The sequence below is a fragment of the Pempheris klunzingeri genome, chromosome 11 (genome assembly GCF_042242105.1).
Source record: "Pempheris klunzingeri isolate RE-2024b chromosome 11, fPemKlu1.hap1, whole genome shotgun sequence".
Lineage (NCBI taxonomy): Eukaryota > Metazoa > Chordata > Actinopteri > Acropomatiformes > Pempheridae > Pempheris > Pempheris klunzingeri.
In genome coordinates this window covers 15,998,039-16,142,217 of record NC_092022.1, presented here as the reverse complement: position 1 = coordinate 16,142,217, position 144,179 = coordinate 15,998,039, and the positions used below count along the sequence as shown (strand labels likewise).

At 41.2% G+C, this 144,179-nt stretch overlaps 2 protein-coding genes across 7 annotated transcripts; one reads left to right on the top strand and one right to left on the bottom strand.

The window, feature by feature from the left end:
* Nucleotides 1–40,174: 40,174 nt before the first annotated feature.
* On the top strand, nucleotides 40,175–45,958 carry LOC139210384 (rhodopsin). 2 transcript variants are annotated; one of them, XM_070840425.1, is made up of 2 exons: nucleotides 40,175–41,221; nucleotides 45,932–45,958. In XM_070840425.1, exons 1-2 carry the CDS (start codon nucleotides 40,175–40,177, stop codon nucleotides 45,956–45,958), a joined length of 1,074 nt encoding a protein of 357 aa, XP_070696526.1. The 2 variants fall into 2 exon arrangements, with proteins under 2 accessions (XP_070696526.1, XP_070696525.1); XM_070840424.1 differs by lacking the exon at nucleotides 45,932–45,958 and having other exon boundaries at nucleotides 40,175–41,236.
* Nucleotides 45,017–133,169, bottom strand: LOC139210382 (membrane-associated guanylate kinase, WW and PDZ domain-containing protein 1-like). 5 transcript variants are annotated; one of them, XM_070840418.1, is made up of 24 exons: nucleotides 132,527–133,169; nucleotides 101,107–101,223; nucleotides 78,871–78,990; nucleotides 77,246–77,434; nucleotides 75,814–76,036; nucleotides 75,454–75,501; nucleotides 75,103–75,185; nucleotides 74,513–74,551; nucleotides 72,231–72,288; nucleotides 71,402–71,514; nucleotides 70,018–70,140; nucleotides 69,245–69,430; nucleotides 67,773–68,384; nucleotides 61,030–61,064; nucleotides 58,165–58,420; nucleotides 55,392–55,483; nucleotides 54,300–54,495; nucleotides 53,810–54,112; nucleotides 50,757–50,960; nucleotides 49,653–49,740; nucleotides 49,477–49,531; nucleotides 48,776–48,919; nucleotides 48,478–48,616; nucleotides 45,017–46,886 (listed from the first exon to the last, which is right to left on the bottom strand). In XM_070840418.1, exons 1-24 carry the CDS (start codon nucleotides 132,822–132,824, stop codon nucleotides 45,778–45,780), a joined length of 4,830 nt encoding a protein of 1,609 aa, XP_070696519.1. In that variant the 5' UTR covers nucleotides 132,825–133,169; the 3' UTR covers nucleotides 45,017–45,777. The 5 variants fall into 5 exon arrangements, with proteins under 5 accessions (XP_070696519.1, XP_070696520.1, XP_070696521.1 ...); XM_070840419.1 differs by having other exon boundaries at nucleotides 74,513–74,548; XM_070840420.1 differs by lacking the exon at nucleotides 75,454–75,501.
* Nucleotides 133,170–144,179: the final 11,010 nt, after the last annotated feature.

The window sequence follows — 144,179 nt, the reverse complement described above, 5'->3', positions numbered from 1 at the left end:
ACTGGAAACCTGGAATATCCGAGAGGCTGAGAGGAAAATTATATCCGACAGCTATCTGTAAGAGCATGATTACATATAGACCAGTGGACACCACCATTATCTCTGATAGAGGCTTTTTTTTTTTTACTGGCCTCTGACCTCTGCCACACTGCAGTGAGCTATTGCAGAAAAGTACACTGGAGTTCACAAACACAAACACCAGCTTGTCTGTGATGGCGAAAGAAGAATGCAGCTGAGCGTAATAGATGGCCATGACAATGCAACAAGTGCAAAGAAAGGCCAATTTTGGTCCGTGTACAGAGGTGATCAGTTACCATTAGCCTAAAAGCCATTCAGCTAACAGCTCAAAGCTGTAGCCTTTATCACAAAACATAATTAACTAATGAGAAAAACCTGGTGGCCATTAGCAGCCAGTCTGTGCAGCTGAAGGGCAACAGCAAGATGTCGCACCTAAATGGGTTACAGCACAGCACCAGGGACAACGCCTGTGAGTGTGAGTGTGTGTGTGTGTGTGTGTGTGTGTGTGGGTGTGTGAGCGGTGAGCTGATCCACGGTGGGATAAGAGGAGCAATTATGATACCCACTCATTTTGTGATAAGAGCTGCTTCCAAGCTGGAAAGAGAAATAAATATATTAAGTAGCTTAATAGAGGGTAGACACTGGAATAAGATTTGGTAAAAGAAAAGACAGAGCGCGAGATGGAGCGACATAAAAAAGGATAAAAGGATAACAATGGAGGTGAGTAGACAAGGGGTCCAAGGGGAGAAGTCTCTGTTCCTGACTGAACTACAAATGGAGAGCAATCAGCCTTGAAGTTGTCAGTTTCAAATTTAAGCACAGCATCAAAGTTGTCAGTTTGTCTGGGACAAAAGACAGCACGAGGCCTAGCAGTGTTTATACTAGCACTATTTTTGATGTATTATGAATGTCACTCTATAACCAGAGATTGAGATATCTGACATTGTAGGGGTGGATTAATTAAAAAAGGAGGGATCAAACATATACTTCAATAATAAGTGTGAATTTAACACTTAAGGCTCAACAGTTTCTCATCAGGAAGCACTGATGTAGATGTCATAGGATTGGTTAAATGGTTCAACAAAGTCCCTTAGTAGTTAAAGACACAATAGCCTAAATAAGACAACCAATGAATTCATATGTGAAGGTGTAATATAGTATCCCGAGCACATTGAGATTCATTAGCCCCTAATTGGTTTTTAACAATGAAGCTCTTGTCGAAAGGCAATGAATCTAGTTTAACATCTGTTCGGCGAAATCACAAGACTGCACACAAAATGGAAAGCTCCGTATATATATATGTATATATTAACAAGTGCTGTTAAATCACACCTGTTTACAGTGTAAGAGGTACTTAGCTTCTCCAAAGCCATTATTGGATGATTTAGGGCCTGCCTGTGCGACGCTCTGCGCAGGCCAAGCATGACACTGCGAGCCCAGGAGAAAGGGGGGAATGTCCCCGCTGTTGGAAGAATCATTAGCTGAAACCTCAAATTCAATTACCTCCTTGGTACTGGATCTCCCCTGATGGTCCTTTGGAAGACTTTGCGGCTAAAATAACTCCCGAAACTCCGCCCCCTTTTGTGAACTCACATGAGAGGGCAGGCATCAGGAGCCGCCATCAGCTAAACAATGCAATCAGAAATACTCAGGGAAACGTTTAGGGAGCTACGGGGGAGCGGTGAAAGTAATCAAATACAAATCAACCCCAAAATGAGGGGGTGCCACAGGACTGAGCGACCACTCAGCGGGATAGGAAGTAGGTAAGAACGTGCTAGTTTGGTGCAATGGTCTCCATTTCGAATCAAACCCATCTTTAGGTGAGGAGGAAATACCCAGATCCTTTACTTGAGTAAAAATAACAACACAACAGTTTAAAAATACCCCATTACAGTCCTGCATTCAGAACCCAATTTAAGTAGAAATACAGAAGTATTGTGAGCAAAATGTATTTAAAATTTGAAAACTAAAAGTATTACAATACGGGCCCCTTTGACTGGCTACCTGACATTATCAGGCTGGTAATACTGATGCAACCGTGTGTAAGCAGCATTTTACTGTTGTAGCTGGTTGAGGTGCAGCTGGTCTTAACCACTTTATATATAGTCATGGTCCAGTGGTCCACAACAGGGAGCTGGACCCCCCAATGGATCAGAAAACAAATCTGAGCGGTCATGAGAATGTGAATGGTATGAAAGGTGAAAGGAGGAAGAGAAATCCAGAGAAATTTGTATTCATCGTCTTTAATTTTTGCTATTTCGTGAAATACTGGATAATTTGACCTCTTTGGGCTGTGGACAGTTATTAAAGTGAAACCTTATTAGAAGTTATGAGGGGACGTGGTCTCTTTGGTGGAGGTTCTGACTACTCAGACATCTGAAACATGACAATTTTATTGTAAGGGATTGGGAATGACTGATTTAATTAAGAATTTAAGGATGTAATGTATTTTATAATCCTAGCATATATTTTTGATGTAAAAACCCGAAAAGTAGCTCATAACTACAGCTGTAAGATAAATATAGTGGAGTAAAAAGTGCAATATTTCAGTCTGAAATGCAGTCGAGTGGAAGTGGAAAGTAGCCAGAAATTTAGGTAATTAAGTAAGTTTGAAGTACTTAACAACCGGTGCCTGGGTAAATGTTCTTAATTACTTTCCACTTCTGGACATCACCTGTATGTGCCCGGCTTCCTCAAATCCACTAACCTTCTCGTGTACGGAAGGTAAAAAAAAGTGCAAGTAAGTGCATGTGTGTATTACAGAGAGAAAAAGAAAGAGAGAGAAGGAGAGGCATAAAACGAGTGTGTAGGCTGTGAGCACCTTTCTGTACTCTTGGCTTCCAGGAAGGCCTGAGGGAACGGCTGAGCCCTGCAGTAGGAGCGCTGTTGCTGCGGCATGGGCTGAGACAAGTGGATTAACAGTGATCTTATTCTGTTTGATGAGGGGGTTGATGAGAGGCAGGTGGTGCAGTAATGGAGAGGATCTGTTGGTTAGAAGTATCTGAGTGTGTGTGTGTCTGTGTGTGTGTGGTTTTCACAAAGGAGGTGTAATAGTTAACAGCTTTGCCTGCGTCACATTCTCATCTCGTCAAAGCCGTTTAGAGTGACGCAGAGCTCATTAGACGAAACCAAAGATTTTGGTCTGTGAAGTAATTTGGCTGCAGCCTCATGGGAATGGAAGATTTCACGGCTCACGCAGGAATTGTTGACTTTTTCTACATCATCTCTGGGGCATAGTGATAATTTTACACTTACATGCGTAACATAAATTGCCTCGTAAGAAAATTTTAAATTAAAATCAACTTAGATTAGGAATAGCAGTGCCTCTAACTCTCTCAATAGAAGGGAATGATCATTTTTGGGGAGAATTGCACTCATTTTTAGCAACACTCTACAGGACTGATATTGTTAGCCTGTCAGTCGCTCGACTCCTTTGGTCCAGGCTGAAAGATATCATATCTACTGGATGGATGGCCATGACATTTTCTATAGAAATTCACGGTTCAAAAAGGTTTTTTCCCCCCCCACAGCACCACTGTGAGGCTGACAGTTCTGAGTGGAATGCCTCACATAATCCACTGCTGTACTTTTGTTAATCTATAGTGCTAATTTGCAAATGTTAGCATAAACTAAACTGATATGGTGAACATTGAAAAAACGTATACCTGCTCAGCACGCTGGCATCGTCATTATGAGATTATTAGCATGCTGACATTAGCATTTAGCTAAAGACACTGTTGTGTCTGAGTTCAGTGTCACAGAGCTGCTCTTTGTCTTATTTTTCAAATAAAGTGAAACAAACTATAAGATGCCCCGTTGGAATCGGCATTCAGTGACATTGCTGTTATTTCATTACAGCAATAATGTCAGCATTAAACAGCTATCGGAAACTGGCCATAATCAAAAGTCAGGTACAAGATCCCTGCTTTCTCGTGTTATGGAGCCATTTTGATGAAATAAGATGGAATAGCAATAAGAAAAATATAGCTTGCATTGTTTTCATGCACCCTAAACGGTATTAGAGCTGAAGCGGTCTGCAGATGAAGTCAAAAGACTGATTTGAGGAGACAGATGGAACTGTGGAAAAGATGAACTGGAGATTTGAAAAAGAATAAGGTTTATTTTATAATGCAAGTCAAAGCAATATAGCCTGCTGTGAAATCATGAACCTTTATTTCTGTAATGTTACTTTTTTTTGCCTTTATATGACAGTTGAAATTGAAGAGTGACTGGAAATAGGGAGGTGACACACATAGCAGAGGCCCTGCTGGATTTGAATCCAGGCCGTCAGGGTGATATGGGGTTCTTTCCAGCTGTTTATTTATACATCCTTCTCCTTTCATTTCTCTGTGACCTGAAAATCGATTGAGGTCATCGAGGCCATCTTTAAAAATGTTCTAATTTGGTAAAATATCTTTTGGATTGAACATAGAGCCATGACCCTACCAGAAGAGCGTTGAGTGAGAAGTATTGGGCATCCCATGCATTTTAGATTTTACTTTATCTTATTTTTTGAATAAAAGAAGGTGGTCCAGATTGACGAGAATTTTTTTTATAGACCCTTTAAGTGTGTGTTTGATATTTTTCCAATTTTATGCAGTTCAAAATGGCTTTAGACCAAAAATAAGAGGATATGCAGAGGACTTCTATCTCAGAAAAAATGAATCATGTCGCCAATAAGGTGACAAAGGCAGTAACATCCTTATTCATTTTGGTCAGCTGTAATGTGGGGGAGGAAACCCCAAATAATGCAATGCTTTAGTCCAATGAATCTTATGAAAGGGTTTATGTTAAATGAGGTGATGCCAAGAGCAAATAGAGGAGGTGTGTACCCCTTTTGAGTGCCCCGTCCTACAGTTCATCAGATGTTTATTTAACGTTGTTTAATGATGTGTAAAGTAGGAAGTGGAGTTAAGAAAAGTGTCAAACTGTTTCTCTATGCTGTGGATGAAACCCTGGATCTATAAAAACCTGAAAAAAAATTATATCTGGGGACCAAGTTTGATGGATATTTGCTAAAGCGAAATAAATGTATTGTTAATATAAAGCTCTCTAAACTTTTTAATAGCAAGACGAGACTATTTTGAGACAAAAAAATATTTGTTGACCTTTTTATTGCCTTCCAGGGCCTTCCAGGTACTTGAGAAAACAATCTTTGAAAAATAATTAAATATTTAATGCTTTTTATGACTTTTCTAGACCTTCAGATAACCTGTTAAAAGGTACATAATATTTCTATAATGGTCATGTTCCTTAAAGGTGTGCTTAAGGAATATGTGATCCAAGTTAGAAATCCTCATCCTTGTGTAATGTCAGTCAAAAGACAACAGCTGACCAATGAGAAAGAAATGGCCACCGCAGTTGATCTGATTGGAAAGTTAAAGAATGATGAAGCCAAACGAAGATGATGATTTAACATGTGCTTGGAATATATTTATAGATTCAGTAATGTATTTTAAGACCATTATTTACACAGTCCCTATAGCAGCAGTGTGTTGTAGATACATGGAACTATTGGGTGCTATGTTATATTCACATCTATAAAAAGAAATCTGAATCTAAAAGAAATAAAAGATCCGACAAAATAATGCAGAAGATGCTCTTACAAGCACCTTTACTATATACAGACAGAGATGTGATCTGGCTGTGAAGCTTGTCTTAAAATAACGTCACTTAAAAATGGCGCTTTGTGGAAGGATGTCGTATTTGGCAGGCGCTGTACCTTGTTGTGCTAGTTCCTTCATCCTTTCTTATCATCTCTATTATCTAGATAAAGATAAAGGATTATAAAGATAGGGGATTAGAAAGTTAAGGGATTAGAAAGCAGCGAGAAAAGTGAAAAAACCCATGGTATAGAACTCAAGTTAGTATCAGAAAAACACTTATTTTGTACATTACGCTCAGTACGCAACATCAACTTGTAAATATCAATGTAGGATTGAGGTATTCAGATCAAATTTTTCCTTCCTTATATAGTTGTTTGTTTTCATGTTTGCATGCATACATTTCATTGTCTTTTCTGAGGGTATATATTTTTGTGTGGGAATGTGAAAGCCCAGTAATGATGCCATTAGTATGAGGATCGAGCGGGTATTAAACCTCAGGGCAAAAGCAGCGCCACAGATGATTCCCCTAGAGTTAACTCTCCTTGCATCCATCAGTCAGTGAGGCCAAACTAGCACCACAATCAACCAGCAGCAGCAGCAGCAGCAGCAGCAGCAGCAGCAGCAGCAGCAGCAGCAGCATTTACATTATGCTGTCACTCTCCCCTGGCAATAATCCATAGACCTGCACTGTGCTAGCAGCCTCTGTTTGTCTCTCTCTGCCTCTCTGAACTCCTCCCTGAGTCTAACTCTTAATTTAAGGGAAACACTCTTTCTCTGACTAAGCATATACTGCATATTGTTCTCTTACTGATCCCTATCGTAAGTCAGTCAGCACTTTCTAGGATACACAGAGATTGGGCGGAAACTGCTGAGACGCAGAGTGCCATGGCGCTGAAGAAATGCACTGTGGTGAATTGAGTTTAAACCCAGAGCTTCATGAATCTCTCTGCCTCCGTAGCCGCCTCTTCTGTTCTTTGTGTTCACCCCCTTTCTTCTACAAAAGTGTGTGGGGGCCATTTTGAACTGGAGGCCTCACAGCTGTCAAAGGGACTGGCCAATGGGAGAGCAGAGGAGCAGATGGCAGGAAGAATGTGTCCAGATGGGAATTTTTGGCCAGGACAGCAAGGTTAGCACAGAGACACCGAGGAGTGCCGAGGAATCTTTGAAGAACCGAAGTGAGTCAGAACATTGGTGTTGAAGAGTCCTGAATAACGTCGCAGACAGGACCACGACACGACTTTGGGAACAATTACGGAAGTTTGCTATGATGGAGTCACAGTGGTCTCAGCACTGTAATAAGCTTTAATGAGCAAGTTAATGATTGGTTTATTCTAACCAATTAACGGGCTTTAACATGGCCCTTGGGAGAGCATTAGTCATCAGACAGCAGCCAGCCGCAGGGAATCATCCTGGATCCACTTCGGGAGGAGCTTGATTGTGGTAACAACCAGTTGGAGGCTAAATATTCACTTTTCACTCCACATGGAAATCAAATCAAGCCGTCCGCGCCTTAAACATGAAACAGGACATGATTCACCAGATTTCCACTCAGTGTATTTTGAACAGAGAGTGTTTCTTTCAGCCTGTGGGCAGCAAAAACAAGGTGAAGTTTCACTTGTTTATAGCTGAGATTACCAAAGAGATAATCTGCATTACTTCTTTGTGGCTACATTTGTGAGCTATCTCTAAATGCCTGATCAGTAGCCAGTCCTTCAGCAGAGAAGTTCAGTTAAAAGACAGGGCCAGCTTATTGGAAAAATCAATCTTGGTGGCTGCTGAGTGTAGTAAGTAGTAAAGTTAATAAAGGAAAAAACACTCAATAATCATCAGTCTGCTCACCAAAGATCTCCCCACTTGAGCAGCGAGTTCCACTGCAAATATTTTCAAATGATTTTAATGAGCACAGCCAAGTCTGGATCTGTTGCTGCCTCACATTGAATCAGCAAAATCTGAAACGTCTATGTGAGGTAGTTGTTCTTTCAGTTAGCACGTTGTCAGTTTTGGACAAATAGGTGTGCATGTTTTTTAGGTGTAGATATCTAAGTCAAAGCCTTTACTGAGAGGGATTCAGGCCACAGGTTTTATTGAATAAGTTATAACAGATGTTGAACAGTCCCTTTTAATCATGCTTTTTAAAAGGTAAGGCTGGCAATATTCTGCCTTTTTTGTTACTGTCAAAGAATCCTATTAAAAGACCAGAGTGTGTTACTCTGTCTCTTTGTCTACTTTTTCGACTCCCCTACCCTTTATGTGTCACTCAGCTCCAAAACCATTGACTCCTGCTGAAAAAAATGAAAATAGATCACCAATATATACTTATACTCATTTAAAAAAAAACAGGCTACACAATTGTCTGAACAGCTGGCCTCTGCGGTGTTTAGCAACACTGTATAGTGATGAAATATGAGTAAATAGCATATTAGTTGGGGAGTATTTTCAGCAGCAGATTTGGTGCTCTAGTGAGTATTTAGATCAGCAGGATATTGTATGTGGGAGTGACTCAAAAGAAACTACACTGTCCATGTTGATGATAATGCAGGAACACGTTACCCAGTGCAACAACACTCAACAGGTTGTACACGTTAGAAGAATCAAGTCATTGTCGGTTTTGGTCTCTTCATTGGATTTGCTGAGAGTCAGACCGTTTACAGCAACAACACACAACAGTTTTTATTATCTATTTTAGGAGGAGCACAAGTTTTGGCCAAGGATCCTGTTGTTTGCTGGAGATTTATTTATATAGTAGTTTTAAGCTTGGTACTTTTACTTTTATTATCCACGATTGTGCCTCTTTATTAGTAAATCAGGTTGATTCTAGTCAACAGTGTGATTTTGCAGGATCACTGCTGCTGTTTTGCCCTCTTACATTAGATCTTTCTCAGGAAGTTTTATTTTGCCAGTTGTGATTCACAAACGTTCTTTACTGCTTCTCTCCACTGTAAGTTGTAGCATTAGTTAGTTTATAGGGCCGTGTCGCATCCTCTGAATACAAACGTCCATTTTTATCCTGTAGCTCTGGGAACAGTATGTGAAGTAAAATAAAGAAAAGACAGAAAAGCTTAACAACCTGATAACTGAGTTATTTCTTACAGTGACATTACTTCCTGTATTAAGTCTGAGAGCGACAGCAGGTTTTAATTGTGTCTTTTCAGTTTTAATACTGGGGCTACCTTTTTTGTATGTATTTGGATTGTACCTCTTATTATGCTTCATCTGCGGTGTAACAGAACAAGCGAGCACCAGCTGGACACTTAATTCTGCAAATAAAACCAGATTCCAGATGAGTCTTATTTGGTTGTTGTTAATATCAGAATCAGAATTACTTTAATAATCCCCAGGGGGAAATTGCTTTTTGTTACACACAGCTCCAAAAGAATAAGAATAAGAGTAAGAATACACTTCTTATATTAATAAGAATTATTATATTGTATTAATATTAATTATTATTCTATTCTATTATATTAATATGAAACACATACTATAATAATTCTTTCTCAGAGCGAGGCCAGAGTAAGATGGTTTCTCACCTTTGTCTTATATCCATGATGACCAACACTCTCCTCCAAAAGTATTGGAACAGTGAGGCCAATTCCTTTATTTTTGCTGTAGACTGAAAACATTTGGGTTTGACATCAAAAGATGAATAGGAGACAAGAGATCAACATTTCAACTTTTATTTCCAGGTATTTACATCTGGATCTGATACACAACTTAGAAGATAACATTATTTGTAACGGAACACCAAATTTTTAGGCGAGCAAAAGTATTGGAACAGATAGACTTAAAATTGATTAATGAAAAATGTCTCTGTAGACTTCTGAGTTCATTTTGCTGCTGCCATCATGTGTTACATCATCAATGAAGATGAATGAGCCCATCCCAGAAGAAGCCATGCAAGCCCAAGCCATGACATTACCTCCACTGTGTTTCACAGATGAGCTTGTATGTTTGGGATCATGAGCAGATCCTCTCTTTCTCCAAACTTTAGCCTTTCCATCACTTTGGTAAAGTTTCATCTTTGTCTCATCAGTCCATAAAACTTTGTCCCAGAATTTTTAGGCTTGTCTCTGGACTTTTTGGCAAATTCCAGCCTGGCCTTCCTATTCTTCTTGCTAATGACTGGTTTGCATCTTCTGGTGTGGCCTCTGTACTTTTGTTCATGAAGTCTTCTGCGAACAGTAGACTGTGACACCTTCTCTCCTGCTCTCTGGAGGTTGATGCTGATGTCAACAGTTGTTTTAGGGTCTTTCTTTACAGCTCTCACAATGTTTCTGTCATCAACTGCTGCTGTTTTCCTTGGTCTACCCGTTCGACGTCTGTTACTTAGTACACCAGTGGTTTCTTTCTTCTTCAGGACATTCCAAATGGTTGTACTGGCTATGGTCAATGTTTGTGCAATGACTCTGATTGATTTTCCATCTTCTCTCAGCTTCACAATTGCTTGTTTTTCACCCATGGACAGCTCTCTGGTTTTCTTGTTGGTTACGCCTCTAACTATAAATGCAGTCTGCACAGGCAAAACCCAAATCTGAAACTGAACGTAGACATTCAGCACTATTTATTGTTTGAATAATCAATGTAACAGGACACACCAGGGCAACAAAACACACCTGTCAGTCACATGTTCCAATACTTTTGCTCACATGAAAAATGGGTGGGTTCAAACAAAAGGTGCTAACTTCTAAGTTGTGTATCAGATCCAGATGTAAATACCTGGAAATAAAAGCTGAAATGTTGATCTCTTGTCTCATATTCATCTTTTGATGTCAAACCCAAATGTTTTCAGTCTACAGCAAAAATAAAGTTAAACTGACCTCACTGTTCCAATACTTTTGGAGGGGAGTGTATAACTATAATACAAATAATATCCTGTGATGTTCTAAATTCTCAAAGTGAAAGTTTTAGACTTTAGTTTCAGTAAGTTCTGAAGAGGACTGACATGTGCACAGATTTCATATAGTACATACACTACGTTACTGATTTCTCTATACAGATGCATGCGTTTACTTGTTGATACACTTATTTGTAAAGGTGTGACAATGAATGTCTTAAAAAAGGGAAGGGGGCCCACTGAGGCAGCGCTCAGTATGTGCGGGGCCCAGACTTTTGTGCTCCACCACTGTCCCTTCTAAAGTACATTCAGTGAATTTGTCAACAAAAAAATGTCTGTCTATGTTGTAGGGAATCTTTGAAGTGTCTGTCTCTGTGTGTTGGCCCTGTGGTTGGCTGGCAACCAGTCCAGGCTGTACCCTGCCTCTCGGCCAAAGTCAGCTGAGACTGGCTTCAGCTCCCCCGAGACCCTGACGGATAAGCGGAATAGATAATGGCTGGATGGATGGATGGATGGATGGCATGTTTGAAGTGTCCTATTAGTGTAGCCTAGCATTAAGTTGGTCAACCTCTCCAGGGCACACCTGGTTTGAGTGGTCATTCATTCCATCTTAACTATATCTGTTTAATATCTGATTTGAACTCTGCATTTGATATTTGAAAAAAAAATCTCTTTTTACAGTAAATTTTATTTACATTCTCATTAGCTTTCATGGCAAGAATCAGTATTTTTGCTGAGCTCTACATAAATGTGCTTACAAAACTTTTAGTCCACATTTTTCTTTTCAACATTTTTAATTATTTGTCAATAAATATATTGATAATTTTGAAGTTGAATCCAAGTACCTGATTCCTATTTTACAAACTTACCTTTGTGCTATAGTTATGGGTCTGTTGAATCATCAAGTGAGGCTGCAGTCACACTTTCATCATCAAAGAGTCATCTGTGAACTCTTCCTCACATGAAAACAGGTATATACACACAAATGTCAAAGTGGCCTAAAGGTGTCCCACCCGAGGCGTCCAGCGTCACAGTGGTACAGTACCTGGGGCAGTGTCCATAAGAAATGTCAGGGTTGAGCCACCCAGGTCTCAGCAAATGGCATCATACTGTATGTCCCACCATCCAAATCTACAGCCCTTATATGTATCAGGGAAAAGCTGCTTCTGTGCTATCACCCAGGTTGCGTTTTTCTCTTAGATGACAGTGTGTGCTCTTTGTTCTGGCTGTGTCTTGTGACGGGTCTGCAGTGTTCTGTGTGAGTCTCGGGCTGCGTCACCACTGACTGTAATGGCTGAACACTGCAGGGTGGAAAAACCCCTGCAGTCTGCAAACATTTATATCTTTTTGTTCTCAAAAGCAAAAAATAACTCAAATCTTTGAGATATTTTCAATAAATATGATGAGATCAAATAGTCTTGAAAGAGTTATTAAAATTAGACTCACTACACACTGTCCCTCGCTCCTGTTTTAACGACAGTAAATAGTCAAATAACATTAACTACAAAAAACTTTTTGCAGCAGCTAATTTCAGAGATAGTGCGCCGTAGAAACACTGCGACTCTGATCAATAATGTGTTTGTACAACAAACACAAAAACAGTGAAAGCTAGATTTTCAGGGAGCACAACAACTTAAACGGAGCGGCTCTTCGCCATTACCTCCTCAGTGAATACAAATTCCCATTTTAATTTAATCAGGCACAGCAGGACAAGCTCATGGGGTCCTGCTTGGAATTGACTGCAGTACAACACAGGTTTCATTTCCTGTTCAGAAGCCTTTCTGACAGGCAGTGTTTTAAGCTACTGTACAAACTATCACCATGGCAACCAGAGATATCCTAAAAATGCAACAAAATGGATAAAACCAGAAGAAACACAAAAACAAAACAGCCACTTCTGAAACATTCATCTGTAATTACGGAGGCAAATCTTTTATCTGACGCTCACTATATTCTGAGTGGGAGGTCGACTGTAACAAATGGTTAAGAAGGGGGTGATTTATCCAAGTATTTTCTTTTCAGCTCCATCTATTAATTTCAATCCTGTACACCATCACTTACTTTTTGCTTCATCGACCTTATGTAAGAGAAAGGTCACAGCATATCTATTATTAAATGGCTCGGTCATGGTATATTACATTATTAATCACCCCAGTGTAGTCTCTAAACACACACAGTGTGACTCCGACCTGGGTATCATATATGTTTCAGCAAAAATAGTCCTGCAATCTCTCAGGAGTCTCTCAATCTCAGGCCAGCACTTAATTAGTCGACCAGTCAAGAGACAGACATTTACGTCAGAAACATAAATAACGTGTGCACAAATTTAGCAAAGTAGGAAAAGAAAAAGTCCCCCAGCACCAATTTGTCAGCGGGTAATGTAGAGGTTCTCCGTGCTTGTAGCATTGTTAGAAGAGAAACTGAACATGAATGGCAATGAAACTCTAAACACCGAACAGATCCTTTGAGGGAACTCAACAAACAGCCTTTGTGTGGTTGATATGATTGTATAACATCTGACTGAGCCACCTGAACTGTCAGCATATCGGGGCCACAAAAGCAGCACAGAAGCAGAAATGTACTGTGAAAGCACCGCATGGGGCAGAGCAGTAAGAGCTCTGAGACACCCGCCCACCCTTCCTGAATCAGCCGTTTCTGTGGCGACCAGAGCGGAGGGAGGTGGAGGGAGGTGCTCGGTGAAAGTGAAGAGACAAACATTTGCAATCCAGTGGGAGAAACATGGATGGATGGATGGATTGAGGGATGTATGGATATATTGAGGGATGGGTGATAAAGGGATGTGGCAGGGTCAGTGGGGAGCTTGGGCTGATTCCTCAACATCACAGTCAGTGACAGATTGACAGTCGGAGGCAAACAACACCAGCATCCACAGTAAAAGAGAGACAAACACTGAGGGGATTTTTCACTCTCAATGGCAACCCCGATCACGGTCATGGCTCAGGGGTTTAAAACATCCAGACACTGACAATGTCTCTCTGTGAAATCTCATTCAGCCATATGGTCCTATTCAAAGCCTCGTATTTCTCTGTCCTCTCCTTACGCAAATCATACAGGCTTGAAGGAAGTCATGGCAGATTAAGTCTTACTTTATAGGCAAACTTCAAAAGAACTGAAGTTGATTCAACAAGTTGTGCACTGGAGGAAATAATTCTGGACCCACCTGCTGATTCCCTGTGGTAAACACTCATGAGCTGCCATTACAACCAAATTAGATTGCAGGGTACAACAGTATAAGCGACAAGTGTTACATACTAACATGGCTGAATTCTGACATGTCTGTTCTTCAATGATAGATTACATGCAGCTTTGTATCACAATGAAAATAATGAAGTTTTGAGTTCAACTGCAGCAAAGCGATTAGTGAAAAAAAATCCAATTACTTGTGGTGAATTAAAACGATGACATCACTAGCCATGCTGACAAAACATATATTTTTTTCGTATAATATTACAGAAAGAGGAACTACGCATAATTTTGCTTGTTCGACGGATCAATGACTTGATGTCAGCTCTATCTTTGAAATCATGGCAGTGTGCTGAAAACCTTTCAACGCATTAGACTTTGAACTGAGAATATATCTGATAATCTTATATTACGATGATCACATCCTGTCAGTGCCATGACAACTAAGGATGGATGCAGTAGTTCTCCTGCGCAGTTGAGACAAAAGGCTCACACTGAGCTCAAGAGGAACTGTAAATCTGAAATGTAAACACCTGCAGATTTTCCTAGCAGTTGTCGATAAATTACGCACAGTACCAACCAAAATGTGTGCACAATCTGCATTCCATCAAACGCTGTAGCACAGCATCTGAGATGTGCCGCTGTCTTCATCGAGTTTTTTCTGTTTCTAAACAAGACTGAGATAACAGAGCTGAAACGGTTCCCACTCCACCCACTTTCTCGTTCACTGACACATGGATTTACACATGGGGAAACAGGGATGAAATCAGATGGATTCACTCCTATCAGAGACAACGCTTTCCCCAAGTCCCAGTGGTCTTTTTCACTTGTCAGTCAAGAGGTAAACAAGCCTTCACACTAACACACACGAAAACATACATGTAAAAAAAACACCCCCGTCTGTCTCATCCACATGCACACACAACTAATGGTGGCTACACCTCATTTATAAGGAGCACTTTAGGCAAATAATGTCAAATCAATACATTCATCTTGTAAATACTAGAAAATCATTCTAATGACAAATGCAAAATGCACACTCACGTTCAAAATCCCAATAATGATCATATCAAAGTGGCAAGTCAATAATGAGAGTAGATCAACATGAGGCTGTTGAGACTCACCTGTTTGTGTGGCTGTTGTCAGAGTCCTGGTGTGCGAGGCAGCTCAGACAGCGGCAGAGGTGCACAGGGACTGGACTGAGTCACTCACATTGGACACATACCAGAGGACTGACTGGCTCTGCTCTGCACTGCACGGCTCACAGCGCTCTCCTCTTCCCTCCGAGTGGCAGAGACAAACACCAGCTCTGCCTCTGCTGCCTCTCTCTCTCCCTCTCTCTTTCACACGTACTGTAGCAGCAACAGAGGGAAGTCTGGGGGCTGCAGACACTGTGATCAGTGCAAGTCTCTCTCTCTCTCTCTCTCTCTCTCCCTCTCTCTCTCTCTCTCTCGACTCCGTGTCTCTCCGTGTCTCTCCTCAAGTCTGGCTACAGGCAACCATGGCTGGGGAGATGAACAGAGAAACAGTGAAGAAGTGTATATGGATTAAGTTGACTCCCTTAGCAAGTATTTATGTTGTGTGTTTGTGTGTGACAAAACAGCATGCTCTGACAACTACAGTGCACACATGCATAGAAGCTGTGGGAGAAGGCTTTACTCCCGCCTCCTGCTCCCCCTTTTCACCACCACCTACCCACCCACCCATCCATCCACCCACCCTCCTCTTGCCAGCCCCACACCAGCCTGTTGAAATGAGTCATCAGCTATCAGCCAATAGTACGGCGGCACACAGCCTCCGATTAGAATACCAGGAGTATTTATGCGCGGCTGTTTTGAGGAGACGGGAATGAAATGGGGAATTGTCTAGGAGGACTTGACATACTTCGCTCTGGGAGGGAAGATCAGGAAGAGGATTTATATACTAGAAATAAACGTCACAGCAAACATTTGGTCCCTAAGTGCATCGTTTACTGTTTCATATGATGTATAGCAAGAGAGTATTGAAAATACAAGGTTATAAATCTACAGTGTTCATCACTGCATCACTTGTGACTCACTGTGCCACATGTGCTCACAATAAAAGCCTGACCACACTAGCTTTCCTGGGGAAAATAAAGGTAAATTGCTAAAATAGAGCACATAGAGGCACTGCTGTACTACTGTGTCTGATGATCTGGTAATCTGTGGAGCATAGTGCCTGCCATGATAAGTGCGCTTCCGTGTAGTACAGTGGGAGGACTTATTTGGGATTATTTTGCTCCAGAAGCTAAATTCCTGTTCATTTTCTGTTATTGAGAATGTTTGGTGACTCGCAGCAGCAGCAGGGCTTGTAAGGACACATTAGTACAAACGATGAGCAACTGTGCTGGAAAGGAACAAAAAAGGTTCACCAGTGAAAAATAAAAGGGATAAGAAGAAGGGATAAAGAAAAAAAAACACACATACATCTCAAGGACCATAGTGGTCAGAGACAAAACTTCAAACTTAAGACTTTCGCCGCACCAGTTGTTTGGACTGTTTATGAGTAAATGACAATCGCTCTTTATTGCACGTGTGAAATATGACAATTTTCTACCGGGAGCAACGGCAGAAGTAACATGACACAGTTCCCTTTCCATTTCTTAACAACGTTTACTCTCGACCTAACCTTAGGAGGTCCCCTGTAGGGTGTCTGACCTCTAGCAGTGCTATGGGGAAGTTTTTTTTATGATTCCACATTATTCCGCTGATTGACATGTGGCTGAAATGAACCAAGAAATTCAGCAATGCACCAACAAAGGCAGAGAAGAAGAAGAAGACTGTTAGCAAGTACGCACAAATGTAAAGAACGCAGGTCTCAAAATGTTGTTTGTTTACAATAAATCCCCTCAGTGCACATTTAACCGAGCAGTTTTTCTTTTAAATGTGACAACAAAGGTTTCCCCAAACCTTAACAAAGTAGTTGTTTTGTTGTCCTTGTCTCTCTCTCTCTCTCTCCTGCTGTGTTTCTTTTCTCCTATCTGTTTAAATGGTGTGCTTGAGCCTTGCCTCTTGTGTGCTTGTGTTGTCTGTCCTCTTTCCACATCTTCAAGGTGGAGAGGAGGTTATGTGGTTCAGATCCTTTCTGTTCAGTTGCATCTGGAAGTTGCTTGATGTCCTGCCAGATTTATATTCTTCATTTACTGTATTGGATCTATCTAGAATTTTGTCATCCTTACTGCAACTTTAAATTGGTCTATTCTGTACACACAACATCTATTATATGTCTCCCAATTTAACTTAAATGGATAGTCTGTATTGTTATACGATGTAGAGATTGTTAAGCCCCTTGAGGTAAATTTGTGAATTGTGATGTTGTGAGAAATATTACTTAAATTTTAACCAAAGAATTTTTGGAACCCAGACAACGATCTTTCACTTTCCTAACCAAGTGTTTTTTGTGTTTAACCCTGACCAAACGCCACACTTGAGAACTCGAGCCCTCCAAACAGTAGTCCACAAACCAATGGGTGACGTCACTGTGACTACGTCCACTTCTTATATAAAGTCTATATACGATTAAACATCACTATGCAAAGAAGAAAACATGTGTGTCTTCTTCTGCTATGTATTCTTTGTGCACTGCTCATATCAATCTCTCCATTTTATCCAGCTCCAGTCCTCCACTAGTGGTGAATTACATTATTGTGGAATAAATACACGAAAATAATGGATTAAGAAGGCTTTTCTCCTAATGAAACTAACACCAGCAATTGCCTGACCGTTGACAATTTGGTCAGACAAGATCATACTGATCAACCAACCAATTGACCCCAAAACTGTTTGTTTTCCCCCTCGGCTGACCAGACCGGATTTATTCTAAGTATCTATTTAAACTAACAAGAAATACTGTAAGCCATTATAAACTTAAAAAATATTGATGGATGTTTAATTTGGAATCTTCAAACACTGATATTAATTTTGATCGACATTCCAGTTAATGAATAGATTAATTATTTTCAAGGGTTACTCTGGAGATCAATTGTGAACAGTACTTCAGACGAGGGCTGAGAGGCTGCAAAATTATTTAATTTGGTACCAGTCTATGAGAAAATCAAATAAGATTTGGGACATCTCTGAAGTGTGGGGCGCATAATGTAATAAAAATAACTCCATGTCACCAAAAATTGCTTTAACGACTGTGGACCCAAAACTGTGGTGGTCCATTGCCAGGGTGACACATCCAAATGAATTTCTGTCATCTTACCTCTAGTCCTGCAGGAGAAATGATCTGAGCCAAAGGGTGTGAAGGTGAGGAAATAGAGACAAGGTAAAAGGACAGTGAGGTAGGAGATCAATAGCTGATTGTCTGAGAGCAGAGCGGCAGAAAAAGGAGAAACATGTGAGGAGAAGAAATGAGGCCTATTCCATATGAGTCAAAGGGTTGCTGCAGTGTAGCTGTTGAGTTGCAAACTTCTGTTGCAGGCTGAAAATAGACTTTGCCATCAGAATATCCTGATGATTATAGGGCTCAGCCGCTCCCATTCCTAACATGCTATTTTTTCCTCCACAAATTTCCATTATCTCCACAAAAATTACCGGGATGGAGGGCAAAATTAATTCATTTTGGTATAGCTATTCAGAATGACTGAAAACACTAAAGAAAGGGGAAGAATGTGTAGGTAAGAGTGTAGTGGAGAAGGATCTCTTTGGTGGAACTGCGAGCAACTCACATCTGAAATATGCCGAGGAGCACAAACTAAGCTGAAGAGGTGATTCTAATGTAAAATCTTAATCTGCACCGTAACTATAGGGACAACGCAGCTGTCAAATAAACGAAGCGGAGTAGCAGAAGTACAATCTTGGGATGAAACCAAACCCATGAAACTTAAGGAGTGTTTCAAACAAACATTAGTGAAAATGTGTCACAGCTGTTTCTCTCCAGTGCAGACATATATCGGAGGTGCGCATGGACTTGAAAAGGCTGTGGAGAAAACCGCTTTGCTTCATGGTCAGACATAAAGCACTCTTCCTTTCATGGTACTGGACCTTACAAAAGCAGCTGTATCCAACTGAGAGTGATAGATGGCATGACAACCACCTAAGACTGTGTTTGACATTTACATCGGAGGCTTGAAAATATCAACTGGGATGTGAAGACATTACTCATTCCCAGTGGACTGCCTAATATTAATGGTGTAATGTTTCTGAGGTCTTTGACATATAACTGAGCGACTTTCGGTAAATACAAGTGTTAGGGAGACGTCGTACTAGATATTTCTGAATTTCATTAGTGAGCAGAAAAAAAAACATGCAAGAAGGGAGCTACTTTTCTTTCCTTTTTCAACAGGTCACATCGCCATTAAAGTAGGCAGCCATTGCCTTTTTTCTATTAACACCATTATTCACAATCAGGTACTCATTAGTAGCCATTGTGCATCTACAATAGCACAATCATATCACTTGGCTCGCTCCACATTACTGTGGCCTAAGCTGGATCAGTTGTATCTTTAAATACCTTTTGAGTAAAGACGTGTAGAGCCATAACTGAGCGTCAAAATGGACGCAAAGGTGACAGCATGGCAGGAGAAAAAAGAAACAATAAAAAGGTAAAGAGACAAGAGATTATTGTGACCAGTGTCTGTTCGTCAAGGTGCTCACACCCCATTTGGGACTTCTCTCCCTCTCAGTCTGTCTCTGTCATGTTTTCACCCACAGCACACTTCCTCGGCTCCCATGAGGACCTCCACATCTGATACCAGCATACTGATGTTAAATGCTCTGAGCAAGGGGGATCTCCGTCCTGCCATACTCCATTTCAGTTACAGAGGAATGTCTTTGCTCTGGGGGACTGTGAATAAGACACATGGGGTTTTTATCTCCTCCATCACTGTGCAGTGTCAGGGGATGACAAAGCCATTACGCTCCAACCCTACAGGCGTTCCGTTTAAGGTGTCGCTGTATGTGTGTGGGGGTCTATAGGTGTTCAGTTAGTCTGTGGTTGCAGACATGTGTGTTTTATATATATGTACTGTATTCAGTTTAGTTTGTGGTATCTGCAGGTATGATTCAGTGAGAAAATTATTTACACTTTAATGGACTACTGACCCATTGTGCTGGGCGAGCAGTGTTACTGAGGAGGTAAGGTTGATGGAGAAGGGAGATAATGAGGATGACAGTAATGTGTTGCATCCATTAGAGTCTGTGTCATCCTGCTTGAACTCTGATTTGATCGCACAAGCAGTCCTACTGCCCGATAAGCAAGACGCTCATCCCTCACTGTCACTGCGACGAGGAGGCCTGACACCCAGAATCTCTCCAAAACAGGCCTGGTCTCAACAAGCAGTGACTAAATTCACACAAAATACAAAGATTTACTGGCAATCTCTTTTACTCACTGTATTCACTCTGTCTGCCTGAACTTCAGACCAATCAGGACTTAGTTTACTGACTTGCTCATCACTAAAGTTGGAAATGTATTAATACGTTACTTGCCCACGACAAAATCTGTTGTGCCGTAACTTATGGCCTGACTTGGTGAGTTGATGCTAAAACAGATTCATTTGGCCAATCACAGATATTTCTGTATTTGTACACGTTGGCAGACGTGATATAAAAAAGTAACTGTTTGCAAACACGTTCAGCGTATCAATTCTACAAAAGGACAATGTGTACGCTTTGTGTTCACAACTTGTTGCACTGCCCCCAAGTGGCCAAAAAATCAGTTAATGCAGGTTTAAATAAACAAACATTTGAGAAATTTGTAGTTACATTGTTAAAGTAACGTGCTGCAACTATGATCACAACAACATCTGGTTCTCCGAGCTGGGCTGTGAAGTGATTTTGGTGTAGAAGCCACTCGGGTTTCTGCTAATTCAGTGTTCATCATGTAACGCACACAAGGCCGAAAAGCATTTTCCCCAAACACAATCATTGGAAAAGGAGTCGCTGTGAACCATGAGTACCTTCTAGTGCACACCCTCTACAGCGGTGTGAGGACGCCCTCAGAAGCTGTTCCGGCATATGTGCTCAATAAACAATGTTCCTAAGAACGCTGTACCCAGCTTTCTCAACCAGTAAACAAATAGAAAGACCAGAGTGGCAGCCTATTGTAGCCGTTACACTCACGTTTGGGTCCTCACAGACCAAAAATAGAATAAAAAAAAAAAACTTTCTGTGATCTGCAACTACTCATCTGAGACCAGATACAATTCACACATGTTCAAAGGGTGAAGGAACTGCCGTCCCCTTCCCAGAAAATTCAGAAAACACAACATACACAAAGACAAGCATGAAAAATACTTATTTCCTGCAGGTGAAAACACATTTTGCTGTTGTGTTCAGCTTTTTATAGATGACCCTCTCCATCTAAACAGAACACCACCTTTTCCAGGTAGCGCTATTTTGTGCAACCAAAGTGTGAATATTTACAAGCTGTACCAGGAATTTGATGGAGTGATCATGTCCCAGTGTCCCTTTTCCAATTACCAAGCCCGCTTTTAGCTGACAAAGGTCTGTGTTTTTTGTTTTGTTTTTTCCTCAGGAAATATCAACCTCTTCACTGAAATCTAATAAAGCTACAGCAAACTGTTTTATAACATTTTATACTATTTGAGACCCAGACGAAGAAGATCATTTTTCCAGTCTATTAAATATTCTTTTAACTGAACGCATTTATTAGATGAGGAACGTGCCAATGCATGGAATATGATGCAATTAATGGAAGCTACATGTAATTACACCAGTACAGCAGAGATTTGACTATTCACTAAATTTTGCAAAGTGTCTTTCTACTGTAAGCTGGTATTAAGGTTTAAAGACTTAAGATAAGCATTATTCAAATTATGTCTCTGTGCCTTTCATATTCAAGCCAATAGTATATGCAGCAGAAAATGCAATGATTTGCACATTGTTTGGTGTTCACTTTGACACGTTTGAGGATCTTGTCTGAATAAAGGCACCTAAAGGGTTAACACTAGGCCATAACTACTCATGCTTAAGACCACTAAGAGCTTTCAGGAGATGAGGCATTGATTCCCTGGTGGCTCAATGCACATCAGCACAGCCACAATACAGGAGGAGGAGAGTCACGCAGCAAAGATAATCCACTTTCATGGGCCAGAAAAAGCATCTGGATCACAACACACAATTCAAAAAGAAGATTCATGTAGAATTAGACGGCTGTTTGTGCTAAAAACTGTGCATTAACAAGTAAAAACTTATGCTAACAAGCATATGGACAAAAAAAAGCAGTCTTAAAATGTGACTTCTCCTAGCTGTATGAACATCAGTCTGCCCCAGTTCAACGTCTCCCAGCCACTTTCAATAGATCCACATCCATCTCCTGAACATATTCCCCAGTACATCTTTTGGTTTTAAAGTCCCTGACTGATAAACACCCTGTCCCAGAGGGACTCCGTGTTATAAAGTTGTAGAGGAGAAAATGTCAACCAGCAGACATTCTTCTATGTTATCATTCTTTATCACAACTCCCTGGGTACTAAGCTGTCAGTTTTTTCCCCTCCAAAAACAAGACTCGACTGGAGGACAGTCACAACACAGACACAAGCGTGCACCTCCACATATAAATGCACTCAAAATGCAGTTCCACAGCAGGATGAAATACAATTGTGCAGTAGAACACATACAAGACACTGAACATGCATTTACTCTGTGCTGTGATGTGTTTATCATTCCCAGCTTGAAGAGGTTTTTTTGGGGTTGTTTTTTTCTGAGACTTTGGCTTTGTTACTGAAGCAAGAAAGAAATCTTTATGTGGAGATCTCTCATTCAACGGAGATGAAATTAAAATGAATAGCAGAAGAATGATAGACAAGGTCTCTGGCTGCTTCTCTTTCAGAAGCCATCCTGGTTTCATCCCGTGCTGCTTTCCATCTGTCGCATTTCAAAAGATTCATTTTAACTGCAGCTATTTGATCTTTTAACCTCCACTGAAATTACACAGAAACAAATGTTAAGAACGAATTGAATGTGCATCCATCCTGTTCTAAAATTCTTTGAAACAGAAACCAACTATTATTTCACGCCTGATAATTTTTTGCAACCATTTAAGATATGGTCTGTGTACATTAAGTCCCTTTGCATTTAGCACCAAGGCATTACAGCAACAGCGTGGAGCCCAGAGGAAGAACCGTCTGGATCTGCCACATCCACTTTGGGCAGAAGTAATTAGATAAGACACTTAATGACAACACGCTGAATAGATGAGATGGGAACCACATGGGCACTGTGTGCAGCCTGCCCTCTAATCCCACGTATCTGTTACCACTTTCGCAAGATGCTGCCATCACAAGAGACACATGAGGGGCTGTTCAATGTTTGTCGGCCTTGGTCTCTCATCACTGGCCACAAGTGCAGGAGTAGATCTAATAAAAACAAAAGCTACAAAGCCTCAACTTTAATCTACAAAAGCACAAATTAGCCCAACAAACTACAAAACCGCACTAACTACTAACTATAAACCTCTAAGAGATACTGAATAAATCCTCTGTAAAAGAGAAAGTCACATCTGGGGATCAGGTTGCTTGTTTTATCATATGACCAATTGCCTGTTCAGTGAGGGCAGTAAATCACCTCTAATTGGATCTCATATGGGGCATGTGTTTAGAGACTGAAACTCCAACCCCTCCAAATCCCTCCTGTGGCATGATATTGAATAAGAAAAGAGAAGAAGAAGCATCTATACATTGGAGTGCTCTGTGAATGATATGGCCATCATACAATAGAAGAATGTTCAGTAAATCAGATTTCAGCTGTTAAATATGATATTAATTAAGTTTGCTGAATTTATTAAACCCAAGAAAACCCATTTGGAGGTTTTCTAAGCTGTACTGCATGAAAGGTTGCGGCACATAAAGGTATAGAGATAATGATTTCTATATGAGGAGTTATGAAACTGTCACCATTTGCATTTCTATTTCTGTCCGCTCTCAGGCGTGCCTCCATGACTCTTATGGATTAACAGCGTCAGTGGGATGTTATCTCATCACGCAGGAGGGCAGGTCACCCTAACATTGTTAGATGCAGGGTGGAAGGGTCATATTATACTGTCAAATGGGGAAAAGCTCAGTTCCATTCTCTGTCGAACAGGCCGTCTTGATTATATCCCTATCTGAATTTGATTAGTATTTCCTTTTTTTTTAGGAGTGACAGAGAATTGTAATCTCTACAGGCAGGATAACCACATCCTCTCACAGCAGAATATCCAATGAAAGGTGAGGGCACTCAGTTTTCCTTTGGGCCAAGCTCCAGTAATGAGTGCGTGATTATCAAAATAGCAAATATTAGTTTGATCGCAAAACAAACCACTTGCACACTCTAGTTTCTCTGAAGCGTTCAAAGACAAAAAAACACAGTATGAACCGGGAAGGAGGTAAAAGTTAAGGAAAGATCATGGAGGCCATCCACATTAGATGCAAGAGCCTTGAACAGAGAGAGGGGCTTAACTGATGAGGGCAGCGAGATGCGGTTCAAACCCTCATAAATTGATTTTTAAAGTACTGTTTCCAAGATCAGCAATAAACTTTGAAATAAAAGAGTCATTATTGAGCAGGCGCATTAGTGGTCAGTGCAGAAACGCACACACACACACACACACACACACACACACACACACACACAGACAAAAAAATGAATAAAAGTAAACATGTCTTTACTATGTGGTGGTTAAGATTGAAGATAGGGACCACAGCAGGTTGCACCGCCCGGCGGGGACAGTGGGTGACTCAAATCACACGCTTCCACAACGGAACCACGCCAGGTGCGTGTCGGTAAAACTATCAATCAAAGACAGAGTAATACGGAGCACGAAGTTTCCAGACATTAGAAACCGGATTCTTTGGAGTTTAGTTGCACTTACCGAGGTAAGAGACGAAGAAGAAGAAGAAGGAGAAGAAGAAGAAGAAGAACAAGCAGCAGAAGAAGTAGAAGAAGAAGAAGAAGCGGTAAGTTTACCATTAACTTAATCTAACTTTGTTGGGAGCATCCGCTGCAATAAGTGCTTAAACAGCACATTATCAAGTTTATCAATTTAAATATTACTAATATCACTAAAGGCCACCTGAGGTTTCAAGTGTAAAAGCTGTCTTGCTGTCTTGTCTGCTGTGATGTTGATGCTCTGTCTGTCTTACTGCTGAGAATTTGTTGTGTTAAAGCAGGTGGCCTATATGTGTGGTATACTTCTAGTGTAAGTTTTTGTTGGTCACAACTTGTTTGATGGCATTGTGTTGTATTGTGCTGTATGAGGCTGTTTCTACCAGGACATTTGTTATAATATGGAAGCTAGGATGATATGGCAATATATGCTGATTAAAGAATTTACCATAGAATTTATACCTAACTATATCTCTCTTTAATAACTCTGCTTTGTGGCCAAAGTTGCAAATCAATAATGAGGGCTGATCTATGGCAGTATTGAATTTTATTGGAGTGTGGCATTAATAGGATGAATTACATTGACCTTTTAAGATATTTAATTAGCTGGACGAGCCAAAAACATACCTTTCTGTCTGGTTACTTCCGTCCATTATACCGTCTCCTTTAATATGAATTTAAATATGCCACAATAGAGGACTTGATCTAAAGCTCCCAACACTTACTGGACACATGAATAGTAAAGGAACTACCAGGCTCCACATTTGGATCCAGTCATGTTATCTGCACACAGGCCCAGTGTGTCATTGTTCTTCCACTGAAGTAAATCATTGTATTTTAGTTAGCATTGCAGTTAGCTCAAAGCTAAACACTTGTTGTTAAGGTACAGTAAATTATGTTGCAACAAGATCTACACATTTGCTGTGAGCAGCTATGGATCATCCATCCATCCATTGTATATACTGCTTCTCCTTAAGGGCTGGAGCCAATCTCAGCTGACATTGGGCAACTAACCACCCCAACACCGTGCTAGCTACGGATCAACAAAAGTGATTTCTGCTTAGGCTGAAACTCTCTCTCTCATGTATATCAGCACCTCTTAGCATCACTTTAAATGACTGAAAAACAAATTTGAATGTAGCCGAGTAAATGTTATGCTAGTTGACATCAAAGGACTGTACTACCATTGACACCCAGGCGGCTGCTGCCACAGGGAACGGCTTAAGTAGAGATAAACCATTTCAGATACATTTCTAAAACCTGCTTACTCCAGAGACCTCCCCACCGGTACAGTTAAAAACCAATAAATAAATTGGCACAGGAGAATTTGTCATTTGAGATTTCATTACTTGAACAGTTGCCTCTGTTGCTGTTAAAGAGGTTTGCATTCGTGTAAAAGGAGACACTGAAGCTTGCTTTGAAGATGAACTAGCAGCCATTTGTCCTCCTTTATTGAAATATACACACAGTCAAATCAACTGTATTAGATGGATGTGATAGGCAGTAGGTTAATTTGTATGAAAAAAATAGATGAAGGAACACAGGGTTTGCCGTGCTGCGTTTTATTCATCTGATGTCTCATGATTTATCACAGCGCATTTGCTGTGTTCCTCTGCCAAACACTTTTCAGCCACATGATCTGGTCGAAATCAGTTGCTGTTTTTTCATATTCGGTGGAGGAAAACAAACAGTAAGGCTTTTACTCATTGAACATGGGCACATAAACCGGCCATTGGTTGTTTCAGGCCTGTTGAAATCCAGGATAAGGCCAGGGCAAGGCACAAGCCAAGGCTGTGTTACTAGCAAGAGCTCATATGGTGGGTGTCTGGAATATTAAACTGGGCAGACTGGTGCTCAGTAAGACCCTGAGCTTTGCAGACAAGAGCACATTGTTTGGCCGTGATCTGTAAGACACTGTCATTTTAGCAGACAGTGAGGAGCTCTGTCTTCCGGATGAGCACAGAGCTTTGGGGTAGTGTTGTGCCAGCAGCCTCCTAGACGAGCGTCAAACAGATCTGAAAATAAAGAGACGAAACTGTGCAGCAACAGATTCACAAGAACTGAGAGCAAGGGCGAAGGACGGCAGTACCTAACCACTCTTAATTACGCAACTGAATACTGGATGATCATGTTGAGCATTTGGGTTATTCAATTCTATTTCAAGCCTTACAGGGATTACTGATGGGTCTATCATATTTTTGGCAACGTCATTTAAAGAGGAATTATCTATTATGGGCTGTGTCATTAAGTAAGCAAGTAGGATGTAGCACAATTGTGTGTGTTTATATGCGAGTTAGTGAGAGAGAGTGCATCTGTACAGTGCACCACTTTATGTGCTGCGTCTAAAATAACAGCCTTAAACCTTTTAACGGTGGCTGTACGTGAATCATGGCGAACATCACAGGACGCTGTGCAGCTTTCATTTATGACCAGGGACTCTTTCATTTCACACACATGCACACAAAGAAACAGACAGACGCACAAAAACAATAAATATTCATCTGATCCGGCTTTGATCAGCCACAACACATAAACACATTAGCCAGTCTGTAAGGCGCATTTGCCTTTCGAAGGCAGGCAGAGAGAAGTTAAAAATGAAAACTACATCCATCTTTGTTAGAAATAATAAGCAAGGCAGAGACGGTGATTCAAGGGCATGTACGTCTGTGCATCTGTGTGCACAGCTATTCTCTGTCATTGTCTGGTGAAAACGGTTGGAAATGTTAATCTGTCTTGTGGCTAATGCAGGATTAACACCTTCTCTTCTGCACATAGATTTTTTGTCTAAACAACATCGTTATACTGTTATGTACTCAACTAAACTGAGCATTGTTTCTATTCTGTTCTAATTTTATTCTGTCATAATGTTTGATTTTTACATTTGGCCGTGCCTGCTGTCAACATGCAGTGTGAATTAATAATTCAGAAACACTTGCGTCAAAGGAGACTGGACCATTTATTGCTACAAATAGCCTTATGTTTGTATGTGATGGAAAAAAGGATGCTCCTCTCAGCATTCATGCTGCAGAAAATGCAGAGGGTAACAAAACAGAACTCAGCAGACACGTATTACTGAGATATGGCATATACATAATGCACAAGGCAAGAAATGCCAGTGAATGTATGATTAATAAGAAAGAAAAACATGGGGCAGGAGGTTGGGGAGGAGGAGGTGTAACCAGCAGCAGCTGTGCGTAGCAGGTAGAAACAAACTGCAACCAGACACAGCAGCAGTGATGACCAGCAGAGAGGGAGGGTGTGAGCCTGCCAGGTGGTAAAGACCACTGAAATGACTTGACTGTAGCAGGACTGTATCGAACAATGATTGATTAATCTGTCAAGCACTTGCTTGGTCTATTAAATATGGACTTAGGAGTGTCTAAGTTTAATGGGTGCCGTATGCTGTACAGATTGTAAAACACTTTGGGGATCATTTGTGATTTTGGGCTGTCTATATATGAAATTGATTGTAATAAAATTTCATAAAATAATGAAAAACATCCATCACAGTTTTTAGTGCCATCTTCAAATTGCTTATTAAGTCCAACCAACAATAACAATATTATAAAACACACACACACACACACCAATTTCTTACATTTGAGAATCTGTAATGTTTTTGACAATTTTTAGGGCCCATCCAAAACTATATTCTTGAAGTCAATACCAGTATTGATATTTGATGGTATATTAAGCCCAGCCCACCCACATTTATTTTACTGCTTAATAATTAATGTTTTAATCAGTGTCAAAATGGATGAGTTTTCTGTCATCAGATGTCTTGCTTGAAGGTGACCTTCTTGATGGTGCTCATGCCTTTAGACGTGGCCCGCAGTATGGCTCAGGCGGCGACCGTACTGACGAATAACTTTGGTCGTCCGCTCTCAACAAGCGGCACCATCAGGTCACGGTTTTGTTCAATACTTAAGTTTATGGCCAAAGAGTAAGTGAATTGATGGAAAAGATGATGACGAAGGACTTGTTGTGTTTGGTGCAAAAGCACCTAATTGGCAATATTATGGATTTAAGGGGAGGATCTAAAGATCTAATGTAAAAGATCAAAGTAAGTGCTATACAGGTAGTGAGCATCATTGAGGAATATCTTTTCTTTTAAAGTGTCTGGTGTAAACAGCAGTCCTGGTCTTGTCAAGAGATCCCCACTGTAGACTCGTAGATTAGGTCCCCTATGTAATTCAGTAAGCAGACCTGAGGCACTCTGGTCCTGCTGCTTCTGCAAGGAAGTCTGTCTAACTAGCAGACTTCAGTCAACTCTCAGGCTGCTGAGGCTCCTCAAATGTAGCTGTCGGAGCTTCTAGCCTGGAGAGAGATGTTGGAGTGTTTCATAACAGTGAGTTAGCAAAATCCTCTTGAGGCAGAAAGGGGGTTTGATGAATTCTAGGGTTACCTCTGGTATTTAGAGTATAGTATAACATTTTTAATTTTCACTCATACCTATAGGAAAATACTTCTTAAAACATTTTATTCTTAAGTAAGGTGCATGTAATGACATGGCTCCACAAGAGGAGTCAAATCGGGTTGCCAAGCAGATGGGGTGTAAAGCTTTCCTAGACTTCCCAGTCACACCCCTCAAGAGCCCAATCCATCATCTGCTGATCTGTCTCTGAGTCTGCACTAGTCCCACCCTCACATTAAGGAAATTAAAGCCCTAATTGGAAATTGTGTTAATTCTCTGACATGTTTGAAACTCTATCTCCCCTTCACTTACTCTAAACTGGCGACACACTTGACAAATTTGGGGCGGCAGCTCTACTGATGCATATCCTGGTTAAATGATTTCATCTTCGCCCACTTTCCACGATTCATGGCACATTATGAGCCCCGGTGATTAATGCCTACAAAACGTACAAGCATGCTGGTTCACCAAAACTAATCTGTGGTGGAAAATTGGAATGAGTAGTGGTGAGTTACTCTAACAGTCATGGATGAATAAGAATTTTGTTTTGAACTAAAGATAATTTTGTGGATGACAAATGGCATAATGGGTTTCACAAACACATTGGCTATAATTAATATTAATGCATCCAAACAGATGAGCAGAGGCCAACTTCAAACAATCCTTGTGCTTAAATGTTATTCATGCCCCTCATTTGACAAAGCCCACATTTGCTTTGACCTGTGATGTCTAGAAATGAAACACAATACCACGCCATTATGCTTTGAGCGGTGTCATCTCTTGTCGTGGGGTTAGGTGCACTTTTGTCCTACCAGGATGGCACCTAATAGCTACAATACAGCTGATAAGTAATAACTGCAGTAAGTTTGTCTGTATGGTAATGCATCTGAATAAGAGGTTTTTCTAGTTGACTAGTAGGTGTTAGTTTAAGCCATTGGTCTACTAGTCGCTGTACGTTAATCATAGATTGTAACTATTTAAATAGATATTTTTGGGTGTCATCATAAAGTAGTTCCACACGGCTGAGAAAGAGCGTACCATTTTTAACACTGTGCTTGAGCACTGCACTCAGCCCACCAAATGAGCTGCCTGTTCATGACATGGACAAAAGTAATAATGATTCTGAGCAAGGAAACTGCCAGAACATTATTTTGTTGACTTATTTCAACACAGAATAACATGGCTTTACCGTCTCAGAAGTTTCCACACTTTGAGTTTCCTGCCCGACATGACTGACTTCGTGTTGCCACTTCTTGGGTCTGTCCTTTCAAATTAAAAGCCTGCTACCTGTGACCTTTTAACACACAGTCCAGCCGCATAGTTTGTGCAGCTCCCCAATGCAAACAGATTGCTTTTTTTTTCACTGTGACCAACCGATCAATGAAAACGTAGCGATTGTCCGTTGTCTTCACTCCGACCCTGTCCAAACAGCATGTCAGGAAGAAACATAATGCATGCAAAGGAGGAGTTGGATAATAACACGTCCAACTGTTTTAGTGCATCTTGCATTTGGAAGCAGTGAGATAACAGGGTGATGGCAGTGGTACATACATCTGTTGTAATATTACATTCTAATTATAGTAAAAAGATGGTGCTTTTGGTTTGGAAGATGCTTGGGTAAAGAGCAGTACTGCTGTCAGGATTGGGATTATTGTATCAGCCTTGAATGTTACTTTGAGAAGCAATATGTTTTTATGTACACAGGTGAACTTACAAACTAAGGTTCCTGCCATTCTGGATGTGTGTTATGCAGTGTTTTTATCATGCAGGGCACAAAAGAGGAGAATTTTATATTTTTACCAAGGTTGCCTGAGGCAGCTGTGGCTCATGAGGTAGAGCAGGTCGGCCATATCAAAGTGCCCTTGGGCAAGATACTGAACCCCAAACAGCTCCCAAAGGCTGTGCCTTCGATGTGTGAGTGTGTATATGTGTGTGAATGATAAGCTCCTCGTGATGAGCAGGTTGGCACCTTACATGGTGGCCCCCTCCATCAGTATGGTATGTGTGTGTGAATGCTGAATGTAGTGTTAAAGCACACCGAGTGGCTGCCAGACTAGAAAAACACCAAACAAGTACAGTCCATTTAACATTTCCCCTGTGAGCTGCACCAATATATCGACTGATATTGGCGTATTGCAGATGTATTGATGTGCGTATGAGGGCTGAACAATATGGGAAAATAGTCTAATAGTGATTTTTTTTAGCCCAATATTGCAATTGTAATTCAGTATATGTGGGTTTTTTTCACGTTCCTTATCTTCTGTATTATCCACTATATGCAGCAATAAATCTAATAAATTTACATATTAGAAAATAAATATGCGTCTAGTCTCCACATCAGAGCTCAGTAACATTATTGTAACAGCTTACATAAACTAAAGCGCATATCGACTATGGCTCCAACTTACAACTCTACAAATATTTAGATCATTCAAAGTCTCATAAATGTGCTGTTTGCAAACGTGGATTGTTTGTCATAGTATATTTCGATCTGAACTCTGCTGTTGTCTGTGTTATTTCATGGTGCATTTTGGATCTTGTTCATAGGGAGTTATACTTGCTAACATTTCAGTCGGTGATCTCTACTGGGTGCTCGTAGTTTGGATTTTAGCCACGTATCATCATCATATTCGGCCTTATAATGCATTTTAAATGCTCAAAAACGGATTTGTAGTGTTGCTTTGTGTTGTAGCTGCAGTAGAAAGGCACATTCTGCATTCTGATCGAGCATCTCTTTGTCTGAACCCAAAATATGTCCAGACAAAGCAACAAAGCGTCCATTTCCCTTTGATACTAAAGTCTCCGATGAGTTTGGTTGCGTTCAGCAGAATTGGCTGTGCCAAATTTTTGGATTTGGATTTTCATACGTGGTTGTCAGGCTTGGCTTAGGTTTGGGGGGGTTTGGCCTTGGGATGATTTGGGCTGACAGTCATCTGCAATTAGTACCTTTAGACCGGTTTTAGCCCAACTTGGCTGATTTTGGCACATTGCTCATAACTGGTCTGGCATGAGAGCGACAATCAGGAATACTGGATTTCTACCTTGCGAGGTGCCATGCCCTACTTTACAACCCCAAAATCAGTGTGGCTGTTTAGCATATGAATGATGAGATATGATAAAAGGAGTTTAGAGAGGGCTGATAAATATGTGTGGCTTTAAAGCGGTTGTTGTGTGATCGTGTGCAGATGAGAGCGTGGGAGGTGTTGTGTGTGTGTGTGTGTGTGTGTGTGTGTGTGTGTGTGTGTGTGTGTGTGTGTGTGTGTGTGTGTGTGTGTGTGTGTGTGTGTGTGTGTGTGTGTGTGTGTGTGTGTGTGTGTGTGTGTGTGTGTGTGTGTGTGTGTGTGTGTGTGTGTGTGTGTGTGTGTGTGTGTGTAGTTTAACCACCAGCATCTGGGGCTTTTTCCTCTGAACCCTAGAACATCAAGCCAGGAGTAGTAAGAGCACAGGTCAGCTTGGCAGTTTAGCCCCACATTTACCGTGTGTGTGTGTCAAAGTGAGGACATCGCTCTCCATACACTCCACAGGATTTCTGCACATACACCGTGGATTCATCACCTTAGCAACCAGTCGATTGAAAGATGATGAATCACGCCAAAGACTGCTAATTTCTTTGCAGTTGTCAAACATGAACAATAAGCGGTAAGATGGAGTCATAGAAACGTCACCAGAGACTGTGTGTGTGTGTGTGTTTGTGCGTGAACTTGAAAGACGACCATAAAGAGACAGAAAGGAAGAGAAGCTAAATCAGGGCTAACTGGAGGATGGTGATAGAAAGAAGGCAGAGAGACTTGCTGCTTGCTTTTTATACTTCTGACTGACCTTAAGAAAACGCTGCAAGCTCCTCATCAGTTTGCTGAAGAGGCTTTTTTAAAATTCAGATCACAATAAAAGGAGGGTATTTTTAAAAGAAATGCGAGGTAGTTATGTACTTGTTCTCTTTTTGAAGAGGTAACCAAACCAGTCTGTCAAACACTCCGACAGTGGATGGTGCTGATGGAGTATGATTTGATTTCCTGCAGGTGTCCACTGAATGAAGCTACAACAACACCTCTGACCTCATCTTCTCTGCACTCTAAGGTGGCTGAATGGGCCCGGATGTTAGTTCCGACAAATAGACCTCTCAGATCCTCCCCTCTTACCGTAGACTGCTGTCTGACATGCATTACTGCCCGCTGAGACAGCCGACACATTCTCCTCCACACAGCAGCAGCAGTGATGGTCATGAAATCAGCTGCGATGCACCAGGATAGTGGAGAGGCACTGCTGTCACAAACAATGTGAATATGTGCTGAAATAAGGCAGCTTAAATACAAATGCTGGCCTGAAATGGTGCTACTAATTCTGCAACAAGATGCAAATATTGCTTCAGTCGTTTCAATAGTAATGCAGATTATGAGTGATTTCATGTCAAGCAGTGCACTGAAGGTTAACAGCTCCCACTGCTGGTAAACATCCTAAAAGCATGTGCAGCACCAGAGATTTTCAGTCAGCTTTCAGCCACAGTAGCCACACACACTTTTTTGTCCTGTGTCTTATGTCGTAGTTGAACAATAGTAGGGTGCTTTGGACTGTTATTTGGACAAAAAAAGGAAGTTGAGGCCATCGCCTTTGGCTTTGGGAAATTGCGATGGACTTTCTATTTGATAGAAAATCATTAATTCTTTAATTTAAAATATAAACAGATTAGGGTTTGTTTTGACTACTTTGTTTTATTATTGATGAAATTTCCAATTATGTCTTGATTAAGTGATTTATCATTTTGTCTATAAAATGTCAGAAAATTGTCAAAAACGCCCATAATTTCTCACAGTTCCAATCTGATGTCTTCAATTGTCTTGTTTTGTCCAACCAATAGTTCCAGCTTCCTACCAGATGTAAGAAATAATTTGATTGTCAATAATTTTCTTCCGACCCACTAACCTATTACTCATCTAAGTGTTGCAGCTCTCCAACAGATTAATCAATTATGAAAGTAATCTTTAGTTGCAGTCCTGAACCGAAAAGCATCCAAAATAATTTTGAGCGCTGTGTGTGACAGTTCGGACAGTGAAAACTCCAAAATTCATTTTGACATCCTCGACACAAGCTGAGGTTATTTTTGCTCTTACAGGCCTGATGATTTATAACCCTCCGTGTGAAATGTATGTGGGAGCTGGTGGTGTGGAATGTGCCATGTCCTGGTCGCAGTGTTCCCTCCTCTCTACCGGTCACTCAGCAAGAGAGTTTCTGTGGGCGAGTGAGAGAGCATCACACTCTGCCCACGCATTTGTCCTCTAAAAACCACAGTCATCCTCATATGCAAAAAAAAAAAAAAAAGTCAGGGAGTGAAGCTGTGGCTGTTTGAACGCAGTCAAAGTTTTTTTTGTAAAATATGTGTAATACAACAGGTTGCTATTGAGTGAGAGTCATTACAGTCTAAATGTAGCTAGGATTGACAGCCACAGAACTGATGATGGAAACACTTCACTGCTCACAATTATGAGTTTTAGGAATTTTGACACCCAAATCTTAGAAACTACGGGAAACATTGACAAAAGGGAAAATATAACAGAAATGTGAAGTTTATTAACAAAACAATAAGTAGTATTTTGCTATATAAAATCTTATATCAGGACTATTTTCATGGTGTTGATTTTTATTTCGAACGGTGCTTCTTCCACACTGTGTCTACTTTACACATTAGCACACCTCCAGGCACTAACAGCACAACTCCTGTGCTTATGTGTGTTTCTCTTCGGAGAGGCAGTCATGTACTATTCATGAGAATAAGGCAGAATCCTGATGTATTATTCATTTGTTGTCTGAGACATCTATAAACTCAAGGTGGATACTTTTTGGACACTACAGTACTGTCCATTTTCAGTTTCGCATCTTAGGAGGGGAGGTCAGTGGAAATCAACTATTTGTTTATTCACAATTTTACCACCCAACAGTGGACTCAGACAAACCTTCTGTGTGACAAACATTTTCATGTTCCGCAGAAAAATCCCATCGGGCTCCTGCTTAATGTAGGAAAGACTTAGACAAAATATGATGAACTACTGTGAAGATAGAAAGTTTACAGTTTAGATTGATCTCAACTTAAGTAAAAGTGTGGAAGTATTGCAGTAAATGTAGTTGAAATATTAACAGTAAAATTACTCATTCTGCAGAAAAATAGCCCCTGTGAGACTCATATATTGACTTGTTTTAATTCCTTTAAGTATTGTTGGATAGTTTAGTCAAATTGTTTCCATCTTAGGGGCTGGGCTCCTCCAGAAGGTCACAAAATAAATCTATGATGAACTTCACAGGTGTACAAAGAAAGAAAAAACTGTTTACCGCACACATTTATATTTGTTTTTCAGACTTTTTTTCCTGATCTGTTGGTTTTTTTTGGGCCTTAAACTTTTCCCCCAGAATTGTGGAGTCGAAGTAAGTAAAAGCATCAAGTAGCAGAAAATGGAAATACTCAAGTACAAGTACCTTAAAGATTGGACTGAAGGCACAGTGATTGTGTCTCAATGCAATATCAGATTTCTTGTGGCATTGTATTATACTGCACTTACTCTGGCTTCCTGAGGAGGGCAGCAAAACATCTACAGATCTGCCGTCACAGAGTAGAGAGACTTATCAGCTCAGCAACAGGTCTGACCTTATCTCCTCCAGGATCTGTAAATCCTTTTACATCATGTGGATGAGTAACTGGTGTAAAGATTGCAGCTCTCAAGCCTCTCTACTCTCTACTGGCTCTTCTCTGTCTTGTCTTTAACTTTTTTGTAGATTGTTGGCTTCAGTTTAATCTAACTAGTAGTACTTTATCATAACACTTGCAAAGTCAGTGCACAGTTTAATTTATTTATACACTACCAGACTATGGTAGTAAATAAATACAAGAAAAATAAGCAAACAAAAACATAATGTCAAGAATAACTCTCAGTTTGTCATGACAAACTTTCATATGGGCCAATGCTAACTTGTGCTAGCCTTGTTTAAGACTGTTTGAAACTTTTAGATATGATTTTTTTCTCAATCAATGGTTTAGTCTTTGAAACATTAAAATCTAGTGGAAAAACATGAATCACTACATCCCAAAGCCTGTAGTGGCATCTTACTTGTTTCGTCCAAACTCAAAAGATAGATCCTCATGATTGTGAAACTGAAACAGGCAAACGATTATCATTTGTGCTAGAAAAATACTGAAATTATTAATTGCTCAGCAAAGTTGTGATTCACTGTCTTTCAATTGATCACTTGTCTAATCGTTGCAGCTCCAAGACTTAAGACTTAGGACTTGAGTCACTAGTTTACTAGTCACTCAATAGTTTCCATGGTGTACTTTTGTCAAAATGGAGGATTATGCGTATGGGGCTTGCAAACTAAAATACTGCGAACATGAAGAATGAATAAGGTTGAATATATTGTAAGTCATTCCAGAAAGCCGAGAGTCTCTGTAGTGAGAATACCAGTCATTCACTGAAGGCACTTATGTGTGAGTGTAAAAACTTACAGTTGCTATTATGAAAACCTTGATTACAAATTTCTCTTTCACAGTAGCAGAAACATGTGTGCGATATTGATGCCTGTTATTTAATTAACTGGCTCATATGCTTGGTCTTGCGTTTACGTAAATTGGTTGTAATATTGGTCACATGGTCAGTGTCGTTTACTCTCCACCAGAGAGCACAGTTTACTCAGAAAGCAAAAATTCCCTTTAGTTTCCTTAAACATGGTAACAGGAGGCTTTCTGGGGCCAGATGTGTAAAACTCACACAGATTCACAACTAAAAAATGTATGTACTTCATCGTGGTGATATCTAATCATCACTAGCTCCGTTTACATGGAGCTTAACTTTATTCTGATTATAATTGTTTAAAAGCTCAAACAGAATAAAATTACTCTATATAAATGCCTAAACAGACCCAGATGAATCGGTTTTTCAGTTTCAGAGGAGAAGCATTTTCAAAAACCGATCAAAAGAAAAACTTTGTGCTGAACGATTAAAGCTGATTACTTTCTGGATGTATTCTCTCTGCGGACACCCTTTGTATATTTCTCCACTTCCAAATAATGGCAGCTTCCAAGCTGAACTTGATCTTTGTGGAGAGATTGTTTTAGATACTAACTGTATAAAGAGGCAAAGTGCCTCCACTTTTAGATATTGATCAAAAAAATCATTTGTCTCACTGTTTACTGCTGTAGTTGTTGATTACCATCTACCATACTTATTTCTGAAATAATGGCCTATGTTGGTTCACTTAAAGGGGATGAACTTCAGCTCTCTATTGCCTATGCGGAAGGAAAATAAAAACCTATTCAAAAATAGTATAGACTGATGCACTGAACATATTAAATTCCTACATTTTGGTGTAATTGGGCAAAAAAATCCATAATAACTTTTCAGCATGTTGTAATTCAAGTGTTCTGAGAGAAATCTGCACTTCTTACTGGCTGTTGCACAAACGCAGATGTGCATACACATGCCTTCAAATGCCGGTGAAAGCCTGTGGTGAAAACACGAGTCGATGTCTGCAAAGTGCTTCTGCGATGGAGAGGGGGATGAACCTGCTTACTTAATTTTCTTGTAGTATCTAAATGTGTTGCAGTGGTTCGTTAGTTGTGTCATGGATGTAATGTTATTAAAAGACTTATGATAGATGTATACATTTATGCTGTGTATGTAGATTTACCATAAAAGCTGCAGATGAATGGCTATTTTGAATGTTGCTAATACTTTAGCCTCGAATCAAAGTATATCATCTCAAAGCCCTTTACAGGAAAATAATCATCAGGTTAATCAATAATGTAAAGAATCCTATAGCCATATGTATTTATTTAGCGGACTGAGAGCAATTCTGAAAGCAAAGGGCTAAAGAGAAAGCTAACAGCTGGGCCTCAGTCCCTGATTGTGGATGATTTTGCTACTAAGGTGTAAAAGGCATGAGCATGAAGAATACTAAAATGTATTGCTTTCCCAGTCTGAGATATTATAGAAAGAATCCCACATATTCCATTTTGAAACTTCTGTCTGTTGCAGCATGTGTGTTTCTAGTGAAAAAATGAAAAATACCAGAGTGGCCATGAATTTCCACGTGTTTGACATGGAGTGGAACCAGATCACTGCTGCAGTTGTGCAGAAACGTCATTCAATGCTGTCAATATAATAGCGCATCTCTGGATGATGGCACTTTTATTAAAATGTTTTCAGTTGCTCAGAAAAATGTATGTGATGTCAGTGGCTCACTCCTTATGAGGCTTTGTTTCAAATCCAGTTGAAATCTCTAAATCTAGTTGTCTCTTAGACCACTTGAATTACAATATGCTGATAGATTTTTGTTTTTGCCCAAAGACACCAAAACTAAATTGCCTACTGCTTTGTTCATTCAGATGGAATGAACTTTGGATGATCTCACATGCTCCCTGACCATTGGTTGATTGCTTTCTCTACTGCACTTTGCATTTCTTTTTTGGGGCTACCTACAACTTATTGCACTCACCAGATCTCTGCTATATTGTTGTCCAATGCATGTCCAGATCACCCTGTATTAAAAAGGCAACAGAGCGTTTAAGCATATTTGTTAATTAACAGTTACTGATGAACTACTGGCACCATGATGGGTTCTCAAAGAAGCCCAGTTGCTTATATACAAATGCTGTATCTAATTCATGTTTTGTCAAAGGCCATACAGTTTCATCATTCTCATGTGCCTCCCATTTCTAAACAAAATTACTGATACAACAAAAAGAAGAGGAAAGAAAAATAAGGTATCACATTTGACAACAGCAACATCCTACTGAGAGAGAATGACCCTCTGCGACATTAAATCCATTACAGGCCTGTGAGAGTAACACATCCATAAGCTCCAAATCTCTTTAATACGACACCCATTAGGAAAGTGCTGAGCTCTTTACCAACAGCTAAGACGGGCCACTACTCAGCAACACCACTGCCTCTGCTCTACATTTAATATAGTACAGAAAATCAACCATTGTATAATTGGCTACAATGATTTTCATTCATAACAGCCTCTGATGAAATGAGAGTAGAACTGCAATAACAATTTAGGGATTAGTTGATTGACAGAAAATTAATCGACAGCGATTGTGATAATCGATTTGTTTCTATGATGTAATTTTTCACGCAAGTGGTTGCAAGATTTATTGTCTTTGTTAGAAATGACAGCGAAATAAATATGTTGAGGTTTTTGGACAAAAGCAAATTGAAAGCATCACAGTGGGCCTGGAGAAATTGTAATTTTTTTTCACCATTTAAAACATGTTTTCACTAAAACTAAACGATCAAGAAAATACTTGGAAGATTAATTGACAATTAAAATAACAGCAGCCCTACTTGAGTAATTTGTCTTTAGCAAGACTCATGCATATTATTTGTTTGCCAGAAGAGTAAACTACAGTCCAATATACATGAGTGATTTTGGCTTCTTGGACAAAATAGAATTCATACATACTTTTTCCAATGCACCTGTTATCACCCTCATTTAACTGGTCTAAAATACCCACTTATTTTAAGATATTTTGCAGACTGTTGTCAGAAAAAGACTTTGGGATACATTTGCTTGAAAGTTACTCATGATGTTATTATTCAATGTTATAATAAACTCTACATTCAGTGTTCGATGAAGGTTTTGGGGTTACAAGTCATGAAATTTATTTTAATTCATCACATTTACCTTGTCCCAGCAGAAGACAGAGACCAGTCACCAGTCCATCACACAGCTAAAACAGATTGACACTAATGCTGAAATTCACATCTGTATATGATCAAATCAGTAGCTAGAATCCCCTCCATCGGCAAGTTTTTGCTTAAGTTGGAAGTTGGGAGCAGCTGGAGCAAAGCCACACAAATATGGGGAGATATGTTAACTGCACAGAAACAGTCGCTCTTAGTAGTATGTTTTCAATTCAGTACACATGATAAGATTAATTATTTTCATTATTTAGGTACCAATGTTGTAATTGTGCTTTTAAATAAGCAGTTATAAGAAAGCTCTATGATAGGCATGAGCAGGTATAACCTTAATATCTTGATGAGTGGTCAGTTATGTTTGCAGTGGTGGCTGGATTAGATATTAACTGTGGCCTAAATCACTTTGTGCTGACGGATTTGGAAAGTGATAATCCAAGGTGTGCCCTTTAAAAGCCAGACCTTGGCCACCTGGGTCCATTTGTAGCAAGGTCCCTCTCCATCTCTTTCCTGAACCAGAAGAAACACCATCGAAGGGCTGATCGCAACCACAAGGCGCAACCATGAACGGCACAGAGGGACCTTTTTTCTATGTCCCTATGGTTAACACCACCGGCATTGTCCGGAATCCTTATGAATACCCTCAGTACTACCTTGTCAACCCAGCAGCTTATGCTGCCCTGGGTGCCTACATGTTTTTTCTCATCCTTGTTGGGTTCCCCATCAACTTCCTCACCCTGTACGTCACCATCGAACACAAGAAGCTGCGGACCCCTCTAAACTACATCCTGCTGAACCTTGCGGTGGCTGACCTCTTCATGGTGTTAGGAGGATTCACCACAACGATGTACACCTCTATGCATGGCTACTTCGTCCTAGGACGCCTTGGCTGCAATCTGGAAGGATTCTTTGCTACCCTCGGCGGTGAGATCGCCCTCTGGTCACTGGTTGTCCTGGCTATTGAAAGGTGGGTGGTCGTCTGCAAGCCCATCAGCAACTTCCGTTTCACCGAGAATCACGCTATCATGGGTTTGGGCCTGACCTGGGTAATGGCCTGTGCTTGTTCCGTGCCCCCTCTTGTTGGCTGGTCTCGTTACATCCCTGAGGGCATGCAGTGCTCATGTGGAATCGACTACTACACACGTGCAGAGGGCTTCAACAACGAGTCCTTCGTTATCTACATGTTCACCTGCCACTTCTCAATTCCACTCTGTATTGTGTTCTTCTGCTACGGCCGTCTGCTCTGTGCTGTCAAAGAGGCTGCTGCTGCCCAGCAGGAGTCTGAGACCACCCAGAGGGCTGAGAGGGAAGTCACCCGCATGGTCATTCTCATGGTCATCGCCTTCCTGACATGCTGGTTGCCCTATGCCAGTGTGGCCTGGTGGATCTTCACACATCAAGGCTCTGAGTTCGGACCAGTCTTCATGACCATCCCGGCCTTCTTTGCCAAGAGTTCCTCTATCTACAACCCAATGATCTACATCTGCATGAACAAGCAGTTCCGTAACTGCATGATCACCACCTTGTGCTGCGGGAAGAATCCCTTCGAGGAGGAGGAAGGGTCCACTACTGCCTCCAAGACCGAGGCCTCCTCTGCCTCCTCCAGCTCTGTGTCTCCTGCATAAAAGGGCCGTCAACACAGGCTCCGTGATCCACTATCCAAGAAGAAGACTTCCGCTCCCCCCGGGAAACGACTGAAGGCTAATGTCTACAGAAATAACTTCCTTTTTGTATTTTTACAAACGAGTTGGTTCAACCTAAAGACAGTTGCAGGAAAGGTCAGCCCATTACAGAGTTGTTCCTGTATGTACAGAATATCCAACTTAACTATCTATGAGATTTTTTTTTCTTGAGAGGAAAGGAAAAAAAATGTTAATCTTTTACCGTTGGATCCTATATGATACTGGCTTATTTTTGAATGTAGAGGCATGTAATCAAGGCAACGTAAAATAAAACGCACTTTGCAAATGACTCATCCTGTTTGTTTTACTTACAATTTGGGTGGCAAAGTTAATATGACTGTAGTATATTTAATCAAATGAATAAATGGGAATGACCTATTCAGAATAGAGCTATCATTATAGTGACTACTGCTCTTCTACTGCAGAACCTGATGGTACAGAAAATTTGAGTAGTGTTGGAATTACTTTTCTAGAGGTATCTGCATTGCTGTAATCTCATTTAAGTGACGGGTCACCTTGGATTTAGAACTTGGCCTACCTAAGGGATTATGACATTATTAATCAGGGATGAATATACACATGACATAACACCAACTTTATCTGATGATGAATATTAATCACATTAATTACAGGTTAACCTAGACAAAGGCTTATTGGATAACACAAATCAGTATTACCTAGAGACACCTTGATGCAAAGGTTATGGACTGGAAACAATTACTCCTCAGTTGGGTTCCTTACTTGCAGCATATCATGAACAAACCATATAGACCTAAAAATGAAGCCATTGTCAAAGGAAGTTTAACACTTTACCGCTATTTATCATATATCATATCATATACACACTATAACACACAGTTTTATGCAGATATGTGTTTACTAATGTACTTATTAACAATTACAACTCCTACCGTCAACGCCGATAAGAGACAGCTGTTGTATGAACAGGTAAAGAATGACATTATAGTAAAACACAGTTAGAATAATATAAAATACGTCTCAATAGAGAAGTTATAATTCTTAAATACTGCGCATTAATAAACAAAAAGTCCTTTACAATGACTTACATCATGTATGAAATGTTAGTGCATTGTTTATCAATGCTAAATAGGGGGACTTGAAGTGTTATTAGATTTAGTAAATTGTTACCAGTTATGATTGCTGACAAATACTTTACATTAATAAATACTTTAAATAGTCCTTATAGTTGTGTACTACTACATTATAGTGTATATAAATTATCTGTTAAATGTTCTAATACAGCTAATAAATGCTCAATAACTGTTACAGACAGCTTGGTTATTGGAAGAATCATTGGGAGACCTTTCTCACTAAATTCAAAATAATCAAATATACAGTTATATGGGTTTAGTTGTCAGAATACAGACAACAATATTTAGTGCAAAGGTTTTCTGTCATGTTACCAATTCAGTAAAACTCTGTAGTGACTACAGCAGTCATAGAAACTCTTCAGTCCTTGGTTGTGCAATACAGTTTGCCACACTGGAGGGAAACAAACTCCTCAAGAAATCTCTCATCATGACCTTCATGCGAAACCATAGCAACCATCATACCAGTGGATCTGACATGGAGTACAGATAAACTCACCGAGCGGTCTGAAGTCAAGCTCCAGTTTAGAACTTGAGGACAACAAAAAAAATCCCTTGCTGTATTAATTCAGCACTGAAACAGAAAAGCTTGCTGTCGTTGTGCAGTGAGCAGTGGATGGATGGCAACCTTATGAATTTTTTTTCACAGAGACCAGATACCATTTAGCTTTTTGGAAATAAATGCCAGTTCTAATCCTTCAAGAAAATCCTGTAGGATAGCCTCTTTAACAGTTTCCCAGTTGCACACAGTGTCCATTAATTTGTCAGTTTTCACTGTAATTATTACTTTATACCATTTGAGATGAGAAAGTATATCAGTGGTATGATTAGTGTCATGACAGCACTGGCTGTGACTATAATATCTAAAGAAAAAAACATACGTTGTGCTTTTTGTTGTGTATAGTGTATAAAGGGAGACATTATTGCTTGTACTGCCTTGTTCTGTGTACGCTGTGTTTCATAGTAGACAAGGAAGGCAGCACAGTTAACAGACCATACTGCTTTTATTTTTTTTCATTGTTCTATTTCCGTGTTACTTTTGTGGATTTTGTGCAAAGTATGCGAACCAGTGTACACTCACTGGTGTATATATGCATTTTCCTCCTCATGGTCTCATATTAAAACAAGGCTGCATATTAAAAAATAGTGTGACCATGGCTGACACACCAAAGTGATTTCATCTAAAGGTGTATAGAAACTCAAAAGCCTCTCCAGGGACATTTCTGAAAAATGGCTGTGCAGAAATATGAAATCCCTTTGAAATTGTATGGAAAACTTTATTTGATAATAAAAATAGCATTCACAGACTTCTTTTGATAGCTACATATACATTGTAATCCATCTCAAGGAAAGAAGCTGGATAAGTCCACATCTACTTGTACTTAGACTAATGTTATGTATAGCTTCATGGGTCAAATAAAGCTATGAACAATGTAGTATTTATATATGCATAGTTTTATAAAAAAGATTGGCCCATATACATGTACTGCTTTTATCAACACAGAGACAGCATTATGTCCGGAGCACATTGCAAGAACTAATGCTTGAAGAACACAGACTGCATACAAGTGCTTTATAATACAAAGGCAGGCTAACCATCGAGAGAGATTCAAACCATCAAACAGTTTCTGATTGACCAAATACAGTCTTTCATTTTAAAATGTCTTTACATACCTGATCCAGAGTAAATCAACATATTTCTCCTAAATCATCAGGTCCATTTCAGAGATATAAACACAATATCACATTCCTCATTGCTGAGGTTTTTCATAAATTTCTCTTTTGTACAAGAAAAAGGCAACATTTTATCCCATGACAGGTTCCTAAGAGTTACATTGGAAAAATTCTTTACAGGTGATGGCCAACAGGTTAGTTTCTTAAATGTGTTTCTTTTTTTTCCTTTTTTTTTGTTACAGTACCATGGTGACAACAGTGATCAAACAATGCATTTGTTGTGGTTTATCCAATATATTTTTAGTTCTCTAATGAAACATAAAACAGAGAATACACACAAAACACATTATAAAGCAGCAGTCAGACTCCAGTGGCGTGACAGCATGGCTCAGCATGGCAGATTGGTCGTCTCCTGTACCGGGACTCTCCATATATACCAACACAACAAATCACACAGCTCCTTGTGTCAGGAACCAGGAGGTGGTCGGTGCGCAAACGTGGGTCATTACCATGAGGACAGGGCTAACAAGTACTGTGGGACTACAGCGCATGTTCCTTATCGATTATTATCACTCAGACCTACCAGATAATGTGGTTAAACAACACTCAAATTTACACATGCATCTTGCATAGGGAAAATTTACACATTTTTTTTTTTTGGCATCTCTGACTAATCATATTTTGCAGCTTCAAGCTGGTATTCTGGCATAATGCAGATTCATCTAAAATGCTAAATTGAAGTTTTGATGAGCAACAGATTTAGATAACTCCTTTTCTCGCAACATAGAATTTACCAGAACAATTTAGCCTGCAGCTGAAAGTGAGTTCCTTCCCTGCTATATCAGTACACACTGATGATTATTATTATTTCAATTTTTTTTACAATCCTACTACAAAGGAGAAACTAATAATGCCATTTCTAATTTTGACATCAGTTGCCTGATTTCTTAATTTGTCTGTGGGTGTATTTAGTCAAAGGAGGGTGAGCTGCCACACATTCAAGGATGCAACACAAGTAAGGGTACAGCATGCTTTCCCAGGTACGATGTGCACGTGGTTCTTAAAGATTTAATGAAGTTTGCTCAGGATATGTGCCAAATTAATAATAAATAGTGAGCAAATGCAAAAAAACTCATATATTATTTATATAATTATCACGCTACTTTTTTTGTCAGATCTTAAATTTAGGTTTTTGCCTCAAGTCCAACGCATCTTTCACAGTTCTTGTGAACCATCAGTGTCTTGTGCTATAGTTTGTTCAATAAAGCAATTCAGGAATGGAAAAGACATCTAAAAACAAGTTGAAACCAAGCTTAGTAGTTAGAAGTTACCACAACTGGAAGAATGTTTCATACCTCTGAGGGAACAAATATTTAGATTCAGCAATGCCTACAAAAAGCAATATCACTGATTTTATATGCAGGCACATACAATACCTTTACTATAGTACAACAACTTCTGTTATGATCAAAATAACTATAACAATGACAAAACAACCAGTATGAACTGATAGGATTGTACTCCTGCTGTTTTATGAATCTCTGGGTGGGATCACAAGTAATTAAGTCAATCAAATCAATCAATAAACCAGTTGACCAAATAAAGCACAAGAGTTAGTGTCCTCAGAAGTCCATTTCCAGTGTATGGTACATAGTTTGCACAGATAGAGGAGAGAGTGGCGAGGGGGATCTCTGCTCTGCTCTAGATGCTGAGGTCTTTGGGGCTTTCTTTGTACAGCCTTCTCTTGGGCTCAGGGAGCTGGTTTGGGCTGCGGCCTACTGCGTTATTGTTATGGCCGGTGTTGTTGTAGGCAGCATTGCTTTGTGCAGCGTTGTTCTTCATCATGCTGTAGTAGTCCTCCAGTCTGGGTGCTGCTGCATAGTTCAGCTCGTCACGGCTGTAGTTGCTATCAGGGGAAGAGTCCCGCTCCGCTCGGTATCGTCTCTCCGGATATGGGCCGTTCATCCCATATCTCTCCTCCCTCCTCTCTGAGGAAGAGTCTCTCGGGAGATTGCCGTTCTTTGTGGCTCTATCGTGTGTGCGGCCCCTGGTAAGAGACGAGGAATCCCCGTTGTTGTTGGTGCGCTTGGGGGTTGGGGCTTCCCTGACTCGCCCAGCCATCTGTGAGTCCTTAAGGAGCCTCCGCTCATAAAACTTGCGTTCAGGGGTGAACGCGAGGAACCCTCCATCATCATATTCCCTCTCAGGTGTACGGTCCCGATGGGCTCGCTCTGCCCGGCGGTCCATTGACTTGGCCCGTCGACGATCAGGAGACGCGGCGCGCTTTCGGGTTGGTGAGCGGTCAAGGGAGCCGCGACGCTGCAGGTGAAACCTCCCATCCAGAGTAGAACTGCTGCTTGAGAGCTCACGTCCCCTCAGTTTCTCTGCAGCTGCAGCCTTCTTCCCCGAGCTGTCTTTCCTCAGAGTCTTTAGAAGTTTAGAGATGCCGCTCTCCGACTCGGACTTCTTGACTTTGCGGCCTCGGCTCTTCTTGTTGCCACTGCTACTGCTGTTACTGTTGTCTGGAGACTGGTGTCTCGGGGTGCTTTGACTGTGATTGTTATTCCAGGTGTGTTGATGGTGGGGGTTAAATTGCCGGCCTTGGTAGTTCATCTGGTCTGACCCAGCCCTGTCCCTGTCCCTGTCCCTGTCTCGGCCACGCGCAGCCTCCTCCTGGCGTGATGGTTTGTGAAGGTCTGGTGGATAACTGGACTCCAATGAGGTGTGATATTGGCTGTTAGGTGGCAGCGTTCTCACTTCCGGAGTGTTTTGTGCCCCGGGTGTGGGAGGGTGCCCGTCACTGCTGCCGTCTGCAGGAAAAGAGAGGGGAGGAGAAGATTGTTGACAAGAAATACCTTCCAAGAGGAATGAGGTTGAGGAAAACTTTGACATCAATAACACGTAACATTTATTGTGTTCAGCAGACATGATTTCCCCTGTTGGTTCATTTGAGCTCTTGCATTGACATGACAGGAGGTCAATGCAAGAGATTTATGGAAATCATGCATACAGTTGCTCTTTCACATAATATACAACACCAGAAACAATCAGGCTTATCTAAATTCTGTTTTATATCTGTACACATGAATTACATTGAAGTGATAAATCACTTCAATATGTTTTCTCTATAGGTCTGTGGGTTGAGACACAAGGTGATGTCAGCAACAACAGCAGGTGCAACACACTGGCAAGTGTAGGGCAGGGGTTATCAACGAGCAGGCACCTAGGAAATCATTCAAAACAAAATGGTGAGCAACTCAATGTGCATCGTTGGGAGGAACAAACCAAAAACAAAAAACAAGAGTGTGTTTGGCTGCAGGTCTGGCAAATTAGAAACAGGTTGCTATGGCAGCAGCACGTGATGAGCAGTAGCATTAAATTAGTCCCAGTAAAAATATCTGGTGTGAGGCTGGCGGAACGGGAAGGTTTGTACGTGTACGGATTCACAGAAGTTAACTTAAATTTAATTCAGGCATGACAAGACATAAAGCATGCACACTATGTCAACAGAACCGCGCGCAAAGACACACAAAGTGGGATTCAGGTAGGGATGAGCTGGAAGGAAGGGTGGATAAAAGTGAAAGGAAAAAGATGACAGGGAGAGCGGATTGGGACAGACTTTTGGCTACAAACCGTGGTCTGATTTTGGCCCATTAGGTAGAAACAGGGCTCTCCCATCTTGTCATTCCTCATTGTACCAACAGCGAGATGAGGAGCCATCATCGCTGGAGAGAGGAGGAAGAGCCCAGCAACAAGAGACAATCAGAGAGAAAGGAGGAATAGAGAGGAGAAAACAAATAAAACAGACAAGAGGCTGCTTTACAGTGCATCTTAATAGAGAGAAAGGATTTGTTGTGAATGACAAGAAAATATTACACTTTATAGAGTATCAAAAAAACATCTGAGAGGGGGAAAATGTCAGAAAACTAAACCCCAGATAAACCGGGAAAATAATGCTGAGAAATTCAATAATACGACTCAAACTGTGAGTGGAGCAATCCATCAGCAGAGGATACAGCTCTTGGGAGGGAATATTTCTTCAGCTGTAAAACATCTGTCCTATAGATCCTATACAGTATAAATCACTGAATAAGCTTTTGTAGCAACCATTTCTTCATTAATCAATAATATTTGACAGCTCAATCTAGGGCTGAAACTATAAGTCACTTCATATTATCTTTCTAGATCAGAAAGTGTCTTTCTGTTAAATGTTTATCATTATACAGCAATAACAGTTTTGAAAATCAATTTAAAAAAATGTCCCTGTGGTGCACTCAGCAGATAAGAAGCTTTATTGATGTTTGTGGTGTGTAGAGCTGGAGCAATAATAAGATTTCAATATTGTTATTGGACGAGTTATTTACAGGAAGAGGAGAAAAACTTTGCAACATGATTACCTACCATACTCAGGTACAGATCCGTCGCCCCGTTTGAGGACGAGCCGCGCCCTCCGACCACCATTCTTGATAAGTTCAATGGCACGTGAATGCTTCATGTTCTTTGTGCTCTCACCATTAATTTCCAGGATCTCATCTCCCACCTAAGACAGAGAGGCCACATTATTGTCACAGCTAGCCTGTTATAGTATCTCAGCAATGGTTTGTGAAGTGGAAATTTTGCCTGCCAAGATGTATTGAAGAGAGAAACAGGAGAAAAATAAACTCCTTAATCACAAAATCAGCTTTTAATGGTTTCGTACCCTCATTTTGCCATTTCTGACAGCAGCTCCATCCTCCGCTAGTCTCAACACATACAGGTCCATGTTGTACTCCCGTCCTCCTCTCAGGCTGAAGCCGAAACCTTTACTGTCCCGCTCGAGGTCCACAGAGTAGAACTCAGCATCCTAAGAGACAGAAAATAAGAGATAAGGCGCTGAAGAGGAGGAGTGACTAATCCATGTTACACAAGGAAGCCAAAAGGTGAGTCCAAACTTCAGGACTAATCAAGCCATGTCCCACAAAAACTCACAAAATGTCAATGGCAGTACAATACCCTTGAATGCATGAATAATTAATGTCACATGAGCCTGTGAGCAGGGTACAGATCACCAAGCAAGGGCACCACAAGGACTGGACCAAAGCTTACCACACATATCAAAAGTTCCTTCTCGACATGAGTATGGTTTCTACCAAAATCATTTTGTCTGCCACTCACTAGGCCCAAACCTTTATTCATAATCAAATAATGCTCTCATTTTAATGTCAGATTTTATATCTATCGAGTGCAAAACTATCTCCCCTAGTCTTCCAGGGGGGACTTTCTGAAAATGCTATTTGGCATTAAGTGGCATTCCTCTGTTTATCGCTGTAGTACATGCTATGGTACGTGACAGATGGAAAATTAGGTGTTATGTAAAACCCAGACGATCATTAACTGTGGAGTGAAACCATCTATTCTTACCTGTGTTGTCTGGGTTGGAGGTGGAGGAGGAGCTCCTTTCGACTTTGAGTTATTCCTTTAAAAAAAAAGAGAAGGCCATATGAATACATGTACTGTATTACAGAATATATTCCAGAAAGAGTTGTGATGTGAATTATTATTATTATTTTTTTTTAAAGTGATGCATCATCACCTACCGGGACTCTGTGGACTGTTGAGGTGTGTGTGTGGTGGTGATGGTAGCTATTTTCTCTGCATTAGTCAGCAGAGAAGCATTGGAAGATTCTGGAAAGGAAAAAATAGATGAAAAAAATAAGCATCTGAAGTAAAATAAAGTGACTGCTTTTGTTAAACGCATTTGACCACAGCTGTGTTTTCAAAAGACACTGGAGAACAAAATGTTACTGTCCACAAGAGTCCACTGAACTCCCACAGGCTGCTCTGTTCAATCTAATGCTAACTGACCGTGATGTTGTCATTTGCCATTTGCTCATGGACAACACTGGCCCCAGCTACACGAAAGAAAAGCAGCAGTAAAGAAGAAAAAAAAACTCATGACTTGCATCATTTTGTTTCATTTGCTTTTCCAGGAGGGCAAAAACCAAAGACGACTTTTCTAGCCTCTCTTCAATTCCATCTTATCACCAACAAGAACACTGCAGCGCACATTAGTTTCCACTGACACTTTGCTGGCTTATTTGAAAAAGAGCTAAGAGATTTTTTTTTTTTCTATTCTTTTTTAAAAATAAATTTTGTGACAAAGATAAGTCCTCACTGTTTACTTCTATATCCGTATTGCAAGGTTGAGGGCTACACATCTTTAGTTCATTGTCTCTATGTCTCTGCTCAGTGTTTTCATTGGTTTACCAGTGGATCAGCCAGTAACAAGCACCCTTTTTGCAGCACTTGACATGTTTCAGTCAAATTGTGGAGCTGCTGCTGTATCATGCAGTTCCGTTTCCTAAAAAGTTGTGACACCAACAGGAAGCACTTGTTTCTATGTGAGCAGTGTTGTTAAATCCTTTCAAATTCATAAAATATTGCAAGTTGTAAGATATCCGGCAAAGTAAATAGACAAAAAGCAGAAAGAGAGAAGGATTTTACAGTATTTTCTGGGGGCAACTTCACCTTACTCCTACTCAGTGACTCACTCTCTGAGCTACCAGGGTTCACACCCTGATGAAAAGTGCTCTTGCCTGTGTAGAGCAGTGGTGCCCTTTCCTTCCCACCACATCCATGAATAAGTCACTCCATGATGCATTATGAAACAGCCATGTGAAGCTGGAAGCCAAAAGCCTTACCATCACCCGGGATGATCCTGAGCGAGACTGTGTTCCCGGCTTCCTTGATCAGGTTGACGATGTCTGAGTGTGACTTGTTGGTGATGGAGCAGCAGTTAACAGCCAATATTCGGTCCCCTACTTTCAGCTTCCCGCAGCGGTCTGCTGGACTGCCTTCGATGATGCGTCCTATTTTGTGGGGCATGGCCACACAAGCATTTCCAGCTTTTGTGTTAACATACATGTTTGTTTGCATGTATATTGTGTGTTAGAAATAGTGTATGGTGATCATTTGATTGATTGTGTTGTTGATTGTTGGTTATATTGATTTTATATTTCATGAAAAAGAAGAGGGAAAAAAAACAGGGAGAAAGAGGAAAAGACAGGGTTAATTATCTTAATCCCAATTCCCCCACAAAATACCATTACGCTGCATGTGCACCCCAAGTTAACATGTGGCAATCTACAGTAGATACCTCAGAAAGATTGAGGATGTCAAAAACAGAATTCATGAGCTTGGTCTGTCTCTGCCCCCACCGCCTGATACATAAATCAATGGGCCGTGAATCATATGCCACTGGTCAGGGCCCACAGTGGTTAACGCCTGACAGCCTATCAATACACTGGTCTCAGCATCATGACAACACCTCCCTAGCAGGGATCAATGAGCATTCAGTCATTGCTGCAGTGTAAGGCGTTCAGGTAATTGAGCTGTGGGATCTCAGAAAATGATAAGGATTCCTAAAGAAGAGCACTCTGAGGTGAGATGTGCAGCCGAGAGCCGATATATGGCACCAGTCATTTGGTCAATGCAAGCACTGCAAGAAATACAATCTGCACCTGAGTGACAGTATTCAACACTGCACATCTTGTTTACATAGAAGCTTTGAACAGACCCCGGGGACCTCCAGTTCTCCTCACCCGCTCTCCGTCTCACTCTCCGCACCTCCCTATGCTCCCCCTTCCATCCAGTAGTTTTGCGACATCTATATTTATTACATCACCTTACTTTGCAGCTATCCTCCCTCTGTCTCGATTGAAAAATGCACTTGTAAGCTGTCATTCTATCTAAATAATGATTTGTGGGACATTACAGGGTGTGGCAAGTACACAGGATTTAATATCCAATCTGCTAAGCACAAAACCAACTGTAGGTCATAGTAGGCGGGAATGAAAGGGGGGATGGGTCCTGCTGGACAGGAGCGAAATGCTTTTTTCTCGTATCCATGATTTATGGGATGTTCAATCAGCTGACTCTGCTTTGTTCTTCCTGACCGACATGGCACTCCTGGAAGTATCCAGAGAGCCATGCCTGTTTTTTTTTGTTTTTTTTTTAGAAATACACATTCCTCTGTCACATTTCAGCTCATGTCCCACATAGTTTGAATCCATTAGGAGAGTGAGCGCAGGATGCTACAGTGCGATCCCAGATCAGCACATGAAAGCACAGAGTCCATTCATCTCATCGTCCCAAGAGGAATAGTGATGGAGCAGAGCAGTGAGGCAGCAGCGAAAACACGAACCTCAAAAGACTAGAAGACGTTTAGACAAGGTTGTTACTGTCACTCGTGACGCTATAAATAACACGTTAATTCTTGCATTGCATTTTGCAGAGCAACACCATTAGCCCATGGGATCAATGAAATTTTCCCTGGGCAGTCGGAGTAGCTAACGTCTCATCCATTCTTGTGTTTTGCCTGTGACACGGCACAGTACATCATCATAATGGCTAACTATACAAGAGGCCTTGGCATGACATTGGTGTTGGAAATTCATCACTCGGAGGTTAATACCAAATTTGTTCAAGAAGGACATCTACAATTCCTCAGCAATGTCTGAGCAACTTTAATACATGCAATTGTGCTGTTTTGCTGTGATACGTAAATGGTATAGACAGCTATGGAGTGAACTGAGTAGACTTCAATTACATGCTGAATGAATTGGTGAGGGCAGCTGTGAGGCATGAATCTGTGATGATGGTGTTTGTGATACAGATGCAGCCAGGCTGATCCCGAGGGAGCGCGTTCCGCACATAAGAAGAGATTTCATTGTCCCTAAGCTTGTGATAGTAGGGTTGTGACCTCGGCCTGTGGCATTAAGCGCGCTCCTGTCATACGCCACTCGCCTGCCATTCATAAAGTGGAGGAAACTCCAGAAGTAACTGTAAAAATATTGTAATTCTGCCAGGAGATGGCATCAGTCATTTTACTAGTGGTTCATTTATACTCTGTGGACGTGTCTATTTGTTAAACACATGCGTTGCAGACTGGGGCATCAACTCTGTTTTTGTTTTTTTTATCAAATTCTCCAGGGTTATCTGCAGGTCTTTAAAAGCCAAAGCCTTATATATTTTCTTTTGCCTGTCGTAGGCAGTATTAATGTTAGTTGTAAAATGTTTTGTATCTGGTTGTGACTGTAACACCTAAAAACTAAATTTATGGTTTTGATTTCAGCCCTCAAAATCCGATCTGTAGCAAACACTGTCACTCCTGCTAGCTGCAGTAGCTGGGAAGCTCATTATCTCATACTGGCTTGGTCTGGATTTCAGCAAGAACTTAAATGAGCTTAATTAATACATCTTATTTTCACCCTTTCACTTTTTTGTTTCAGTTTGTTTTCATTTGATTGATTTAATGTGATATGATAATAAACTATTCTTGGCCACATGCTGGTTTTCCCTCATACCTTCATACTTCGGTCAGTATGATTGTGAAGCAAGTATTAAGTTGCATTCTATGTGATAAAGTATTATCATCAGTACCATGTGGTAACCTTTGAGGAATATTGCTTTGAGACCAAAATATTGTTCTGTTTTGAAGTTTGAGTTCATGCATGCTGCTCACAGAGTAACTTAATCGCAGAGAAAAATAAAGATCTTCAGAAAGCGTTTTTAAGCAGCATGCACCAGCACAGATTACAAATGCCCAAACAATCAAACTGTTGAGTCAGATTAAAGTCTAATTTGAACCATATTGAAGTCAAATGGAGTTAGTAAACAAAATAAATTCTCGCGTCAAACTGAGTAGAAGTCCCTGTCAGTCTCAACTAGCTCCAGCTCGGTCCGCCTCACTTACCAAAGGTGGTGCCGGCGTCAGGCCTGGAGACCGATGACACAATGACGAAACCAAAGCCCTCGTTCTCTCCACGCTGGATCTCCACATCATACGGCTGCAAGGAGGCAGGCACCACTGCACTGCCGCTGCCACCCCCGCCGCCGCTGCCTATGCCACTGGTAGATCCACTGCCGGAGCTGACGGTGTTTAGGGAGTTCTGGCTTCCCTGGGGGGTTCGCTTGCCCTCCGTCAGGCTGGGTGCCTGAGTGCTGCTGTGGTGGGAGGAGGCCGGCGATGGGGGAACGTCACCCTCCCCTTTTGACACTGTGGATGAGGAAACAATTGTTATTCATGCATTTCTTCAACTGTAGCTTCACTTTGTCATGTCCATGACATTGGTGAGTGCACAGAAGAGCAAGCGGTGTGCAACACATTTATATAACATGCATGTGGCAGTGCTTGACACACGTCTGATTGTACATGCACAAGTTTTATGTAAAACTCTCAGCACCTCCGTATCCGGGGGTCTTGCGTCTGACAGTGAGGTTGACATGGCCCTGTTTGGCGGCCTGCTGCATCAGCTGCACCACCAGCTGGTGAGACTTGCCCACCACCGCCGTGCCGTCCACACAGATGAGCTCATCACCCGACCGCAGGCGCCCATCCTCATCTGCTGCCCCGTACTTCACTATGTGCCCTATGTAGATCTGAAAAAGGCAAGCACACACAATGCATGATGTAGTGGAGTACAGGCTTTTGCTAACTGGCGCTGCAATTCACAGTATTGTCTATCAATAGAGAGGCTTGAATAGAGTAGCTTTATAATTATGATACGGCACCGTGGCTACTTAAGAGTCATTAAACTGAAGTAAAGCTGAGACAGCGCGCAGTGATTCATTGTGACTTATCTCCTTCTGATTTTGAATCTATCCGTTTAACAGCGCAGCTTTTCAGAGTCTACTGTTGCTTTACTTCAAGGTATTTGTGGCTGACGTTCAAAGAAACCAAGAAGGCCAATGCAGCCTATCGGGGCCATGGAGACGCTTGTGTGCTTTAGGCATTGTGTGGGAGTGAACACACAGCTCTAAGAGAAACAAGCGCAACTACCACCCAGCATTTTTGGCACAAACAACAAGTATTAACTCCGGTGGGGTAGACCTGAAGCCTGCTGCCATTTTATTTCCCTCTATTCCTCAATATCTGCCTTCCACTCTCCGTCTTGCTCCCTCCTTTTAAGACAAATGTATGGCGCACAACCAAAGGGATTGTGGGTAAGGCCTTTGGTTCTCTTAACAAGCTGTCTATATGATCCCCCAGAGACCAGTAGCTCCAGTTAGAGACAGAGTGATGTGCTAGAACTTTCTGCTACTGTGGTTTAAAGGCAGACTAAACAGAAAAGCAGGACGAAAGGGAAAGAGAGAGAACTAACACAACAGAGAACCTCTTATGGAACTAGAAAGCATACTAAGAGAAAGGACAAAGCATTCAGAGATTTAAAATTAGCCGCATTGGAATGGATAGGGTGAATGGGTGTGTGTATGTACACTTTAAGTCTTTTAACACATTAACTATTAATGGGATTCAAAGGTGGAGGGATACTTACAGGCTCCCCGGGCTCATTTCCTCCCAGGATACGGAAGCCGAAGCCTGTATCCTTTCGCCAAAGGAAAATGTCCTGCTCCTGGCAATCTGGCACTGAAATACACAAGAGAAACAGTCAGAGGACTCCGTGGAGATCACCCACCATATCCGCCAAAGACCTGCAGGCACCCCTCAGCATTGACAGATTAGCATCTACGTAGGCTAATCACTGAATGCTTGTTGCTCTAATCAGCAAGTTATGTCTCCTGTTTTGTCCAATTATCACAAATCCACGTCGAGTTGTGTAATCGCTGATCAATAAGGTGTTTGTTTGTCTATTAGCGTCAGAATGAGAACAGGGAGAATCAACAGCTGTTCCTTCCCTCGCCTTGGCCCTGCCTCATTGAGCAGATTGGCTCCTTGTTCTCAATTGTAGACCACAAACTAGGCTGCACTGTCTCATGGTGTGACCTCAGCGTACTTGCAGACCTGCAGTCTGAAAAGTTACTCGATGGCAGCGCTATTATGAGGAAACTGAAAGTTTCTCATAAACATGAAATTGTTTTTTTTTCACCTATTTCTCTCCTGCTTTCCATCACACACACACATTTGTATCTCGCCGTGGACAGAGCAGACTGTGGAGGAGGACACAGGCAATTTGGTGTCAGTCTGTTCAGCCCACAGGGCCAGTCCGCACAGGAGGAACGAGCCATTTCTTCTTGTGCTGCTTGCTGTCTGCGCGGCTGTCACGCAAGGCCAGTTGTAAACCCATTAGCTCTCTGGTTCCCACAATAATGTGCGTGGTGTGAATTAAATAGCTGCGGCTAGACTTGTAATTAACCCTCTGCTGATCCGTGTCTTTAGAGTAGTGATCAAAGCAGCATAAGCGAACAGTAAGAGATATGGCTGTGTGCCACATCATGTGCCAGGAGACGCAGAGCATTCAGGGAGGCAAAAGCTCACCTTTCAGTCACACTGTCCTGCCACTGAAGTATTGCTCTTCTAGTGCACTCAATGGATGCATGGAACCACCTACTTAAATTCAAGAGTGTGCGCTTGTGTGTGGCAGCATGCACATGAATACATATGAAAATACAGACAGAGAATCTGGGCCTCTTTGTCATTCTTTGTCTCCTTCTCTCTCTTGTTTCCTTATGTCTCCCCTCCTCCGCCGCCAACTCAAAAAGGGGCTGCAGCTCCTTCAGGGGTTATCAAACAGATATACCAATCAGCCGCAGCTTAAAGCAGCCCTCTCTGGGCCCAGTTAATATTTAATCAGCAGTAGTCCTAGATTCTACAGGCAGTCATGATTATTAACCAACACTGCAATATGCACGGCATGTCCACGTCTGGATGGCAACAGTCACAATGTGCGACAAGCTAACACAGCATACCTGCCATAGACATCACCCGTCTAGAATCACAAAGCAATCTTTTGCAACACAGAGGTGTGTTTCACACCTATACCGACCTTTTCTCAAGTTAAATATCACCACCAGTGCAAGTGCAGGGGTCTGAAAGATGTAATTCAGCCAGAATCGAGTGAACCAGTTATTTCTCACATTCACACTCTTCTATTCGAAACTGAAAATAAGCGGTTTGACACCCTTACAGTGTTTCCCCATGAATAATGCAAGAATAGGCCATGACTGCAAATGATATTGAGGAGTCTCACAGAGAGGCTGCCTACTTACGGGTGTTCCAGTTTTGGATTTTGGTTCCTGTGTTTTTCCAGTGACTAAACAGGGTGTGCGGCAAGCTGTTTGGCTGCTGATAATGTTGATGTGGTCAGTTTTTAAACGTGATTTAGAATGTGAAGTGTTTCTTGTCCCTTCACCAGATGATGTGCAGGAATTTACACACACACAAATATGCTGTTCTTTATGTTTTTTACTTTCAGTTAAGACAAAGGCAAAAACAGTGTGCATATGAAGGACACATGCACAACACATACCACTACCACACCACCCATCAGCAAACACTTGTGTGTTTTCAAGGACAGTTCCCTCTTGGAGGCATATTTTGTCACAGGATCAGTTGTGACTCAATAAGCACACAATTGTTTAGCGAACATATAAAAAGGCATTAAGAGACACAAACACATAGAGGTGAGCCCAGTGGTGCTCACTGTATTCTATTCGCTGTGATTCTTGTTCTCACAATTTAAGTAATCCAATCGCTAATGCACTCGAAACAAGAAATGTTTCCAGGGAGCCTTTTCACTTTATCAAAAGGGTCTAACTCTCCAACCAGTGGACATTATAGTTAAAAAAGATCCAATTAGAAGTAAGAAGACAGAAGATACCAGCATAAACACTGGAAACAGGAGGAGACAGCCAGCCCGGCTCTGTCTGAAGGTTACAAAATATGCCGACCAGCATCTTTATAAAGGAATAGTCTGCACATAACCCCTGTGAAACGGCACACGGTGGTTATTACATTTGGTTACTGCTGCTGGATATAACCTTATATTTACAATACAAACATGAGAAGTATATCGATCTTCTCATTTAACTGAACTGACCAGAATATTCCTTTAAATCACTGCATAAAGATTCATCAACAAAAATGTGTGATAACAGCCTCAGATCTTTAGGGAGGTCATTCCACAACTGAGAGCTTTTTTTTTTAGCTTTTATCTTCACACGTCTCCTACCAAATGATCTCGGGCCATATTCACCTTTATGAAAGGTTAACGGGTCTATCGCTAGAGGATAAACCTTGCTGATCGTTTAAACTCTAAAGTCAGCAAAACTTCCAAATTCCTAAAAGAATGAGAACTGAAGTCTACTCACGTCGGCTCTCGTACATGCTCCTGGACTGCGCCCAAATCTTAAAGGGGTCTGGCTTCTTCTGGAGGGTGAGGGTGCCATCTGCAGGGTCTTGAGGGGGCAGGCCTGGCAGAGGCTGGGTGGGGGCAGCAGGAGTGGGAGCCACAGCCTCGCTGGGCATGGCAGAGGGCGGGTGGCTCGGAGAATCGGTGTGGGTGCTACGATGGCTGCACACACTGTGCTGGGAGCTGCTCTGGCTGTCTTTCCTCTCTAACTGGTGCTGGTTGGACAGAAAGCAGAAAGAGAGGTGCACGACTGTAAGAAATGGGGTTGGTTATAAGCAGGAGTTGGAGGTAGAGGGCAGAGGTTGGAGAAAAAAAAAAGATGATAAGTGAGTCAGTGATAAGGGCGAGATATAAGGGGAAAGAGATGAGTGAGAAAAGTGTTGATGGAGGACAGAGAAAGGAGAGAAAAAACCCATCCAAGGTCATCTTTTTTAGACATTGCAGTAGAACATCTCTCAATAAAAAAATGTCTGCAGGAGTGTGAGGCGACATGATTTGGTTCCCATGGTTGCGAGATAAAGACAGAGTGAAATGTGAGGGATTTTAATGAACAAAGATAAAGAATTTTTATGATTTTTTTGTTTATTACAGAGGGTCAGATGCATTGGTTCATGCACAGAATCAAAGCTGGTCTTAACTGAAACAGGAATATGTAAACTCTGGCATTAAGAAGAGAGAAAAGAAGAATCCTGGTGGGTACAGAGAAGTACTGCGACTTTACTGTTGCTACTCAGTTAAGTGAAATTGCTTAAAATAATTGTGTTTTCACAGTAAAATAAAAAAAAGGTTTAACAATGAAAATATTGTGTTATGCCTGCGCATTAGGCCACGTTCAGATTGACTTTGATTTTGACTCTTATTTGTAACTCAGTCTTTGCAATGAAAGATAAAAGAACTGCCGCCATGATAACTTTCCAGAGTTGTGAAATCCTGTGACAGAATACTACAAGTCTTCAAAGTCGCAGATCTGTTTCTCAAACTGGACTCTCATTTTTTCATTGTGTCACTGCTGCCTGTTTCAACACCCCCCCACTAATAAAACCCTTTGCATTTTTTTTAAATACAGGGCTGTTTTTGTTCTGAACACCCACTTAAACATTAGAGAGATTACATTGATTATTTTACTGCCTGGTATTACACTGCCAGGCACCTTATGGTTTTCTGTGAACTTTGCATTCTGATTCTGCAACCAGACAGTGTGCATGTTATCTGGTTATTATTTGCAAATGCATATTACAGAGCACTTTACAGCTTTATGAATAATGAGCCTCACTGAGAAAATGCAATTACTGACAGTGAAAAAGTGCCAAAATGACAAGTGAATCATTTGCTGATCTGATATGAATAATAAACCGGTGCATTAAATGGCAGAGAAGTCATGGCACAGCCTACCAGTCTCTCACTCATCGCACTGTACAAGATGAAGGGTCAAATATTCCAGTAATGCTTCTTAATGAGGACAACAGCCATGCAAAATTGACTTCTCATTTGATCACTGGAGACTTGCTTAATGGGTTGAGACAGCACAGTCTCTCTTGCATATGGGAGTTCACTGTGAGCATTTATTTAGACTGAACTGGAGGCAAAATGGTTGTTCTGGTTTGACACGAAGTCGCATGCAGCGTGACATTTCACTGACATAACACAGAGAGGGGAAAACTGGCTTTTCCTCACTGGAAACCTAATCCAAAGTGACAGGCAGACAGTTCCACTATTGGTCCCTCTCAACTGCCTCACAGCACCCACCCCGCCTCCATCAGCCGTGACATGTGACCTGAATAGGTAACACCCACAGCCCTGACTGATACCATTTCAAACAAATCCTAATATCCAGCCAGCTGAGGGGAGAGCTTTTAATGTTGATCAAAAGACACCACAGGACAAGGTTTTCCTCCACTCAGGTGGTTGGAACTGAACCCATCACTGACCTTGGATGAGCCTGTCCAGAGGAAACGTCCTTCTGCTGTTACTCGGTGGCTCTCTGGGGGGGAATTAAGGTGACGGTAATTTAAAGCTGAACTGGCGTCTCTTCTGAGCTTGCATTGATTTTTTATTAGGTTGAGATGAGTTGTAAAAATGAGGAGGTGTTTCCACTTTAAACTCCTGAATAACTGCACTGTCCCTTAAGAGACCCACCGTCGCGCAGCTCACAGAAGCTGCTTTCTGCCTCTTTCCGCCCCCTTTCCCTGTCCTCTCTTATCAGCCACAACTACGAGTCACATTGCAATCTGTTGCAATCTCTCCTCCAGCTTCCCCAGTCTCCCTCTGCTTTGTTTCCAGCTCACTCTGTCGTCATTGCTCCCTTCTCCCTGTCTGTTAGCCTCAGCGTGTCCTCTGTATCTTTGGGCTATCACAGTGATTCACTGTTGTGGGACAAACCATCTCCACACTGGTCTTCCCCTCCCTCATCCACATCCTTTTATCCTATCTTTGTCTCTTGCTTCTCTCCCATCTTCCCTCAGCTGTGGCTGTCTGCCCTCCCCAACAGCTGGTCACTGTTACACTGTTCTGCCTGGCTATGCTTTATTAGTCACAGGATGGCAGCGTGGCAGGAGTGGAGGCATGTAGAGAGGATATAAAACAGAGAAATGACAACACAGAGGCAAGGAAAATAATAAAAGGAGGAAGCAAAGTGGCAGACAGAGAAAGAAGCAGAGGAATGGTGACAGTAGGATTAAATGTGAAGATTTATGAAGCTATGTGCAGAACAGTAGAGCAGGAGTTCTAAATTATACCTCTGTCTTTTGGTCTTTAAATAGCACGCCTTTCACTCAGTACAGCTAACACGCACACACACAAAAGAGCTGAAGATCATAGTACTCACCACCAGCTTTGGACTCCTCTTGGCTGGCACCACTCCTGCAAAACATCGGCAGAGAGACAGAGAGAGCATTAATGACCTGCTGTGCTCTTCCCTTGTCCACTCTGATCAAAAACTCCCCGGGATGAGTGAATGGACCCTGGTTCCTGCTGCAGAGCAGAGCGCAACTGGCCCGGCTCTCTCTCCTCCTCCTCCTCCTCCTCCTCCTCCTCTTCTCTGTTGCTTTCTCTCTCTGAGCAACACACTGCGCTAGGCAGCTCACTAATCCAAGTGATCTCCTCCCCCTGTGCTGTATCCCGCTCCAGCCAGCGCTCTCACCCGTGCTATTAGGAGGGGAGCAACTGATCTATCTGCATTAGACAGGCTGACTTATGCTGCAAGCTGCCCTGGGCTACTAGTCCAAGCTACAGGTCCCCGCAAGCGGCCATAGATCCCCCTCCCTAGTCTGCTTGCCAGCTGCCTCCACCACAAGCTCTACAGCAGAATTTCAACTATTAGCCACAGAGAAGGAGCTCAGAAGCTTGAGAATCATATCAAAGGAAAGTCTGAGCTTCTGCCTTACTATACACATCTTCTGAGCAACTACTGAGCTGTTTCCTCTCCTCTCCACTCCTCTGCTTTGCTCAAGGCTTACACCGAGAAGCTGATCTTCTCTCTGCCTTTTTTTCTTGTTCCCACCCCCTCCTCTTCTTCCTTGCACCATGACTTGGTCTCCCTGTATCTGTCTCTATCTCTCTCTCTTATACACCAGTTAACATACTGTAGAGAGTCACCAAGAAAATCAATCTCATTTGTGCTAATGAAATATTAATGCTTGGAGCCAGTTGTCAGGGGAGAAGATTCACAGCATACCAGTGTAGGGAATAATCTACATTCCCACTTAACTGCTTTTCTTTCACATCCATCACAAGCCAATAATTCATTCATCATGTAGGTTCGTCTACCTCAAACATATTAACACAAGCTTATTCAGACTCCACCTGATAGTTTACCTCACGCACTGAGTATTCACCGCTCTCCAAGAAAACTACGATACCCTTCCCCGAAGCTTCTTTTCCTGCCACTTACTACAGCACAGTATGTTGAGACAAAAATAGAAAAATGAATGCATGAACGACATGAGGCAGGATCGGGACAAAGAGTTGCTGTTGCCAAGGCAATCTAGCAGTTCTGTGTACAGTGGCAGCAGTCTACTTTGTTAAATATGAGGAGTGAGCAGCATCAGCACACCATATTTACATTAATGCCAGACCTTTGATCCATTACAGTGTCATTCTTCTTCATTTGTGCTAAAGAGACCAGGAAAACATTATTTCCTACATCATCTGATACCAAGCGAGCACAGAGAAAAACACAGTGAAAGTATTAATTGAACAGTCCATCGACAGTAAGACATGCAACAACATGCAAGCATCCATCTTAGCCTCTTTCTGCTGCATTGGCAAAAAATCATTAAATGTTAAAACTCTCTGTTGCTGCAAAGCCCCTCTCTCTACATGATTCATAATTTATCCCCCCCTATTTTCCCTCCCTCTCTCGCTTGCTCTCTTCCTCAGATTATGGGGTGCCACTTACTCGAGCAAGTGCAACGTCTCAGCTGGTGCTGAAGAGTATTTTTGTGTATGTGCCTCTGACCCAGGAAGGACACACATCAGAGGGTCAGATGTCAATAATCAGTGTTTCACATTACAGCAGCAGGTTATATGACCCAGGAGCCCAAAATTACACAGTGTGGGAGGCCAATAAAAACCTTTCACTTTGAAATAACCTGAAAAGCTTCAAGGTGGCAACGAGATCAAAATAATTAGCATCAAGCATATAGAAATTTAATGTAACTGTGACCATATGGTTAATACATTTGGGCAAGGAACTGAGGGGGAATAAAGATTCATTGACCCCAACTCCACATTCATCCACCGTGTCAGCTAGAACAGTGAATTGACATGCTGCACGATGTGGACGCATGCTCATGCATGATGCAGTCTTTAAATCTGCTTAATTTACTCCGGCATTGTGATGCTGATGTATACGTGTAATTCAGAGTTGATCGAATCTGGCTGAATGTAACATTTATGAGCAGCCAAGGCTCTGTGAAATAAATATGGGAGGCACATGTTCCTGCACACACGCAACTGTGTAGAGGCATCAATGAATTCATGCTATACAGTATGCAATAACAGCACAGGCAGGTATGCAAGAAGGTGAGCATTTATTAATGCACAGAGCACAAGCACACGTAGCCTTTACATTATGCACCAGGGCCACGATTCTGATATTTTTGACTTTGCTGAAGCTGCTGAATGATAGTAAAGCTCTGCTTAGTACCCCACAACAAAACCCTGCTCTATTCAAAAGACCCTGAATTGATCACTGAGGATGCAACATCGGCTTAAAAGGCCTGATTTAGGTATTACCGAGGCAATCATCTACCAGACTGCTTTAGACTGTGTCTATTATCAATGAAATGAGAGGGGAAGTAAACAGATTGAAAGTGAGCGCTGTCAGTTGTTTGGTGACCCACGCTGGCTCTAAGCATCAGTGTGGAGGAGGCTGCTTCCTTTCCCTCTTTTACAGTAGACAGTGAAGTATGCCTACAATCAGTAGCAGAATTACAAAGAACTATGCTGATGAGGAAATTATTGAACAGGGAGCACAGATGCACACGTGGAGCCTCAAAGACATGTTCACATCATCAATCTGCGATATGAGCAGTCCCTGTGTCTCTGCTCAGTAGTTTGTGTAATTTGTGTTTACAAGTACTCACATGGAGAATTACGAGAAATTCCACATGCAAACTCCAGTTTTTTCACTGCTGAACGGCAACAACAGAGCACAAGTCCAACAATGTGTGTTTCAACATAGCTGTGTGTGGGGGTCAGTTTTTCATCCTTGAGCAACAGCACTGAAAAAACTCGAGCTTTTCAAACGGAATCTGCAGCGTGGTGAGTGGCTCAGTGTTTCAATGTGCTGTTGAAGCTGTGGCCTTGATGGGTGTATGCAGAGCCCACACAGAGTGCGTGAATGGTCCTTCCTCCAGGTTTTCTATATACATTGTTAGAGGGCGTACAACATGAGTAATGTTCTCTTTTGTTGAGCTTAATCTGTAAACATTTGCTCTTGTTCTACTTATAGGATTGTCCTATTATCTGGCAGTCCACTCTCTTAATCTGTTCTAAATTATACTGTCTCACCCTTCCTTGACGTCTGTTACCATCATATCTCATTCCCCTACCTTCATTTCCTTTATATTTTATGCCCCTTCTCTCTGTCTTTTCATTTTCGCTCTTCTTTCTCTCTGTCTCTCAAGGGACAGGAGCGCTGTGCACGATTGTCATGGCAACAACGATGGGAAGACAAGATGGAGGAGTCACACATAGCTGGCCTGGCCTCCTTTACAGGGGAAGATCTAGCATGTGAAAACACCAGATGTTTTGTCTTTAAAATTTTATTGCATAATAAAAAAATCAAAGACTAGAAAAGCTTACAGTAATAATAGATATTTTTAGCAGGTGGATATTCGTACATGCAACTGCTTAGAGTGCAAGCGTGCTGCAAAATCACTTAATGATAAAAATGGATCCTGCACGTCACAATTGCTTAACACATTTCGGACCGCTGCACATTTGTCAGGTGATGGCCAAGAAAGGCTAAGCACGGAGAGAGTGTAAAGATAAAAATCAAAATCTTAGACCTTGCAGAATTTTTGTAGTGTTATTAGATGTAGCCATTAACTATAAACTGTAATAACCATTACTTCCACATTTGACAATGCACATCTGGCTTGCAGACCAGCTTTTTTTCTTATTAACAACTGACTCTCCACATTTTTCCACATTCTCCCTCTCTTCAAGGTGTTCGTCTCTTCGAGTGTGTGAGGTTCAACTGTTATTTCAGTTGCTGTTCTGCTAATGCAGGGAACATTAAGGTACCAGCAACTCCAAAACACATTCAAATTTTTACTTGTGAAGCTTCTGAACTCGATGTTGTTATCTATCAGAGATTAGCCACAAGTAAACTACTCTCAAAGGGTTCAGTTCATAGCAATGCTGCCTCCTGGGATAAGCTGCTGAACTGGTGTAGTATTGCAAATGATGTTTTTCTCTCTTTGTCATGCACATCTGATAATACAGACAGCTCTATCTGAATGTTAGAAGGAGCTACTGTATGTCAAGTTCAGTTTTTCAATGTTATAAGGATTTATTTATTTATTTATTAAAAAAACAGATTAACTTCTGTGACACAACTCAATCTACGGCTAAAAATTCATATACAAAATTGGATTATATCAACTGCAGTGACAAACACAAAATAACTGTCATGTATGAGAGAAAGCAATCCCTGTGGGAAATCATTGTGTGATGTTGTTTGTTTGACCTTGTGCTTTGTGCCCTCTCTTAAAAACGGACTCTGCTAACTCTGAGTCAGACAGCGCAGATTCATGAGTCACAGATGAAGAGATTAATGTTTCTTCTCCTCCAGCTGAAGTCCACCTTGTTCCTCCTCCTCTTCCTCCTCCTCCTCCTCCTCCTCTCCTCTGCCTGAGCTTCTCCAAACCAATCCCCTCAAATACACTCCCCCCGCTGAACTTCCAGTGCTGTTCAGCAAATCTCACCCTCTCTCCCCTAATCCTCTACCTCCACTTTCTCAAAACATGATCCATGGCCCTCCTATTTCTCATCCTCTCCTCTCTCTTCTTATCTTTCTTACCTCGCTCCTCTTAGCTCCCATAATTGTTGGTTGTGAATGATTATACATTAGCTGCTAGCGATCACTTGAAAGGTCACCACGTCATTCGCAGGCAGAAAACTGAGTGCACATCTCAGTCCCAAGAACCATTATTATCGATTACAGCTGCAGGTAACAATTATTGTTATTATAGATTAATCTGTGGTGTATATTTTGGATTCATCACGTTGTTTGGACGTCACAATTTTCCAGAACGCAATGAGACATCTGCAAATTGCTTGTTTTGTGATCCAAAATTCAAAGACATTCAGCATATAATGATAATAAAAAGGGGAAAGAAACAAATCCTTGTAAGAAGCTGGAGCCAATAACTTTGGCATTTTGCCAGATAAATGAAAAAAAAAAGTCTTAAATTGTTTCATTTTCTGCTGATCGACTACAGGTGGCTTTACACTCTGAGAAAACAAGGATTGTGTAAGCTTATTGCATGTCACAACGTACAAGGTGGGTCTAATAATAATCTTGGCACAATATCAGTTTAAAGCATGTCATATTGTGCAATGAATCTGTAGCGCTGCGATGTAAAAATGAGATATGTATTTTATTTCAGCAAAGTCATTGCACAACTGCTTGTGTTTAGACGACATTTAACATTTGACCTCTTTTGTAAAATGAAAAACAGGTTTTGTGGAAAAACTTGTTTATGCTCCTTAAAGTAAGGAATCAAAAACCCATTTCAGCCTGTGCACCAAAGCTCGTGTTTCATATTGCATTAATATTTCAATTTCGAGCAACCATCAGTCTAACCTTTGAGATAGAAGCTCAATTTATCTAAAGACTGACCCCCTGGCTGCTTGTGTGGGTGTGTAGCTTCTGTCCCCCATCACCTGACCACTCACCTGAGCTCATAACAATGACAGGTTTGTTGTAATGCTAACAGCAATGACCTACCCTGACTGCCCCAGTGATTGCCCGTAGCCCCCTTCCCACTTATCCTCTTCTATTTCCTCTCTGTCTTGCTCTCTTTGTACCTCTCCCTCTATTCTCAGTAATACTGCCCTGGGTCTGTATGATTCTCTCTCAAGACACACTCATGCAGGCCCATAATGATGCTGACATTTAACACAATACAGCAGCGTTATTCCAGCAGCAGTGCACAAGGTCAACTCATTAGAGGGCATAATTGATGTGGGGTGCATATCCCAACCTGCCACTAATAGAGATCTGTATCAGCCAGCATGGACGGCAATTTAGCAACAATAAGGACTGGACACAAATGAGGGACCTCTAATGTCATTCAGTGTCTGCATGGATACTTTACACCCCGGGAAACAATTTGTTTTGTTTTGACATTTCAATGAGAAAAGCATTTGTCTCTGGGTCATACCAAGCCATGTGGCGTGTAGGAGCATGAATGGCGCAGTGTGGCAGTAAACAGGCTCCAGAGACGGTAGCATCCAACATTAAAAATCAACATTACCAGTATGCCACTGCATTAGCAAACATTAAACAACATAGTAAATCACTTATTCATTCCCGGTGCCGCATTTTTAAAAAATAAAAAAAAACAGCCAGAGCAGCCTTCACAATACCTAATTATCATATAGGCAACATAAGACAATGGCAAACGTGAAGTCGCTGAGGTCCAAATAAGCAGCATCCGTATTCATTGCACATATGAGTCCCTGACCTAAAGTGCTCCTCCTCCCCTCTCATTCATCCATCTCGCCTCTTTACCCAGCCTCCCACTCCTTCCCACACTCATCTGCTCATCGACTGCCATGCTAACTCATGCCATCGTCTCTTTCCCTCACTTTGTTTCATCCCATCCAGTCCGAACATTTTCAACATGCCACCCACTCTCATCCTCACTTTTCTCTCCTGTTTTCTCATTATGCCACATTTTCCATGCCAAGTATTCAAGCTGTTGTCTGTTCAGCAGACAACAGAGCCTTCTTTTGTGTGCTTAATCACACATCCTTTCACGTCAAAACTTCAGTTCCTGCATCTGTTTATCCACCCCTGTTGACAATTATTTGACATCAAGATGTAATACATACCTCTTTGCACCAGCATGGTGACCTCGCTGCCTCTGGGACATTTGCTCAGCAGGTCCACCACCTGATTGTGGCTCATATTCTGGACATTTCTCTTGTTGACTTCCATCAGAATATCCCCCTCCTTTAGGCCACGGCAGCGTGGATAGTCCACGATCTGCTTGACCCTCTGCCCTCCTCCCGTCAGGCTGTCTGCAATTGTGAAACCGAATCCCTTATCGCCCTTCTCCATGTGGATGGTGATCAGCTCAGGCTGGGTGGCTATGGACGAGGCCAGCGTGACCACATCGCTGGAGTAGCCGTGTGAGCCGTTAGACGCCACCTCAGCTGAGGGGCTGTGTGGCCGCGGCTCCCTCATGCCGTTAATGGGTCCGGCCTGGTTGGAAGGTGAGTCAAACGTCTCCTGGCCGTTGACGATGATAGGCTCCTTGTCCAAGATCGCCACTGAGGTCACCAGGCTGGTGTTGGGGTCATCGGGGTCAAAGGGCAACGGGTAGCCACGGCATAAGGCCAGGTCCACCATGGAACCGATGGGGATGGATTGGAAGATCTTCACCACCTGAGCGTGGGTGTAGCCCAGCACAATGGTGTCATTCACACTGACTATCACATCACCTGCAGGAAATTATAGGAAAGGAAAATTATACTGTTAGTGATGGCATCACAATTGAAGTTAATAATAAGCCAAATTATTGTCTTTTGGTTTTAAAAACTGTTATTTAGTATTAATTCCCAGTTGTGTGAAATTCCATTGTTTAATTTAATGAAGCAAGAAAACTACAGTGTCAGTAATAGGTGGTCTAATAAGGGTGTGCTGTGCTTCAAACCCATTGCACTGGGATGTGATCCTGCAACCCTGAACTGCATGGTCCAGTTCCAATTTTGGTGCATTACGGTAGTGCTGGTTAATGTAGCCTTGAGCAAATTGACTCGACAGAGACATTTCTATGCACAGTGTGAGGCTGCTATTTTATATTAATGTTCATTGTTTGCTTCCTGTTGATAAATAAAACCATACAGTTGGACCAAATCAACATGTGGTTGTCACCATCATGTCATCACAACACAAACAAGCAAACATATTCAGTGTTGGTTAGTGACGCGTGTTTATAATCAACAGGAAAATGTCATCTTGCGACTTCTGCATAATTTTCCTTTTTTTTCCTTTTCTATCCCAATGCTTTGCATTGTGGGTTATTCCCTTTAAAAAGTCTGTACAGCTAAAGACTGGAGAAAAGTGTGCATAAAGGCCATAAAAATCAACCAGACAGCCCTTAAACATTTGCTGAATTCACAGTGGGACAGCCCTGAGCCATTATGAACTTACCTGGAGTGTCAAAGTCTGAGTGTGCACGAGGGACACTGGAACTGGGCCATTACATCGTACTGAAAATGGATGGATGTGTGGAGGAACACTACAATGTGTGCGTGTTAGTGAAAACAGTGCCCCCTGTGAATGGCGGTTTGTACTGCACCTGTCTCCATCTTGCCATCCACGGCTGCAGGCCCGTCCAGCACCAGACTTTTGATCTGTAGAAACTCATCGGGCTCGTCACCCCCAACCACGGTGAAGCCGAAGCCGCGGCGGCTCTTCTTCAGCTTTGTGTTGATGAAGGTTCCTTTCAGCTCGGCCGGGTTTCTCGTGAAGAAAGGCTTCCCTCCTGCAGAGCCCCGGACAAGACAACTCTTACTCATCCACATATTCTACGTATTCCCGAATAATGTGCTGTAGATGAGGTGTCCATTTTGTCCCTCAGATGAGGATCTAACTATGCAGGCTGCATTATTATATGTGCACAAATCTGCAAGTTGTGGGAGGAGAGGTTGGACTTTACATCTGATTTCTAAAATGTTAGGCACCATTGAAACGGACTGTGGCAGACCATGAAACAGTTGATTGATTCGTCTGGTTCTTACAAGTGTTGTTTGCTGATACATGGACAGCTTGGATTGTGTGACATGTCAGACCTGACAACATTGGCTCTGTGTGCCTCTGCCTCTGTGTTCTGTGTGTCACTGTCACATGCAGTAGTTTCCAAAACCGTTGGTGGTGTCCTATTCAAACATCTCTTCAAAAGACCGTAAACAAATCAGCAGAAGTGAAAATACTTTCCAAGAACAATTGGAATTTGCAGTATAGTTGTAGTGTGTTTAGATCTGAACTATGTGATGTTTCTGTGGGCCACTATCTGAAAGTGAAGCAGTAGTAATGTAGCATCTTAAGTGTATATTAAACACAAAGATTTACTTTTGGCTCCTGCAGGCAGGGGAGGTAGAGTTGGTGGGACCTGCGGGTCCCTATAGGTCTCCAGGTGGTTTGGAGCATAGTTTGCCAATGGAGCCGCCGCCGATGAGTGCTCCTCTATCCACTCTGCACACACACAAAATCAGACACACATTAATCAGCACACACTCAACAGGTGGTGCATTTACATGCTACACACATAAACACTTAACAGCAGGGACACAGAGCTCTAAGCACATACTGTATATATTTGCCATCTGATTCATTTTCACACCTCAATTAAAGCTCCTCATTTACATCAGAGTTTACTAGTGTTACATATTGAGTGTAAGATACTTTTGTAAGTGTCTTAATGTAAAAAAGCAATGGTAATGTAGCAAAAATAATATGTTAAACGAAATGGCTTAAATTCCATGACAGCACAGGCTAAAGCAGAGGTTCTTCAAACTTGACAACTTATTCTTTGTCTTCATCCAGGGTTTTGGGGGTGTAAACAGGAAGTATGATGGACATGAATTCAGTGAATTATGCTTGAGCCCCTAAAATTATGCCAAAATAGCTATGAGCGATTCCTGTTTGCAGTGCATCCATGGTTGTACAGACAACTATCACTGGATTACTTTGATCCTGAAAAAAACATATTGTCTCTGTGACTACTAAGCAGATTTACAGATGTTTATTTATAATTGGGGATAATGGTATATTTGGAAGAGGTAAGTCATAGAGAGTCTAAAAATATGTTTATCATATCTGTGAGTGATGCACAGATATGATAAACATATTTTTCTAATCAGATAATACACACAATTGCTGCAATTGGGCAGTTTTGAATTACATAACTGTTTGCATGAGCTGCGTGTCACAGCTGCTCCAGCTCCAACTCCTGACCGTGTTGATAAATGGGCCAAATCAATGGGCCAAACTACAATAACTAACTTCCAGTTGTTTCATCTCATGTACCTTTCACTCCAACTCTCTCAAACCCTCCTGGCAAGGCGTGCCTCACAGTTTAAAAACCTCTGGGCTAAAGTAAAAATCTTCCTCACCTTTCCGTGGTAAAGAAAATCAAATGATCACATAGAAAATGATATACAGCGTTTATGATTTTAAAATCACATAAATTAAAACCTAAACATCAAAGACGACACCAGGGCTTGGGCCAGCTGTATTTTAGTAAAACACTGTCCCTGTGAGAAGCAACATTTGCATTTAGTAAATAACAAGGTTTTTTCCATGGTGTCTTGACAAGGGAGTTGATGTCAAGTCACAGAAGAGAGAATAGCAGTCTGGCCCAAACTCAGGAGAGCACTGGACGGACGAGAAGGACACGACACTCACAGACATGAAGAAAGAAAGAAATGGTGCCGTGCCAGGGCAGGAAACGAACCTCGAATATACCGCTCACCTTCTGGAGGCTGCGGCTGTTGCTGCTGCTCCAGGATTTTCCGACGCCGCGCCTCCAACACTGGGTTCTCATACTGAGTCTTCCTGTTAATATGACTGAGGCAGACAGAGGCAGAGGAGACAATATGACAGATAGATAGATAGATAGATAGATAGATAGATAGATAGATAGATAGATAGATAGATAGATAGATAGATAGATAGATGAATTATTATTTTATAATGAGTTATGCTGTTGTATATATAATGGTAAATAGTGTATATAGTAGACATAATAGGTATAGTAATAGCAATATAGTAATATAGTATAAACTATATAATATAAATGAAATAATATAATATATACACTGTTGCCCATAAAGTTGGAATAAAATGTTTTTTACCTCTTCTCATGAAATGATTGTGACAATGTGATTTATTCTTGATAAATAAAGTGTATTTCTTCTCAACTTTATTGATCAAACTCTTCCAAACATATCACAGTGAAACTTAAAGCCTGAATACACCGTTTGCAAAGGTTAATTGTGGTTTAACAAAAATGGGGGTATTGAACAATTATTCCAACTTTATGGGCAACAGTGTATATATGTGTGTGTGTGTGTGTGTGTGTGTGTGTGTGTGTGTGTGTATGAAATATGGGTAAAGACTGACTAGAAAAAAGACAAAATCACAGTAACAGTATAAGTGTGTGCTCTTATCAATGTGAAGGTTCAGCCTCAGATTCACATAGGGAGAGATTTTATAAAAGGGCCTTTAATTTGGATTAATTTTAATCTATGTGATGTGAAGTGTCAATGAGACGATTAACTTACTCTACGTAATACACCCCATACACTGGGTCTTCTATCCTTTCCCATCCTGGAGGCAGCTCTGAAATACAGAAGGCACACCACATTAAACACAACACAACACAGAATAACAATCTGTGGACTCTGGTCATTAGCAGAGCTGAGTGGGTAAGTGTGGTTGGGTTGAATCCCAAACATTCAGTGAAGCAAACATAGTCATTATACTACAGCAACAGTAGATATAGTATCCAAAGTTGTACTGGATCACTTTCTCCTCTTTTATCTCAACATTTATGATTATGTTAAAAGCGTATCCACATGGTTATTATTATTTTTACTGTTTGCCTTCATGGTTTTGAGTAAGAGGTTCGTAAGCATGGTTCATTTGGGCCTGCAGGTTTATGGCTCTGCATTTTGCTGTTTTGAATTGTGCATTTAATGCCAAAACGGGATTAAACGCCAAGTAAAACAGAATAACCTAAGCCAGTCACTATTATATATATTTTATTTTAAAACTTCTTTCGTTTATTTGTATTTCTTAAACTCTAGCTGTGGTTTCTACCCAGCAAGGACTCGCAACCCTCCATTTAAGATTTTTTATTACACTCGTAAAAGAACAATGTTTCAAGGCTAAATTGGCCCGTTTATTGTAGATATGCCAACAGCACAAAAATATTTACCAATCTAATCAACGCGTCAGGCATGCATACCTGTCGGTTAGTGTTACCGTAAACTAAACTATGGTTCACTCTCCTGCTGTGTACAACCACTTCCATTAGGCTCATTATGGCTAAAACATCTCATAAAAACTGTGTGAAAACAAAGATGCTACACAGCTTCAAACAAGTCTTTATCAGACTGATGGTAAAAACACAAGAGGAGTCTGGAAATGTAACTTTTATATTTGTCTGCATTTGATTCTTCCGCTAAATATTACCATGGTATTCTGCTCAGCTCCACACTGCTTCACAGGCTGAACACAGCCCATTCACACACACATGTAGGGTGTACACACACCTAACCACACTCCACACCAAACAGGTGGACAGACTAAATGACAAACTCCCATTAAGATTGGCATCGCAGTCCTCTTCTTCACTCTTTTTGATTTCAGACAAAGATATTACCTCCTTGAGTTACTGTGGGATTCTCCCAAGTCCAGTAAGCACTTTTATAAGAGACTGGATTTCACAATCAATAATCACAGACTGTCTGCATCTGAGCAGCCAGCAGTAATAAAGGCTCACAGCCAGACGTTCAACGCCTCGTTTGAGACTGAGCTCTTGTTCCATTGCAGGGGTGCGCTCATTGCAAAAGGGGACCAAGATCATTAGCTGAGCCGTTTGCCAGTCTGTGAAGCAACTTCAAGTACAAACATAAACTTCATTCCTTGGTATGATATAGTCAAAACAAGTTGCGATGCATCTCAGACAAAGAACTCCTGTTATTCACACTATGAACCTTGAGGTGTAGAGTATTTGTTAGGTCAAAAGAATGATCCAAAAATTCAAAAAGGCTTCAGATATGGACGTTAGAATTAAAGGCAGAGCTATGATCGTCAACTTAGAATTAAACCAAATACAGCACATTTTAGTGTATCTCACAGTAATACATGTGAGGGAGCAACGCTGAGGCTCCATTATATGCTGAAGCTCTAGAGAGACATTTGGAGAGAGGAGCAAAATGTAATAAAACCAACTGCATTTATATCATCCATCTACCACACAACCACTCTGGTGTGCATGACTCTGGATTATGCTTTAAACTGGAGATTTCAGTAAACAAATACACATTTGTTTACATTCACAGCTCTCAGCAAAACACACTGTGTGTATCCTTGAGGTCGAGGAGACATATTGAATCCATTGCTGACTTTTTTTTCTTTTGTTTTTATGAAACCTGCACCGTTCGCCTGCGCTTGCAGTCTTCTTCTTCTCCTCTTTTTCAGTCATATTGCTATTACAGCACATTACCACCACCAACTGTCGATATGCACCGCTGCTCTCTGCAGCTGGCACAGCCATCTATCATGTCATCCCTCAGCTTGTAGCACGCAGAGTGCAAGCTGGTAGAGCACGAAATACAAACATCATAACTCTGCTATGCAGGTCAAAAGCTCCTTTAACTCCTTATAGCTATATTTTCCCCTGTCTAGAAAATCTCTTAACGGCAGAAGACACAAGAAATCATGTCACCCCGTTTAGTGCAACATTTCAGAGATGATCTCTTCCAAGAGGTCATGACTGTATCATACACCCAAATAAAAACCACCAGCATAGCTTTTGTTTTAAACACAAAAATCTTACCAAGATCAGTCTCTAGGTCTTCCGTATGTATCCCTTCTTCTCCAAAGTGAAAGCAGGATGAAACAAAAGAAACAAAATGAAGAGTAGAAAAGAGGATGGAGAGCAGAAGAGAGGTGGGACGAGGATGGAGGAATCAAGAGCAAATAAAGAATGAAGTGACAGTCGAGGGAAAAAGGCAGATAGGGAAACAAAAAAACCCTTAGTTTGATATTAACAGGATAAAACAACAACAAACTGAGCAATGTACTGTAGTTTGCCACTCTACATTTCACCACTTGATGGTGCAATTTTGCAATCTGTGTCCTGACTTCTGAACTAGTCGACTGTCATTTGAAACGTCTTATTTATCTGAGGATTATTTATCATTTTTAGGTGACACTAGTAACTGTAAATAATAAGTCATTAATATTTACAACATGGTAAATGTAGAATAAATACCATATCGATGAATGTATACAATCAAAACCAAATCAAACTTGGTAAGAAAAGGTATTACCAATGTTACCAGTACGCAAATGTATGAGACATCAAGCACCTAACCCACTACACAGAAGTGTGAATGTACATTTTCATCATGTTTAGCAGCTTACCATCATCATCACACTCTTCCAATGGCCTGGAGGCTTTGTCTCTACACCGAGGATCCAGCCATGATGTGGTCTTTGTGTTGTGGCTGAGAGGAAACAACAATACAACAGAACAATTCAACACAGGCCATCAAACCGACGTATAAAAGCACAGCAGGGGCGCATGAATGCATCAATAAGAATTAGAAAGTAAACCACGTCAGCAAGTTTACAGAGGACAGCAGGCATCTGCTGCAAAAAAAATGAGAATAACAAAGCAACACTGGCAGGATATCAACAAGAAAGGACATGACTTTTCCCTCTATTGTTAAACAAGAACATACTATAATTCAGTGATAGCAGAAGTGAACATACAAGCTCTGAAAATACACAGCCATGTCCTGGTGGTGTGCCTTTGTCGCGCTGCAGAGAGGACAGAGAGGTGGAGGTAGTCAGGTGATCAGGATGTGATCTCCTTTAGAGATCGGGACATGCAGGGATTAACAGGAAAGCAGTGACACCCAGGGGGCTGGGCAGGTTGGCTGGGGAGGTCTACAAACCAAATCATGGGGGAAGACAAGCCACTGGACGAACAAAAGGGATAATGGTGCAGGTAAAATACAAAAAAAACAAACAACTATGGTATGAGCCATGGTGAGAAATGCTTGTTCAGGCTGTGCAAAGAAATTTTGCAGCACATCAAACTGTAAAATGTTGCAGGTTGTTGATACATACTCTATGAAGTAAAGTTCTCCATTCTCAGTGTAGGCCATCTCCCAGTTTTCAGGCAGCGGTCCCGTCGGTTCCTCCGGAGAGACCTGCGGTTCTGCAAAGGTCTGCTGCCCACTGTCTGAGGTGGAGGTGGCCGCATTGTTCAGACCACAGGATGGAGCATTGTCACGCGCGGGGTATGGCCGGAGGATGCCGCCGCGGCTCTCGTCCTGGTCATTAGGGTTACCTGTGCACAACAAAGGAGAGGGGAAGAGGCTACGCACTAAGGATCCTGGGTAACACAACAAGCACAACACGGAACGACAACACCAAAGAAGAACAAAAAGACAGTTTATGTCTCATGCATGCAAGAAAAGAACAGATGAAATAAGCACATATGCTCACTCTGGATACTTTTGGCACATATCATGCAACTACAACCACACCAAACCCCCAGCACTTCCCCTTCCCCCTATCCTAAGTTTGGCTCCCGCCCACCTCTAGTGTACTGAAAGGGCCTCTGAAATATGCTAATTCTTTCAACAACAGTCTTTCCCAAACTCTTTTTGACTCCCACCCCGTTTTACCTCTCCACTCATAAGCCTCTTTCTCCTAAAGCTGGCTATCCCAACCCCCATCCCCACTCGCTCCCCAGTTCTGGCCCAATGTTCTGCACCACTTCCGTAGGCCTTTCAGGTTTGATCAAATGCTAATTCAACACTCTGGCAGCCTGGCAGAGGGACACAGAGAGGACATAGATTCACAGCATCAAGAGAGGATAAAGCACTCAAAAACAGGATAAAGCTCAAGGGAGAGATGGAAAAAAAGGTGAACTTTGGGATAAAAATCTCATATTGTCACCTATTAAAAAGTATATGTAATATAGAATTTGTTTTATGAAGATGACAGTTGTGCCAAGATGTGTTGATTAATTATCTGGCATGAATCATCACCATTACCACCTGAGGCCTTTGGTGAACATGTACACAGCTAGAGGAAGTTTAATGAGCCAACGCAAGACAAATGAAAAAAAAAATAAAGGCCACATGTAGGAAAGGATGTGAGGAATGTAACAAGGAGAGAAAATAACGAATCTTGAGAGTGTAGCCTGTAATCTACTTCCTGCCCCACTGCGCCCCTCCTCGCAGGCAGGTGGCAGTGTTTGGAGTCTGACGGAAAAGGAATCAGCATCACAAAGACATGATGTAACTGCCAGACACCCAGTGCCGTACAACAGAGGAGAGGATCATAAACATACACACATTATCCCTCTCCTTCTGTACTCCTTATCTTAGGCACACACATGCACACACAGACAGGCCTAAACAAGCACCCACTCGAGAAGAAACACAGCACGGACGGAGCACGCCGCACATGCACAGACACAAAGAAAAGCTGCAGCGACAGAAACTTCAACCAACAGAGAGAGGCTGGAGAGGTGCAGCTCGGCCTTCACCTGTAAAACTGTTGTTCATTTCCGTGGCCTGGTCGTCATCGTCGTCGTCAGCAGGCACTACTCGGGTATTTTGCATGTCATTGTAGGACTTGGTGCGCCTTGGGGTGGACTGCTGGGAGCCTGCATCACTGAGAATCACTGTCCCAATGATGGGCTGCCTTGGCGGCTTGGGGGTCCCATAATAGTTACCTAGGCAACAAAAAGGACATTAGCATGCTTGAGAGACACGGGAGGAGTGAGAAGGAGAGACGGAGACCGAGAGAGGAAGCCAGGCATAAGAACGGGCAGAGGATCTATGAAACCTCCTAATCTTTTGCCGTGAGGAAACGACATTAAGCTGGATCACAATGTGACCACAAATCGTGGAAATAAGCGGCTGGTGTGAAAGCAAGATGGTTCTAGTTTGTGTTTGAGGCTGCAGGGCTGTATTGTCTGGACTCTGGAGGCATACTGAGCAAAAACAATGGACCAGCTCATAACACCCAGCTTGTTTTAGCAGAAACTGTTCAAGGCAGTGGTGCAAACAAAGAATTTATCAGTTTTTTTTTTTTCTGGCCTGGGATGAATCATGTATCCATATTTTCTTTGTAAATATGAGAGGAAGAGGCAGCCTGCTGGCCAAGGAGTCTAATTTATTCCACATAACTGCAACATTAAATGAGGAGTCAAATATTTTGAGAAATATGCTTATATGCTTTCTTTTCTTGTTAGCTGAGAAGATCAACCCTCTTTCTGCATGTGTCGGTTCAATATGAGGCTGAAGCCAGAAACCAGTTAGCATACCTTAGCATTAATGCTGCAAACAGCTAACCCAGCTCTGTCCATAGGTGACAAAACCCAGCTAGCAGAGCCTCTAAAGTTCAGTAATATATTATGTTTCATTTGATTGATTCAACTATGGATGTGGTTCAATCTTATCTCCCCTCATTTCCTATCAACTGGCTACAGGCCACTATCAAATAGAAACATTTGCCCAAGAACACATGACATACATACAAAAACAGTGAGGAAAAGGGTACATGTAATCAAATATGTTTCTATCTGATTATATAATATTTCTATATAATTAAACATGAATGAATACTCCTGTGTTCTCCTGGCTGTCTGGATGGCCACAGACTCCCGTGGACAGGTATTTGACATTGTCTGCGTGAAAGGGAGAAACGTGCCAACACACAGCAGAACCGGTGCCAAGCAGATTAATGTTGTAACATTCTCTCCCAGCCTCATGCACACGGTCACACACATACGGACACACACAAGTTAGACTTAGCCTCGCAAAGGAACACGCAATGCACGAACACAGATCCACACACGCACGCACACATGCCCACGTGTTTACACACACAGGTTTGTGTCAGTATGAGACTTAGCGCTGCACAACACTGTCCTAATCAGAGTGAGAGGGGCAGATGTGGAGTGACCTGCTGTCTCCTGGATGCATCTCCCCCCATCATGCACAGTCTAATCGGAATCAACTGAGTGCACTGTCTTACAGCCTGCCCACATGTAGGGTAGAATAAATGTTAATCGCTGCTATGCTCATTGTGTCCATGGAGAATCAGGACACCTGTGCTATCAAGAGTGTCAGCTATGATCATGATCATGATCATCATTATCCTCACCTTCATATGTTCCTATTTCCAGTAGTGTGCCACTCTCCTCAAGTTCTAGGAAGTCCTCCACAGACAGGAAGTTATAATCCACCCCTGGGACCTCTCCGTCTCGTGAGGGGCGGGTCGTACCTAAGGACAGGATAAAACAAAGTTTAGATGGGGGCAGATAACCCGCTGAAATTCAAGCCGTGTGCTTACAGTTTACTGAAGGTGAAATCGTGTTTTGCCTCCAAGCACAACATGTTCAATATGCGTCTCTCACAGCTGCCACACTGTAAGCCCATCATTAGTGTTAAACACAGTCAACATCCCAACATTCACTCAGCTTTCTGGAGATGATGGGTAAGGGTTTCCAAAGCAGTAAATGAGGGAGTTCTGAAATCAAGAGGGTGTGATTGTAATTCAGCGCTGTGATTGGAGCAGAAGTGACGCGTGAGTGGCTGTGAATATTATGTCAGGAAATTAAATCGAGGCTCACATCTCGAGCTATCTCACTCCCTCATGGGAGACTGCTGCCTGCTAAGTCAGAAGATAAAATAAAGGTCACCTTAAGCAGCAGGCCTGATACGGTTATCAATCCATCAATTTCTTCATGGTGAGTCTGGAATTGTAAAATGCACTGGCATAATAGTACTATAGTCGTTTTACTTAAGCTGTTATTGATTGTTAAAGCTGCATTGTCCCTGTTATGACTGCATTGCTGAGCAGCTACACTCACTGCATTCTTAGGTGCTGTTAGATTTAACAGTAGTACAATAAAAGCTTTTCAGACTGAGACCATTTAAACCAAGACCGATTCCTTTGTGTCCAAGCACAAGAGATAACACGAGATAGTGAAACTTGCACATTAGAGTGCAATCATGCTTTGATTTCAAATTCTGTTGTTTATTAAAAATTTCCTTGCTGCCCTGAGCCCGATCCTTCTACTGGAGTTAATGATTGGTGGTCTGCGGCGTTTTTACTTTGTAGTGGAAACACTTCGAGGGAGGAAGCTGACACCAGACAATGGAGACAGTGGCTATTGTGCCTCTGTCTTTACAAAAAAGGAGATGGGGTGACAGGCCAGATGGTTGATGGGAGTTGTAACCCATCTATGATCAGGAAAGGAGTGTATACATGCGTGTATATATATATAGACAAACAATGTACCCTCATACCCATTTAAGGCAAAATAGACTTCAATGTCATACAGAGGAAGCATTGTGGGCCAGACACAAAGCCTCTGACTGGATCTCAGCGATGGTAAGCAGACAAAAAGGAACAAGTACCTCATAACAACACTAAGAGTCTACAACCATGCTAGCTGCTCTCTGAGGCTGTACTCATGCTTTGACTTAAATCCTTGCACGACTTAGTGTAGCATGTTAGCAATGCGAACATTTAATAATGAGTGCTAAACAAGAACAACAGCCAGAGATGGCCAGAAGAGAATGCCATTAGTTTTGTTGGTATTTGGTCATACACCAAAGTATTGGACAGATTGAAAGCTCAAAGTCAGAGGATCATCAAAGTGACTACAGTTCCTCCTGAGGGGGACATGAATCTGTGCATGATCAAGTCGGCACCAAATTTCATGGAAAACCCTCAGATAGTTGTCGAGACATTTCAGTCAAAACCATAAATGTCATCCTGCTGGTGAAGCTATAAGAAAAGGAGACCACCGGCATCAGTAGGAATCCTCTGGGAACCATGAATGTGTGAGATGTTCATCAATTAATCTTTCATAGATCACAATCCATAACTAATATTTCACAGGACAAGTAAAAACTTTGACCTGCTAATAGTGCTTGAGGAAAGCCAGGGTATCGCCACAGTCATTACGATTCATCCTCTGGGAACCTTGAATGTCTGATGCCACACTAGCATGGCTAAAATAGCAGAAACTAGTGCACAGAACTCATTATGCTTCAACATCATCACTGTGTTCTACTCTTGATGGGTGAGAAGGGTGAGTTGACACAAGACTCTTGCTTGTTCAATAGTTAACCTGCTCACACCCCATCCTTCAGGGTGAATCCAGCCCACAAACACCTGATAATAAGTCTTTACTGTTCGCTGCTCAGTCCTACACCTGCACTGCCCTGCACAGGCAACACTGATTCTCTTTATCGCTGTTAGCCATTTTGAAAATGATAAATTCAAGATAAACTGATAGGGAAGAGGCAGTAAAGTTGAGGAGGAGTTAAGTTGAGGGGATGTAGTGCTCAGAATGTGAGCTACAAAACAAATCCCTCTCATGAAGATAAAAGTGGCTACTTACAGCAGCAGCAGCACAAGCAAAGTGATGCTTTGTATTCACCTCAGAGGATCAGGATGAGATGAAAGTGAAGTTGTCTGGGAGTTTGAGTCATAGGATTGGGTGGTCCCATGGTGGGAGATGTTTCTGAGGCTCAGTGTCCTCTAATGACTCTGTCTGCCGAGGAGGGAATGAAGCTGTTATTCCAGGCTGTTCCCCACTGTGGAGAGCTTTGGTAGGATGACTAATTCTGATGGGCCTATATTTCAGAATATCGAAAGCTGAACACCTCATTACAACAAATATGTTATGTGTTACGTCATTATATGTTTGGAGTAAAACAATCGTTTCTCTAAATGTTTTTTAGTGGCACTGCATGGATTTTGTAGACTTTACTTACTTACTTATCAGAGAATTACTCTGGAACCGTTTGACAAGTGAACTTTCACATGAAACTTGACAGTATGAGCTTCAGGGTTACGTAACTTGATTTTCTGTTTGAACTCTGGTTGCTGCTCTTTGGCATTGTGCATAATTTAAATGAAATATTTTCAGCAGAGTACGACATCAGTCTTGTTGCAGGGGAGCAATCAATCAGCTGTCGCCACATTGGGACATATTTTACGATGTCACATGAATGCTCATTCATTGCAATTCAATGTGAAGCTGCTGAGTTACAGATGCAATGATAACCACTGACAGAATCTCGCATTTTTACTGGAAAATTATTGATTGCAACAAGAGAGGACAAAGTAAGGAATTTCAATTTTACACCTAATGCCAAACAAGAGCAGAAACTCTCCTCCTTCTGAGGACAGAAAAACCAAAACAAACGGAAATTAAACTTTTCAACTGATGGTCAACACGCATCAATCAGCAGTTTAAAGGTGGACTAGTTCAATTAAAGCTGGGCAGTGACACCAGACATTTATAATGGTCCATTATACATAATGAGTAGATTTAACAACAAGTAGAGTCTAATGCCAAGTGGGCAAAATTATGTCTTTACTTTTAAATCAAGACAATAACTCATGTAGGTCTGACTCAATAGTAAGATCTTCATGGGAATGGTGTGACCATAAGGAAAAATGTGATGGTTCCAGTCTCTCAAATTTGAGAAATTACTGCTTTTCTTAGTCTTTCATGATAGTAAATTGAATTATTCTTGGTTTGCAGTTGTAGTTGTAAATTGCCCTAAAATTGTTAATGGATAAAATAAGCAGACAAAATGTGAGTATTCACACCTTTCTATTTCTATATTATTGTAAAACAAGACACTTGATAATGCTACCTTTGGCGTTGGCTAATTGCAAAGAATTCCCATCAAAATTTTCCACTATTTTATGGACAAAACTTTTATGGACAATTTGCTTAGTGTGGGAGGTAATGCCTATCTAATACCCGGCAGTTTGTCCTCAGTTGGACTCACATGGTCTGAATGCTCAGTGTATGTCAGCAACAGTGAGGTCAGACTTGTCTCCTTACCATCACTGTGGAGAGTCTCTATTTTCTCTGGCCAGAGAAACAATGACTGGGTCAATCTCAGCCCTGACCCCGGCTCTGATGAACTAACTTCCATTGATAGTCGTCAATGAGCTCCATTCTTTCACTGTGAGAAACCGGCTAGTGCATGCATGAATGGAAAAATGAAACACAAGCACATTTGGAAATGTCTTCACTTTTGAAATACCAGCAAAACCAACAGAAAGTAATCTTTGTTCAGGGACAAGTTGGATGCTTGTTCATCCAGAGAGCATAGAAGAGAGTATAAAAATGCATGAATGTTAATTTTTCTATCCAACTTTGTTGCACTGATAGGAATAACAGTCACACCTGTAAAATAAATGCAATTCAATACAAGAACAAAACAAACCAATGCTTAAAATAACTAATGAGGTGAAGCAATATCTCTCTGTCACTGCTAAAAAACTAAACATTACAAAGCTTCACAAACCGAGCATTTATTGCACGGCTATTGCGTTGGATTACAATATTTGTTTCTGCTGCCTGTGTTTCTTGTTCTATGACTTTCCCAGTAGAAACACATCCAAGGTAAAAACATTCAAAGCTTTATGAAACAAACATGTACGTTCCTAAAAATAATTTTAATAATTTATCACAACTGAAAGATCGTTTGATTGACTGAACGTTATTAGAGAAAAAAATGTTTGAACTGTGGTGAAATGAAGATCAGTGTTCTGCTGTCTGCTTTGTTTTGTTCTTAGAAAATCAAATATGACAGGCCTGGGCCCACTTCTGCAGGCATCACATATGCTCTTGAGACACCACTTTTGCACACTGTGTCTCAGGTTTCATGGTGCCAGTGTACTCGCTGCTTTTGATTATTCACAAAAAAAAATGAGACACGTCTCATTGGTTTTACTGATGGCACTAACACAAACTTCAATGTACGTAACTGAAAAGCTGCTGCACTCTTTCTGAAGCTAATCATTCGAGTGGCTTAGGAGTTTCATTTAAAAATTCATCATGGCCAATTTGCAGTGTCTGTAAATGGTGCAGGCTTACCCTTGTGTTAGTGTGTTTGCTCAGTATTTGCAGTGGTGTTACAGGAGATCGATCCTGTACGTTTTCCAACCACATCTTTTGGCTTTAATTTCATTTTGTGGTTAAGAGGAGAAAAGTGGTACATGTACATAGCGTGTATCATGCATAAATGAGGCAACACATAATACACAAAGAGGTAATATTATATAACAGTGTTCGTATGACAGCTTGTTACATATAGAGAGGCTTCATGCACATCTAACACGGGAAGCTGAAGTCTACACAGGAGCTCCTTCCTCAGTAACCAAAACATACTAATGTCGGCCAGGCTGAAGCTTCCACAGGGACTCGCAGCTGAGAGTGTGTTCACTGCTGGTTCAAGTATTTAAAGCCAGGAATACATTTGGTAAAAACCTGATGAAAGGAGATTTACTGTCTCAGAGAATAGTTACTGTACTCTGCTACTCAGCAGTCATGTCATTCTCTGACAGTGTTTCTTGTTGTCTTCAGGTTTACATCTGACGCTGTTAAGGATACATGAATCACTGAAAAATCAATCATCCGTGTTAATAGAACATATTAATATATCAGAATCAGAATCAGCTTTACTGGCTGATTTGACTTTTTTTCCCCACTGCTCTTGTGTACTTACACATAATCAGACAAAAAGGGAGACAAGAGCAACAAAGCAAGTGGAAGCAAGGGGAACCAGCTAGCCTATTTCTGCCCAAAGCTAACAAGACCAGCGCTGAAACACCTCTAAAGCTCCAAACATGTTATATCTTGGTATCTTGGGTGTATTGGTGCAGCATGTGGTTGATAGCTGCAGATGTTACAGATGTGTTTTTTTCAGGATGGAAGCTTTAAAAGGCCTGTACGTCAATTACTAAACCATAGAGAACAATAAGGTAAAGTAATCGGTTTACTGTTAGATCACTTCAGTACCAGTTTACACATCAATGAGACAACTTCGAGACTTGAGTGGGGGCAACATAAACAACCACAGTGACGGCTGATGGGCAGAACGAAACAGGAAATTCACTGATTGTTGTCTATCAGAGAATATAACACCTGTAGAGTAGTTTCCCCGTGAGCTTGATCAAGAGACTTCAAGTGCCACTGCCTCTTACAAAGAAAATTATCACAACAAATGACTTCTTCAAGGATGTTTTGGCTTTAAAACCAGTTGACAAGTTAAAACACCCAAATCAATATTTCAACACAACAGTGGCTGTCAAAAGACGAGATGCAGTGAGAACAAAAGAGTTCACACACTGTGTGCTTTACCCTCACAGTGTGGAGTACAATCAAATAATGCATCTCAGGAGCAGCAGATGGATCTGTGCGATTCTCCTTGTATGCAAAAGGCTTCCAACATGTTAACTAACAAAAACAAAACTCTCAGCCATGTCAACAGCCATGATTGCTGCTCTGTGAGGCTCTGTGAGGACACCAGTGACCTCATGATGGTGCTAGATGATAAGCCAGAGGACCATTAAAGTTAGTTAGTTAGTTAAAAAGAAAAAAAAAAGATCCTGAGGGCAACATAAATGTCTGTAGCAAATATTAATGGCAGTCCATCAAATGGTTGTTGAGACTGCCCTCAGAACCATAACTGTCAGCCTCATTGTGGCGCTAGAGGTGGCATCAGGGGATCACCAAAATCCTCATGATTCATCCTCCTTTCTTCAATGCTTGTACTAAAAATTTATGGCATTCAATAGTTGCTAAGACCATCGCAGTGGACCAACATTGCCATCCCGTGCACTATGTATGCTACGGTGACGGCACTGCTAAACTGCAATTAAACCTTCCTGTTGATAAAGAGTCATGTGATGAACTGTTTTGTAGTGAAATACACAACCTGCATCAGTGTTTGATTTGCTGGTTGCGTACAAATACCAACCTTTGAGTAACCAAAATACAACCTGCTTCCATCGTCCTGTCAGACTGTTGTCAAACATTCATGCAGCTATACAGTCCTATACATACTGATACACTATAATGGGAGACAGTAGCAATGTGTATACCATCAGAGATCTTGCTATGCTGTTTACACCAAGGCTACAATCTTTTTAAACTCTGTTTTAGGCTGTTGCAGGCAATGTTGCAAGTCAGTCGGCTGTACTACATCCATCATATGGCTTCACCAGCATTATACTCACAGCTCCCCTTTGTTACCCTTTACTTTTACTGTGAAATGAATAAATATAATTCTCTGTCTCGTCAGCATTGCTTACAAGCATCTTGTTTCCCTCCCTCCATCTCTCTTGATTTCCTCCTTCGTATCTACCTCTTTTTCTTTCTGTGCTCGATCTGTACCTCGGCATAACTTCCTCCTCTTCATCTTCATTTGTCAGCACAAGGAAGTTTAATTTCTGTTTCTGTCTTCCTGTTTTTGAAAATATTCATAGGTTTTAGTGGGCGGACACAGCAGTAGTCTCTAGGTGTGATGAAGCGTCCACCACAACTGGGACGCTTCCCTGCTTAACACACTGTGTCCAATCGTCATCAATGTCTCTTTTAGTAACAGCATAAATCAGAAGCTCTGGTCTAAGAGAGGGAGCACTGGGCTGTTGTGACAGGGGTCATCTGCCAAATGGTGGAATGGCAGAAAGGAGAAAGATGGAGAGAGTGGAGGAGGATGAGGGTAGTGAAGACACACGACACACAACGGGGAAAAACAATCACCTAATGGGCATGTGAAATCCCTCGCACAACAAACAGCCCGCACTTTCTCACTCATTCTCACCTCTCGCTGTCTGACAAACAACCGCCACACGACCGAGAAGCCAAACACAAACACACACAGCACCTCTGGCTTGTTGCGCTGCACACTCTCTGCGCTGGTTCTCCACACATCTCCACTTTCATCTTGTCTGGGCATCGTATTATTGAGTGAGCGGCATCTCGCTCACATTCTCACGAGGATGAAGATGGGCATGTGCATGCGTGTGTGTGTGAGAGAGAGAAAGAGAGAGAGAGAGAGGTATTGATCTAAGCACTGCTAAAAGGATAAAGGAGTCCAAGCAAGCCTGTCCTCACTTCCGTCATGCCATCAGCGTTGTCTCCATGTTTCTCTTTAACTGCACTGCTATACCTGATGCTCACTCTGTACAACGCAAAACATACCAGTGCCGTAGGGAGTCGAATAACTGATTAGTTAAAGGACAGTTAATTAATCAACAGTAAAGCAAAAATCACAACATTCACAGATTCCTGCTTTTTAACGTGAGGGTTTTTTCTGCTGTAGATTAGCAGCTAATGATTATTTTAATTGTCAATTAATCAATCAATACTTTCTTCAATTAAATAATCATTGAGTCTACAAGTGATCATAAAGATGTCTGTCACAGTTTCCCAAAGCACAAGATGACATTTCAAATGTTTCTTTTTTTTATATGTAAAACCCAAAGATACTTGTCTTTGTTATATAATTTACAATTATATAACAAGTCAGAGAAAAGAGAAAAGCAACAAATCCTCCCATTTGAGAAGATGGAACCAGTTTATATTTGGCATTTTTGACTTAAATTACATAATAATGATATATATATAGAGAGAGAAGAGAGAGAGAGAGAGAGAGACCATTCAGGAGGTGGACACATTAGTAATATATGACCTAATCCAATTGTCTGCATTGCATGTTACTGTAAGGTGTAAGGAGTGTTATTCCGCCATCCTGTATAGGAAGTGGAGGAGCTAAAAGATATAAATCAAGAGCCTAATCTTACAAACCTAAGAGTAGTGTTGCATGTCTGCTCACTTTTCACCCCCACTGTACTCTGCTCTAGATTTATCTGCCGAGTCTGTATATGGCACAAAATTTACAGTAAACACACACACACACACACACACAGGGTGCAGGTGTGAGCATCCACGCTGACAGAGCCACACAGACACACAATCGGAGAGGCAGATAGAGACACAGCTAGAGGAGAGAAGAAGTGTGTAAACACATATATAGTGTATTCAGAGTGTGGACTATAAATAGCAGATTGTGGAAGCCAGTTTCTGTCCTCACTGGCAGTTCATAAAAAGCTCCAAAGCAGGGGACATGTGTCCCTGAAGTGGCCTGTTTGAGTGCCTGCTATGACCCACATCCTGTCTCCTAATACTGGGCCACTCACTCACCGCTACTGAACACGGATCATAAACTGCAGGAGCATCCAAGCCATTGAAGTCATTAATTACAGATTTTGACATTGTGGAGAAATGTTATCAAATTACAGTAGCTACTCTACCTGTTTGAATCACGATGGACACTTTTACCAGCCATTTCAATATGAACTGGTTATCTTATCTGCAATCATTTTCAGCTCCGTCATGGTAAAAGGTGACCTCTCCTCCACACATAAATGCCTCTGTCTTGGAGACTACCAAGGGTGTGAATGAGAGGAAGATTAACCTGAACAACCTCAACCAACTTGGAGTGCAACATGGCAGCAACATCTCTCAGTGAGCTAAACGTGCTGATATGACTGAGATGGCCTTCATCTGTGAGCAACAATTACCGTAATGAGAGGCCTGGCCTTACTGATGATGTCCCGAGCCTCAAGTTATGACCCAAAGACAATGACTGTTTGATTTGTCCACATTCTCTCTTAGCTACTTAAAAAGATGACATCATCCCGGTTTGGATGAGGTTTCTGCTTATTTCAACTGAAGTAAAACCTCGTTTCCACCTGCACCAAAACATGTACAGTAAATAGAAACCAACTTCAGGTTGCTTTATCTTATCAAGATTGGCTGAGTCAGTATGTAGAGGAGTTTGCATTTTCCAAAAGTTTTTCAATGTTTCTGCTGCTCCACACTGTAAATGAGCAAGTACTTGTGGCCATTTTATGTAGCTTCAGAGAAAAGCAGATTCTGAGGCCATCTGGCTAATTAATCTTTTACAATTCACAGGGCTCAACTTTCACCGTTTTATCAGCCAAGAAATGTATAATTTCCTTCATATATAGCTCCACATCATTTGGCATTTCATCATCACAGATATATGGATATGGATCCACTGAAATGTTACGACACTAGCAAACACATCGAGTATTTACACAAGGCTGAAAATGCCTAACACTGTCTTTTACTGTAGGCTACACTGTAAAAAAAAGAAAAAAAAAAACATTTTTGCATGAAAAGAAGTTGCTCTGCAGCCCTTTCTGGTGGGCTGACGCAAGCTGTGTGAGTTTATACTAGCAGGGAAGCTGTTATCTGTGAAGGCTGACTAAATATTTCATTCATGTAGCTGAGTGAATGTTTGTACCAAATAAAAATGGCCCAAGCCTGCCAGGGATATCCACAGATGACATTATGTACTAGTATGCACATAAGTAGAAGGCTTAAGGATTAAAAATATATGATGTGGTAGAAACTGACATTTTTGAGCTAAAAAAGAAAGATGGATGTTGAGTTTTAAGTGCATCTGAAATAACATTTCTTAAAAGTCTTTAAATTTTATGTCTATAGTATGGTGTATAGCCTGGGGCAGTGTCAGTCGGTCCACTACTTTGGTCCAGACTGAAATCAACTATTGGATGGATTTGAAGAAATGGATGGAGAAGAAATTTTGACATTCGTGGTCCTCAAGGGATGAATCCTCTGACTTTTTCTTTTGTGCCACCAGCAGTTTGAAATATCTAAATATCTAAATATCCGGTGAAATATCTACATCTACATGATGGATTGACACTAAATTTAATACCAACATTTATGGTTCCCAGAGGATTTATCCTAATAACGTTGGTGATCTACTGACTTTTCTCCTAGTGCTCCATTGCCACACTGAGGTTGACATTTGTGGCTTTGATTGAAATGTCCCAACAACTAATGGATAGACCGCCATGGTCATTTGCTAATTAGCCAATGTTAGCATGCTAAACTTATATGATGAGCATTTTAAGCATTATATTTGCATTTCATCAGCATGTTAGCATAATCATGTTAGCAGGATGATGTGTTAGCTCAGATCACTGCTGCGCCTCAGTACAGAGCTATTAGCATGTCTGTTCATGTTTATATTTAACATAGCTGATATTGATTATCGAGTGAAAAACATACATGTCAACACTGCCTCTTGTCTAAGCACTTAACTTCTGTTGCCATGTTGTTTTGGTCACATTAAGCCCTTTGTTAGCCGAGTTACCTTGTTGACTGGGGACGTTGCAGCAACACACTAAAAATACCTTTAACCTAGACTTTATTTCTGTCACTAACTCCAGCCTGAGGATTAACCCTCAGTCAGACACTGGATATCTGCAGACTATTGTCTCACCTGAAACTCTCTCCACTGCCATAATATACTCACTTGAAAGCACTGAATTGCTATTGCGTGCAATTTGAAGCATGCTCCAGAAGTCGAAAATAAAAACGTTAAAGTTTTCAAAGAGCTTACTGTGTGCAGAAGCTGTCTGGTGAAAATGAAGTGCTGTTTGAGGTGTACATTTTCTCCTCGGGGGGAGTCATGCGATAAGCCTCTTAGCCATTTGTCTTCACCTGCACATCTATATGAATCTTCCTTTGGTTTTAAGGTGTTTAAATTTTGCTGTGACTTTTTACATGTTTGTTAATATTTGTATCATGCAAACAAAAAAACACATGCCGTGCTGGAAGTCAGACTAAGAGTGATATCTATCTCTACTTCTTCTGTAGCCTCTCAGTGCATGTGACCTGGGGCCATGATAACCCGAGTACCTCTCCATCCACACCCACCTGACCTCCTGTGTTAATGTTCAGATCTTCAATCCTTCAATCACACATACACAACTGCTTATAATTATGTCCACAATAAATGAATAATTAATAAAAAATAAGAAAACCACACACACACACACAAATACAGGTGAAAAAATGTCCTCCTGTGTATTAACAAAAGGCAGTGGGGCACTGGCAGCACTCTGGTGACATCTGATACCCTCAATCACCTTCCTGCTGTTGATGGTCTGGGGAGCTTCCACTCATTGTCTAACACAGACATACACACTCAAAACACGGCAGTTCAGCCAAACATCTGCTGTTTTAACCCCTGCTGGTTGTGAGTGTGCATGTGGTGGTGGGGGTGGGGGGGGTCACACACGAGACTGAGCTACTTCTAAATGACCTCAGAGTGAGATTAGCCTGATGGTATGAGTATAAACTGTGCAGGGAAATGGGTCTTTTTGATTGAAATTAATGCGAAACAATCCTATAAAAATATGAGCTGATTTCATCTTAAACTAAGGTGAAAATGTAAAGTCACATCAAACCTTATAACTAACGCTTCTACTTTAACTGCCCTCTCCACAACACAAAAAGCCATGGCTACAGCATAAATTAGGGCGTGTTTCCAGGATAAACACATGGTCTGTGTTGATGGGAAGTGTGTGTTATGAAAACAGAGGCTGAGAGGTGATGTGAGAAGAAATTACGTGCACATCTCAGAGCAGACAGAGCCGGGGAGGAGCAGAGAAAGCCAACAGTCACACAGGGAGTTAGCAGGGAACTCTCTTGGGCCTCTAAGCCAATTACCAGAACAGCATTGATTGAGGCAGCACTTTAAGGCCTCATCTACACAAGTAGTCCCTTAATACACTGGTCAGATGATGGGAGCGTCTCAACCACAAACTATGGATGGTGCATTGCATCCATTACGGCGTCAACCAGACAAATCTTTTTAGAGATGCTGATAGCTCTAATACAGAATATTACAAAACATTTGGACTGAATGTGGGTTAAACTTATTTTAATTAAAGGGCGTGTCACTCCATCTTCATGCTTGAAGGCAAGAAGTGAGCTGCTGCTGAGACGGACAGGTCCAGGACCTGTTCACTCGCTCCTGATCAGCTGACCTGGAGACCAAGGTGAGTATTACGTCCTGAGTGCTGTGGCTATGTTCAATCAGCACTTCCATCCCCCATTAAAAGGATTGCTGGCCCATAATGATTTATGAAGGGGAACAGAGGGAGAATCAATGTAGCGGAGGGCCTCAGATTAATGATTAAGCAAATAGCAGCTCCACTCCACATCCTATCAAGGGCCGAGGTGCTGCTGAGAGCGCGCCATGCTGTAGTAAGTTCAATTAACTAGCATGGGGCTGGGGATGCTTCAGCGTCTCCCACGATGGAGCACACATGCAAAACCATGCATACATTCAAACTATCTTTCATGACCACTTGTGTTTAGACAACACTGAACATTTAATAGCATTGGCTCATACGTTTAGATCTGCAACCAATCATCACTTTGTCTAAAAAAAAAAAGCCATTACAGTTTCCTAGAATCCAAGATTATGTTTTTGAATGCCTTATTTTGTCTGACCAGCGGTCCAGCTTCCAAAAACAGTCAGTTTCTAAACCACATTAGACCAAAGAACGCGCAGATCATCACATGTGAAGAACATCGTCGCATTTGAACTACAATGGATGTTGCCTGAGTAATTAACCAATTATCAAACAATCTCTAATCTTCTGAACTAATCAGTACAGATCCACATTTGCTAAAATAAAGTGTTTTGTAGAAAATCATGTTTATATATAAATTATGTGAAAGTACTATTTCAGTATGTCAAGTATCTTATTGACACAAGTAACAAACATTTCAAACAATACCCAGCCCTAAATATATAGAAAGGGTAACTTTCTTTATCTAAGAGCCTACTTTATTTTGTCGTATAAGAAGAGGAGCTTCCTCGCTATGATTGTTTGAATAAAGGGATGATGCAGTTACCCATTAAAGAGGAGAAGACAGAGGACAGAGGGAGAGGGAGGCCAGACACACAATACTGCTGCTGCCCAACACAACAGGCCATTCTTTCAGCTCGCGCCACAACACTCCTCACAGCTGAGTCCCAGCCGCTATTCTCCTGCTGTTCCCCCTGCTCCCTCCCCATCTCTCCCTTTTCAATATGGGGGAGAAGAAAGAGGAAGGGGGGGTCTGAAAATGAATAGTGGACAAGCACATGCAATCTCAAGCGTCATTAGCTGGAAATCTTGTAAACTTACACAAAAGATGGCAGGGTTTTCACCTTTTAGAAACCAGCGTTTATTGGAGATGGGGGGGGCGGAGGGAAGGAGCTTTCATTTTAAGAGTAAAGCTGAGAGGACAGCTAGTGCACAAGGGGGGGTGGACTGATGAAGGGAAGATGGAAAGAAAAAGCAGGAGGAAGATGTGGCAGGCAAACATGCACACACACGGACACACATCCGCCATCATCACAGACACATGGCAAAACACTTCAGCTTATCAATATCACACCACAAAACTGCATAGGCACTGATTCCCATAGTTTCTCTCTCTCTCTCCCAAAAAAAAAATAAAAATAAATAAATCCACCTGCCTCCGTATTTCTGCCTGTCTCTGTTTGTTCTCCCCACCCACATCTAATCCCAGAAGCCAGAGCATCATTCCCAGGAGAAGAGCTAAATGTCACAGAATTACCTCTACACCACCACCGCTGCTGCTGCTGCTGCTGCTGCTTTCCTCTCCGCACGTTATTCCATAGAAATATTCAAAAAGATAAATCCAAGCAGGCTCTCCCTCTTCCAGCCGAACCATCCATGGATCATCCAGTTGTCTGCGAGCGAGTGCTAGCTCCCAGCTTGCGAGCTCATTCAGGCAGGCAGCTAGTAGGCAGCTGTCGTTTTTCTTCAAAGCTCCACGAGCAGAGCAAATTAGAGGTCCAGCCCAGCTTAGAAGCTAAGCCATTGTGAGCCATTCACACTCCAGTTCCTGTCTGAGGCCAATGGCTGCAGCCCCACAGCCCCCCGCATGCTCCCGCCCACTGCCTTCCTCCCTCCCTCTCACTCTCTCTCTCTTTCTCTCATCTGTCTTTCTCTTTTCCCTTCCCTTCTCCTGCTATCTTAGCCATAAATATAAACTCTTGACATTACCTAACACATGGTCGCTCCTGATAAACAGCCAGCTTCAGGCAGGTCTCGTGACTGAGAAAAACTCTCCAGGGGTGAAAGCTGGGTTAAGGGAGGGTGTTGAGGGCAGCGGGGACAACGATGAGGGAAAGGATGGAGATGGGAGGGGGGTTCTGTACCATATAGTGTAAAAGATGCTCCTGTTGTTACCAGCTTGGTAAGATCTAAACGTGTCAAAATGATGACCAATGGTTTTTGGTCTTACATGAGGGAGTTGGTTGCAGGTCGGATTTGTTTACTATGGTTTAACTGGACCAGAGCAGAGTCTGGACTCGATTAGGACCATGGGAGATTAAGAGCCCGATGGCAGACCAAAGGAAAGCTTGTACCTGGCAGCACAGGTCTGTACCCGCATGGACATGGACTGCTGCCCAGGAAACCTGACCACAAAACTCAGGAGCTGCCCTGAGGGAAGAGGACTGCAGCTTTCTGTTTGGATTCACATGGTCCAATCTCAGCCACATGCCCTCATTGTACCACAGCTGAAAACTTTTACTGGCACTCTTCAAGCAAGCGAATCAACAAAATGTGTTTAATGATATATTAAGTATCTTGATGTGTATCCTGATCAATTCAATTAAGAACTAAAATTTATCTGACACTGTTTGTTTGATGTTTTTTCCTGTCAGCACGTATTTACAATAACCTTTTGTTGCTAAATGGTAGGCTACTATGGTAGGCAGTGTGACTCCAAAAATTATGTTTGCTACTGGGGAATAGCTGATGGGTTGGACAAGGTTGGACACGTTTTTGTTGGATTAACATAAAGCTAAACTCAGTTTATAGCGTGCCAACAGACCATCCTTCTGCACATTTTTGCAATGTCAAACAGGAGACACATACTGAGGGCTCGTTTCACTTTCAATCATGCAGAATTAACTTTATCAGATTTAGCATATACAAGTGCATCTGTTTACTGTCTAGTAATTGGTCAATTTGTACAGCAAAATTATAAATAAAGTGTATACACTTATTCACTTGCTGACAGATAAGATCAAAAGCATCTCCTCTTTGCTAAATATGAAGCCAAAAGAAAGTAGATAAGCCTAGCTTGGCATAATGGAAAGGACTGGAAGCAGCTATCCTGGCTCTGTCTAAGGTAAAAGACAGACTTCACTAATTAACGTGTTATATCTTGTTTCATTTGTACAATATCCAAAGAGGACTTAGACTTTCTGCTTCCAGTTTTAAAGCAAAGCTAACCTCCTGCTGGCTGGGATCAATCTTCTCATCTAACTATTCCTTTAGATATACCCATATTCACAAAATGGTAGCGGTGTGATGGAGGGACGAATAAAACATTCATGTAATGTCTGTCATTTACTAAACGCACTACTCTATTTTAACAACCAAATATTCAAACAAAGAGCAAAACCATTAAATTACCCTCCCAGCCTACATGAGACACGAGACTCCAAGTATGTAAATTAGCAAAGTAAACTGTGCTGAAGGAGCAATAATTTGTGTGTCACCCAAAGTTAAAGCTGATAATAGGAGTGTGCTAATCCACTAAGGAGCAAAAGTGATCGAAAACACGAACAGATACTGCAGCCACACGAACACAAAGTTTAGTATAGAAAGTTAAAGTGTGTCCGATTTTAGATCAATTTGGCGTCATCACACTCACTGCTTGGAGGCATCAAGGCTCACACACACTTGGGAGCTACAGTATGTGGGCTAGCTGGCCGCCACAGTGGGTCCACATCCAAACCATCACAAGACTCTCACACACAGATTAGTCTTCTTGAAGACGAAATGATCACAACAGAGAATCTTTGTTCAGTCAGAGAATTAGCACAGTTCATTTCCTTGACCTCGAACACAGGGTTATCATCACCATACTCCTGACAAAAATAATACTCTTGCTACCTAAAACATTTTCATCAATCTGTAACTAGGTAAGGCAGTTCAAACCTGGTTTAACAAACAATCAATCCTCTTTTTGTTCCATGTGGAGAGAGCTCCCAGTTCAGCAAAAGAATCACGCTGGTCTGAGCCGAGCAGGACGGAACCCCTCTCAGCCATACAGAGAGAACTACATGTAGCGTTTGAGCAGTTGTAGGACAAGATAGGGGCTCATTAATCCGGGACTAATCACTTTAAATTGGCCTGGGTGACTCTGGGGTGATCCAGTCAACAATCTTCACATCTTTACTTGACTATTTACAAGATCAAAAAGGACGATTGTCTTGCATGAGCTTAGGAAGGAAGCACGATTTTGAATAAGGATTGAATAACACCAATGCGATCTACATTTTATATTTCTCATCAGGACTGATGTAAGGACAGATTCAAGGTACAGGTTGTTCTAAAATCCAGGTGCAAAAGCAGAGGTTGTGTTGTTGTGATGGTTTCTTCTGGATAATGTTACATAAGATGTCTTTGAAATGGGCCTGGAAGAGATTGTCAGCAACAAAAACACCGTCAAAGACCACAGCCTCCAGTGCCATCTTCCACCCACTTGCCAATCATTGGTAAAACAAGACGGAAGCTCTGCAGTCCTTTTGGCCTGAATCTGATTTATTTTAATGGTGACATGATGTCTGTTTGTGACTGTGTCTGTAAAATGTGCTAAGTATGGCAATGAATACACAAACACATGCATTCAACATAAATCTCTCTCTCACACACATGCACAGTCCATGTAAACACACCCACACAAACACAGTCTGCACCTGTCTTCATACATTATTACTATGCAAAAACACATATTTGCCCAGCTTCCTCAGTGAGCTTGGAAGCCATCGTTTTTTCCATCCCCTCTCGTCTCCACAGTGTGTGTTAACACAGCAGATATTTGGTCACATGAACAAAATATGAACCGGGCGTATGTGAAAAGGAGGCAAACAGAAGCTGGGGCCCACTCATCCGTTACAAGAATGAATGGCCATCATTAGCATGAGGCTCCCCGGCAGCACCCTGCAATGCAGCGACACACACAATGGCGAGTGCCACGCTTCCCCCTGCCGTTCCCCCAGAGAAGCCCTTTTGTTTGAGCAGCATCTGGACCTGACCTCCATGCATTTGAGGCTGATGACCCCCCTTCTCTGCTCCCTCTCAGCTCCGCATCCCTTCTCTTCTCCTCTCCTATCCTAACCTCCTCTTAAAAACCTGCTCGGCCTCCACAGCAACCCCCCTCCTCCTCCTTCATCTCCTCTCCTTTCCTATACCCTGTCCGTTCTTCACACACAGATACCCCTTCTCCCTCCCTCTTCTAGCTGAGGAGAACAGCCATCTCTTGCTTCTTGAAAAGAAGGTCTGTGTACTAGTGGGCCTTACACAAAGCCTGCAGGGTGAATTAGAAAACCAAAGAGGAAAAAGCACCAGGGCTACTGGCCATCTGTCCCTCTTGGTTGGACGTGCCTGCTCCGAGTGTGCCTGCCCCCCTCTTTCCCTCATATAATTCCCACCCCTACCCCCACCTACCCTGATTCCCTTAGCCTATATACAGAGCATCAACCACACACACACTCTCTGCCATGCATACATCACAGGCTTCGGATGGCGGATGGCGGTGAGAGTGAAAAAAAGAAGAAGGAGAGAATGAGGAGAGAATAAGGAGCTGCCACTTGCCTGGATGCAGAAGGAGCCTGGAGCCAGCAAATCAAGCCATAATCCCTTTCTTTGTGTGAGCGGCAAACAGAGAAATTTGTCTCCAACAATGATTTCCCCGAGATCGGCAGTGGAGTGGAAAACAAGGAAGCGAGGGAGTGAAGGACAGCAAGGAGGGGAGGGAGAAAGACAGAGAGAGAGAGAGAGGGAGAGAGAGAGAGAGAGAGAGAGAGAGAGAGAGAGAGGAGGAGATGGAGGGTGAGAGCAGCAGAGGCAGGGAGACGGTGGGAGCAGCTAGAGTGTGACAGAGAGAGACAGAGGAAGGCAGCAGCCACCGCCGAGCCAGAGGAACGCTGACACTCACTGGAGGATTTGAAGTGAAGAGAGGAGGACGACAGAGAAGAGAGCAGGGAGAGAGAGAGAGGGAGAGGGAGGGAGAGATCAGGTGGGGGGAGGGAGGATTGGTTTGCTCTGTGGCTCAAACGCTGGAGTAACGCCGAGATAACCCTCATCCCCAAACAGCAGCTGTAGACGTGAGAGAGAAATGAATCCCACGAGAGAGCGACTTCTCTATCAATTGTGACATTTGCTGCACATGATAACAATGGCCATCTGTAGCAGCAGGCCTATGAAGAAGAGGGGAGGAGGACTGGTTGACAGGGGGGGGGGGGGGGGGGGGGGGGGGGGGGGGGGTTGTGTTCTTCCTATAAACACACATGCCCAAAAGAGACGGAGGAAGAAAAAAAAAAAAACACCTCGGTCAGTGGTGGAGGGGAAAGGCACCTGTTTGAGTCAAGCATGAGGAGAGGGAGCAACACATGTGCTCAGGAGAGGGGGAGGAGACATGAAAAACACAGAGACAAAGGAAACAGAGGGCTGAGAAGTGTGGCTTTTATTTTACTGCTTTTGTCATTCTGCCTTGTCATGCCAAGAAAATATTTGCATGTGTGTGACAGAGGGAGAGAAAGACAATAAACAGGAGGTGGCAGTGATAGTAGGTCACCAAGAAAGGGAGAGAGGGAAGGACAGGAAGACAGAAAGAGAGAGAGGGAAGGACAGGAAGACAGAAAGGGAGAGAGGGAAGGACAGGAAGACAGAAAGAGAGAGAGGGAAGGACAGGAAGACAGAAAGAGAGAGAGGGAAGGACAGGAAGACAGAAAGAGAGAGAGGAGGGGTAAACACTACAAACGTTTCAGTGTTAGACTGACCAGCATTGCGTTGTGGCCCATTTTTGCCTTTTTTTTAGTCATTACAAGTACACAGTCATGACATCAACACATTTTAATTCATTACTTAAAAGCGAAAAGCTGTTTTTTTATTGCCAACAAATCCCATGAAAAGAAAACCAACAAAAATGATTTTTTTCTGCTTGCAAGTATTTTCTGTGCAGCAAAAGCCCGACATTATTCATCTGTGCCACAGACCCACACAGTTGTCCAAAAAACTATTTAAAACACATTAGTGGGCCACACTGTTTCACTGGATGACATGTTTCACTTCATAAACATGAATGTGGGCATTGTAGTTGATTTTAAGTCAAGCCCACATACACTGTCCCGCAGCTGTAAATACTCACTAGTGCATCATACTCTCGTCTGAAAATAATCACCTTACAAACTCCTTTTTGAGAGATGTTTGCTGAGTAACTTTGCATTTGTGACCTGTTTAGACTTATGTCTTCAATAGGGTCAAATGAGCTTAAGGCTGATCTCCACAACTACAGAGAGTTCAGAGTTCAATCTGTGCCCATCCAGTGGTTCCAATCGTGCTTTATCTAGATACACTAGACCATTTTATTTTGAGATACAACCTGGAAAAAGCTGAATATTCGCAATTAATGAGTAATCAGGCGCACTTCTTCCTGCACGGATATGTTCAGATGACTGTGCGTGTAAGCAACATACTGTCTTGCTTTATGCTTTGAACAAAAAGTAATACTGAACACCAACATGTTTTTTTCCAAAACCGATACCTCAATAGTGTCTTGTTCATGGGTAAAAATACATTAGGCAGGAGTGGTCAAGTGGTCTATACATTATACTGTTTATTCTTCGTGCATCTAATTGTTGTTGTTGACTTCACCATGATCGGCATTAAAAAAAGTACCAAAAGTACTCATTATTAAAGAATGGTCTTTGCTGGTGTTATAATTATATTACTGGATCATTATTATGCACTAACATCTGAAGAGCATTTTGTTGTTGTAGCTGATTTGTCGGTGAATCAGTCTAAATCTCTGCAACGGGGAACACACGTCATTCCAGCCCTAACAAAGCAGAGTGACAAATCGCAGATCTGAAAACAATGAGGCTCTTTCCTGTTGAGATGATCAGAAGGAACACCATAATAAAACTCTGAGTTTTCCTCCTATCTCACATCTCACTGACCAAGAGGTCATAACTTAACTTTAGAGTCTCCGAAACGTTGCGGCAGATGACCTTGTTCATTAGAAGCATGCTGAAACCTTCAGATTCCCAATGTAATGGCTTTTACATCAGCCTTCTATGACAAAAATGTATGCTTAATGGTTATTCTCTAAATTTATAAGAGCACATGTGTGATGACACACACATTTTCCTGTTATTGTTCAAGGAAGCTCAAAGGGTTTCACTGGATCTGATTTAAGGACTGTAAGGACAGTCTAAATCAGCAGTCCTTATGTGGTTCCCAATCTTTTCACATTGAGGCAGTGTCTACTTGTGTCTCCTCATTCAGATTATGGCCTAAGTGTGGTTAAGGTGAGGTGAATGTGTCAGTTATTTCATTTATTATAGAGATTTTTTTAGACGTGAACACATCTAGTTGGTTAACTAATGCAGTAAACTTTGTGGAAAGTAAGAATCATGCAATTCATCTCATAGACCACTTTATAAAAAGCCCTACAACATATTTAGCATTTTTATTTTGTCTTTGTTTTTTTAATGCAATTTCAAAGACAACGCTGTCCGTCCTCTGTGCGCAAAGGCCTTTCCATCGTCCTGTGATCTTTGCGAGGGCCCGACATGTTCATCACATAATCAGGCAGGAATCTATTTTCAATATATCAGAACATCATAATCCCAGGCCGGGCACCGGGAGAGGCTCAGAGAGGCGGATTTACTGGTCACATGGCTGAGCGCAAGAGAAGGACAGAGATAGAAAGGCAGAGAGTGAAAAAGCAAAGAACAAGAGAGGCGGAGAGAGGAAAAAAAAAACATTAATCTAGTCTAGAAGCCACATTTTATTTTGGAGCATCACAACGCAAATACATGCAAATGAACACACAGAGCCAAGCACCCGTCCATAGAAACAGGAGGAAGTGGTGTTTGATGGGAGTGATGATCTCTTTCTTGGTTGATTAAATCATGTCTATGCATACGCGCGATAATCAAAACAATTCCTCAGGGGGAAAACACACACAAATGCACACACACTCTGTCTAATCGCATCCCTAATAGATCCACTGTGCCGATTTGTTAAAACATTACACGCCTCAAGCTTTGCGGTCACAACTCAAGCAAAAGGCTTTTAGAACACAAACATGACATGAGTACAGTACGAAAATGAACCGAGCGGAGCTGAACTGTGTCACCTAACCGCAGATCCAACTGTTTGTGACGTAACCGAGTCCAGCTGTGGAGTCTGGCACAACGCTGGGTGTTTGGCTCGAGTCACACTTTTTGTATATTTCTCAGCTCTGTGAGACAGCTGCAAAAATGGTACTCTGGTGCGGTCAAAATACGAGTGGCTTTAATGGACAGTAATACATAAAAACTACAGTTGGTGTTTGGTAAATATGTGTTTGTTTCTCTTTTCATTTGTTAGAAGAAGAGCTGGTGAGGATTTTATATGACGAAAGGGAGAGACAGTGTAATAGATTGATTTGTGGGTGAGTGAAAGGAAATAATGAGAATAATAAGAGATAAAATAAGAAAGAAGCCAAAAGGAAGTGGGCATTGGGGTAAAGATGAAGAAATGATACTAAAGACTGGTTAAAGACACCATTTTGCAGACAGATGTCCTGGTTTAAGCATTCGTCATCACATCATTATCATTTCTTATATTTTTACTCACAAGGCACTGCATGGCGGTACAGATTGGCTCGGATGGTCTTCTGCAGCTCATGGTCGGGGGAAGACTTCTGAAACCTCAGGCTCAGGTAGTGCTTCAGGTCCTTGTTGAGTTTGTGACCTGGAAACAGCAGACAGACAAAAACAAAACTCAACGTCAAAAAAAAACCTTGCTGTTTGCTGTTTCCATGCTGTCATAGTTGAATTGCTCCTGGATACTAAAAAAAAAAGCACAAGAAAGGCCTTGTTTACCTTCCTTAGACAATTTAAAAAAAGAGATCCTTCAGTTACATACATTAATTTGTTTATAATTTTTCTTACATATAAGTATAATCTAGATAAAGGATGCAATCATATTTTGGATATCTCATCTGGGCACCATGACTGTCTGTACAAAATCTAATAATGATCAATTAAAATGGTTGAGATGCCTGACTTTAATCCAAAAATATCAACTTGCTGGTGGTGCTGGAGGTGATGTCTGGATATTACCAAAGTAATTTTGATTCATCCTCTGGGAATGATGAATGTCTGTGCAAAATATAATGGCAATCCACAGATGATAGATAGATAGATAGATAGAAATACTTCATTTAACCCCCGGGGGGAAATTCTGGTGTTACAATAGCATAGACGTTACAGTGACCACCACCATGAATACAAACAAATAAATAAGCAAAATAAAAATGTACAAAATCTTGTAAGTTAAATAAATACAAATGTTATAAACATTATAAACAGGACCGGATGTAATGTGCAGGGTAACACTAAAGTGCATGTTAAATAAAAACTGTTGTTCAAGTTTTTAAGTACAGGAAGTAACATGTTTATGTTAAATGGCAGAGGGTGCTGAGAGCTCTCTGCCAGCCAGAGGTGAGTTATTAAACAGTGTTATGGATGTTGGCAGGAAAGATTTCCTGTATCGGTCCTTGTGACAGCGGAGCTGAACCAGCCTGTTTGAGAAGCTGCTCCGCAACAGTTTGTTCATGGTCCTCCTTTCCACCACCACTTAAATAGCGTCCAGTTTGCAGCCAATCACAGAGCCGGCCTTCTTAATCAGTTTGTTGATGATGATGATGATGAGTCAGATTACTTTGAAAAAAATTGCTGAATATAAATTACATGGCATTTTTTGGGATTAGTAAAGTAATCCATTGTATGTATGCATGTATGTATGTATGTATGTGCTTTTAACGAGTTAATTACTTTGCTATCATGAAAAGAAAGTTTCAAAGTTTAAAATTGCAATATTTTAAAGATAATAATAATAATAAAATTTAAAGACATAATCAAGTGATTGGGCAATAAAACTATACTCTCATTTTTTTTTCAAGTGTAATCTGGACTATATAATCTGGATTATATGTAATCTATTACTACCCAGTGCTGTCCATCACATAGCTTTTGAGATTTTTTTTCTCTGGACCAAAGTGGTGGAGTGACCCACAATTCTGCACCATTTGAAAAACGTGAAAAACAGAGAAAGGAAAAAGTGAAACTCGGCCTGCTGGATTTCATTTGTTATTATTTCATTAATCATTAAATGGTAATTGGGCAAATCGCAAAGAAAAAAACATATTGACAGTTTATGAGTGGAGCTGAGAAAGACACAGTATGTAGCAGGATGGTCAATTTAGAGAGAAATGTTGTGATTGAGGCGGGTTTGGGTAATTGATTAAAAAAGTCTCTGATTGGCTGGAACTCCCTGTCTTACTCAGCATCCGTCCAATCCGAGGTGCTGATGCTGCTGGCTGAGTTTGAACACAGTCCCGGCGCTCACAATGGGGCCAGATGGTCAGAGCTCGCTCTCACGCCAGGGTCTCATTTAGGACCATTTAATGATCTCCAAATATATCATCCATGTCTGGGAGAGCTGGCAAGCAGTTCTTGGGGGAGGTGCCATGGCCTCCTGACGGCCTTCGATTGCAGTGGAAGAGTTTCTCCTGGCGCTGTGCTTTGGGGTGGCAGGGTCAGTGTGCTGACTGAGTTTACTTTGGAAGTAAGGGGGGTTTTAACATGGTTTAACTGCAGTTAGAGAGCCTTTAGCTTCGAGATAACTGAACAATTAAGACAGGAACATTGGGACAAAGGACATTGAGATCTTGAAACTTGAAATTCTACATTTTAAATGTTGCTTTTGTTTCCAGCAAATATTACTGGGAGTCACCTACAAATGAAAGGTTTACTTTATTAAGTAAATGGTTTAAAGGAATGGTCTTACACTCTCATGTTTATATAACAATAACTAGCTACAGAAAGCAGCTGGTTAGCTTAGCTTAGCATGAAGAATAGAAATGGAGAGAGATGACTAGCCTCATTCTGTCCAAAGGCAGCAAAATCCTCCGACCAGCAACTCACTCATTAATACTGCATGTCTCTTTTGTTTAATCTGTACAATGTATAAAAGAATATATATATATATATTTTTGTGCCATAAAGGGGTTTGTTTAACTGTTGCCAGGAAGTTGCCAGCCAAGTCCAAGTCCAGTCCTAAGCTAAGCTTGCTAGTTGCTGGCGTCAGCTTTATATTTAATATGCAGACATGGAAGTGATGTTAATCATCTCATCTATCTCTCAGCAAGAAAGTTAATAAGCACATTTCCCTAAAATGTCAATCTATTCCTTTCAGGATAGAGTTACGGCTTTGGTTGAGGTTTGGGATTGAGAATCCTACTAAATGAGGCAGGAGTGACGCAGGAAGTGCTTGCAGCCTGAGAGGAAGCGCTGCTGAGAGATTCAGGGACAAGGACAGATAGATCAGACGCATCAGCGTGGCAGCTGAGAAAGTAAAAATGGTCTTAAAGCAGAAGAGTATCTGTCATCTGCCCGGAGGTGTGACCCTGTGGTGACATCATCTGTCAGCCCCGGCTTCACATCCACCTCCTCCCCCCATGGACATTACTATAAATACTGAAGCATGTAACACTGATAATGTGAAGCACTGAGTCCCAAAAGACTACAACACACAGGCATCTAATGCTACAGTGATGATGAACAAATATTACATCTTAACCAAATCAGCCACTAATACCTTCATCAAATTGAATCCAGAGAGGCTGCATTTAAAAGCCAGTCCTCCTGACGCATTTGTCACACAGATATATGAAGCACGGTGATGATGATAATAATAATAATACAATGTAAGATGTAAATCACCTGCAGAAACACTGCTAAGCTAATATTCACATAGTCACATATTCTGGGGTCTGGGGCATTTTCTACTCAGAAGTGGAGACACTGGTTGGTAGTCTACTTTGCTGTATTTTTCCGTTCCTCTACACACACACACAAACACACACAGCCCACTGTGTAATTCAGTGCAAGCAAAGCACAGTCAGGTAATTGTTACCTAGCAACCAGCCAGTGCTGACGACCATCATTACGGTCCCTGCTAGGCAAGCAGCAGTCAGATTGTAAAAGGAAAAACAGATACAGCAGCACACTTGAACACACACACACACACACACACACACACACACACACACACGCACACACACACAACATATACAAGCTTTCTCTCAATCAGTGCACCCTCTGCAGCTCAATTTCCATGTCTGTATTGATTTGATTTATATAAACAGCTTCTCATGAAAATAAAATGCGTTCCACATACATTAGCATTTGAATTTGCCGTCGTGTCAGTTTTGCTGGCTCAGGTTCTTTCCCCGAGATAAGGACCGCTGTCAGGAACAACCCCCTCCTGTGGGTACGTACAGCTAGCAGAGGGCGGGCCGTCCAGGTGTCATGCTCCATCAATGAGAAAGTCATCAAATATTCAACATTTATGAGGATTAAAGCTGTGTGGCTCAGAGATTACAATCATACCACTGTGACAAGTGTGTGTGTGTGAGAGAGAGAGTGTGTGTGTGCGTGTGTGTACAGTCAATACAGTGTTTATTTAGGATCTTACTTAATATCTTTAATTACAAACACTTTCATTAAGCAAATAACCAGATGTTATGGTGCTGCGGCACTCTGCATGTCGAATTGAAGGATAAAACCATACTGATATCTGGCTGCTTGACAAAATAAGTTTTCTCTCAAATCCAGGCAGACCGCAAATTCATGGTTTGATGTGATGCATTTCAGCAGTGTCACAGTTTCATTTCAGAAAAATAAGTAGAGCCTCAGAATGCGGTACACATTTTTGTTTTCAATTTCTTATGACGCTCAGCTTTACCAAAGTATTAAATGGTATTTTAAACTATGGAAAAAAACCAAGGAGCTTTTTCTTGACCCATTTAGAGTGGCTTCCCAGCAGCATGTAACAAAAAAAACAAAAACAGAGCTTTAAAATCTAACAAAAACAAGCAGATGTGGTAAGAAAACAGGAGATATTATCTCAGCTCGACAACCACAGTGCTGCAGTGTTCCTCAGATTTTGAACAATACACATGGTGAATTGTTCAATTCACTTGTATGGAGATCTTTGTATTGAATACAATAAGATACAGCACATATAGTTACTTGGAATGTGCTGGATATTCTCACACTTGTCTGCAAATCCACAGATGCCTGTTTCTCCTAAATGTAGACTGAATTTTGCAGATATTTCTATAAAATGGGATTTATATTAAGGGATTAAATATTTTGTTTACAGTTACAGATTTGATTTGAATATAATGGAGACTGCCTGTATAAGAATATTTTGATATTATAATGAGTAAGGGAGCTCTCTTATAACACACAGCAGTAAAAAGAATATCAGGGTATCAATTCGAATATTGTTGTATACTATACCTTGTAGAATACTAACTAACTAAGAACACTTACATTAAAACAACTACACAACCTACTCCCCGTTTTTACAGACAGTAAAAAGTGGCTACAATGGAAACAATGTGTAAAAATATGAAGACAAAAATTAGAAATTAACAAGTGTCTTTTGATTTAAGAAAAAAATAGCATATTTACACAGGTACAAACTAGTATAGTGTAGAAAAGAGACTAGAAGCTGTACTCAGCTTTGAGCTAAATCAGCATGCTAACATGCTTACAATGACAATGCTAACATGTCGATGCTAAGCAGGTATAATGTTTACCATGTTCACCCTCTTAGTTTAGCTTGTCAGCATGTTAACACTTGCTAATTAGCACAAAACACAAAGTAAAGTTAGCGTAAGCACAAGTGAAGAATTTCCTAGTTTTGTGGGTGTGCGATCATAAAGCGAAGTATTGGAAAATTTCAAATTTTGACCTGATGAAAAGTTTAGGGATCATCAAAGTCATTATTCTATAAATCCAAAAGTTCGTTGAGATTATCCAAGAAGCTACAACTCAAGGATAGATTAAAAATTTTTTGAGTTGAAACAATTAATCGATTAGTCAAATCGATTGCACAAAAACAGTAATTTTTTAAAGCAAAAATGCCATAAATTCACTGTTTCCAGCACCTAAAATGTGAATATTTGCTGGCTGTTGTTATAGCAATTCAAATAAGTCATCTTGGGCTCTGGAAAACTGTAATGGCTGGTTTTCATGATTTTCATGATTTTTTATAGACCAAAAGATCAATAGATCAATAGAATAGATGGAGAGTAAACAAATGTTAGTTGCAGCCCCAACAAACACCATGCTATTCTGTCTGTCAGTGAAAATACTGAAAATTACTGACAATCACTCTGTCTCTTGATGATAATAAGGATCATTTGAGAGCTCGGAGAGGATGTTTTTGAATCTCAACAATGAAATCACTCCATCTGGGGAAAATCTCAGGCACCAGAGACATTGGCGCGTTGAGAGATGTTTCCTGGGAGCTGAGATGTTTGTGGAGCCGGCTGGTAAAAGACCACGTGTGACAGAGATCAGTGCTTTTCAACCCTGGATGAGGGTGAAGAGAGATGTGAGCATGTGAGGCCCCTGTCCTCTTACAGATAGACAGAGAGTGAGAGACAGAGATGGGTTTAACCCAAATAAGAGTGGATTATACACATCCTCCATGCCTCCAGTCAGCATTACATAACCTTAAATCTAGTTATGCATCCCTGTCTCACTTTGGGGCTGGGGAAGGGTGTGCGTGTGTGTTCTAAAACATCTAAGATAGTGAGTCACACATTCACTCGTATGCATCTCTGTGAACATGAAAACACACACACACACACACACACACACACACACACAAACAAAATGAATCTGTGTTTTAAAAATACGATCTTAATTGGAGAGGATGTCTTAAGAGGTATTTTTAAAGTGGTTTGGGTGTTTTTATCTCATGCTGCATGGTGCAAAAATAGTGATGTTTGCAGAGGATTCAACGAAAAGTCTTCATTAAAACATACCATCCAGATAGCAAACGAACACCAACATATGGTAGGAGCTGCTTAAAACATCAGTAGAAGACTGCCAAGCAGCTGCAGCCTATAGTACCACCTCACAGCTGTCATCAGTGCAAGTCACTGCTAATAGCTGTCAATCATGCCAGGCGGTTATGTTAGACATCCACACAGCAGTTATAGTTTGGGTGTTCTTCATTACTTGCATGTACAAGTAGACAAATAAAATAGTCCGTTTTCAGAGAATGTTAATTTGAGAAAATGTCCATGTGTGCGTGTGTGTGTGTGTGGCTCTGTTCAGCTGCTAATTGGGATTCATCTCCCATCCTCCAGCTCAACACTGCCCTCTGTGTCCCCGAGCCTCAAAGTCTGCTTCAAGCAGACCCGTTACCACAGCAACCCAGAGCCAACCGGTGAGTGAGATGAGTCCCGTGCGGTCATTATGGGCTGCTGCCCCCCAGTGGCGGATCTCAATCCTGTGAGGTTGGGAAAAAAAGAGCTGCAAATATGATTTCAAAGATGTGAGTCTTAATCTCTTGTGGTTGCAGTTGGAGCTAATTTAAAGAATCACAAGAGTGTCTAATATCAGCTGCTACCATCACACCACCAACTAGAAGTGCAAAGTAGCTAAGTACATTTATTCAAGTACTGAACTTAAGTACAGTTTTGAGGGACTTCACTATTTTCAATTTTGCTTCACTACATCTCAGAGCTAACCCAGTATTTGACTATTTTCATAAAGTGGAATCTCCACTTTTACTGAACTATATGAGTACTTCTTCCTCCACTGCCACCAAGGTGTTTGTAATGCCCATAAAATTAATTTTAAAAAAAACACTTGCTGGCAGTCAACATCAGTTAGATAGCAGGCACAAACAATCTGTAACTAAGCTGTAACAAATGTGCCTGATATGTTTATTAAAATCCCAACCACGTTGTTACCTATGGAGATACAGACCACACACCGACATGTGGGTTCATACGGACTACAGCAGAAGAAATCCCTAAATTATAGCTGCTCCCTGGGAGAATGCTGTACAGTTAATACTCTGTTTGCCATGCTCATTTTATCTTGTAGTATTTTGCTTACAGTAATTTAGTCATTTGCCAATTACAAACTCTTGTTTTACAACCATTTACACTCAAAGAGAAATCAACTTTGGAACTCCCTGTGGTGGAATAACCTGGTCCAAGAGAGGAGAGAAAAACCACAAAGATGCCAGCCAAGAGTGTGTTTGCATGTGTCTAGTTAGTGCAACAGAGGTTGACACATGTTGAGAAGAGCTCTGGTCTTGTGCGTCAGACTTGTCTTTGTGCGCTTCTCTCTCCCCTGGAAGTTGCCGCTGGCACAGATCAGGTGTTAAATGACAGGCAGGTCGCCTTCACTTTGTCTGGAGGAGAACAGACAATCCTGCAGTAATTGGAAGACACAGACACACACACACACACACACACACACACACACTGGTCTACCTAATGAAACACCGCCTGTGGTGATGACAGAGAAGATTACGGTGCAAGACAAAACGCCGTCCTGAGCTCCGTCCTCACCTGAAGGTGTTGGGCTAAGGTGACCCTGTCTAGGTGCTGGGCCATGAACCAGCCAGGTGCACCACCCATCGCTCTTCAGGATTCATGTGACTGGTCTGACGTGTTTTAAGGGATTAGTCTGATATTTTGGAAAACAGTCTTGTTTGCTTTCTTATTGAGAATTAGATGACTCACGTTTCTATTCATTAAATATGAAGCTGGGAGCTGGTTAGCTTAACTTAGCATAAAGTCTGGAAGTGGGCAAATAGCTAGCATGGCTCAGCCCAAAGGTTAAAAAAAAAAAACTTCCTACCAGCACCTTTAAAGCTCATTAATTAATACACCATATTGCGTTTGTTTAATGTAAACAAAGAAGTTCTTGTCTGGGACCAGTTGATGGAAAACCTGCTTTGACTCCAACACATCCCAGATCCCAACCAAGGAACTTCACATTGAGCTAAGCTGCTGGACCATTTCTTAGGTTACTGTACAGATCAAACAATGATATAACCTGTCAATAAGTGAGCTTTGTGGGTGCAGCAGGTGGCCTTTGTTCCCTTCAGACAGAGCCAGGCTAGCTCTTTTCCCTGTTTGCAGTATTTATACTAAGCTAAGCAAACTGCATGCTTGCTTTATACATGCATAGTCTACAGACAGGAGAGTGGCACAGACAGTGTGTTAAGTGTACATCTTTTGTCTACTTTTAACGCTATAACTTAGGGTAGCAGACAATAAAGATGTGCAGATGTGCCCAGTATTGCTGGACAGAACTGGGCCTAAAAAGATCTCAAAAGCTGTGGTCATTTGGGGATTTCACCAGCCGCTCTGTTATCACATTTTGATTAAGAGGGCTCCACTCTGTCTGCAACCTTCTATCTGGTTCGGTGCTGTGGCACAAGAGGAGCAAGAAGCTAAACACAATTACGGACAAAAAAAAAAAAATCGCACACTGATCGTCCATTACAGATTTATTTCTAACGAGACACTTTCTACATTTTTAAATTGCCCTCTTTGTCATTGTCTCATACAGCTCCCAAGCCATCTCAGGCCAATAAGCCGAGCTCAAACTGAGCACAAAGAGACGACATTTCCTCCAGAGGACAAATAATATTGTATTTCCTCTGGCTGATTCCAAATAATGGCCACTGAGTAGGAACTGGAAATGCTGCTTCTCAAACAGTAAATTCCATTGTTTCAGCAGCTTCCTGTGGGTCTCAGGACATCCCATCAGTCAACACTGGACTCTCCAGTTACAGATGAGAGCATTTAACTCTGCATTATCCGGCACTATAAGGAGAGGCTGTCTGAGAGAGTTGAACATTGGGAGGGATGCAACAAAATTAATCAAATACTCCTGCTCTCAGTGATGGGTTTCACTCGGCTCTCTTGGTGAGATAATCTCGAGCTATTACACAGCCATTATCCTGGCTGAGAGGTCATGACAGCTGATACACAAGATGTGATGATAATGATATTAAACATGGGACACGCTTGTTTTGCTCTCGTGTCAATTAGACACATACACACTCTCCTGCTTCTTCTTCTCTCACACACAGACATATATATACAGTAACGCACAGATATAAACGTGTGTTTAGCTTCCTTTAACCACTTACAGCTGCCAGCTTTTATTGCTGCCTTCTATGAGCCCTGCAATCAGCATGGCAGGGGTGGAGAGGAAAAAACAACAATCGCACAGAGGTCCGCCATAAAGCTCTGGACCGGTGCTCTGCCTTCTCCTTCTATAATTACCATAACCAGCCACACCCAGAGTTGCTTTCATGTTATTCCCGGCCCAAAGCCGTGTTTCAGTGGGAGTGTGGTGAAACCAGACAGGAGCTCTGAATCAGACCAACATATTTGGCAAAAGTGTTTTTTTTTTGGGTTTTTTTCTACTTTTTTTGAAGTAATAGCACCAAACAATATGAATCTGAAATTTTAGCTTAGAACAGCCAAATTGCATCTTATTTACATTGAACAGCTTTTTAGATTGATGAATCCCTTTATCTGGTTTCTAGGAAACAAATGGTATCAGCTTGTTTCACTGAGGAAGTGCTTAGATTTTTGTCTACACTGAAATAGTTGAAAAGTGTTTTAACAGAAGCTGTATATCTTGTTTTTGCTGACCTCCAGAGGTTAAATTTCTCACCATGTTGCAATGATGTTGAAGTGTGGCCGTGGTTTTGGTTCTCCTACTTTAACTTTTTTTATGTCAAAATTATGTTTCAATTTCCATCGGAAAATTGTCACCTATTTTGATATTCAGTTAATTGTGAATTGTTTAAGATGTTTTCTTTAAAGGTTCAATATGCAAGATTCAGAGCCACTAGCAGTTAAAGTGCAGCTCCAGCTTTTCAGACCAAAACAAATGTGCACTACAAACAACAGAAAAGAGATATACAACACAATAAAGTCACCCTTTGGTGAACAATGTCAAGTGACGAGGTAAGTACTATAAGCAAGCAAGAGGATCTTGGCTATTATTTCCTTGGTATATTGATTTTTACAATTAAGATCCTACTGCCAGCGAGCAGCAGCCATCTTGGCGGCGAGGGAGAAGAGGATGGGGCAGTGGAAGCAGAGCGGCAGAGCAGCCAGAGGCACAAGGTACGCAGATGGGGCCGCTTGAGTGGAGGAAGGGGAGACCTTTTTAACCAAAGACGTGATTTCTTCTATGGAAATTCTGGAAGGTCGCCTGAGGCTGAACGCTTCGAACTCTCACATGCACTAACATGCACGCACAGCCGGACTGGCAACCAAAGAAAGGACAGAGAAGTTCAGATCACAACACGCACGGAGGGATTGTGACTGCATTTTCTGCTCAGGACTCCATGTTTACCAAGCAAATAGCTGTTTGCTGCCATATTAATGTTCTGAATATCTTATAAAGGACCTTTACACAAAAATGCCAGAAATTCTCTTGTTCCAGCTTCTTATTTGTGTATTCTTAGTCTTCTATGATATTAAACTGAATTTCATTGGGTCAGTCAGACAAGACAACCTGTTTGAACACGTCACCTTAGGCTCTGGGAAATTGTGATGAACATTTTTTTTTACTATTTCTTAACATTCCACAGATTAATTGAAAACAATCAACAGATGTATTGATAATGAGAATAAACATTAGCTATTTTACTCATTATAAAGAGTCAGCGCATAAAGAGTGCACTAGGATGTTCCCTTCGATCACTACTTCACAACAGCGTCTCTGGTTTGGATTATTGGTCATACAGAAATGTATGGACGGTTTATGTGCGGATGCAGGTGGGTTCAGTTCTGACCCAGTTCTCCAGTGCTGAGTCAGAGTCAGCAGTGCATGCTGGGAGAACTGGTATGAAGGAAGAGTCACCGACAAAGACACACCACACACATACACACATGCAGACACACACAGCCGAGCAGAGGCGGTATGTTCCGCTCCAGTGCGCTGCATCTGTTCATTGCTAAATATAACCAGAGGAACCCAGGCCTACCGCTCCCTCTGCTCTGTGTTAATAGCTGAGTAGGCCAAAGGATGGAGGAAGAAAAAAGGAGGCAGGCCGGAGAAAGAAAGGTTGATACGTTTGTAAAGTGTAGAACGAGAAATAGCTTGAGGGAGAGGGTTGAGAGGAGGGTCAGTCTTGAATGATGTGGGCACCATCCCAGATAAACAGACATATTGCTTATAAATTCTGCCGGCTCCCAAAAATATTTTAACATAGACTAAACATGGACAGCTATTCCTGTCAAATACTGGAATACCAAAACTCAACATACTCCAGATGGCAGGATCTCTTTTCTTATCCCCTGGGTTAAAGTAGAGGAAAAACACTTCTTTGTGTCATGTTTGTAAAAAATGCACACAGAGCAGCTATTTTAATGTGTCCATTGTATCTTTTTTCCGCCTGTGGGCAACACATGTAAAAACACTGATGCTTCAAGCGGGCTGAATCCTCCCTGTCGCTGATAGAAAGCATCAAGCATCAAGCTTCAGTCGGTATGCGAGCATGCCATCAGTTCTAACTGGCTGCCTCTGTTAAATGTCATTGCCTGCCTGGCCGTCACACACAAAGGGCCCCTCTGTGATTAAAGTCCCATCTTTCACAGGAGCCGATGACCACGGGCAATGAGACGAAGATGAGATTCACGTCCCCGTCTTCCCTCCCTCCTTCGGCTGCAGCAGCAGACTGGAACACATCACACCACAGGCACGAGTGTGTCATCACCAGCCGGCTAATATGATGAAACTCACAATAAAGCCCAAGCCGAAAAGCTACCACATTAGGCTTGAATTATAGTGTATATGCATTTAGATGAAGGAGTGGAAAAGAAGAAGGCTTTTCACTGGGTGTAATAACCACTAATTTGTACCCTGAGCGCTGCAATTGAAGGGGTTGCTTGTGCTGTTGATTTGCACACAAACAACCAGTGGGGTTGACTGAAAGGAGAGACTAGAAGTCGGGACATCCAGTGACCTATATATCTGAGTCCTCTGCTGTGTTAAATGTAATATTAATTAACATATATGGAACACCCACTTTTATAAAAATAGCCGTTCTCTCCTTCGGATATACAGAGCCGTGTGTGGGGAGATAGCTGACAGACAAGAGGCCCCACAGGGAGATTCATTAAATTAATCTGTCATGTGAATTTCCTCGGATAGTTACCCAGTGGATGCTGCTACAAGAATTTTGTGCTGAGACGAAGCACTATTTCAGAAATGCCAGCTGAGCATGTTTGTTAGAGGATTTAGCTAATATGCTAAAAAAAAAAAGTGTTTTTAACCAGAGAGTGAGGCAACATTGCTAAGAAATACAGTTTTTAAAGTGGAGTTCAAGAGACCTGCTTTCAAACAGACGGGGGAATTGCAGGAATGATTCACTTACAGTGGAGCACTCGTCTCAGTCTCAGTCGAAACTGTCTGAGAGCAGAGATAACGCAGCAGACTGACAGCTGGGGATCAACAGCTGAGATAAGATTAAAGAGAGGCATCGGATCTCTGCAGCCGGCCTTGTTGTTATGATGCCGCGAACCTTCATAGGTGAGTATCAACCCTCCCTCTTCAAACCTAATCATCCTCAGTGACACATAGCAGCATTTCACACAAGTAAAACATTAAATTCAAATTAAATGGAGACTGTTTTGATCAAACCCACGAATAACACTGTAAAAGTCTACCAATCAATCAAACAGTGAATCTAACAGCATGCGAACAGTAAAAACTCGTGTTATGATGTGACTGTGAGATTTCCCAAACTCAGAGTGCCTCACACTGCATCTGGCTTTCAGTGATGCAACAAGATTGATTCGTTGGGTAAATCTACCAAGTATCCCCATGGGTGACAATATAACAGATGGTCCAGAGAACAGAAGAGTTTGTCCCTTTTTGTAAGCACTGCGTGTATACAGAAACATGCAAAACAGGAACAGATTTCAACCTAAAACGATAATAATGGGTTTGTAAGCAACCAAAGGCACAATGATGAAGATGAAAGGCGAAAAGATTTGAATTATGTGCATTCTACCTATAAAAAGACATTTCAAGTGAAACAAAGCATGTCAAGTGTCTTATGACCACCACCCTGTGCTCAGAGAAGAGACTAAACTAGAGCATGATCCATCTCTGCTGCTAACTCCCTCTGAATAATAGTGAACATGTGTGTGATGTTAGACTGCGGTCACACACTGAGCATCCTTCATAAAACACTCACCTTCGAACCATCACATATCTGACATTCAGACTGTGGGAAATCGCAGACTCCTTCACAGCTGGGTGGCATCAAACACTGAGATGATTGTGAGACATCTGAGATGGAAGCAAGGAAAGGAGATAACCAACAGGTGATGGAGACAGAGTGAGAAAAAATGAAGATATTCTAAATAAAAGGAGAAATGGAGCTGCAGGAGGCAGTTTCATTATGGTGTTGAGCCAAGTGAGTGATGTGGAAAAGTGATTCTAAAAAGGTCCCTGGGTGCTTCCACCAAAACATATAACCATTTTGTGCCACTACTATTACAATCATTTAAAGTAGTGCAGAAACCGCAGATTGTTTAATTGTTTAAGTCATTTATTAAGCATTTTTAAATACACTACCTGAGGTTGAGTTACAGTCCCACCAACAACGCTCATAATCAGTTACTCCTCAGCTCTTTTTTACACCACAAAATCCAAATGAAAACATTGAACCAAACTACAGATGTGAAAGTGACCTTTGTCCTTTATAATAGTGAATCTAATATGTTTGAATGAACTTTCGGTTGGAAAAGAAGCCATCATCTTGGGCTCTGAGAGATTATTCACTATTTTCTGCCATTTTTATAGAACAAATTATATATAAATATGTTTTTAAATATATATTCGTACACAAATAGAAAACATTCAGTAGAAAAATTGCTAATGTAATTATCAATAAAATAGTGAAAACAGTTGCAGCCCTAATTTAAAGCTGACAGAGAGAAAAGAGAAAGAAAGAATAAGAGAAAGTCACAGGGATATCTTGAGAATTTGACAAAAGCTTTAAGCTCCCCACTGTTATCTCTCTACCTCTGGCTTTAAACAGTTCAACACATCTACGCTCAGATAATCTTACATAATAGGATCCTGTAGCACAAGCTTTACCTTTGAAAACAGAAATTTTTTTTTGATGGGAATCAATGACGTAAACTGTTTGATGACTGAGAAGATGGACAAAAAATGGTGATGGTTTAAAAATAAATACAAGAAAATAAAAATTTCTCTGGATCAGAAACAAGAACATCATCACACTTAGCATTAATGTGCTGAGATCACTAAAATGAGATTGACTGCGGCCTCCCGCTCGATGCAATTGTGCCTCTGCAGTGTTTAGTTGTGGCTGGAGTGAATGCTTTAATGTGGCGTTGATTCATTGTGTTTGATGTGACGCAATATGTCAAGTCGTTATCCGCTTGAGCTCTCTCTTAATGAGAGGCTGCTGTCACCCAAAATTGGATATCAGGATACAGACCATCAGCCAAAATTATTAGGCTGATTCATAATGGGATCTCATGCATGACATTAACAGTCGACTGGTCCCACTCAAGTTTTTAAAATGGATCCAATTTCTCATTTAGTGCGTCTTCTTTTGTAGGTCCTTCTGAAGCCTGTGTGCCTTCAGCGCTGCGTTCAAGGTTGTTGTCGTATAAATGGTAAAACCCAATTAGTAATTCCTTCCTTCCCACGTCCTTCATACTAGCAACAAGAAATTCAGCAGAGCTGGAGACGTGGTGATAATAGGACTGGACAATTTCCAGAGTTTAACCAGGCATATTCATGTCAGTTATGAGTTCAAGGTCTAAGAGAAGGAAGGATGCGCATTAATTGTGGCCAAAGATAGTAAAGACCTTGTGCCTTTTAAAAAGCGTTCCGTGGTAAACTCCTTCTTACTATATGTGTTATTATTAACATGAACACAAATATAATTAAAACCTTTTGCTGTACCGTTTTATCAAGCATTAAGTAATTGTTTAATCACTGTACAGATGATTCCCAGATTATTATTGTTGATGAATACATTAATAAACACTTCTAAAAATGTATTTATATATATAAACAATTTATGTGTGTGTTTCCAAATAAGTAGTGTTCGGAGAACAGTAGCAAGCAGGTCCAGGATGAACTGACACACTAAATGAAAGTTTATTTATAATCAGTGTATCAAACAGCCCCCATTAAACCTGCTTAAGTTGGTACTGATGAAATCTAGTGACTACTCGCTCAAACTTCCGCAGATTATCCCATTTATATTCCAGTCTGAGGGCGAACGTCATCTTAAGAAGCTCAGGGTTCAGTCTTGTGATATCTGCGACTGAGACGGAGCTTTTATCACTGAGATAACAGCGGCAGCATGGCCAAGTGCGTGAAAACTCTAATTCTTCTTTACTATAACTGCTACATTGCAAATACAGATACAACCAGTAACAGTGAATAAAAACTTAAATTAAACTGAAGTTGCTGATCAGAAAATGAAAGCTTGCAGTTTTAAGAAGTTCTTTTAAATTTCTAAAAACTTTCTTTGCATCCTCTGGCTTGCAATGTTTTGGCCTATATTACTAGAAATCACAAAAACCTTACATTCCTGCTGATAACTTTAAAATCTGCACGTTTTACAGCACTTTCATTAGATTATCCAGAGTACACAACACTGTTTCTGGAAAGAGCTGCTGCTGTTGAGTTTTTTGAATATTATTCTTTAATACTGTGAGCACCACATATTAAATTATAATCCCCTCCACTGTGTTGGGTAAGAGGAAGAAATCTCAAAACCACCGTATATTATAGAACTAAAACTATATCTGCATGGCTAGACATCTAAAAAGGGTAGGTGAGAAAATATCTTATTTCATTTCAGCCGGGAGAACCAACCTTTAAAACGTTAAGTCCATGACTTTCTTTCTTGAAAACTTTTTTTTAAAAACTGAAAACTTGTTTGAAGGCTCAAGGATGCTCGGAGCGTCTGACATTAAATATTTGAGAGTTGGCTGCCAAGAAGCATTTCACCCATGAGGTATGGCAGCACAAATCAAACACAAACTGTTACCAAACAGTTTCCTTGAAGAAACCAATATGGAGGGTTTTCAGAGCGGTCTCTGGCTGCACATGCATCAGCAGGTGATGAAAACTTGAGCATGTCAAGACTAAATGTTCAGTGTATTAGCAAGTGTCAGAGCTCTGCTGGAAATCCATCTTTCCAAAACGGTTGACAGTGATAATAAAGTGAACACAATTTGCCGTTAATAGACTAAAGCATGCCAAACCACATGTATCATCATGACATTTGCTTTAGCTTTTCTGATTGAGTTAAATTGTTAAGCCTTTGTCTCACCCTAAACACATGACTGTATAGCCATATTACAGTCCCGTCCTCCGTCTAACCCTGCCTGACCTGCTCAGCACAATGTATTTCTCTTCTCAGTGCGGTCGACTCCCCCACCGCCGCCCCTCACCCGTCAGCACAGCCAGATGCTGCCAACTTCTGACGAACAGCTGCAGCCCAAGGTCACTCCCTCGCCCGGACAGACAGAAGCTTGCAAACAGTCCCAGACCATAACAGAACAAATCAGCGCAGTGTTTGAGTTGGAGGATAACATGTACATCTCTGTTAGCTTTGAAGAGCAGCAGGAACAGATATTTAGCTTTTATCATCTTGCCTGCCATGCGTTTTAAAAATACTCCTCTGCTCTTCATTTTAAAAACAGTTATCTGATGACATATTATGGCATCTGGAGCGATGGTTTACTGATTAAACAGGCTCGGCTACCATATATAACCTCACGCTGATGCTCTATATTGAGAACAGAGGCAAACATAAAAGAATAAAACGTTGTTTTCCTTCTACGAGCTCAATGAGATTTGAGTGAGTTTCAGGTCAGGTTTACAAAGACAGTAAAACACAAGATAAGACAGATGGTGAGCTACACAAGTTAAGTGTTCAAAGTAAATTCAGTTAACAAAAACAGCTCTAGAAAAATGTTTCAGTCATTATATCATTTTGTCAAAAGAGTCTAAATTTACTCAAGAAACACAGTGATTTAGAGCTACGGCTGGAAGAAAAACAGCGAGTGATTTGATAGGCGGAGGCATGTGTCAGATTGTGGTAGATTTGTATGTGAAAGCAGGCCAAAGGACTGAAGGAAAATATTGGCTTTCAGGAGGACTCAGTTGATATGTTTACCCACTGGTCATGACCACAAAGTCAGACATGACTGTTGTACAACAGCAGAACAGCTCAGACAGTCTGTGAACAGAGAGGGAAAGAATAAAAAAATCTTTGCAGTATAGCCATACGACGACCCGTTACTTTTCTCCGTTTTATTTTGGTGTAAATTGAATATCTTCCGGCTGTGGACCGTTTTTCTGACGTTTTAGTGACACATTAATCAATGATGAAAATAACCTTTAGCTCCAGCCGTTGTCCTGACAATAACACTGTCACTAGCAGCATGGCTTTAGGGATAGACACGTTGGTTGGTTTGTCTGCTGCTTTTGTTCAGACGGATAAATATTTATAACTATTATATATGACAAATATATCTATAACACATGTTAAATGATGTGATGTGATTTGGCTCAGATATCTGTGGTCCCCAGAGGATCAACTCTCTAGTGCAGCCATGAGGCTCATATTTGTGGCCTTTAGTGAAATGTCTCAACAACTATGACATGTATCACATGATCTTTGGTACAAACATTAATTTCTCCCTCAGGATTACTTGTAATGACTTTGGTGACCACCTAACTTCTCATTTTGGCACCAATTTGTCCAAAACTGCGGCTTATTTAGTACTGATCAACTGTCCTTTGCATGTACAGCTAATTCATGTTAGCATGCTAACACACTAAACATGGTGAGCACGATAAACATTATAACTGCTAAACATTAGCTTATTAGCATGCTGACATTTAGCATTTAGCCACAAATAGCATACAGCCTGACAGAGCACCAGCATGGCTGTAGACTCTTACTCTCGGTTAAACGTAATGATTTAATACTTGAACAAAATATTAATTTCTTTCATTGTTGGGTTAATTGAGCTGGGTCATAGTTCTGGTCAAATCGAGGACTCGGGTCAAACCAACCCAGCATGCGTTATGTCATCAGTGGGGTTTGCAGGTGGGTTAATATTTAATACAGCAGTTTTTTGAAGGTAAAGATGTTTTCAGCTTGTCTAACAAAGCAGGTTTACTGACTTATCTGCTTAATTACTGGTTTAAAATGGGACAGTGTAGTTTGGAAATCATTTCCTTTAAGTTTATCACAGAACCAGGGATGGCTCTCTCCTTATTGTTACTATAAATTTCAATTTGTTCCGGTTCAGCGAGTGATTTGACAGTGTGTGGATGAAAACATTGGTTGTCTATTTGTAGCAGAGAAAAACTTTTAACTCTGAAAAAATGACAAGCTGTCTAAGTGGCAGGTTGGGGGGAATGATCGGCCTGTTGTGCCAGTCAACAGAGAAATGTCTTATGGGTATTATGCAGATGAGTTCCAGCTGCACACACAGCTGTTTATAAGCAACACATCAATCAAACTGTGTGAAGTCGTGGACTCTGAGGTGGCGATGTTTTTCTTTTTATACTAAACCCTTGTCAATTACACCACAACAGTAGCTACAATCTTTTCTTTCATTATATTTTGTTTTATTTTGTTTTGATTCAGGGCTATATGCACTATTGCAAAGAGGCCTCCCTTACAACACTAATCACCTTCATTGTTGTGGCCTACTTGCTACTGTGACTAACTCAGACCACCACAGCCGGAACAGTCTCAAAGCTTCTTGACAGTAATGACAATATCAGATGGAGGACGCTGGTTCCTGCAAAGCTGCTTTGATTTAGATAAGACGTCTTTCCACCTGCTGCAAGACTCAGATATACGTTTGGGAATGGAGGCGATAGATACGCACAGACACACAGAGTTCACACAGGCATTTGAACCCAGGAGGCTCCTCTCCACCTGTCTGAAGCTGTCCGTTCTGGTGCGATTTTTCACTTTTTCTTGGGTAAAAACTGAGGAAGATCATGAGAGAAAATTAGTTGGGGTCTGTTAAACTCAAACATCAAAGCAGGCTCTGCTTACTGACTCTGACTCCTGTGTGTGTGGTTGGGTTTAAGTGTGACATGGAGAAGTGGAACCTCTCCGTCAAGTTGACATCTCTTTAAGCCACAACAGACATTTATAGTAAAACTGAATTATTACCATTAGCAGGTTTCTCACACATATTAACAGTAGATAATGTAAATAGTATGTTTTAACACTTCTTTTAGAAACTTTTAAATAGCTAAACAACATGAATTGTGCTATTTAATTACTTAAATCACAACAAGTCACTACCTCCTCAGTCTTCTGGATCCACCATGACCATGATATGTGATTGTACCACTAGAGGGCCCTGTGCATGAGTTACATCTGTATTGACAACAGCTTCACCTTTCACATTTCTGCAATGTATTAACCATCCTCTGCTGTTTTGTACAAATAAATCTATGCGTTTGCCAACTGACTCCATGTAACAGTCATCCAACATATGGCCGTTTATTGTGGTAAACATCTGCAGTGGGAGGACATCCCATTTCACCAGGAAATGTCCTCTGCTAGACAGGAAGTGATGCATTTTAAACTTTTAAGAGGAAACAATGATTTGTTTGGGATGAACATGAGAAAATCCACAAAAAATAAATATGCAAAGTTACAGGCAGCAATGAATATCTCTGCCTATGTTTTTAACAAGAGCTACTGCCACATTTTAGACTGAACATGCTATGACTAAATCTCACTAAACATAAAGTATATTTGAGGCGTTTTCCACAAAAATGCTTCAAACGTTTAAAAATAGCTTTTAGACCATAGTGAAATTCAAAGCTATGAAGAGTGCACCTTTAGTACAGCTGCTTATATCACTCTGTCCTAGTCTTAATTATTAATTTAGGCTATAAATATCACACCATCATTCATTCAATGTCACATAAGACAAAGAACTCCTTAACATTTTTTATTTGAAAGACAACTTAAACAATATTTCTAATGAAAAATAGATGTCAAATATCTTCCAGTTGATTGACATATCGATGAATCGTCCACCATATCAACTCTTTACTCACTTTAGAATAAAAAGTATTATGTCACCAAAGTAGAGCTGAAACAATCTACCACTGAACTGGCAACTATTCTGATAACTGATTCCTTGTTTCAGTCATTCATAAGCAAAAATAGTGAAAACTCTCAAATATGAGGATTTTGTCCTTTTCTGTTTGCAATATCATAGTAAACTGAATATATTTGGGTTTTGGACTGTAGGTCGGGCTGAAGACATCAACTTGGACACAAAAGATTTCAAAAAAAAAAAGTCTGGACTTTGTTTACTTAGACATGGCAGCTGAAGATATTCCAGGGAAAGTATTCCACATGAAAATGTTTTTCATCCTCCTTCTCCTCACTGTTTTGTTGTTTCAACAAAGTGAGCTGTGATCCATTAGGGGAACTGCCCGATCCAGGACTACCACTGCCTGTAAAGTTAACCTCTTACCACATTAGATCGCCAACACAGTAACTCATTAAATAATAGAAAAATGCATTCAGTAGAGCACAGATCTCTGCCTGACGATCTCTGCTATACCTAACCCAGGCGTGCCCAGGGCACTGCTACAGGAACACTATCTGATGTGGGAACAGACTTCAACCCAACACCTGTTAACACCAGCTCACTTACAGGTAAGAGGGTTGCAAAGAAACAAAGATTTATTCATGATGTATCATTAATAACTTGAGAGGATCATAACATATCGGATATGGAGTAAATCTGTAGATGACCAAACCTTTCTATAGATGTCTGTAACAGACAAGGTAAGGCTTGTTTTTAGCCTAACTGAAAACATTTTGCTCTGTGATTTAAAACTGAAGCAGTTATTGATGTGTCACGAGTGAGCCAGCAAAAAATGACGGTCCAATCGGTCCAGTAAAATTAGCCGTGGACAGACACATCCACACACTAATGTACACACCGCATGATCTCCTCCAGGCTTTGGCAACCTCCCGGTGCAGTCATCGCTGCAGAGGGTACACAACAAGAGTAAAGCTAAAGCTGGAGTTTCCTATAAACTAATTCTAGTTTTTCTTTATTTATTTTGCTTTAAAAATGATAACTGGCTGTTTGAAGTTGAGTTGTAGGATAACACCTTGTTGTCATTTTACTAGTACATACAGTCAGAGGCGTGCTTTCAGATTAAACAGCAGTGTGAACATTAGTGTCAGGATATCAGACGACAGTGCATAAAGCGTTTTATACACGGTTAAACCAAGCAGGGTCGGGTCAGCCTCTCAAGAGCTTATGAGCAACCTGAATCTCTGGAGATTGACAGCCTAGGAGGAGGGGAGGGATAGAGAGATCAGCAGCATGAGAAATCCTCTAAGGATCATCAGCAAACCTTTCACCCCAGCTGAACAACAGCAGGGTTTAGGCTATATAATAAGTGTAGCAGCATTTTACTTTACAATCACTTGAGCACAGACTATTCCTTTATACATATTTTCAATTCTTAAGTCCTGCTTCAGTTTGTGAAATGCAACTTGATGACTAAGGACCTTTGTGAAAATTAGAACGTCTCTCACACTATATGCTATTTGCATCTCAAGGAGGGTGTAATTACTGTGCTGAAAAACCACAACAAAACCAAACTGACTAAAAGTGGAACTATGATTCATGTGTATAAAACGAAGCCTGTAATGGTACGTAATCCCTTCCAGATGTGTGAATCTAGGAGGAGCACAGCTTAAATGTCAATTTATCTCCACTATACGAGACTCTCTTGCAGTGAACAAGTGTGTGTATGTGTTTATGTGAGCGTGCATCTGTTTGTGTGTGTGTGTGTTTGATTGACTCAGTAGGAGCATGTGTGAGTGTGAAGGTCAGTGCACGTGAGTGTTAGTGCAGCAGAGAGAGAGAAAGAGTTTGTTAGACACACACAGAGAAGCTGTATCCCAGAATACTTTTCTTTCTGGATCACCTGATTCAAACTATCATGTACTTGCAGGCAGTGTGACAGTCAGCTGCACAGAACAGGGAAGAGAATCAAAACAACACCAAAGCTTTCGCATTGAACAACTGCCCTCAAAACAGTGACAACAGCAAGGGTGCCTCTCATGTAGGAGGAGAAACAGAAACACCTCCACTATGCAGTGCTGTAGAGGTAGTTTCTTTACTAACCCAATACATAATTTCAGCCATGTTAGCAGCATGGCCTAAGGGAAATATTGGCCATGACATTTTGTGCTGACATTCCTGGTCTCCAGAGGATGCATCATAATGAAATTGGTAATCATCTAAGTTTTTTTCTGTGGCCATCATTATGTGGAAAATTTGAATTTGACCACAACATCAGTTTGTGGCAAAATTCCTGCAAACCACATGACATTCATCGGCTGTGTTTTGCATTACTGCTGATTAGCATATAGTATATTAGCATTAGCAAACTAGCTTGGTGAACATGTCAGCATTACCTTATAAACATCATGTTAGCATTGTCATTTTGAGCATGTTAGTATGCTGATGTTAGCATTTGGCTCAAAGCGCCGCTGTAACCCTCCCAGAGTCACGAGCACAGCTGTGGATGCTTTGGGCAGCATTCTGCTCCAACAGAACTAATTCATACAATGTTTTGTCTGACCACATCTGAAGGTAAAAGTGTTTATGGTTGTTCCACGCGGCCACACTCTGAGGTAATATCACGTCTCATGAATGTTCAAATAAGTGGATATCGCTGGACATTTTCAGACAGACTCTCTTGGAAGGCATTCAGAGTGTAGAACACTATGTGTTGTGCAGAAATAATGTTGGACAAGAATTTATGTGAAATTCATAAAAATCAGCAAAGACAGAAGTTCAAACCTTTCTCCCCTCCTCACAGGCCAATCACAGTGTGAAGTGGGTGTGAATGTCGTAAAAATACAGAAATGGTTGGACACGGCACCCCCTAATCCGACTTCAGAAATGTGTGTGTGTGGGGGGTTTCTGAAGCTGTTCAATCGTCTGATAAGCAGTTCTGATGAAGCACACCGGTGCCTTTACACACGCTCATACTCCCTTGGCCTGGTTAGCCATAGTGGCTATTACACCCGGACTGTCCATTTTCTCTCTCCTTCTCATTAATTGGGTTCACACCTGTCACTTAAGGGTTCAGTGAGTCATGCACTAATTTTTGATCAGTTCACAATCTTGACAAAACACAAAAAGTAAATGGTATTACAGTGGTTTATTTATTCCTGATTGCTTGTTCTTGTTCACCCTAATGGGGCAAATTAATTTTATTCTGCTGGTTGTGTCACTTGAGAGCGTCTTGTCACGGGAGTGTTTGATATAATAAAATATTCAGTGACGTCCAGATCAGGTACATCTTCTTTGGAACATCACTAAAATAAGAAGAAAAGGGAGTTTTGACTTTTATCAGCATCAATCAGTCACAGCTATCTGTGCACAGCAAAGCAATACAAATCTGAGGCTGCCTGAGCAGGTCTCATAAAACGTATTGTCCATAATTCAGTCAATTATTATGCAAATCGAGCATTTGTACAGCATGTTATCTTTCAGAGGTCATGACTGATCTGACGATCATTCAGCATGCGGCTCCCATTTTCACACATTAAACAGACTTAACTGTTATCAGTCATAAGGAAATCTGTCAATTGATTTGAAAAAATAAAAATCACCCTAGGGGATTATGTTTACCATTATGTGGGTAAACCAGAGTATGTAACTGCTACATGAATTACATCCATATTCTATATGTATACACATTACTGCAGTCACATGAAAACCATATAAACAATCCTACAGATTAACTTCACAGGCTGTTTGTCTTAGTTCCTGAGATGTTGACACAAAGCGAACATTATGTCATTCACTGCCAGCAATGTAAATGGCACAGCTGAATGGCAGATTACGATTTACGTGCCACTTAACATTTCTCTCTAGTTTTGTTTGTCTCCCATATGAAGTCATCTTGATAACACGGATCAGAAAATGTGAACTACTTGCTTGTTTGCAGACTGGTACACACTTTCTAGTAATGAAAAAGGTCGAGGTGGTGTGAATGGGAAAAGGTTTGGAAAGAAGCAACTGTCCTTTTTAATCATCTGTCCTGTAAATATACACGTATCAGACCCATATAAACTTTGTTTAAAAAACAAGGGGTGCTCCAGAGAAATACGGCCCAGTGAAAATGGACAAGGAACTGTAACTAAATAGTCTGAGCTGGTTTCAAAGGTTCCAACCTGCCAGAATATGTGAGCAACAGGCCACATATCTGTTCCACATAAAATGCCACCATTGAAAAACAACAATGAATGTGTTGAATGTTAAAAACTAAACAAACTAACTATATCTCTGTCTATAATTTCAATTGTATGTAAGTAAACCTCGACTTGTCAGTAAAGGTGATCGGTCCCGTGGAACTGGAGAGTCCAACTATCCTCTTCAAAGTCTCTTCTTAAGGCTTACTTTTATCTTATGACTTTTTCTTAACCATTTGTTGTGCTGATTGGATTTTTTATCTTGTTTTATCTGAAGTTTTTGGATCCTATCTGTTTATTTTTAATCATAAAAAGATTTTCATTGTATTTTTGAAAGGTGCTTTATGGATAAAATTGTTAAATGCTTCGCTGCAGATTAAGGGGGAAATAGAAAGTAGGATTAACAAATGATATTAAAAAATAAAGTTTGTTAATAAAATGGACAAAAGATTTGAGAAGAAATAAGTTGTGCCACAACTCAGCCCAGACTCACACAGAACAAAACTGATGGTGCTTTCAGACGGTCCTTACTGAAGTACCTAGAGCTGGGCATCTTTAAGATGTGTGCAGATGTTAATGATGTCAATAAAGTTTCATTTTACTTCAATGTCAAATATCAACACTTTTTGTTTCAGATTGAGCAGCAGCACAGAAGAAAACAAGAGGATGTGACTGTACTTTCCAGACACAAGCAGAACCAAAGGGGAAAGTGAAAAGACATGTTTTTGTCATTTCCAATATGTGCCAGTGTCTCTACGTTCAGTAACAAGCTGCCCATTTGCTGCTTTTGCTGAGCTCTTAGTCGACTGTAGACAAAGAGATGTCTCTGTTTAGGACTCTGTTAGAGGTGAAACATGACTCATGTGAACTCAACAAGAGACAAACATACTGTACTTTAGAAACCCTGAGGGATCCCCATGCTTGTTGCTGATAATGTAACTGTGGAGGAGTACTGCTGCATTTCTTCATGAACCTTCTGTACAGGCATGGATTCGCTCTCCTTTATCAGCTGGAGCACTGCTTTCAGGCCGAGGTCGTTCCTCAAAATTTGAGCTCATTACATGCTGTTTGAGTACTGACGTGAAATATACTAATATAATCTGACCACACTCTGACTCCTAGCTGAGTGAATTAGTCCCTAAATATAACAACACGTGTGTGTGTGCGTGTGTGTGTGCGTTTGTCTGGAAACTGGGAAATTATTATTTCAGTGGTGCAGAAAACAGGTGTTACCCTCAGGGAACCAGGAAGTCTTGTCTGACCCTAGACACACACACACGCACACACTAACAAACACTAAACGTCTTGTTTACATTAACTTAGACAAGCACTGGAGAGATGGGGCACATTTAAGAACTCAAAGAAATTAATTTTTTTAGATATTGATGATGAAAACTCTATAAATAAAGGAAACTACATCAGCTCCATCTATTATCTGGGAGACTGGATTTTGTTCTGTTGACATTTTGTTGAATATCATGGCAATTCAATAACTCCAATGTATATTTCTAAGTCCTGAATGATGTTACAGTTGGGCTCAGCAGTATTTTCATGTTATCATACATTGCCTTTCAGTGCAATTAAAGTATATTGTGATTATATGACCACATTATGTTATCATGCAAATTTCTTTGACCTTTTCTTCATCTTGTATGAGCTCATTGCCGTCATATATGTTGCAGTGTTGCAATAAAAGTTTAAACTACTTAGGAAACTGTTATGGTTATTTAAGAAAAACTCACATGGTTTACTTTTTTTCAAAGCCCCACTGAAATCACATTTTGTCAACAGTTTTTGTTGTGAAAAATAATGTCACCATGTTTTCTTAAATGTCAGTCATAATTTCTTTTATGATCAAAATGAACTAGTTAGAAATGCTTATTTTCCCCTCAGCCGACTGGAGGGGCTTGTTTGTGTCTGTGTGTCACTGGCAGGTGGCAAGCTCCCAGAGTGCCAGTGTTACACCATAGGGAACAAGAAATGACACTTGCACTGTAGCCTCTTCATGTGATGGGCACACGTGTTGTTAGCAGTACTGAAGAGAGAGGGCCACACCAGCCCCAAGTGACATTCACAGGTATGTTAACGTGATGTTTAAAGTGCTGCAGCTGAGCTGTAAAAGAGTGGCTCGTAACTTTCGGGTCTGAAAAGTGAAGTCAATACGGAGGTGCCTTAAATATGCATTCTTTCTAATGGCCAGCAGTGGGTGACTCTGCTGGTTGCAAAAATAAGTCCAAATGTATCTAAGTCTATGAGAAAATAACCCTATTTCCCACTTGATTTGTGAGTTTATGGTCTCAATCATTCATTTCAGGTCTTCTTCAATACAGCATGATGTTCATTTTGTAAATTACTGTCCCATTTGGAGTAAAACAGACAGTAAAGCAGGGTATGAAATCTACTGCACCATGGAGGCCCCATTCAGACACTAAAGAAGCTGTCAGGATAGTTATCTGAAGTATAGTGAGTTAAAGACATTTATATATATATGCAGATTCAAAGCTGCAGTACATACAGTCAATGTACTGTTCAGTGCTGCAAGCCCCACCCCCAACGTTCCCATGCTTTAGAGAAGGACTACCTCCAGAGCCGGATAAAATAATGTCCCTGGAACTAAATTTAGACCCTGGCTCCTTGCAGTGGAAACGTTCCTCCAAAGGTTCCTAGTTCCTGGTGAGAGATCCAGGAGTTATTTTTTGTTATCTCTCCGGTCTCTGTTTCATTCCAATCTCATCGATACACCACCTGAGGCGGCGTCTCTGAATCACACAGTCATTTGTTCAAGCTTAAATGACACAAGCTGCTTGTGTGTAATGGTACTGCCCCTTCACTGGTATGCAGCCATTGTTAGCAATGTTAGTGAGTCACTTCATCAAGACTAGAGAGTAGGCTATTTAAACAGTTCCTATGAAAACAGCCGGACCAGCGTTTCTTACAATGATAAAAGTCTGTGTAACTGTTTGTGCCTAACAAGGTTGAACATATGGAAAGATATGAACATACATTTTAGATCCCTCACAGCTGCCTAAAACACAGAGCTGATGAAGGGACAGTGGATGTGAAAGTAAAAAGAATGGTACAGAGAGAGGGAGGAGACACTGCCGCAGGACTCATGTCACAAGCCATTGACGAGCCTTTCAGGGATATACTTATGTAGTCGGCTGCGCTTAATCAAGACTGACAAATCTTCATACTTAAGAAAATATTAGGGACTTGCATTCTGGGACAAGCACATCACAGAGGAGATCTGTGTCGACAAAGCCCTCACATCCTCTGGATGTGTGTAAGCCGTCTTAACCACGCACAAAGACCAGGGACACAACTTCAGGGACACATCTTTGTACAATCTTTACATAACGGAGTCAGTTTTACGTTGCACAAAAAACATACAGCTGGAGATTCAAGTCGAACTGAAATTAAATTAATGCAGTATTTGTGTCGGTTTGTAATATCTCCTCAGTTACAATTGCATGCAGGCCATCCACCAGCTTGCTTAGTCCCATCTGTGATTTATCTGAGCACTCTGTGGCTCCATACATCCTTCCACGTCATGATTTGAATCACAGGGTTAGAGGACCACTCGAGTTTTCACACTCTGGTTATTTGCCGTCGCCACATGTGGACTCAGGAACGAGAAACAGCTGATGCTAGTTAGCCAGTTAGCTAGTTAGTCCTTTGCATAATGTAAACAGAACAATAAGTGCCTTTCCATCCACTTGTTTTTATGCATATATTAATTTTACACATTAGAAAACATGTAGAGAATTTTTCATTTAAAGTCAAAATATTACAAAAAATGCCTACACTGAGACAGAGCGTAGGGTCGGCTAGTACTGACCCCTGAGTTGGCATGCACTGCGGGTTTTGGTCAAGGACACTTCAGCAGGAGAGGTGTTTACGTTCCTGAAAGTTTGAATGATTTAACAAATGGTCTCCCTAATCACTCTAGCACCCTGTCGCCAAGGAGTGAGAGAGGTGATGGGAGAAAGAGGTAACCTGAGATAAAGGGTGACGCAGAAACAAAATGAAGAATTTTATGTCTGGATGTTTCATCAGGGTGTACCAGTGAACTCCTGGTCCCACTTCTCAGGAATGTCTGGCATCCAGTTGGCTGCCCTGATTCCCTCTGGCTGGTTTCAAATGAAGGCGAGATCTGAGGCAACCATGGGCCATTTGTCCCTGAGGTCGGACAGACACCCAGCCAAACCCGCCCATGATCAGAGCACCATAAACTCACAGACCTTTAGGTCCTGGAGGGGTTTGTGGTTCACTAAAAAGAAAAAAAACCCTCAAATGTCAAGGAGAATGTCAAAGTTGTAAAACAGAGTAACTAAAACACAGTGTTGTTCACACTTGTGTCTTGATTTTGTTATATCAGTGTACCATATATCTCATATACTGTTCATAAGCTCTGATTAAACCGACAAGTATCAGTTTAACAACGTTCTATGACCTGATGCACAACCATGGCACCTTTAAAGGTATGCCACTGCCATCAGGTGCTCACTAAAATACAGTCAGGATTAATGACAAACCTACAGAGCTATACTGGTGGGTCAAAGTCTTACTATGTCTGAAAGTACTTCCTCTTTGTACTTTAACCTCAGAATTCTGCCATACTTTTTGTTGCAGTCTCAAAAAATTAAAAATGCAAAACGAGACTAAAATAAAATTTAACATCAAAAATGTGACTAAAACTAATATACAATATCGACACAAGACCAAGTCTAGAGCTAAATCTAAACCAGGCACCAGAATTAATATTGACTCAAGTTTGTCATTATACATTTGTAGTGTAAACAAAAAACTCTTTCACATCTCTTGCATTCCTTCCTAATTTGAAGTGTTACTGACACAGCTTAATGAAAACCAGACTTGAAATTGCGTGAGTGTGATATTCCACCTCCGCCACAGGAATGCACAGACTTCATTCAGGTGGCTTTCTTTCTGCATTCCTCAGGGTGAGCAAAACACCTGTAGGGTTGTGGTGCACCACAGCAACGACCTTCCTACCTGCACACACACCGATAGAGTTACCACCTCCAATGCTGAGGTGATGTGGCCTCCTGTAATATGACTCACGGCTCTTTGAAGAGGAAAAGAGGGAGATCCGATCTGTCCCACCAGCCAGTCATCTGGTCTGGGACAGCTTGGAACGCCATCTCCGACCCGTTCTGCATGGGAGCCCAACAGACTGTGAGGCACAATGGAGGTCTTGTGAGCTATTCAGATGGCCAAAGAGTATCCCCCTCCTTTAATTATAGGAGAATCTGCTGAGTTATGCGTGAATCTAATGACAAAGCCATGGCAGCAGCTCAGGATGTCCCTTACATCTACAGTCAGGGTGTTGCAGCAGTGTCTACAAGAACAAGTGTTCCACAGGAGTTCAGAATAATTACATAACCGTTTATGGATACTAAAACTCTCTCAGGGTTCACGCCATGGTCTGCTCATATGTCAAACAAACGCCTGTTCTGCAAGCACAAAGCAGTGTTAGTGCTGAGCTCTTGTCCCAGGGGTCGAGGCTTCAGCTCCAGAGGTCAAGCGTTCACTGTGCAGCCACTAATGGACATACAGTACTACAGCAAAGCAATGATGCTACACTGAAACTAAACCGCTGTTATATAACACAGTTAATGATTTCCCCAGAGAGGAGGCCCTGCAAGCTTTGTCAAATATTATGCGAGTGTGTGACAAACATTAGTGAGTGTGGAAAGAGACATTCGAGGCGAAATATACAAATGTATCTGAGGTCAAATTTAAAAAAAAAAAACGTATTTCAGTATTCACTCAGGCATCACAGCGCATCCAGATTTGGCCAGGATAAAGACTAACACAAACCATGCACAACACACTGGAGACTGGGAAAAAAGCTGAAGTTTGAATCAGTGGCTGCATCCCTTTCCCTCTAGCTGTCTCTCAGACAGATGCAGATGCAGCAGACCGTGGGCAATGGGTCAAGCTCATCACTTCCAGAAATAACCCCAGCTGCCCATGAGTGGTGTCCCGCTCTCACAAACAGTGCATCCCTCTGCTAATGAAAACTCTGGGACTTTACAGGCCGAAGAAGGTGGAACAATTGGTTGATTAATCGGTTAGTCAAATGGTAAGAGCTGCTTGTCATAATCATACATCATAGTAAACTAGTAGACATAGTAGAATATCTTTGGTAGGAAGAAACAACTCATTTGATTTCTTGATTAAGCAGAAACAAAGGGAAGATCTCAACAGATTGACTGCAGCCTTTGACAGAAGAAGTGTAAAATGTTTAAGTATAGATGAGGGGGTATAACAAGCCATGTGAGGTGACAGTGGTCTTAGAAACGAAGGTATGAAAAGTTTGGAAATGTACTCTATTCGCCTGTCGGAGGAGTAAACCGACAGTGTGTGCAGGAAGTGTTGGAGTCCAGATGAAGCTGTGGAGCTGCAGTCACACAGTAAGTGACTTAGTCTGAGACCCCGCAGGTCTGGCCCACAGAGGCTGTGGCAATGTTATACTGAAGGAGGGCAGGAGGGCTGTCAGGGCAGCTTCATGTCAAAGCCTGTGAGAACTCCAGGCTGCTGTGGAGAGAAGATGAGCAGCAGCATGCAACATGCCCTACTTCACACGCATCTCCATTTTGTCCTGTGTGCATGCAATGTTGTGCCACATGGCAATTATAAAACAACCTCCACTGGGATTTCTCCCCCGATAACTCTTTGGTGTGTTAATCTCTCTCTCTCTCACACACACACACACACACACACACACACACACACACACACACACACACACACACACACACACACAAACACGGGACTGGTTACACTGATAAGTTTCTGTATGTCAGATTTCTCTTACCTTGACGCACAGATTTCAACCTGACGGGACCTTTGCAGCAGTTAATCACAGTTAAAATGTCATAGAGGGGTAATCCTGACACAGGCAGCCCCTCCACCTCCAGCAGCAGCTCCCCCTCGCAGAGTTTACCGTCCTGGTAAACCACAGCATCCTCTCTAACTTGCCCGATGAGTGGGAACTCTCCATTCTCAGCTCCGCCGCGCAGCTCCACGTTCAGCTCCCCAAACGCGTCCCGGATCACCGCGCACTCGTTCACTTTGGTGATCCAGTGGTTCTTCTTCTGAATGACTTTTGACATGGTGAGCGAGGTCCAAGCCACGCGCGTTAGTTCCGCGGAATGGTGTCAAAATCAGCCGATGCATAGCACAGAGAGAGTCCCAGCAGAGAGAAAACTTCAGGGTGTTTGGGTGTCACTCCAAGTTGGAACATTTTCACCCTCCTCCTGAGCCAAAACATGCTGGTAAATTATCCCAGTGGGTCAAAATCCGGACTGTTGTTGCTTCTGTTGTTGTTTCCGCATCTTTGACAACAACACACGCTCTGATTCCTCGCTGTGGGATCTAATCCGCTCTCTGATAGCCCGCTTTACATTCAAAGACTCCTCAACTCATTAATCTCCTTCTACTGCCTCCTGCTCTGTAAAGTGTGTCCCCCCCCACTTAAAAGAAAAACTTTCCAGAAGAATGTACCTTCTGTTACCTTTACCTTTGCCGTGTGCAGGTTGGGTTGTTCACACAACAGGCGGCGCCTTTAAGCAGGTAACGCGACAAATATTCGCTCCTGCGCTGTGGATGGAGAAACAGTGGAAGGAGGGGGGGGGGGGGCGCATGCGTCCAGCTGCTACTTCGCGAGGGAAAATCCAACCCGACCCCACACCTACCGGGTCCTAAAGCTCCTCCCCGCCGGGCCGCACGCGTTTCCAAACGGATTACAGCGATATCCGCGTCTAATCCCCCCAGGGGCTCCGGCCTCCAATCTTTATTCATAAATAAAGGAAGACAAGGGGGCTGCAGGTTTATTAAGCTTTATGTTGCACCAGAGGAGCCATAACCTCAGGAGTAAATCTTCAATCATCTGAGGAGCTGCACTGAACAGCAACCTTCCTCACATAGACAAAAAGAAAATGACCTTATTTATAGTTTGATAATAATTAAATAGGATTTGTTACTATCAGCTCCCCCAAGGGTGGCTGTGGCTCAGTGGTAGAGTGGGTTGTCCCTCAATCAGAAGGTCAGGATCCCCAGCTCCTATGGGTCAACATGTCAAAGTGTCCTTGGGCAAGACACTGAACCCCAACTTGCTCCAGAAGCATGGCTTCAGAGTGTGAATGAGTATGAAAGAATAGTCTCCTCCACATTACATTCCCCCTGTATGAATGATGTGTGAATGGGTGAATGAGGATGTCATGTAAAAGCGCTTTGAGTAGTTGAAATAACTAGAAATACAAATACAGTCCATTTACTATCAGTAGTATCTGTGGCACTTGACAGGGGTGGATTTCCTAATTTGGGGGCCTTATAGACTCAAGACTCAGAAATGGGGTCTCCCTCAGCCTTATTATTCTCACCCTTTCTCTGTATATAGTCCTTGTATTGGTAGTGGTAAAACTAAGGTAAGTAAGATGATTGACACCACACTGTAAAAAGAAATGAAAAAGAGGACATGAAAGTCCGGATTAAAATACAAAAGTACTATCAGAACAATGTACTTAGATTTAAGTCAAGTCTCTTTGAGGACATTTTAACTTTTTACACAACTGGACAATTTAATCTTTGCATCATATTACATTTTTTCCTTTTTGTGCAAATCTAAATATGCAAGTTCAAAGTTTGAGGTGGAGTAAGTATATAGTTTAATGAAAAGCAAACAAAGTGCAAGTACTTCAGTAAATGTACTTAGATACTTCGACACAAAACAAAAGTGATAAGATATGATGCATTAATATGGATGAAACTCCCCAGCAGGACTTATATGTACTATCAGGGATCCTCTTAGTTCAGGGCCAAGCCAGTTGAGTTCATTTTGGGGCAGTAGACTGTGTTTGCACATGTTGGGAATGTCATCTGGTCGCCTTTCCATGGATGAATTAAACACACACAACCCTCTCACATACAGTGTGTGCAAGTAAATAATGTGATATATATTTCTCAATGGGTTTGTTGTCTAGTCTTCTTGACAAGTTCAGACATAAATTCGTGGTAATTATTGTTTCCTTTAAGCATGGGATCTAAGTTTGAGTAATTGCAGTGTTCTGTGTATCGTAGTCGCTGAAACGTTGACATTGTGTAGGTCGGTCTGACAGCCCAAAAAAGAAGACAGTGAAAGGACCCTTTGTCAGTGTCTTACAGTAACACTGTTTACAATTATGTAAATATCTGGGGCGTTCGCAGGTCGGAGAGAGCGACGAGGGATCAGGTGAGAAACACATGCCACTGTAGGGGCAAGACAGACGCTCTGTGTTTCCTGCCTGTTCAGATAAAGTACAGTAACTGGCACTCTACCACAGGCTGTGGGGGCAGTGGCCTGGATAGCAGTGCATGAAAGGCAGCTTTCCATCCCATTTCATCTCAATGTTGAGTGCTGGGAGTGTTCGCAGTGACTCAGCTGTGGCTCTTTTACTTCCCCTGCTTGACATATAGAAAATACTTGTCTCCAACAGCTAGAATATGGCTGTCATTCTCTATCTATATTGTTATCATCAATCTTAACTTGATTCATATGTAGCTGCATATCTGTCTGCACAGTAAACACAATGTACACGACACTCTATCTGTCATTTAATGTATGAGTTACAAAGTGGGCTGTGTGCTGCCAGTCACATGTCACATGACATTCTCGGTGGGGAGAGCTTCAACAGCTGCAGGCCACTGAACGTGACACACATCCAGGGTGCTGATGTGCTCTGACTGGTGAGGTGAACGCTGCCTCTAACATACAGCAGTGTGATCAACCCTTCTGAAAATTTATCTCTGGAGTGTCGTCCCAGGCCCAGTCCCAGTCCCAGTCCCAGTCCCAGTCCCAGTCCCAGTCCCAGTCCCAGTCCCATCTAGACTCAGTGGCGGATGATCTGGTGTACCGATATCAGAAAAATAGTTGAATTTCCGCACCCTGTCAGCACTGGGTTTATCAGAGGTACAACGTTTCAGTCACGGACCATTGTTAGGAATTACATTCACAACAACAATAACTAAAGCCACAGTCTGTACCAGCCAGTCAGAGGGGGAGCCAAATCTCCAACTCCTGAGATGATTACCACATCCATAACAGATATTGACATTTTTAAAACGAGATTAACAATATTTAGCAAAAGTCATGTTAGTGTTAAAAAGGACAATGTGCTTTCTTACAATACAGAAACGACTAAAATCACCGCACACCCACACAGGTATTAGATCTCTGCTCAGGTTGGAGACGGACAGCAATATGTAAAAAAAACAGACAAGTTCACCAAATGAAACGTATCAGAAAAAATGATAAAGGTGTAAGTTGTTCCACCTTTCCCCCATTTTGGGAAAATATGCTTATTCATTTTCTTGCCCAGAGTTAGTAAGTGGCATGCATATTTGATATAATGCTTTTATTCAAAACATTTGACTCTAATTCACTCATTAATACACACATTCACACACTGATGGCAGCAGGCTACCATATAGGACACTGGCCTGATCATCTGGAGCATTTTGGGTGTCAGTGTTTTGCCAAAGCACACTTTCAGCCAAGAAATAGTGATGACAACAATAGTGACAATAGCCTTTTTATTCAATTGCTTAGTTTTTGTATGGATTAAAAAATTTGATTATATAACGTTTTAATTAGTGAGCATTAGAGGTGCTGGTAGGCAGATTTTGTTACCTTTGGGCAAAGCCTGGCAAGCTTAGAAATATCCCAAAGTCTCATGTTAGTCACATTTTTCAGTCTCTCTGCTAAGCTAAGCAGCTGCAGCTATGAATCCAGCAAACAGACATAATGGTATAAATAAAAAAGTAAAAGTTGAACTATTCCTTTAACAGTGATATGGGAGAAGTTGAATCAGGAAGTGATTGTCTCATGGGTCCGTTTATCCTCTGAATCATCAATAGCTGCATTTTTATGATGTTTTGGAATATTGTTAAACACATTTTTAAAAAATTTTTTAAATCTAAATAAAATAAAAAAAATTCTAATTACATTATGTCTATATTTATTTGTTTATTTATTACTTATTATTTGGCCTCTGAGTGCCAGATTCAACCATTTCAGCTGTATTTGTATTTGAACATGTGACGAAGGCCCATATCCAACAGCGATTGACAAAAACCCATGGCTGCTCATTCTGCTGACTTCAAACGAGATTTAGCATTGAACAAAGAGTTTCATTTACAGGAATAGAAAGTAAACAGTAACACATACCTAGTCACTTGAGGCAAATGAGAAAGGCCTGACTGTGAGTGGTACATAAAGGCGAGCCTGTAGCGACAACTAAATTCTTCAGAGTTGTGTAACAGAGACTGTGTTTAGTTTTATGAGTTACAGTAATTGGCTGTCCGAACCGCGGGCATGCCATGACTCCACAATCAATACACAGTAATTAAATATTAACCAGCAAGTCAAACATTGTATTGATCTATCAGAGAATAAAAGACACATCATCAAAGCTCTCACTGGTGACAACAAAGAGGCCATGTTGGGAAAAGTGCAAGGTCACATCATTCACTTTGCAAAATGTTCTTTTACTTATAGTGATTTATTCAGTATGTCTCCGAATGTATTCTTGCTTTGTGAATCAGAAGACAACAAATACACTAAGGAAGGAGGAAGAGTTCAAACATGCATTGTAGTATTGCATTTAAATGTTTTAAACACTTTAAACCAACCGATCAACATGAGGAAGTCACCCGGAGTGACTCAGAGAGAGGAAGAGATGTATTATTTGACCTACGTATCAATTCACTTTCACAAAGAACACACACATAAACCTCTCACAAACAGTGTCTCCGCATTTGCACAAGTAATATACAGTATGTGATATATACACTGTTGTTGCCCATAAAGTTGGAATGAAATGTTTTTTACCTCTTCTCATGAAATGATTGTGACAATGTGATTTATTCTTGATAGATAAAGTGTATATCTTCTCAACTTTATTGATCAAACTCTTCCAAACATATCACAGTGAAACTTAAACCATAATTAACCTTTGCAAACTGTGTATTCAGGCTTTAACAAAATTGGGGGAAAACAAAATTATTCCAACTTTATGGGCAACAGTGTATATCTCAGTAGGTTTGTTGCTTAGTCTTCTTGACAAGCTCAGACATATTTTTGTGGTAATTACTGTTTGCTTTAGACATGGAATTTAAATTTGAATGACTGCAGTGTGTTGTGTATTGTCCTTAGTCCCTGAAAAATTGTTGTTTGGTAGTTCAAATAGGTTTTCCTCTGACAGCACTAAAAAGAAGCCAAACCAATTTGATTTTGGACAGTGAAAGGAACCTTTGTCAGTGTCTGACAGTAACACTGACTACAATAATGTAAATGTCTGGGTCATTTGCAGTTTGGAAAGAGTGAGGAGGGATCGGGTGAGATTAATTCATCGTGTTTCTGAATGTATTCATTCTTTATGAATCCCAATACCTGTCAGAAAACATATTCTTATCTCCTCTATGTACAGTTAAGGTTTCAGCTCCATGCATATGGCGTCTCATGGCAGACTGAATTATACACTCATCCAGTACATGAAACATTTACCCAGTCTCAACCTGTAAAACCATGATATACGGTTTATTGCTGAATTCCTTTAAGAAAAAATCAGCACTTGGGGCAGTTCAGGATATATGACTTTTAATGCTTCAAGTAAGTGAAGTAGAGTCCGAAACAATATTATATTTATAAAATATATTTACTGAGAAATACTGATCATCAGTTGGTGCATTATAGAGCATATTCTACAAAATTAAGTTGTTTTCATCTCCACAGTGTGAGTTATGACACTGTGCTGTATTGGGATTAAGTACCACACGGCTTGGAAATACCAAAAAGTCTCATGTTTTGGAAAGTGGTAAGACTTGGTGAATCTAATTTTGCAAGTAAGAACATTCCTTATATAACAATTATCTTACACCCACTCATATGTTATCTCAGAGGCATTGGTTACTTTCGTGGTTGGATATTGTTTATTGAGAAAAACCTTGTTAAACCTGGAATAAATGATTTTTAGGCTACTGTGGAGCAACAGGGCCCTTTTTATTTACACATCCAGCAATTACCAAGCAACATTACCATTCATTTGAATTAGTGCTTGTGGCCATCTGGTGGTTGTAAGTCAAACATTCACTATATTTAGCTCTGGTTTTGGTCTCTACCAACTCCTAGGCAGGTGTTAAGCAGTAACTTTTCAACTTTTTAGCTGAAAGCAGCTGTCTACTGTGGCTGAGAGCGGTGAGTGTGAGTCAGAACAGTAAAGTTGTGGCTGAGCAGCCAAACAATGAGCTGAAACTCGCTATTACGCTTCATAAAGTAGAGCTGCAGAATCAGGTGATAATTCTCTGTAGTTTCATCACGATGAACGACGCTTTCACACTTACACACCGTCCATTGTCATTTCATACACTATTATTATAAAAAATATTGATTATAGCCATTTTAAGTAAATATTACTGTGAAGCATGGTCAGCCAGCAGTGTGTGTACTGGGCAGGCTGATGCCTTCAGTTACCTTCTTGTGCATGTGAGAGAGATTAGTGCAACACAGTTGAACAGCTGGTCAGTGGAGTTTAGAAAGATTTATTTCTGTTCCACATGAAAAAATAGCCAAATGTCTGACTCTGCATTTCACACACACTGTTCCTCATTTGAGCTCAGCCATACTGCTGCACATTTGATGGGTACATCAGATCAGATATGCTGAAAAGCGCCACTTTAATCTAAAGAAAAGGAATTATTACTTACCAGACAGCCTGAGAAGGCAGAGAAACAACTTACAACGCGTTATGGAATACAAAGCATATTTACACAAAGAATAATTCACTGACTACTTGTAATTCAGAGAAAACATCCGAGGGGCACAGTGTTTGTGCTTTGTAAAATCACAAGAAACAGACTCATGTACACCTGCGAAGGATCAGATGGCTGGAGGGTTTGTTAAATAATGCAGACGTTACCTGCTGAATACTCATATTCCAGATGTCTCGCAGGATACAAGGATCAAATCTTCTCTTTTAGAGAAACCTGTGATAGATGCGGTGAGCAGCAGTTGCATTTTAATGAGCACAATCTTCACTTCCAGTCAGTACATCGTGTGTACACAAACACCATTTTGCTCATATAAAATCCTAATGTGGCAAAATCACATGATGATAACACATAACTGCCAAAATATAGTGCTCCTTAAGAAGTCTAAAATGGTAGCCATGATAGCCCTGTCAAAATGTCTGCCTGTCAAGAGAAGACCAAGGACAGTGTGGGGGTAGGGACGAGAGTGATAAAGATAAAGAGCCTACAGCAGATATGGAAACACGGACCACCTCAAAGACAACCTCAGAACGACAACAGAATGAGAGAAAATGAAGTATCGAAGCAGAGAACCATTTGTGACAATGATTTTGGCCACTCATTAAAAATGAGAACATCAGTGAGGTCTTAACACGTCGAAAGTGAGAGTAGGGATGAGGAAGACAAGTGATGACAAAGCGACAGGAGCTGTCATGCAGTGGATGTTGTACTCTGGCCATCCAACCCCCTCCCTTACATAAGACACACGCTTGGCTGCGGGCGTTGAAAACAAGGCCTGTCCCCATGCATTGAGCCTTCCCCTTCACTGGTTCTTAACCATGCAGCACACAACAGGAGCAGACAGTGAGCAATATTGAATTATTCAGGCAAAGAGAACATTGCAGCTATGGAGGGAACAGGGCTGTGTTGGCTTTAGTCTGGAGAGCAAAGCAACGAGAACTCAAAAAGACAAATGGTTGGTTATTCATGCAAATTCCCAGAGTGTTTCTCTGTGTGCTGTTTGTTGTGAAAATGCTCGTCACGGTGTTCATTACGCATGTCTGCACACAAGTGATGGAATGCAACTGTATTTATTCAAGCGCTGTACATAAGTACCAGTTTGGGGTAATTACAGTTTACTGAAATTGCATTAATTAATATTTTCATATCGTCTTCTATCTAACATTTTACATTTTGTCTGTTTGTTAACAGTTACACATAACATGTTGTTTTACATATTATGGCAACTTGAACATTTTTACTTTATATTCACATTCAGCGCCCAATAAATGTATGTGTGATTAAACGATACACCTCCAATAAAAAAATTTAAAAAAAGCACACAGCTGCTTGACTGAAGACAGAAACAAGACAGCAAATGACTGCTCTGTATTTGCTGGTGTTGCAAACAAGAAACTGTTTGCTAAAAAGTCAGCTGTACCGGCTTAAAAGGTAATAATTTGTCAGTGTTGTTTACCCAAGTAGTCAAAAATCTGTTATAGCTGGTCGAAGTTCTCTAGTTTTGTGCTACTTGGAGCCAAATATTTCAATTTTTAGTCTACATAGAAATTAGCTGATAAGTAATTCTACATTTTTACAGCTGTAGTGCAGTTACTTTGCAGATTATACCTTTACATGCAAAATGGTTAAGAGTATGTAAAATTAATTGATCATAATCCAATATTGATTATTGGATGATCATAGGTCACATTTAGAAAAAAACATGAAAAACACTGAAAATGTTGCAATTGGATTTTTTGGGGGTGTTTTTACTTTGGGGTTTTGCTGCTCCACTACTGTAACACACAAAAACTGATTTCCCCCTGATGTATTTTATTAGCAGCCACAAGATTCACATCACCTGCAGACCCCATGCTTGATTTAAAAATAGTTCACTAAACTAGATAATAGGGCTGTCTTCCACCTTTACGCAACATCAGCTCACAGCTTCAAACAGGAGAAATCTCAGCCAGTGAAGTGTACATAACATTTTATCACAAATTATAAGGAGATGTCTTAAGTAGGAGTGGATGGGCAGTCTTTGATGTGAATTTCCTCACACATCACATATTTGGTGTTTGTGTTCAACATCTCAGAAGTTAACAACTAAACACTAGCAAGTTCTATAACACAAATAAAATCCTAACTTTCAGTTCATTTCTCCTGTTCTTGGAGATCCTGTTGAAAAACTGATGTGTATTTACTGTCTGTGTATGTGTGTGTTTGAGCTGTTTGGCACATTTGAGGCTCCTTTTAAACCAAAAATTAACCAGTGTTAATGATCATCATGTCCAGTAAAATAAACCACACTCCCACATTTCCTATTTTAATCTCTTTCAGTGAAATCTCATGTGGTACGAATGACAAATAAGGGACATCTCTGCCTTTGAGGCATCCTCACTCTACCTGATGAGGACTGACAGTTTAATAAGTGAAGGTAGAGCTATAATGTATCTGGGACAGGAGTGTATAAGGTAGAGTTTATATTTAGAAAACATGGAGAAGTGAAAAGAATTTAGTCAAGGGGAAGAGTTGATCAGGGATATGAGGAGGGTACTACTGATTTTTATTTACACTACTTGCTTTCACCAAGACAAAAGTGTAGCTGCATCTGAGGTCGATAGCTGAGATCTTTTACAGCAGAAGGTTCATAACTCCATATCCACATAAACAGCACATATCCTCTTTAGACAGACAATAATTTAATTAAACCACTTGATTAAACACTTTCGCCAATCAAAAGATGGGCAAGCAATCTATCTAAATTTCATCCTTTTAAGTTCCTTCTTCTTTTCATCTAGTAGAGGTGACAGGGTTTTTTTTTCTGGTTTCTGCCTTTATTTAGCTTTTCTGCTTTTATTTGCTTCCACAGAGAGCATCTGTCTGTTACCTTTGCAGTAAGACTCTTTAACATTTCTTATGCTCTTATGTCTTCTATTCTTGTGTGGAGTTTGCATGTTCTCCCCATGTTTTACTCTGGCTTCCTCCCACAGTCCAAAGACACGCAGGTTAATTGGTGACTCTAAATTGCCCGTAGGTGTGAGTGTGAATGGTTGTCTGTCTCTATGTGTGAGCCCTGTGATTGGCGACCAGTCCAGGGTGTACCCCGCCTATCGCCCAAAGTCAGCTGGGATTGGCCCCAGCTCCCCCTGCGACCCTGTAGGATAAGCGGTAAAGACCGTGGATGGATGGATGCCTGAAATCCAAACAATATCAAATGTGTTTCATGGCCTAATTTATCCAGTTTTGATGTACGAAGCGTTTTTTTTCATTCTGATTAATGCCTTGCAGTTATGATCATATGGCTTTTTCTATATAGTAGATGAGTTTTTTTTATAAAGAGTCAAATGTCTGGGGGTGATTCTGTGGCTGACTGGACAAATGTATAAATATAAAAAACACACACCAAAGTCAAACTGCATAAACAGAAGACCAAGGGGAGAGAAACAAATGATAATACTCAGCAAAGTTGTCTTCTTTGAGCTAAAAATAGGGTAAACATCAGCATGAGTTTTATAAGATGAAAAGCACTCAAAGAAGTGAGGACTGGACTGATATGAATCGTCTGCTTTTCAATTGATTTCTGGAAGTTTTGCTCTCAGCTGAAAGCAGTGTCTTAATAATTATGCTATGCTTTAACTGAGTGCCAGCTTATTAGTTGCTTTTAATGAGAACTCTGACAACCCAAATATCCCCCTCTTTAGTGCCCCTCATAAAAATTAATGTGTGCAACTGACAAGCCTTAAGGTTTAATTGTTAATTTGGTGAAATATGCAAATATTTCCAATAGTTGGATGAGAGATTGATATTGTCCGTAAACATAAAGCTGGAGCCAGAGTCGTTAGCTTAGCGTAGCATAAATGCTGAAACCAGTTAGCCTGGCCATGGACAGGGTCTTCCCTTAGTAATAATCACCAAATGACATTTTATGAATTTGGCCTCATTTTTAATAGTTTTAATGTACATAAAGAGAGAGACATTATGGAGAGTATAAATTCCTACTATTTCTATAAAGGAAATGTGCTACCCCATTTATGTTATATTTATGATCAATTGATTGACTGTAATATGCTGTCTTCTGTTACATTATATTGTCAAATATAATATATATATATATATATATATATATATATATATATATATATATATATATATATATACACAGTTAAGCCCGAAATTATTCATACCTCTGGCAAGTTTTGACTTAAAGTTACTTTTATTCAACCAGCAAGTTTTTTCTTGATTGGAAATGGCACAGGTGTCTCCCAGAAGATTATAAGACGATGTACAAGAGGCATCATTGTGGAAAAAAATATTTCTCAGCTTTTATTTACATTTGAACAAAAAGTGGCATGTCCAAAATTATTCATACCCTTCTCTATAATCAATAGAAAAGCCTTTATTGGCTATGACAGCAATCAAACGCTTCCTATAATTGCTGACCAGCTTTTTGCATGTCTCACTGGTATTTTCGCCCCTCCAACTCTTTCAGGTTGGAGTGTCTCCTTGCCATCACCCTAATCTTTAGCTCCCTCCACAGATTCTCAATTGGATTCAAGTCAGGACTCTGGCTGGGCTACTGCAAAACGTTAATGTTTTTGTCCGCTAACCATTTCTTCACCACTTTTGCTGTGTGTTTTGGGTCGTTGTCGTGCTGAAATGTCCACTGGTGCCCAAGGACAAGT

Bases quoted from the DNA above. Each gene is read 5' to 3' on its own strand.
- LOC139210384 (XM_070840425.1), top strand. From the start codon at position 40,175: ATGAACGGCACAGAGGGACCTTTTTTCTATGTCCCTATGGTTAACACC. The intron at 41,222-45,931 runs GTGTCTCCTGCA...ATGCTGTAGTAG, and splicing joins CCTCTGCCTCCTCCAGCTCT to TCCTCCAGTCTGGGTGCTGC.
- LOC139210382 (XM_070840418.1), bottom strand. From the start codon at position 132,824: ATGTCAAAAGTCATTCAGAAGAAGAACCACTGGATCACCAAAGTGAAC. The intron at 68,385-69,244 runs GTGCAGTACAAA...AATTTCCTGCAG, and splicing joins GGATGGCAAGATGGAGACAG to GTGATGTGATAGTCAGTGTG. The intron at 49,741-50,756 runs GTAAGGCTTTTG...TTTCCTTTCCAG, and splicing joins CAGGATCATCCCGGGTGATG to AATCTTCCAATGCTTCTCTG.